The following is a 140,958-nucleotide window of genomic DNA, read 5'->3' as shown; positions in this document are numbered from 1 at the left end:
CTGTGACCCATCAACCAAAATTATCCGTGCAATAAAACTGTGACCCATCCTACATGATTTTTTGAGTTTAGCCAGTCTAGCTAACTAGCTGTAAGACCACACTAGCCTCTCTTGCATGGAATCTAGGAACTTTGAGGCACCCTACAGTCGCGTATCAATTACCCAGGGACTTGAGAAATTTAACGTTGTAACAATGCCCGAGGAAGTAGAACTATTATTAAAGGCATAAAATTGCTACCCTAAATCTACAGATTCGCAATTTCTCCTCTGAAGCTGTACGGGAAATAATGGTTTGTAGGGTTAGTTTTCATCCCTTTACAAGTTAATAAATCGACAGAGAGGTGAATGCATAAAGAATTGGCTACAAAAACCAAAGTTACATACAGTAAACCACATGGCAGCAAGTTCATTGGAATGACTACAATACTCAACTTGAAGCAATAAAAAATTTGTCAGCATTGTAATTACAAAAGCTGGAGCATCCCCAGGAAAGATCACATTCATGGCAGCGAAGGATAATATTAGAGATGATTAAATGAAATAATTCTGAAACCAACACAAGTTGTTCCGCCCATGTTGTCTAGCAATAATGCTTCTTTTGCGCCTGAAAGTTGGACTCCAAGCTGGCAATTCCTGAATGACCAATAGAACTCAAGTTTACTAGAAGAAAACACTCGTATAGAACATGAATTTGCAGATCAAGCATTAGATTCTTTCAATGCTCACCCCTCAAATGTTCATTTCATAGAATACTAAAGAGAAAAAAAGAAAGAACAGATAACGGACAGAATATATTGATATCAGAATTCCATCCGTTGCATTTTGCTACGTCAGCTTCCGGCCCCTTTCCAGGAGGATAAGGCTACTTTGATCATCAAATATACATAATACTATTTTGAACTTTCAAAAGTACTTGATTAAATACTCATTAACGTACATGATTAATTCTTTATTAAAAAACTATGAGAGAGTAAGTTGATTAGCTAAGCTGCCGGCCGTTCATGCGGAGAAATGCATCAGATAGTATATTGTTAAACCGATAATATACTATCTGATCAGTGCATTTCTCCGCTTGAACGGAAACTTAATTAGCTAATCAACTACTCTCTCATAGTTTTTTAATTCAATGGATATCTAATCCGAGCAAATGCTCCTTGTCTGCCATACAAGCACTTCAAGTTATCACTGTGCAAAAGAATGGTGGACCATGACATGAAGTCATTACTCAAATCATCTATCTCCAATTTAACTCTGATGGAGAAGTCAAATGCTGCAATATCTCATGCTTCACAAACACCATAATCAAATGGCTGTCTTGAGCGCTTGAAATTACTTGTAGCTTAATAATATTTGTTAATCAGTTTTTTCTCCTTTACTAGGTCTAATGTACTTGGTCTTATAATCATGCTTAGGGTCTTCACCTATCTATCTGTTTGATGACTACGTTCGGGGTTCTATCAGTAGTAGTTTTATTTAAATGATTGTTGGAGCTGAAAGATAAAAATATAAATATATATATATATATATAATCTCCATCCCTTTCTGTCTGGGAACCCTAAATTAATTGGTAGAGAAGTCAATGGATTTGGCATTCAAATACATATACTTGCATTATAGTACTTCCTATTGTCTTCCATTGGTTGTATTGAGGTCCATGTGATCCTGTTTATGATCCATTTTCAACTTATTTAGATTCATCTATTAACTTGATAGTAAAAAACTCATCAATTATTGAGATCTGACTTTTGGTATATACTGCTGATATGTGACCATTGTAATTAATGAGAATCATTCAAGCTTCTAGGCTCATCTCTTCCATTTTTCTTTTTTTTACACCTCTCCTCTACATGATCAATTCTAACGTGCAATATCTGCAGAACAAAGCTATTGAACGATTCCTTGCCAGCTGCTTCATCTCAGCATCAAAATTTGTTACATCTTCAGCTCATGCTGATTCTCAAAGTAATAATGTGGTAAGCTAGATAGAATCTCCTTGTTGAACCCACATCTGATGACATCTTCTCTTGTAGTTGCTTATGCTTATATATATATATATATATATACTTGTTGAACCCACATCTGATGACATCTTCTCTTGTAGTTCACCTACTCATTTCCCAACAAGATTAACATATAATAAGCTTCAAAGACCGTTCTATATATATATATGGAAAGAAAGAAAGAAAGAATATGATGATGTATCAAAAAACCCAATTAACTTGAGGGCAGGGCTTATCTTTTAGATAATTAGTTAATCTCTTGATTCTAATAATATAATATTCATTTTTCCTAGCCAAGGTGGTCAAACATGGGTGTCTCATACATGTAAAAGGTCTTTTTGGTAAATTTATGAACTCTTTAATGATTAAGTCGGTGAGAATTGTGATTTTGAACCTTTTGTTTAAAGGATTCATAGTATATTTATAGCCCACAAGTCTTTTTATAGAGAAAATAAGCTAAAATATCATATTGCCTTGATAATATTAAGTAAGATAAATATCTATAACATATGTATTAATATTGATGGGAATCTCGACATATGTATTAATGTGGATGGAAATATGATAGGCTCTTAAAGGATTTTTATACATTATCTCTTACACAATATTAATATCAATGAAAATATGACAAGTTCTTTGAAGACTTTTTATACATCTAATGAGTGTAGTAGGAGTAGGATCTCAAATATAGTTGTGCTCAAAGAGTTAGGTCCTTCCCTTAACCGAGTCTAAGGGAAGTTGGGTTTTATGGGGGGTTTTTTAGGCCTTTAAATTTGGATATATCAGTTGCTCCCAAGTCTTTGTGATATTTATACTCAAAGACTTATAAAAATACTTGGTACAACAAGTTTGTCAATTTTTTATATGAAAAACGAGGTAAAAACCCTGGTTAATATACCAAAAAGACTATGAGTAATGGTATGCCCCATGTTAGAAAAAGAATCTGTAAGTATGTAAAAGTGAACAATAAAGAAATTTATACTTAGAAAAGTTTCCAAGATGGTGAGGTGAAACCATGAGGAATCTATATTTAGAAAAGTTTTCTAATAATTGAAGAACCCGAAAGAAGATGAGCCTATATTTAGAAAATATTTTAAGAGGTTGGAAGGAACCTATGGAGCGTGGAGTCGTGTTTAGAAAATTTTCAAGTGGCTAAGGGGAACCCAAGAAAAGTGAGCCTAATTATAGAAAAAATTTTAAGAGGGTCAGGGGAACAAATCTTTATCGATGTCTATAGTTGCAAAATTCTCAAGGGATAAAATGGACAGACTCATGTTGATACTTATATTTAGAAAATTTCACAAGGGATGGAAGAGAACCCAAAAAGGGTGGTGTTATTGCACTAAAGAGACCAAGTCAATCTTTTTCTTGGAGAGTTATTGTATTTGTTTTTGAAGTTTAAGGCATGTGGTCTCCCTGATGATGACATGAGGTGTGAAAGCCTACTACTGGAAAGAGAGACCAAACCTCAAAGTGAGATATTCAAAATCATTCCTATAAATAGCATAAGATCTAAGAGCCTAAGGCGGTATATATTTGGACATAAGACTTATTTCTTTATTAAGGTTGGTCATTTCAAGCTATTATGAAGGGTAGAGATATTACACTATAAAGGAACCCTTCCAAAGAGGTTGTGCAATCACATAAAAAAGAACCCCTTCTAAGGATAGTGTGTAATTGCACTAAAAAAAAACTCATTCCAATGAGATTGTACAGTCACACTAAAGAAAATTCATTCTAAAAAGAGTATGCAATTGCATTAGGGAGAACCCTTTTTAAGAAGATTGTGCAAGAGTCTAAAAGCTGTTATTGAAGATCTATAGATAAAAAATGTATGTCAGAGAGAAAATTATTTTAATTGAAAAGTAAATTTACTTCCCAATAAGGATAATATTGGACTCTATAAAACCCTTTAATCTGATCTATCCTTTAGAGAGTGGTGTTATTTTACTTGGAAACCTCTGGTCAATCCTTTTCATGGGTAGAGATGCTGCGAGTTTCAAGATTTATTAAGGTGGTAAAATTTAATTTTACCCCTAAACAGGCAACACGGCCTGGGTGATGGGTTGTACTTGGTTGATGAGTTATTGGAAATCCAAATGGACAAAAGTGCTCGTGCTAATGGGTAGATCTATCGAGTGTTATAGCCCAAGTATGTGATGGTTGTGTGCCATAGAATGATTTGAAAATATCATTAGAAAGAAATTGATGATTTTTTGATAAGTTTTTCATAAACAATGAAAATTAATAATGTCCTAAAAAATCCAACTAGCTTGAAGACAATACTTATATTTTGGATAATTTATAATCTTTGATTCTGGCAAAGTGATCTATTCTCTCTAATCAAGCTAGCTAAAAGCAGGTGTCTAATACCTACAAAAGATCCTCTTTAATGAATTTAAAAACTCTCTAATGATTAAGTCAGTAACCTTTTAAGAGGAAATGAAATAATATTACAAAGAGATACTTTAAAAATAAATATCCAATAAGAAATGAAGATTCTTAACCCTTTTTTTTTTTAAGGATTCATGATTTATTTATAACTCATAAGCCTTTTTATAATATGGAAATGCTAAAGTGTAATATTGTCCTTGTAATATTAAAGAGAGAAAATATGTTTTAGCATATGTATTGATATGGACAGAAATATAGTGGGACTTTAAAGAACTTTTACATATTCTCTCTTACACAAATTGATATGACTGAAAATATAGCGGTTCCTTAGAAGATTTTTATATACATAATGAGTGTAAAGAGAGTAGGATATCAATGTAGTTATACCAAAAAGTTGAGTTCTTTACTTCGCTAAGCTTAAAAAAGGTTAGGTTTTATACATTGGCTTTTGGGCTCTTAAATTTAGGTTTCTCTGAATCTTTAATAAGAATATAAAATAGAGATGATGGATCTTTATAATGAATCCCTTGTATTGAATACATTGGCCCGTAAAATACACAGCTTTTTTTTAATTAAATAAACAATAAATAAATGCAATGTGAATATTTATATGTATCAATTTCTTATATCATTATCATCTGAATGAAAGATTAAAAGAAAAATTAAAAAGATATTCTCAACTGCTAAATTACAAGTTGTCAATATTTTGAAGAATCAACTAAACCATTTCTTGAAAGAAAAAATTATAAAGGTTTTCATGGACAAGTAAATTGCTTATCAACATTAAGCATGTACGTAGTAAACTTTGAAAACTAATGAGAACAAGAATGATTTGTCGATGAGATGATGATTGCAATCCTTTTTATTTATAGCAGTCTTAAGATTTCAAAAAATTAATAGAAAAAAAAGTATAAAAAACTAAAAATCCAAATCTTGCCTATCATTCCAAAACCATACACATGTACATGCTATATATGTTTGCAATGAAAGGTCCAGGTATATTAGTTCTTAGCATTTAAATCCAAACCTTATCTATTAAAAAAAAATTATTGCAATTGCCAACACTAATTTTCTTTAATTCACTACCATCTTCATTGTAGTTTGAGATCATATCTTACTTAATTAGGTTTTTTTTTGTTAATTTAATTTTTAGATTATTTAAGAATATTTAATGTCTATAAATGTACTTATAATTAGAATATAAAAAATATAGAGAAGATTTTTGTGATGTTTTCAAAAAAAAAATGAGTGGGAAAATGCAATAAAGCTTTGAAGGCTTAAAAATAGGTATAAATAAATAAAAGATATTGTAGCAATTGAACAAAGAGTTGATAAATATAAATAGAAAAACAAAGATAGATGTGTTCTAAGAGTGAAAAATTGACTAGAGAAGAGAAGAAAAGGGAAAGAAAAAGAAAAGAAAAGAGGGAAAAAGAAGATAGTTGGAGAAAATAAATTTAAATATAAAATTATGTATAAATATGTATTCTCTAAACTTTAAATTTATGTTTGATAAATGTTAAGGTCTTGAAGATAGTATTTTGGGTTTATTGATGAATTAATTTGAATGTTATGGATTGATTGTTATGAGTAATGAGTTATTTAGTTGATTTTGAGAGATTATAAATAAAGATGATGATTTTGAGTTATGAATTTGTTTGAATAGTGAATTTTTGTTAGAAATCATGAGATAAGAGGAGGTAATCCATGGAAATTTTAGGTTTGAGGTTGAAGATGATGAAATTTCGGTTTGGTCCCTTATTTTGTGAAAATTATAGTTTAGTCTCCAAACTTTAAAAATTACAGATTGGTCCCTTGAGTATATTCCAAGATTTTGGATAGAATAAAAGATGAATTGTGGGCAGAATTCTAGTATAGTTATCAATTTTTAACATTTTTAATTTGGTCCTCCTATTTGACAAAAATTATAATTTGATCCTAAATTTTTTAGAAAGGTTTCATAATGGTCACTGGAGCATAATTAGAGATTGTAAACAGAAACAATTATGAATTATGGACATAATTCCACTATATTTATGAACTTATGATATTTTTAGTTTGGTCTTTCAATTTGACAAAGTTACAATTTGACCCTTAAAAATATAATAAATTTCAGATTGATCCTTAACTGTAATATTAGCTTTTACATATTGGTTTGATAAATAATTAAGGATTATTTAGTGAATTATTATCAAGTTTTATTATTTATTTTATTATGAATTAAATTTCAGGAAAACCATTAATTTTTGAGTTTTTAAGAAAAATAACTAGTTTAGTTCAAAAACATATAGGTGTCACATTCTGAATCCTGGATCCATAACCGGCAACGCAGGAGCAATGTTGAAAGGTACCCTACCTACGCTAAGCCTCATAATGAACATATAAAAAAAAAACAAGTTATTCAAAAATACGCAGTATTCATAATTTTCAGAAATATTATATTATTCAAAATTGATGAAACCAAAGGATAGTTTCAAACTCTTTATCAATAATTAAAATAAAAATAATAATTCATAATACTCATTACATTGTCAAAATCCAAATTTAATTAAAACAAAGTAATAATAGAGCCTCTAAAACTTCGAATCAAAACTAAAAGTCTTGAAAAATAAGCAAGGCATACCAACCTAAAACTAAAAAAACAAGAACACTCAACAAAGTTCACCGGCTATTAGAAATTAAGAACTTAAAATAATATTAAAAATGAGAAATTAGTTCAACCAACTCAACGAGAGAATAACATTTAATATATATTTTAGATTTTTTAGATATTACTAGTTTGCAAATCGATTTATCTGTATATATATATACATATTAAACATATTATCATAAAGTAGTGGAATATATGTCAGAGACCAGATGACACTTAAAAGTGACTAGATAACACCCGAGGGTAACCAAATGACACTTAAAAGTGACCACATGACACTCGAAGGTGACCACTATGGGATGATCAATCACCACAGGCTGTTGCCTCTCTCACCAGCGGATATACAGAATACTATGTATATATAGGCTAACTACTCTCTGTTAGCAAGGAGTTACTGAAAAGTCCTATATCAAAGTATAATAGATATTTATAGAATCATCAAAGAAACGTATATCATATCAAATAGAATTTAGTTTGACAAATTGCGAGTGCAAATTCAAGAATAAATGAGTACTCGGAAAATAAAGCAACATATATAAGTTTTCAAGAAATTAACTAGTTGTGTTCATTTTATAATCAATATATATATTTATTTATAATATATGCATATTAAAGATTATTTCGCTCACCCGAAAAAATTATAAAACTAAAAGGAATGTCAATTAAATATTCGAAAATCCTATTAAGAATCGTTAGGAGAACCTACAACAAATATACAAAATATACTAAAAAAAATTAAAATCAAAACAAATAAAAGATTCCAATGCATAAAATAAAATCAGGTCTAGTCTCCTAGGTGTAGGTACTAAAACGATAATTATCCAAAATAAGGACCAAAATATAATTTTACCAAAACTGGACCAAATTATAAATAAATAACCACACTGAAATTTCACCCATAGAACATCCTCAATTCTGTTCAGAATGACATAGGGACCAAACTACAAAGTTTTAAAAGTCCAGGGACTAAAATGTAAATTCCTAAAATTAAAGGACCAAAATAAAATTTGTTCATCTTCAATCTCAAGACCATTCTATCCATATTTTAAAACAAGGTAAAAATAAATTTCTTAACTATAAAAATTAATTTAACAAATCAAGTCATAAATCCCTATTTTTAACAACATACTAATTAATCACCTAACATTAAACCCTTAATAATTATAAATTAATCTTAACAATATAAACTTTCAATCTTTATAAACCCTAATATCTTTTTTAATCATTTCATAAACAAAATATAATTGAAAGTAATAAAAAAAAAATCACTTACTTGTTACTTCTAATTTTTATGAACCAAAAACTTAAAATCAAAAGCCAAATCTTTGATTTGAGGATGGAAGAGTCACAATGAATACAAGAATTAGAAGAGAGGAAAGAAATTCTCTTGTAACTCTTCCTTAAATACTTACCTTAACCTAGGTTGGGTTTGGACTGACTTGGGCTTAGGTTTGAGTCTAAAGTTTGGGTCTTACAATAGGGTTATGAAATAAACCCTTAGTTAAGTATATTAAATAGGTTGTACATTCTTTTTGAGTTGTTTTTTAATATATCTCATTTTTAACTAGATAATCCTAACATTCTACTAGTAGGATATTAATAGGATTTTCTTTGTTATCTACTTTTGAGTTCTGTTTACTTTTGAATTAGGTGAGTGAATGATTTTTCATATGCATAATAAATATTATAAATATTTAATTTGTTAATATGAGTTGAATCATGCTTCTTAATAATATATATGTTGATTATTATCCTTGTTATGAAAAAATATGATCAATTATCGAATCTGAATTCTTGATATAAACCAATATATATTTTGAACTGACTTCTGAATTAATAGCTTCTCTTTTGATTGAACCTTGAGATATGAATATGTCTGTTTGATTATGATTATGAACCTATGGTATACTAGTCAGAATACCCATGTTAATATGATAGTGTTAGTCTTTTTACACATCATATATGAACCCTAGTTAGTTGGGGGAGTCACAAACTTGTGTGGACTGATCATCCCACAGTACGGAGCCTGCTTATTGCATTTTGATTTTCTGATGAGCTTTACCTTATGATATTCTTGTTATGACCTATTTTGAAACCTTTCTATAAGAACCTAAAGCCATAATTGTATAGATATTCATCATTATTATAGTATCTCGTGTGTATATATTAAACATTATCTACTCACTGAGTTATTGAACTTACCCTTTCATTATTTATCTTTTCAAGCTTATAGCTTATTAATAGGTTATTTTTGTTGAACTTTCCGAATTTGCTTTTTGGTTGTAATTTGTACCTTTCTTTTATGTTTAATTAGTGCTCCAATACTATATTTTTATATGAAGTTTTGTATTAAAACAATCAAATTATATCATGAAGTTTATTTTGTTATTAGTGTTACGTTTAATTCTAATTGAGTTATTTAATAGATAAGTTTGTATATATATTTGGATTTATATAAGTACGGAACTTTTAAGAAAAACCTTAATTTTATGCTGGTTATGAATCCAAAATTTGGGTTGTAATAAGTTTTGAGTGTATATCTTTAAAAAAAATACTCAATTTCTCTTAAATATCTTGTTCTTTAACTTTATTATTTTACTTTGCTTCCCATGAAATACCTACCACAGCTATCTTTCTTCCGACATAAACTACATGGCTTGGCAATCTTTATCGAAAGTTAATATTCTGCAAACATTATTGATTCCGTTGCCAAGTATCAATACTTCATGCTGCCATCATCCAAGTAATGTTATCACCATCTCAAACACATTACTTGCTGAACATTTTCCAGCTATGTAACACTGGTGATCTGCATAAAGTTTGAACTTATAATAGATTTAGCGAGTAAACTTATCGAACTCCTGAGATTTCATCGAGTTACTGGGAGGCAAAGATTTTTTTTTGAAAAAAAAATGCAGAAACTAAACTCATGGGAAGGAAATGTGTATGCAAAGACTGAGTCGATCTAGGACAGGAAAAGAATAAGAAAGAAAGAAAAATCTAGCAGCATGAGGCTCCCACTTATTCAATAGCAAGAGTTTCTGCAAGACAAGATGTTGATGTCGTCAGAGAAGAGAAACTACTGGCCGAAGATCAAACATGGAGGATACTAGTGGATGGGTCGGCTTCAATGGATCCATCATTACATCGTTCAATAATGGAGAATAATCTAGGTATACAAAGGAGCTTTCAGAGGGAAGCACGTAAGCAGAAGAGTAATTAATTCGATGCGAGTGTGATAATACTAATCACATTTTATTAACATTTCTTTCTGTATTTTTAATCACATTCTTGCTTTACACCGCATTAACTGACATCACCTCTCAAAAAATTGAACACATTAACAAATCTTGGGAAGCTACAGTCAGCATTTAATCACTGGCTTGCTATAGAATAACATTATATTTTATTGTCAATGACTTAGAAAAGTTACTAAAATATTACAAAAGCCGCAATTCCATAAGTCTGCTCTCATTATTTATTTATTCTTTTGCTATTCAAGATCAATAATTGAGAGACTAGGGCTCCCCATCTTGGATGGCAGATACGAAACCTCATTATCCTACGCTTATTGGGAAAAAAAATAAATCAAATATAGGTGGATGGATCACATAGTGAAGGACTAGATTTTCATTTTCCTGTTTTATTGATGGGGCCAAATTAGGTTAACGTGAGTCTTCTGCAGAAAAGGCTGTAACTATGAAGTCCCAGCTGCTGCAAGTATTTATATAGAAGGAAGATGCCATCATGATCATCCTTGCATTTGACTTGGTACCAAAATATGCCAGGGCTTAAAACTTGGCTCATAATTCAGCTGCTTATAATCAAATAGTACTTTCTGTCTCAAACTTTGATTGCTAGTGCAAGTAATTGTTAATGTCTCCTCAAAAGCAACATGTGCAGGCCTCGAGCAATGAGGGTTAAAGAGGCACCCTTCACGAAATCACCTCAGATTTTCCATTTATCTGGAATCACGACTGATGACTCGAGGATTCCACCTCTGCACCTGTAGCACAAAATAGCAATTACTTAGATTAACATAATTAATTATCTTGGATTCTACTTCATTAATGGGTAGACGCGGCGATCTGGCCCCCCGGAAACTTGAGGGGCACTTATTGACAGTGGCTAACATTAAGGTGACCCTGTCATGAATATATATATATACAAGGGCGGAGCCAGGAATTGTTGTTATCCTGGGCTATAATATAAATACATATAAATTATTTTTTAAAATAATCATTTACTCGAATATATAAATTTGTTAAGTTAACAATAAAGTTTTAATTCAAATATATAACATAAAATATATAAAAAATAAAATTTAAAGTACATAAAATTCAAAATAAAAATAAAAATAAAATAAATTATACTATCAAAGTTGCACCCTTCGATGTTTTGTAGAATATAATTCATCTATGATCGAATCTGAATCAATATCTTCAATAAATGTAAATCATCATAGAATCTGCTAAGAACTCCTCTTCTATTTTATTGCGAAGCACAGTTTTAACATGTTTCATAGTTGAAAATGCCCGCTTTGTAGTGGCAGTGGAAACAGGTAAAGTCAAAACAAGACGAATCAACCTGTCAATCAAATGATAGTGCTGCGACTAATTTGTTTCAGCCAATCCTCGACATAATTTAGAAATGGTAGACATATTCTGAAAGCTCTCATGATGAATCACATCAATCTGATAATGCTCTAGCTAAATACATCTCTTGTTCATTGAAATCTTCAGGATAAAATTTCTCAGCAAGCTTATAAATAACATCAACTTTAAATGATTTAAAGTTATCTTTAGGTTCTAAAGCAGAGCTAAGTACAAGGAGTTTCACTGTCTCATCACTAAATCTAGAATTTAATTCTTCCAACTGAAAATCTATTATTGAGTTAAATATATCATAACGATAATGCTGGTAAACTATCACTAAACCTTGTTGTTGACATGAACGACCTATAGCCTTTTTATACGAAGCATTCATATGTGGTATGTCAATCTCATATTTTGTGCAAACAAATTGCACATTTGTAAGGAGAAGATCAAATCCGGCATCTCTCAAAGTTTGAAGCAATGCTTTAGTAGTTGATACAAGATCCATTGCATTTAAGATGTCAAGAAATTTTTGTTGCAAAGCTCGACAAAGTAAATCAGTAATCCCTATTATTTTATGCATCAAATATAAGATGAATATAAATTCAAAAGATTTCATCACAATCAAACAACCATCAGCTTCTCCACGTATAGAATTAGAAGATCCTTCTTGAACCATACTTTCAAACACAGTAATAGTTGCACCATATATATCTATTAAGCTGTAAATAAAATTAAAATGAGAGCTCCAGCGAGAAGTTCCATTTTGATGTAAATTACCAATTTGATTAGCTCCTCTACCAGTCTCACGTTCTCTAGTAGCTACCATATGTGCAATTTCTATAGCCTGAGCATAATATAACTCGGTATGATGTTTGGGAGAAGCACAAATAAGGTTGATAATGGTTATTAATTTTGAAAAAAATAACCAAATAGAAATCTCATTTCGAGCTGCTGCAACTAATGTCAGTTGTAGTCGATGAGCAAAATAATGTACACAATATGCATAAGGACAATCTCTGAGAAATAGAGCTTGTAATCCATTCCATGCGCCACGCATATTGTTAGCACCATCATACCCTTGACCTCGCATATTGAAAATATGCAAGTTATATCGAGCGAGCACATCACAAATTTCTTTTTTAAGTGTTGAAGAAGTAGTATCTGAAACATGCACAATACTAAAATAACGCTCTCGTACAAAACCCTGAATGTCAACAAATCTCAAAACAATAGCCATTTGTTCTTTATTTGATGTATCTTTGGCTTCGTCAACCAAAATACAAACCTTTACATCTCTAACTTCTTCACAAATCTTTTTCCTCACTTTGTTCGTAAGAATATGTAAAATCTCTTTTTGAATAGTCGGCGAGGTATACTTTGCATTTTTCGGAGCTTTTTCTAAGACAACATCATCAATGTCAACATTCAATCTCCCCATAAGTCTTATCATCTCCAAAAAATTACCTCGATTATTAGAAGCCGAAGATTCATCATGACCTCTAAATGCACATGCTTGTAAGCTAAGCCATCGAACACTTTCAATTGTTGTCATAAGTCTCAACCGATTTTTCTGAACTTCTTCAACAGTTTATACATTCAACACTTTATCAATATGTCTACTTACTTTCATTAAATCTTCAGTAGATTTCACAGCATTATTATGTGGTGAAGTGGGACTTCCCACATGCATCAAAAGTACACATCTAACCTCATCATTAACCCTCTTCCAACTTCTAAAGCCTTCGGTGGTGAATGTGAGATGACGAGGCACTTTGTTTTCAAAGATAAAGCATGGAAAACAAAATACTGCATCTTTTGATGGAGAGTACTCTAGCCAAAGAAATTGATCAAACCAAGTGTATTGAAATCGACAATATTGTCTCCCTGATTCAGTCCTTGGATACTTTGCTAACTTAGGTTGATATGGACCCATTTTGATATAAGCTCTTCTAATTTTATCTTGTTAATTAATAGGATATCTCCATACTGGAATTCGTAACCTAGGATCTCGTTCAAGAGTATTAACATCAATTTCAACTCTTTAAGATTTGAAAGGGGATTGTCCACTATAATTTGACACATCAACATTGGAAAGAGAATATCTTTTACTGGTTGATGTTTGTTCGTTTGGTTTAAAGAATGAAAACATAGTTTTTCCTCTCTTGTTTCCTTGATTTTCCATTATAATTTATAACCTATTCAAGTAAAAAGGATTAGGGAAGTCAGGTGCAAGATGAAAAGATACTAATGCTATAATAGAATATTCATAACTTTGAAATAACCAGTAAATTATTAGTACTAGACTACTAGTGTGTTAGCATGCATTCATTTCTAAGGTACAGTCTACTATTTACTCCACTAATAATCTACTGTAATGAATGTGAAACATTGAATTCAAAATGAAAAGTTATGGCTTGTAAATTCTTACGTGATGATTTTACACTTTTATGGCTCTCTGTATAAATTTTTCTTTAAAATCCAAACTAAAATTGTATATTGTTGAGAAGAAAAATAACTAAAATTCTCAGTTATTTAGAAGACATGCGAATCAATTAATTATTTATATTTAAATAGATTTACTATAAAATATAACTAATTAATTAGTATTGGAAGAGAAATTAGGTGGCTAAAGTAAAGTGGCGGCTGATGGCTATTAATTATTTTGTATTGGAAGGAAAAGTGGGACACTAGATTTGTTGTAAAAGATGCAGAAAGTGTAACATAAATTTACTGTAACAGATAGGAAAAGTGGGACAAGATTTGCTATGTAAAAATTAAAAGGAAAATGAGTCATTAATTTTTATTTAACCTGGGCTATAGCCCTCTTTAGCCTTATAAAAGGCTCCGCCCCTGGTTGCAAGGGTATAAGGCTCACAGTCCATAACGTTAACGCTTTCAAAATGTTGTTTTTGAGTTCTAGAGCATACTCATAATGGTAAATTTAATTTTTAAAAAAGTTATGGGTTTTTTAATTTATATATATATATATATATATATGATTTCTTCTGGATTCTTGTGAAAAATCCTGTTTGGTGTAGATCTTTAGCCCCTGTGAACTTTCAGGAAATGCTGCCGTGTAACTGTTAGCTTTCATTTAACTGATCTGCTTTGTAACATCACAAATATGGGGAACTGGGATCCATATTTAATTCGGACAAAAAAAAAAAAGCAACCCTTTTCATGTTGTCATCAACTTTAAATGAACTGATAGTGCTTCAAATTATTCCTCTGGAGTCGACACCCATGTTACTTTTATGTATTAAATTAGTATGGTATGTAAGAATGCCTTCTTGAAAAGAGGAACCTTAAGTAATGGGATTAACCTAGCCAAAGTTAGGGTTAAGTTCAAAATGGCCTTGGAGTCAATAAACTAAAATAATAAAAACATAGTAGATTACGAATCCCTTTCAGAGGCTTGTACTTGATCCTGCAGAATAAGTTAAAAGTAAAAAATGGAAATGGGACTTTGCGTGATAAATTATATGCTAGAATAATGCCACACAAGGGCAGGGGAATCTTAACAAGCTAGCACGGACATGCATATATATATATATATATATAGTACACCACCAACATACCTCACTAATTATTAATTCATTCTCAAGCTTTGAGATCTTAAAGAATAAAAAATATTCGCAATCAGTTACTCAGACCTACAAAACCAGACCATGTATGCATGGCAGTGTCCTTTTAATCTTATACAAGCCTGACCTCATAGGAAGCCTGCATATGTACAGGTAACTAAAGCTTTGATATTATCCAGTGATTGGGTCTTATGTGATGAGTTTTGTTTGATGTTCATATATGAATCTTGGAATCACGATATTAAAAAAAAAAAAAAAAAACCCTTCAAGACGATTGTCATTGATTAAAAAATATTAAAAATAAATAAATTTAAATAGTATTTTGTTGTTGTCTGTGCTGTGTGGGAGGGAGGGAGAAGATTCTTCACGCGCAGTGGGCTGAGAATGAGGATAGTTGGCATAGTTTTGTGGCCTTTACAAAATAGAAATACTTGGAAAATCGGCTTCCATGAGGGAACGAACTATAGAGCTATCTGGGCCACAACTGAGGATAATTTCCTCTTTCTTCTCTCTCTGTAGTCTGTAGCTGTACTGCTGACTCAAACCACGATGCCTTTAATTCTACTTTCCTTCTTTAGCCTTCTTGTCTTGTAAGGGAAAACCAACCCAACTCATCTTTCACTGAACAGAATCTTTGTTGCTCCTTAGGTTATGTACTTGCTGCTGCTGCTGCAGCTGCAGCAACCTCTTGTTCTTCTGTCTGATTTAGATTTTTTTTTACTACACAGACACTTGTAATAAAAGTAAGTTACTTGTACTACTTCTCTTTCTCTTTCACTTTCGTTCACTACTGTTTCTTTCATGTGTTTTTCTGTCTATCTGCCTCTTTCTTCTTTTATCTGCAACTGTTTGCTTGAATTCAGTGTTTCCTGTTGGCCTAGAAGCTATACTAGAAATGGGTTCTCTCTCTCTCTCGCTTGATAACTGACTGACATCATGGCTTACGTACTGGTTGCTTCGGGGGTTTTTTTTTTGTTTTTTTCTGAAGAATTAAAGTTGTTGCTTGTAATAATATGTAGCTTAGAGCTTGATAAATAGTTGCTGTAGAGTCAACCACAAGTTGTTCTTTAAGATTGTAATCAAGGTGGTCAATTGATCATATTTTGTACTTGCTAATAGTATAATTAACTTGTTGTGTTGGTTCTGAATGATGGTGTGGTAGGTCTTTCTTCCTCTGAAATGCATATGTGAGTTGCAGCAGTTCACAAAAACAATTTTTTGTTGACAATGTTTCTGCAAGATGGGCATATTGGGTTTTCGGATACAAGCGATCGCAATCCTTCCTGGAAGTTCCTCTTTTTGTTTTTCATCTATACTGTTCTTATGTGTTTCGGATCGTGATAAAAGTTTGCAAATTCAGATTTACTAGGAGTTTTTGGATACAAATTTTCAATGCAAGTACTCGACATGGATGATGGGAATGGTGCTTTTGCTCCTGATTCTTCATTTGGGAACTTCTCGGATCCTACCATGGACTTGGATTTCGTGGATGAACTCTTGTATGATGGATGCTGTTTTGAGACTGCCGATGAGTTCGGTGTTTTGCTGGCTGGTACCTCAGCCTCTGATGATCTAAATGACCCTAAGCAATATTTTCCGCTTTTTGAGTCCAACAGCTGTAATTTGAATGTAAATCCTTGTCAAGAGAACTATCAAGTAGCAACAGAAAAGAACTGTGATGAGAACCCCCCTATAGGAAATCCCAAAATAGAGGAACTTGGTGTGATCGGATCCCAAAACCAGAACATTCACCCGCTTACCGCATCTTCAGTCCAACCTGGATGTTTTCTAGTTGAGAACAATGAATTGGGTAGAAGATTGTGGATTGCACCACCTAACAATTCGAGATCATCTACTGGGGTAAGAGAAAGATTGATGCATGCTATAGGACAGTTGAAACAATGCACCAAGGATAGGGATCTCCTTATTCAGATATGGGTGCCTATAAAGAAAGAAGGCAAGCATGTCCTCACCACTTTTGGCCAGCCATACTTGCTTGATCCTAAAAGCCAGAGTCTTGCAAGTTACAGAAATGTTTCAAAAAAATTTCAGTTCCCAGCAGAGGAGGATTCAAAAGAGTTGGTTGGTTTGCCCGGTCGAGTTTTCTTGAGGAAGTTGCCTGAGTGGACACCAGATGTTAGTTACTTCAGCTGGGTTGAGTATCCACGTAAACATCATGCGAAGCAATTCAATATAAGAGGATCCTTTGCAGTTCCTGTTTTTGAACAGGGCAGCAGAACTTGTTTGGGTGTTATTGAGGTCGTGACAACCACTCAAGACGTCAGTTATCGTCCAGAGCTAGAAAGTGTCTGCAAAGCTCTTGAGGTCTGTTTCCTTTCCTTCTTCATCTACTTGTTCTTACATGCGTCACAACTATAATTGTTGATTTTGCTCAAAGAACAATGGAAATCAACATATGGACGAATGTTATAATCTGTAATGTCTAGCCAAAGTGCCCATTTGCATTTTAAATCTGACAGCCTTTCTTCATTGCAAGTTATCCTTAGGCTATATCTACCCTTGAACATGCACTCATCTATCATACTTGATGAGTATTTGTAACTGGCTGGTAAGCTATTATACATTTGGCTTTATCCTCTGTGGTTTTACTCAAGTCTCCATTACTTTCTCGTTTGTTTTGATTGTTAGTACTCTGTTCCTTTAAAAAAAAAAAACACTTTTTCATCGACTTCTGTTTTTTTTTTTAAATTGTTATTATTATTGTATTCAGAACCTTTCAAAAGCACCAATACTCAGTGGTTTATTCATAATATAACTTATCCTTCCTTTGAACCACAACTTATCCTGCCTTGTATTTTTGTCTAATAAGTATAGTGACATGCAGGCTGTTGATCTTAGGAGTCCAAAAGACTTCCGCCCTCCAAACCCGAAGGTGAGTGGATGATATCTTACAAACACTAGAGATTCAAATGTCTAAAAATTTATGATTTACAAGTGAGACCACATGCATGCTTCTCTTTTCACAGGCTTGCAAAGAGTTTTGCCAAGCTGCAGTTCCTGAGATATCAAAGATTTTGGAGTCTGTTTGCAAGGCACATAGATTACCTTTAGCACTAACATGGGCCCCATGTTTCCGGCAAGGTAAAGGTGGATGCCGGCATTTTGATGAGAACTATTCTAATTGTATTTGTACGGTGAACTCTTCTTGCTTTGTAGCCGAGACAGACAACTTCGGGTTCTATGTGGCATGTTCTGAGCAATACCTTTCATTTGGTCAGGGGATTGTTGGGAGAGCTTTCACAACAAGAAAACAGTGTTTTTCAACTGATGTAGCAGCGTTTAGCAAGACAGATTATCCTCTCTCTCACCATGCTAAGATGTTTGAGTTGCATGCTGCTATAGCCATTCCAGTACAAAGCACCTATGCTGGATCGGTTGATTTTGTCTTGGAGTTTTTCTTTCCAAAGGATTGCTGTAACACTGAAGAACAAAAACGAATGTGGGACATATTGCCTGTCACCATAAAACAGGCTTGTTGGAGTTTGCATGTTGTCATGGACAAGGAGCTTGAGGAAACTGTCAACAAGAAAATGGTAGCTGCTTCAGATGAGAGACTTAATAAAGATGAAACTCCGAAATTTGCATCTTTGTTCAAAGAATCTTCTGAAGCAGAGTCATCCTGGATTGCCTGTGTTGCGGAGGCTCAGCAGAAAGGTAAAGGTGTCTGTGTCTCATGGGACCATCCAAAGGAGGAAAATAAAGAAGAGTACAAGGTGACATCTCATTGGGATAAGACTCAGGATGAATTGTACCACAAGCAGGCATTTCCAGAGTTTGGGAAATTTCAACAAAATTCTGTACCCAAAGGTAGTATTGAAACTACTACAGATGCTGCTTCTGCTGAACACCACTCAGTAGGCAGCAGAAAATCGGGCAACAAGAGACGAACCAAGACAGAGAAGACAATAAGCTTGCAAGTTCTTCAACAGTACTTTGCAGGAAGCCTTAAAGATGCTGCGAAGAGTATTGGGGGTACAAGAACATTTACAACAACTAGAAATTGCAAATTTTCTTCCACTTTTTTATTCAAGAAAATATTAGGCACTGGGCTAGCAAGAACATATCTAATATAGAACTTAAGAGCCTTTCTTCATTGATGCAGTCTTAGATATAATGGAGACCTTCCTATCGTAACGACCTGGAAGCTTGGCTAGACCAATGTTTGCATATAGTTCAACCATTCTGACTTTCTGAGTACTAGTATCCTGCTGTTCATATGTTGTTAAAAGTTTGACACCATTTTCTGGAATCGATTACTGCTTATTGCAAGAGCCAGCACTATTCGTTAAAAGATATTTCTTTAGCCTCTTATTTATACATTTGGTGCTTATATGTTCATAATGTTGTAACTTGAGAACACAGGATGGTGAAAATGAGTTTATGCACACATACCAGACTGATACTTGGAGAATTGCATTGCATCTATAAAGTAATCCTAGAATGAGCCTTCATAACACATATGCTATATGCTATTCTTTCTGTCTCAAATTCCTTGATCATTCTTCGTATATAACTATTGAATTTGTCACTGAACTTCACTTTGTCTGCTTTGTTCTCATATTTTCTCACAACATTATACTGAAGTTTTCCTAGCAGGGCATGCCATCCTTTGCTTCTTGATATTTGCAGCTTGTGTCAATGTATGAGATTCCACTAGCCTTGTTTCATTGTTGAGCTTGCCATGCCTTAATTTGCATGATCCGACTTTGTTTTATTTTGTAAAAATAGCATGTTGATTCTTCTTATCTATCCAAGAATAGGCTACAGCCAGCTTCATGCCTGTTACTGACCTAGTTTATTCCTAATGCAGTGTGTCCCACCACTCTGAAAAGAATATGCAGGAAGCATGGCATCACTCGTTGGCCCTCTCGAAAGATTAAGAAGGTTGGCCACTCATTGAAGAAAATTCAACTTGTGATTGACTCAGTACAAGGTGCTGAGGGTGCCATACAAAGTGGTTCCTTCTACACCACTTTCCCAGAATTGACCTCTCCAAATTTTTCTGCTAATGGTGGTTTTCCATCAAGCAAGACAAACGATGATTCCAATAAATCAAACCATCGCCCTGAGAATGGCATATTTAGTGCTGTAGCTGGTGCTTCAAAATCCCCATCCTCGTCATCTAGTCAGAGCTCTGGATCAAGTATCTGTTGTTCCACTGGAGTCAAGCAGCATACAACCACCAATAATGGCTCAGTTAGTGGGGATCCATCATTGGTAGAGGACCCGGGTGGTGTGCTTAAGAGAACACACAGTGATGCTGCATTGCATGCCTTGAATCGTGACAAATCAGAGCTTCTTATAAGATCTCAAAGCTTCAAAACATTTGGTGACCTTCCAAGTCCAGAGACTCTGCCACCCCTCCCAAAAAGTAGCAGCCAGATTATACGGGATAGTAGTGGCTTTAGAGTGAAGGCCCCTTTTGGAGCAGACAAAATCCGGTTCACCTTGCAACCAAACTGGGGTTTCTGGGACTTGCAACAAGAGATTGCAAGGCGTTTCAATATAGACGACATTTGTAGAATTGATCTCAAGTATTTGGACGATGATCAAGAGTGGGTTCTCTTGACATGTGATGCTGACCTTGAGGAGTGTAAAGATGTCTATAAATTGTCTGAGAGCCACACAATCAAAATGTCCCTTAATCAACCTTCTCAACCACATCTGGGAAGTTCGTTGGGTTCTGTAGCGCCAAATCTGGTAAGCTTATTGGGAGGTGGAGGGCCATTCTAATGCCACTGTCAATTAATTTTGCTTTGGATGGCATGCATCTAGTAGCTTATGAAATGGCTTAGGATTCTGCAAGGGATCTTTTCCAGTTTCATGTCAGCATAGCAGCCATTGAATCTTAATTTGCAGTTCAGTGGCAATTTAGAGGAAATAAATAATTGGTTCAAGCCAGCCTGTTGACTGCAAATAAATCATGTAAATTTACATCAGTAGGATTGGATTTGAAATGAACTTTTTGTCCCAAAAGTTTAAAAACTAGGCTTTGCCATTCTATCTATGCATGCCTGCTTATTGAATGCTCCGTGGAAATATGGGATTGGACTGTCAATCTTTTCATTTTTTCCTGTCAAAGCCGCTATGGCTTCATTGCCGTGCCTCTGTCAATCATGAGCCCTGGGGATACCCCATCTTGTAAACCTTCTTGGCCCCAGTCTAGTACAACGATATATCTGAAGGGGGGGTAACCTTTTTGATCCATTTCCATCATTTTCCTGCAACTTCATCAGCCTCATGCTTGCTTGCTTGCCCTTTTACCTATGCCATCAATCATAGGCATGAATAATGCAGGTTCAAACCCGAATCACAAAGCAAACCAATGAAAAGAGTGGAAGTATCAGAGTCTCCGGAGCCACCATATCTTTATACAACCAAGAAACACAATCTACACGGCACATGATTAAGGAGAACATTATGGAAGTATATCGAAGGCGGGTTTTCTGGGAATAAAAAACGCAATGATTTAAATTGCGAAATGTTCCGACTGGAAAGACCCGATTTTGCTAGAACGGTTGTGAATGTTACAAGAGAAGAATGCAAGGTTTCTTGGGGCTGTGAGGCGATGAGAAGCTAGGGTAAATCGTCGAGTTCATTAAGCATTTCGGAGCGAATGAGGAAACGGGTAGTGATGGTAATTGATCGAGGACTGGTAAGGGGAGAGGGCGCTTTAAAATGTGGCAGCTTGGGATCCTTGGTTAACAGTGAATGCTGATTCTTGGAGCACCAAATGAAAAGAAAAAATCAGACTCGATTGTGTTGGAATCGGAAATGTTCAAGTTGTGCACTGGGAATCATGTTTCTACAACGAAAATAACAAATCCTCGGACTCATCTCATTGATAAGGTGTTACACGATTTTCAAGTTTGGTTCTCAGCCAATGAGTTGTGTCTTCACCAGTTTTATTTTCCCTCTGACCACTTGCATCCATTATGCCATGGCAGCCTGTTTTTGTGCTGCTGAGAATCTAAGACATGTTAGGCCATAGCGCTCTGTCAGAGTTGCAGAAGACATCCAACGCTGAAGGTGACCAACTTATTTATAGCTATCATCAACTCATTGAGGAACCTAAAGCTATCACAAACCATAATCTACTCGGCATGCCGTTCCTTTAAAATTTGCTGAATTCATGCCCTGATACCGCATGATGATTTTGTTACGGGCATGTCTTGCCCATTCCCCCTCTGGGCAGTGGGCACTCACTACCTTTTCCTGAGTGACTAATCAATTGGGGAACAGAGGCTTTCGCTTTCCTTCAATTTCAGATCTCTTTATCATGCCCGACTAATTTATTCCTGCTTGAAGACCAGGCATCCGATCGTATAACAAGGTCCACATCCTTGCACAAGGTGATAGGTCTCAATGATCAATGCAATGCATTGGAACGAAGGGTTTGCTGTTTGGAGACGATACAATTAAACATAAAGTGATGAGCATTGTTTTTAAGAAAAGTTGAAGGATCTTGACAGGGATGAATAAATTGAACTAGCTGTACTAAGTGTCCTAGCCTTGAGCTGTTTTCCCCGGATGGTTGTTGTATTACACTCTTCCCAAATACTAGGTGTAGTGCAAACAGTTCAGTACTCTTTCCATAATTATGTATTGCAATGTTCTTAATTACAGTATGTATGTTGATCAGCCCAAGGGTGATGAAGTAGAAGCTCATCTTGTTTCCATGATGACATGTCTTGGTGGCGGACCGAACACGCTCAGCACCACCTGCAAATCATGAACATAGACCATTGTCATTATTCCACCAAGAGTAACAAATAGGTAATAGCTTTATATGATCATCATTCTTCCTTCATCATCATGCTTTCTTTTTGCGTTGGGCAGTCAGCTTCCACCACTCAACTATCACATTTACATAACGGCACAAAATAGGGCATTACCGGACAAGCATAAATATTCCCTTCACCTGGGGATTTAGAAGGGCCGGAGCACATGTCTAGAGATACAAGAGTCAGACAAAGGTTCTGGTAGTGGGATAAAATTAACTTACTGGGAGGAACACCAGTCCATGCAAGAAACCTATAATAACCAACGCCAGGTACATTTGGAAGTAATAAACCTGCATAACCCAGAAAGCTATTTTATATCCTTGGAAAGGACAAAAACTATTGAAAGCACAAAGGGAGAAAGTAGAGACCACAAAAACTTCAGATCTCGCAAAGAAAAGGACAATCACTCCAACAAGCTTTGTGAGTGTAATTCCACTGTCAAGAGTCATGCAGATAAAAGATCATTAATTACTGGCTTTTGGTTAGCATAAAGCACAATCATGGACCTCAGGAAGATAAATGGTATTAAGTGAATGCTTCATTTATATTTTTACAGTTAATACTTGGAATCCATGGTATTATGCGCTTATTGGGAGGAAATTTCAGCTGAAAATATGACCGCCTTCATTTAAAAACTGATATTTAGTACAGATATGAAGTTTAAATGAGGTACCACAAATGATACAATGACAAGGCAAAAAAAGCAGATGATAACCTGAAGACAGAAGCTCCCATTGTGCTCAGAGCCTCTTTTGCCCTCTGGCCCCTATCACCATGGCTCACCTGTCAAGAACACAAGGTTGTAGAATATTAGCAAATTAGTAAACATGCACCAATTCTGTAGGTGCAAGTATTAGACAATGGCAGTTCCAAGCGGTTCCAAAAGGTTTTGATGTCAAATACGAGGGGTAATCACTGTACTTCTCTGTCATTTTTTATATGTATAAAAAAAAATTGCAATTTTGGAAGCCCATGAGTAATGATACCCCATCCCCTTCAACGGCTACTGCCTTGTCCAAGAAAAAATCCAAAAACCAAAGAGTCGCCACAACAACTATAGATACTAACCAAGAATGCATGTGCTATATGCACACAAAACTCAACGGCAATTCCAATTGACATTATAAGGTTGACAACAGAAACTGCATTTAGTTGAATATCCAAAATTGCCATTACACCCTGCAGGATTTAAAAATCAAATAAGTGTATTTATTAGCAGACAATTGACATTAAAGGGTAAAGGTACATGAAATGACTAGTAGATAGAGATGTGTGCCATGGTAAAACTTTTATCATCAGACACAAGCGAAAGATTTTATTTGACCATTATACCATTAAATCCACAACAATCATCACCAAAACAAGTAGAATGATTGCTGAACACCAAAAACTGCATCAAAAGGCAATCAAACGGATTAAAGGTGCTAAAACAGTGTCTTCAACAGTAGACAGCTTCTATATTTAATAGCAACAGTTAAAACTAAACAAGGACCAGAGAAAGTTTTTAAACCTGGAAGTAATGACCAGACATACAATAAATATAGCACCTGCATAGTATGAAAAAAAATATTCAGATGCTTAAAAGGCTCAAATGCAGTACAAAATAAATGTAGAACAATTATCTCACCATGCTGAAAAAAGGACATGGTATAAAGGCCAAATGTCTAAACATTTTGGTGCTTCTGCAGTTTCCAAATTTTTTAACTTGAAAGAACATATAATGATTTTGCAAAGTGGTCTAGTGAGAAGGGTTACGTTGTATTTCAAAGCACTAAAAAGATTAAATTATATAGATAAAGTAAAAGTTCCATCAAAATTTATGACCAGCTTTAATGCAGTCCACACAGGCATTGTGTCATCTGTGAAACAAGTGTGCCAACAAGGACCACTTCATAAATAATGGACCACCAAGACACCAAAAAGACTTGATTATATTCATCACAACCATGTATTGTAGTACTGACCAAGTGCTATCGCAATGTTGATTAAAGCTATCCTCCAAATGTCCAGGTACTGCTCAAAGAAAATGTAGAACACAGAATATGGAAAGATTTCAATCTGCATCAAAGAAGTAAAGAGAGTAAAATATCTGAATATATATCAGAGAAATATATTGCAGCAGACAATACAAAGATTTAGTGAGATAACATGCAGGAGCTAGGAAAAAAAAACTTAAATCATGACCCATCATTGACTCTGTCCTCAGAGGGATAGGTCTCCCATCCCTCTCTCTTTGAAGTAATTGCACAAAAAGCATATATGTACCACATTTTTAGTCACAAAATTGTGTTTCCAGGCCCCTCTCCTCTTACTCATGTTGCCCATGACACAGACATGAAGCTAAAAATAGAATTAGTTAATGGGGTACGATAATTAATCTTTATAAATAGGTCTTGAATAATGTAACATGGTCAGAATACATGATTTATAAGAACTAATTGCGTAGCTACAAACATGTTTGTCTCATGTCCACGAGGCAGAGCACTATTAGTTGCTGAATATCAAAAGCTAGCCAACATATAGCAAAACATCAGGGGAGAATAAGGAACTAGAAATGAATACATTTTACTAATTGTGCTATCATGCTTCAGTGTCTTGGCGGGAAAAGAAAACAGTTTATCCAAATCTATTACTTGAAAACAAACATTCTAGAAGCACTTTACAACATCAAGAAAACTAAAGAAAAGGTAACAAACATTTTTTAATCCAAACCTTCAAGGAATCAGATATTCTTGAACTGAACTCCCTTGCAGCTCGTAGAGCATTGACATAGTCCCCCTAAGGAAATGAGAATCAGATAAATCAAAGATGGGTGCATGCATCAAAATATGAACTAAGAAAAATAATAAATTATGTTCTAAACTTCTAGTATTAATTCATTAAAGGAACTTCCATACTTGCTTGTTAACCGGCGTGTGATATGTACGGAACTCTGAAGCTCTTATAACACCATTCTCGTAACCTGATACAGTTTAAAAGCAAATGAATCAAAATGAAGCCATTCAGAAAAGGAGAAAATGCCAATCTAACTAACCATTTAGATCCACACTGCTGGTATAAGCCCCATGACCACCCTTTGCACAATCAGAAGATGGCAGAGCATCAAGAAACCATGGAAGTTTCTCTCTAAATTGCACTGTAGATGGCCGATCATTAACCAAATCTGAATGCCGAAAGCACTGGAATCAATCTAAAATGTTAGACCTTCAGAGTTTTCTTCCAGACAATAAATCAATTCTGCTTTACATATGCTGTGTGCACACAAATAATAGATGACACAAAACAATCCATTTACCATATGTCATAGGCAACTTGAATAACATGGTATCAAATGAAAGTGACAAGGGTTTTTAGAACATATTCATAAAGTGAGAAGGGTACTTAGCCCCACATAGAGAGAGAGAGAGAGAGAGAATGGACATCACCGTTGTGCAGTCTTTGCAAACTCCACCAAAGCCACAAGAAAATTCTTCAGGTGAGCAGCAAGGAGGCTGAAAAGAAAGACTTTAGCTTCAGTTTACTACTAATATGACAAAGTTCTGTAAACAATGCCTAGCAAACTCAATAACAAGCATGAATTCAGAGTTGCACCAGTTGTTATTACACTGGAGAAAATCCATCCAATTTCATGCAATATTACTACATTCACAGAATGGACTCAAAGAAAGATGAAAAAAAAATGTCCCATCCAAAGTGGATACTCTCACACCTCAAAAACTATAATAGCACAAAATCATGATAATTCAACAAGATAAATATAAGATGCTGACATCACTCTTCAGACTTGAGAATGTATATGCCTGCGTGTGCAGGCAGGTCTGTGTGTGAGAGGGAGAGAGCGAGAAGAAGAATTTTTTTAACACAAAATCACAAAAATTCAACCAGTAGCAATAAGAAGCTGGAGTAGTTCACCGCCCATGCCTGGGAGTGTTCATGAGTGTCACATGGCATGGGTATGACATAAGAGGTGAGAAAGTGAAATTTTCTAATCTATTAGACCAAATCCAAAATGTCAATACAAAGACACAGTTTATCAAACAAAAAGAGAAACAAAGGTGGCACTTCCACAAAATTGCAATGTATAATACGAGCACCAACCTGATCATCTGGTGGGCAATAAGTACCATTCATGAACTTACGACAACAACCAAAGGCCTCTGGTGATAACCAAACAAGAAAGTCATCAAGCCATGAAGCAGCAGGCTTGGCTATGTAGCTTGATTCTGGAACTAAAGATGCCCTCGATACCTTCAGCATATATAGGTGGGAAATATCTTAATACTAATACAGCCTGTATCGAGGTGAAAATCCTTTTCATACTAATATGACATGTTTATTAACGTGAAAAAAAGAAGTGATACTTTAACCCCAAATATGGAATGAAAAATAATTGATCACCCATTACCTCATTCAAAAGGGAGTTTGAATCACACTGGCTGATGGAGCATAACTGGTTTGTATGCCTTGATTCCAAGCTGAGTGAGAGAGACATTGGGCATCAAACAAACTATTAGAAGATACCTAGTGTGAATAATGTTGCTTAAAAATACAATAGGAATAGAGGGATGTTATTAATTGCCATTATTCAAGCCAAAAATGAACACACTTGTGATATATGATGTACAGTAGAACTTTGAACTTCAAAGATGATAGATTAAGGAAAACTCAGTGAGATAGCAGTAAAACTGATACCTATAGTTGTAATCTTTAACAACAAAATACAAGGGTGGTCCAATTCTCAGATATTCAGAAATATTATTGAAATAACCCTGAGACAAATACAACACTGTTTGTAAGACAGCAACACAAAACGCAAAATACTAAATGGGAGCAAATATACAAGATAAACAAATTGAGCTATGGGGACTTAAACCTGAAGGTAGGAATCACGGGGAAGAACCACTTGTTGCTCCAAACCAGACTCAATCCTAGGACATAGTGCCTAAGAGAAAGAAAAATGAAGGAATACTAGAATAATAACTTGACCTCATAGCATGAATATGGAAAGAGGAGGAACAATTTCAAGAGGAAATTAATTACGTGAAATAAAAAATACTTACCACGCTTGCCAACGCAAATGCAACAAAGATAGCAATGACTACTATTTTTACAGCCCAAAATCCAAGAATGGGTGCATGAACTTCCTAAAATATCATAATAATACAAAAGGTCATTTTAGGGATTAAGGCAAGATATTTAAACAAACACTGATGTCTGTCCACAAAACAATACTTGCATTCTCAACATTATCCAAAATGAAAATAGATAAATTTTGAATGGCAAGTACAATATCCAAAAGTTACCTTCATATATCTGGCCAAAAGTCCAGGTCTTCTTTGATTAATGCCTATATACCAACATAACACGTCAGAGCCAATATGCAAAAGACTGGAAAGATTGTAATTCTAAAAACATAGTGTATATTTCAACACTGAACTTGGCAACTACAGAACCAAACTGGAATGAACGCTCCACTTACCTTCGTTAGATCCTCCAGGTGATGAAGGAACTTTGATGCACGGGAAACAGTCAATCCTGTTATCCTCAGCTCTCCGACAGTCAAATGCAATCAGTGCAACAAAAGCTGTGACTTGAAGAAGAAAGTCCAATAGAACAGCCAAAGCTACAGATAAGCAGGCAGAAAATGTCAAAATCAGAGGGAACAAATGAAATTCCATGGTGAATCAACCACAGGTGAAAACCTTCAGACCTGCAAACATGGAGAAAACACGGCATGCTGGCATAGGAATAAAACTTCCAACAGCAAATGCCAGAATCTCAGACAAACTAGCAAGTGTAATTGATGGGCCAACTTCATGCAGTGCATTACTTATTCTCTCCTCTATAGGTAACTCAATTGATTGGCGCTTCACAGCATGCACCAATATACACATGTTATCCACTCCAACCTGACACGGATCAAAATCAGATGCAACTTCACTGGAAAAAATACAGTACATTAACATTGGCTGCTAGAATTGAACTTACCGCCAAAACCAGGAAAGGAATGACTTCCATTATTATTAATGTAGATTTGACTCCAACTGCACTGAAAAATCCAACGGATCCAAGGACAGAAAGCATAACAAGAACAACTCCTGAAAGACCAAGCAATACCTGGAACCATTTCATCAAGTAGTGAGTTTCTAGAGAAATCATAACCGCATTTCTCATACAGGGACTACTTAGCCATGCATTTAACATATAAAGCATGACAATTTAGAGCAATTGTAAAATCATACCTTGGATGAGAGAAAGAAGGTAGACAAGCGTGATGCATCCCCCAATGTCACAGAAACATAAGCAAACATTACAACATAGCTCACCTGAAAGTAAGTTGGACAAGAGGAGGGGCAAAGGGGCGTTATAAGTTTCAAACTTAAGATCAATAACAAGGGCAATGCTCAAATGACACAAATTATTTACTAGATCAGTGGCTTTTTCAAAGGAAAGCATAAATTCTCCAATGACTTACTGCTATAGTTATAATATCTGCAGTACTTTCTCTTTTCAATTCCTCCTCAATTGAGCTTTCGCTCGAGTACGAAAGTGTAAGATTACTAGACTGCACCATGGGCAGCAGCTCTTCCTGCCAATATGATTGGTTGAAGTTATAATACAGATAAATCATACAAAATGCATACTGCTACTAATGAAGGCAAAACAGAACCTCCACTAACTGCACATAAATTTCTAGGCTCTAGCCCTGCTTACCCAGTTCTCATTCTACTGCCTCAATCCAGCAGGACTACAAAATTTAGGCCAATTCTCACGTGTACATGGAATGTATATTCTTAATAACATACTATTAAATCCATGAGGAAAATTATACTTCCATGACAGCATTTGCAATGCTCCAAGATTATATGACATGGGAGTTCAATAACATGATATTGCATAGAAACTTCATAATCACAATAGAAATGAGAATAAATTTCCTGAATAACATCAATGTGAATCTCACACAGAAGGAATGCAAAATCTGTAAATGAGAAAAAAGAAAGAAAATGCAGTGCTCGAACCACCACTAACCTCCACTAACCGAATGAAAGCTTTTTCCCATGCCACAGCCTTTCCATTGCCTGCTTCGTCAATTGCATTATTAACTGGGTAGGTAACGACAAATGCAGATGCCTGAATTGAAAAATGACATCAAAGTGTTAGCATGGAGTCATATTCTTGTGCTAAGATTGAACACCTTACCTCAGAATAGTTGTTCCCAGAAAATCCTCCTAAGGCAGTGCTCGGGTCAAGAGGGGCTTTAAATGCACTCATACAAGTGTCTGCAGTAGTATAGTGCTGGAAGTGGAAAAATGCAGGCCATGAAAGTCAATATGCATCCAATGGTTAGAAAAATCACAAAATCTGCATTACAGAAAAACTAGATCCTAAACTGACCATTTCAACAAATGACCTTGCTTCTCAAAGATATGCCAACCATGAAAAAGTTTTTTGACATGAGTTTTGACTATGAAGAAGCTAAGTGGAGACACAACAGATGATGAACTGACTCTGAGATAATTACATTCAGCCAAAAATATTTCATCCAAAATGATAGTGGATTGCAACATTAGAAGTAACATCCACATCTTTTCTTTCAGCACACGTAATAACTTATTGGTTAGTTTTTATCCATGGGCATTAGGGAAAGTGCAGAATTATTCTATGCACATTTTTTTAAAATAAAAAATCGAGGATTACAATGATGATTTATTCTTTGAATTTCATTCTTCACATCTCTCTTTTGTTTTCTTAGCAACAAACTTGTCTCTTCTTCCAAAATCTCTAGGATAAGATAAGCAGATACAATTATAATTCAAAGTATTTTAGTTAAAGAAGATAAATGCACCGATCAAATAACCACAGATCACTAAAAGTTTTTCCATAAATATCTAAATTCCAAGTGCAAGGGGGTCATTGAATTACCTGAAAGCAATACTCAGCATGTTCCACTCCTCCATAGTCATCATAATTTTCAGAGTCCATTTTAAAATACTATCAAGAAAGGAAAAAAAGAAATGATGTAAATACTTGAAAAGTAAATACTACCATGCTAATTAACTTGTTTAAATCTTGAGAAGAGACAAAGCATGTATATTTCAACATCCACAATTGCACTAAAAAAAGATAGGCAATACCCTAAGCCTGACAAAGACTCCCCCACCAACCCTGGTTTGTCACTTATACAAGATGAGGACAAAATGCATATGAGTTTCACCCTTCAAGATGCAAACGATATACGGATACAGGAAAATGTAATAAAACCTGTAGCAAGCTTTGAGTGGCACAATCATCACCAAGAGGCTTCAAGCAAATGTCTGTCAGAGATACAACTGAGCCTGAATAATTTGCACGAATTCCATCAACCTGGTAAAGAGTCAAAGAAAGAGATGGTATCAAAGCTCTTATTAAGAGAGCACAAAAGGGTATACCCACCCTGATCATTTAAAAGAAAGTAAAGGAATACGTTTTTAGATTAAAAACTTTCAACTTTTCACATATTGGAAACTCAGAATACCTTCTTCTGTATTTCAAATAGTAACTGGATATTCTCATCTGTGACAATACTGTTTCTCTTGTCATTCTTCGAATCTGGCAAGGTTGCTAATATAAGCTGACACAAACAAATATAGACATGTCAAGCGTTTTATATAAAAGTACATTAGAACATCCCATCCTATAGGAGGGGGAGGAGAATAACCAGAGAAAGAGCACATCTGTACATATTAATTTCCATCAAACAAGAAGGAAGAAACAGAAAAGCTTTCAGAGTGTGAGTGGGGTTGAAAGGAAAAGAATAGACATACATTAATATCAACCTAAATCCAGTAGCTAAAGTTGTGACAGTTGTGATTCAATTATACTGAAATCTCTCTCATTGATAATCAGTCACAAGACAAAAATCCAGCCTCATTATCTTTACAGTGCAAACACAAAGAAATGGCATTCGATATTTCAATAGATTTAGCTTACTAAAAATATTTTGATCAAGATGGTTCAATTATTTTCAATCAATGCCCTTTTTCACCCTTATTTAACTTCCCAAAAATCTTTTCATCCCAATTACATTTTGATTCAACCAAATTGTAGTTGCCACTTTGTTTTCCAACAAATCAAATAAGAGGAACAAAAAATCATTGGGATATTACAGGAGCATAGACTAACCTAACAAGATATTCTCTAATAAAAAAAGCATTAAACAAATGAACACATGGAAAAAGAAATGGTGTATGTCATGTCTGACCAAAAACATATGCTTATACACAATAATTATAGTACGTCATCTGGCTTGCAATTATCATTCTGCAAGCCACATTTTAAAACTTCTGATCACATGGAAATTCCTTGACCTCTTAAATACTTTTAGGAATGTTCTTCTATTTTTGTTCCCAGATGTTGCTAAGAAACGTGGGTGAAAGGGGAAAACAACAAGCATCCTGGTTGTGATTGACTTTTTCTTTATTTTTTCCTCACATTGAAGAGAAGCATACATCATGGCAATTAAATCATGAGAAATTAAATCAAAGAGAGAAATATTAAAAGCAATAATGAAACCTGTTCAATTCTGTAGAAGGGGGCAAGGTGGCTGTCAAAAAAATGTTTCTCTTCTGCTGCCTTACTCCCAGGACCTACCCACAACTACAAAATTATATTTGTCATAATTCATTTATAAAAAGAGAGAGAAGCATGTGGCAATGCTATATCGATGAACACTACTTGATTGACTTGTGCAGAGTTAAGTGTGCACCAAAAGGAAAATTCTCTAGAAAAATAAGAACCGAATAGATTTCAGAGGGATACCTTCTCGGGCCGGGTCTCCACCTTAAAACAGATTAATCCTATACAAAGCACAAGAACAACTGCAACTGATGAACAGAGGACAAGAGTTGGATTTCTAGCAACCCATTTTCCATAATTCCTGGATGAAGCATGAGAATTTATCAGCATATTTCATGTAAGCTTATGAATTTATCAGAATATTTCATGTAAACACATGGTTCAAGCATTGTAGCATTCAACCTGTAAAAGCTTGACATATGTCCTTGAACACCATCTAGTTGGAACCTATTTATCAACCGAGGCACCTGTTATTCAGCATGTAGTCAATTAGTCCTTTAATACTAATCACATGGGGAAAAAAGGAAATAGCCAGGCATACAGCAAGGAGAAATGTAGGACAAGCACCACTGAGACTAGAAGAAACACATTTCGAAAAAACAAAGAGATGTAATCTTTAGCAACACCTAGCAAGTCTGCTTCTCAAAGCCTCAAATGACAATTTCAAGCATTCTAAAACATTTCTATCAAAACTTTTGCTGCCAGCCCACAAAAAATAGCCTTTCTACCACATCAAAACACCCCAATAACAAGCACTTCACAAATGTGTCCATGGTGATCAAACAGATGAGACATCAACACATATTCACACCCAGCACTTCAACTTGAGCCCTTGTCACTGCACCACTAAATATTCACATGATCAAAGTCTACTAAATACAGCAACTGATGAGTACATTAGCAGACCTTAAGGCACGAGAAGGAGAGCAGGGTGATAGAGAGGAATGAAGTTAAAGCTACGAAAAGGTACAATGGTTTATCATTTGATAGATGAATGACAGAGATTGGCTCCATCTAAGAAGAAATACATGATAAAATAAAGATTTTGGAATGAAGTTAAGAACATTAGTTAGTAGAAAAGAAAGGAGTTTAGAAAAGATTAAAAAAATAAAAGTTCCCCCTGTAAGTATTAAGATCCAGGACCACTAGCATTGCATGCCTAGAAAACTCAAGACATGAGTGTAGATGAATCTAAAAGCAAAAATAAAAAATCAATTGCTGAAGATCTCAGTTTCAGACAATCATAAGGAAGTAGAGTTTATACCCTACAAGGAAATGGGAGTGTAAGATTTAAAAGAAATGAAGGTGGGTCCTTGAAGTAATGGAAGTTTTGCTAGTTTTTATGCAATCAATCTAACAAGACCACTAAATAAGGCAAGAAGTGAAAGCTGACCATGCCACCACATATACCGGAAAGAGAAAACCCATCCAATGAGAAAATGTCTCACTCTAAATGAGAGATGTGCTATTTTATTAGACCAACCAATACTATAGAAAAGAAGGGAAATTGGATGAGAAGAATCAAGAAGTTTATCTACCTTTCCATCCTTTTGGATTTCAGTAGAATCAGCTTCAACCTCATCCATCGAACTCAACAATGGTTCTTTGCTGGCTGCAGCTCTTCTTTCTCTTGTCCGATTAAGAGAAGCCCATCCCAGAAATGCAAAAACCAATATGATGTACAAGATTGCTACAGAGAAATCAAGACATTTAACCTGCAAGCATAATTCGAGAAAACCAAGTAAATTATATACAACAATGCAGGTCTGTCACTTTCCATACTATTCCAAGACATCTCAGTCATTGACATGACAAAATATGGTCTAACAACTGAACAGAGAGAACAACCAAAACAAAAGAAACTAAGTCACAGCATTTCCTTACCTTGAGAGGCCCAATTCTAATCAGACAGGATTCTTTCTTGGGCGGAGAAGGTGGCTCTGAACTAGAGCACGCTGGAGCTAAAGGGCAATCACCACAAGAGCATCCCAGTGAAGTGTCTCCACATGAATAAGCAGAGACATTCATAGGGACCATTTTTGATGAATCGGGAATAGTTGACTTAAAATCAATTTCATAAGGTGAACCAGGAAACCCAGGGGGTGCCTTCTGACCAATAAATGCAAACCATTCTACAAGAACGGAAAGTAGAAAAAAATTAAAATCATATTGGATAGCAACAGAGACAGATGTTCTACATTAAAAAATGACAGAAACTAATGCAGCAAGGAGCATTTTCTTTGGCTAGGACCTTTTAATGTATCAAAGTGAACAGTCATCTAGAAGTCAAAAGCATTTAGTTGTAAACATACCAATTTTACCTGCAATGAAGCAATAGCAAAAGACTGCATTAAATGTTCAAACATCAATTCACAAGATAGCAGATCACCTTTAAAATTATTGGCACCTCCACCAACAAAATCTATTGCTCGTGTATTCATAGTCCCAAATTTTACATCCTTGCAGGAGTCATAGAGCCTTTCTCCAAAATCATCGGTCACATAATAGGCAATACCATCCACAGTGAGATTGCCATTAACCTTGAACAAAAAAACAAGAAGATGGCTATTGAAGAATGAGAAAATTGTTTAAAACAAAATTCTGAAAAAGAACAAAAAAAAAAAGGAGAGCGAGAGCGAGGGAGCATATGGTGCCTTGATGAAACGAAATATTAAATTATAACAGATCAATAGGGTCGTGCTAACCTCAGAAATAGAAGTGACATTGATGAAAAGACTTTGATTGGGTGAACAAGATAGCTCACAAAAAAGATTTAAGAAGTTCCTCAAGCAAGCTGGACAGCCTACAAGCAAAGGAATTGCCTGCAAATAGATTGCATTATGCATTCCACATCATTCCCCGAGACAAATACCATGAAGCAAACAAAAAAAAAAAGCCTGTCCAATGCTCTGAACTAAACTGGATCAGTCCTTAAAAAAGCTCTAAAACAAGAAAGAAAAACCATAAAAGAACAGCATCCTATAATGTAATAATCTTGAGAGGGGGAGGGAGGGTCTTACTTGTTGGACCTGAGCTCGCAAAGTGTCAAATTGAGTCTCGGTACAACAAACATTTCCACTAATTGCAGGACACAAGCTTTGAATCTTAGCAGAGAAATAGTCATCAGGCTGCATACATCAAACCAATAAATAATTAATCAATCAATATCCCATAATTTTATTTACTTAAATACAACTAAAAAATGCAGAAAAGGAGGATTAATAATAACAACAACAACAACAACCAACCTTGACAGAAGAGGTAGGAAAGGGGCAATTGAGAACTTTGCCATCACTGCGTGCTCCACAGATATCATACATGGCACAGTACTCTTTCTCATGCTTTGCACTGCCCAACAAATCACAACACAGCTTCTTAATCACTTGCGAATCTTGTTAATTTAGCAAATTATTAAAAAAAAAAAAAAAGATGATCAGAGAATTGAAAAGAAGAATAAGAAAGGTGAGTAGCGGGAGTAAATTACCCGTGAGTGAAACCAGAAATCAAAGAAGAAGAGAACAAGAGAAGCAGAAAGAGCATCGCCATTTCTTGCTTTGGTGATCGTTAATGATTTGAGATTAGAGGTGTTAGATGGGCAATGGATAGAGTATAAAAGTAAAAAGTAAGTAAGGTTAAGGAAGGACTTGAGAAGGTCGGTTTCTTGCTGAGGTTGCCGTCTATGAAATTGACTACCGAGACGAAAGTATTAGTGTTTTTTTTCTTTCTTGTTTTTGCCGTGAGAGCGAGGAGTTCACACTGGCTGCCTGACACGCAGCTCGGCAACCCAATCCAGCTTGGCCCAATTCCTCTCACTCACCCTGTCTTTACCGAACCCGAACCCGAACCAGAACCCACTAACTTCAAGTTGTAATAGCTGGTCTTCCTCGAATGTTATTAAACCCGACAATGGTTATGGGCTGCAGCGGTTGGATTAACGCATGTTAATGTTATTTAATTTAAAAAAAAAAAAAAGACAGACAGGTATAGAGTCCTTTTGAAAATAAAAAATTTTATTTTTTAAAAATTATTTTTAATATTAGTGTATTAAAATATTTTGAAAACATGAAAAAATATTAATTTAAAATAAAAAAATTAATTTTTTTCAAAAACATTTTTAAAATGCAAAAACAAACATAGCTTTAAGAAACCTCGATAATTTTCGTTAAGCAAAAATCTGTATAACATAGAATTGAGTTTTTCTTTTAACATAAAAAAATAGTAAAGTAATATAGTTGAAAAAATAATTAGAAAAGTAGTATATTTTAACGAATTACAGATATCATATACGACTCATCTCGAATTTTAAATATTACAGATCCATTTCTTTCTTTTTCTCTCTTTTTCTCCTCTTTTTTTCTTTCTTACTCTTACCCTTTCACCACCGACTGAATTTCTCTCTCCCTGCCACCAAAAACATTCCAAACAGCCCTAAAACACTCATATATTTTTACATCACACATTTCTCTCTCGAGCTCTACCCACGGTAACCTCTCTCTTTCTCTCTCTATCAGCGATAAGGAAGCCACATTTTGGTCGATCACCCTCACCAGCTACATTTTACTTCTAGAGGTATATTGAAGACCTCCCCTCAATTAATTTCATATAATTATGTTTAATTAGTGTTAATTTGATTTTATTAAATGTTAGGATTTTGAATTAGGAATTAGATTAATTAGATTTAATTTATGTTTAATTAGTATCAACTACATGATTTAGTTGATTAGCAAAATTATAGAGAATAAATATTAGTGTTGATTTAGGTTAATTAGATATATTATTTTTAGTTAATAGTTAGGTTATTTTGTTAAATAATCAATTATTTTTTGTTATTGTTTATTGTAAATTAACAAAATTATGTGTTTGAAATGTTAGTGTTGATTTGGATTAAATTATAGATTAGGTTAATTAGATATATCGTTAGTTGATAATTGATGCACTTTGATTCACCTCAATATATTAATAGATTATAAATGTATTTTGTTGTGTTATTTCACAGAATATCTAGTCATTTAATAATATTATGTTTTCATTATGGTATCATTATTAGTATCAAAAATAGTATCACTTATAATAGAGAAAGCCATGAATTTCTAATTGCTACATCGAACATGTCCCTTTAACGAATTATCAACAATGTTATGTTATCGACTTAGTTGGAATATATTTGAAATAGAAGTTGAAATTACTTAAAGGATGTTGCAAACCAAGGTTAGTCAAGCTCGTTATGTTAGTGTACCAATATATAGTGACAGGAGTGTGAATTCAATGTTTAGGTTTGCGAGAATCAATAAGATTAATATGTCAGGGCTCTACTTGAATAGTATACCTAGACGAGGAAACTCTTCTAGTATGAAGTTGATTTGATTTTTAAGTAACTCTCAAAAAATCATATAAGCATCAAATATAGTTGGTCTAATGCTAATGGATAAGTTTTGGTGCAGAAAATTGTTAATATAAAACCTTGGTTAGACATGACATTTGTTCCATATTGTTATGCAATGACAAACCAAGTGATGACGAAGATGAGTATCACATTGATAAAGTTGTGATTGATGAGAAAGATGGGGATGATAGGGATGTTAAGTTAGTTAAAATTGCTACTCAATATATGGCACCTCCCACTCCTGAATTTGAGGTTGTTAACGCGTATCACCAATATGGACGCAATGATTGGGCTTATAGTCATAGGCATTGAAGCTTATTAGTTAATGAGTTGGAGGTTAGGAAAACATTTAAAGACAAGTTTGAATATGTTAATATAGTAAAAAGGTGGCATATAAAAAAAATTACAGTAAAAGGTCCATCATTTAATATATTCATATATTTAGTTGCAATATATTCAAGAATCAGTTTGTAGATGGTATTTGTATGGAGGGTATCATTAAAGGTCTAATTTATAAGAAAGTTTAAAATTAAAAAAGCCACACAGATGATGAAACCCTCTTATTTTATGATGTCATCACCAGATTAACTCGGATCTAATTATTGAAATGACGTTGACAATAATGAAAAGGAAGTTAAGTACGAGTATTGTAATGATTCAGGAAACTGTGGAGAAGGATTATAGGCATGAAGTATCTTATTGGAAAACGTAGATGGCCAAACAAAAAATATTAGAAAGATTATTTGGCACATACAAAGAGTCATTTCAAAATCTATTTAAAACTCTATTAGCCATCAAAGATTCAAATCCAAGAATAATTATTATTTGGAATCATAAAATGGTAGATGGCAACAAGGCAACATTTATGAGAGAATTTTGGGTATTCAATGCTTTAATTAATGGGTTTCATTATTGATGTCATCTAATTAGTATTTATAATACTTGCCTTTATAGTAAATACAAGGCTAAGTTGTAAGTTTTTGTTGTGTATAATATGAATAATGAAGTTTATCTGTTGTTTTTTACTAATATAAAAAGAAACAAATAGTAATTGGAATTGGTTTTTGGACAAACATTATAAATAACTTCAACACAAAGTTCAAAAATGTTACCTTAAGATATATGTTGTATAGGATGTGTATAAATCCTTTTAAACATGAGCTTAACATTTTATATGAGGAGTTAGTAAAGACTAATGATACAATCAGAGTAGCTAAATATTTAACCTAAAGAAAAGTGGTATTGTCTTATGATAATAATGGTCTTTGTTATGGCAATATAACCATGAATTTGTCAAACATTTTTTATAACGTTTTAAAAATTATTTGTGGGTTGCCTGTTTATGCTATAATACAGATAATATTTTTTAAGTATAATATTATTTTGTGGAGCATAAAGATTAAGTTGAAGAATTTTTTAGTGACATGTTGTGGTCTCCAAAGGTTATAATTAGAATACTTACTAATGTAGAAACTTCTAGACTACATTTGACGTTTATATTTAATCTTAGAGGTGGGATGTTTCAATTTAAGATATTTCTAACAATTGGTGTTACAAGAGAAGTGTGAGAAACTATTAACATCAATTAATTAACTTGTACTTATGGTAAATGTTGTATCATCAACTATGTTCAAATTTAATTGCATGTTACACTTTACAAATATGGGCCATATATAATTTGTTGATGATTTTTACTCTAACTTGTTATACGAAAATACATATAGTCCTTGTTTTCAATCTTTACCTCATACATTATTGTGGCCTATATAAAACTAGTCTAGATGTATATGGATGTCCACTTAAATGAAGGATATACAAGGGTGAAGGAAATACACTCATTTACATAATGAGATGGATGCTTGAGAGGGACACTCATTGAATAGATACGGCATGTACGACTAAAAAAGTCATAACATAAAAACTTGTGAAACTAAACAACATATATTATTTTTTTTATTTGTTTTAAATCACACTTCAATTATTGTTTTTAATTTAACTATATATATGTTCAATTATATTGTAAATACTAATAATTTTTTTTATATAGAATCTCAAGATAGACATTGTTCAAATTAGAGGAGGTTTGACATTTAAATCTTTTAAATGTGTAAGCAAACATGAAGACATTGTTCAAATTAGAGGAGGTTTGACCTCTTTTAAATGTGTAAGCAAACATGGCCACCTTGTGTTTTATGCAGATCCTAATGATAGGTCAATTTTATATATGCAGAATTAGCATTGTTTAGATCATATTTGGAGCAAAGAGGTAAGATGAATATATTAATTAAAAATTTTAATGAATATATTAATTAAAAATTTTAATTATTACAATTTTAATGATATTAACTGATAATTTAACCAAGTTGTTTGGTTTTTATGGCGGTGATTCGGTCACACTTAGATAGCGTGCATTGATAAAGTTGCATGATCATGTGTGTCCATATATTATCAAGGCTGATTTTTATGCGATCAGCTAGTTGTGTCGTATATATTTTGATCATACATTAATTACAATATTGGTTGAACGATGAAAACATGAAACATACACTTTTTATCTACATGTTGGTGAGATGACACAACACTCAAAAATATGGCGATGTTGATAGATTTTTTGATTGATAGGACATTTATCACCAATCATTTCATGGTAAATCTCATTTATATCCACAAGTTTTACCATGATAAATTAGACATTCAGCTACTACATCAGGTATGTAACATAAATGTATTTGATTTTTTTTATGTATGTAACATAAATGTATTTGATTTTTTTGATTTGAACATGAATTATTTAGTTTTGATTGATTATATAAAATAAGTTATTTATATATTCTGATAGGTTATATGGATGTGTTATACGAAGGACTTGATACTTTCACTTTCACCAATATGCCATGAGGGTGACATTTGGTTAACATAGGTCTCGTTACACTGCTGTGACATTTGGTTAACATAGGTCTCGTTACTCTACTTTGACATTATTGAGATGCATTGTCCAGATCGGGTAATGCATCAATTTGGACTATCTCAGCATATTCTGGATTATATTGATACTAAAGACAAGTTATACAGTATTAGTCATTAGGAAAGGCACGAGGAGAACTAGCTAGTAATTCGTGCATCTTACATTGATCTCTGAGATGCCAAGAGATATCATGTTTTTTAAGGAGCAACATCTAATGATTGATATAGATATCTACATGTCATTACGTGTAGTTTCATTATATTAACTTGATCACGGTTCCCGAGATATCCACGAAATCTAATGCATTGTGCCCTTTAATATCTGAGACAAGATCGATTGGATTTTTAATGTATGTATATGTGTTTGTGTGTGTGTTAATTACTTGGTATGAGAAGCTCGAAAAATAGCAATGACTATTAGTGAATGTGTCAATAAGATGAGATGTATTATGTATTGTGGCCAACACTACGCTCAACGTATGTTATGGTGGATTTCATGAGGTTGGGGAGGTTGAGCATCTTGAAGCAATATTAACAGAAGATGAGATTGCTTATCGTAAGAGTATTAGGAATGTTGGCCCGTCCATTAGCGTTTTAGGTCGGTCCATAAGTGATCCATGTCCATCCATGAACTAGGATATTATTAGTATTTTGCACACTTGTATAAATATTACAGACCTGTTTTCTAACTAGATAAGTTGGGGTGATACTTCAACCCTGAATACAAGTCCATGAGTTGGGGCGACCCTTTCACAATTGAGAGATTGTTAGATATAGTTTGCATGTTATTATATAATATGCTATAAAAACTAGTTATTTGTGATGACGTGAGTTGCTATTTCTTTTAGCAAGGAGTTTATGACATAATAGCCTATATCTTAGGATACCTCTATTAACACTGACATGCGTGAAAATAGATTGTGATTCTTTCAACCATGGTAGTTCTTAATTGTTTTTATGCTGTGTTATTTTACAAAGTAGTTCTTTAAAATATGCTAACTTGCCATAAACACCCATAGAATTCGACCAGGCATTGTTCCTTCGAGACATCTCATTGAAGACTTGAGAAATGCAGAGCCAGCATCCTTACACCTCAATACAAACAAAACACCCTCAAAAACTCTGCGAATCACCAACCTCTCCTCGCAAATGTCTCTTGAACTAACACAGGCTTTAAGAACACTGACCGTAACAACTCCATCTGATTCAATCTCAGGCACCGTTACCATCTCCTTGAACATTTGCAATCCAACTTGAGGTTCCTCTCATTGCAAATAACCACCAATAATCACACTCCAAGACATCTTTCTCATGCATTGCATCAAACAGCTCTCTTGCACACTCCATTTCAGCGTCCGCATGCACGCTCAAAATTTGACTTTTGACCGTATGAAACAGTCCAAAAGCCACTCTTGAGTCTTGATTACATTACCATGTAGTGTCAACCCATCAAAAAAAAAAACTAGTCCGAAGTAAATTACATACAAAAAAAAAACAATCACAACATGTTTGCAGATAACACGCCAATCGGGATGGTCATGGCAACATATACTTAATCAACTCATGAAAGAGGAATCTTTTGGTGGGGGCTAGCAGCTGATAACAATTTCTTCAATCAGACGGTCCAAACAGCAACAATGTTCGATAGCACAGCTTGTTAGGAGAGAATTTTAAGAAAAGATCCATTTTTTATGATATATTTCATATTACCTCTTTCCTATGACCACCAAATTGATGCAGGATCTTCAATTACAGCACCCTAGTACTATGGCTTACAAGTTGTGACGGATTTGATAGGTTGGAAAAATGGAAAATAGGCGGTTGGTTGTGTTTTAGAGAAGAAACACGAAGGACGTCAAATTTAAAAATTGATAGCATGTATCAGCTCAGGTACTTCCCTATCTGGCGTAGTTTCTGAACACCACAGGTCTACCACAAAATCCTTCAATAACTTATCAATGAAATCGCCAATTGCAGCCTCAACAACTGGAGAATCAATTTTCCCTTTCCACTTTGGTGACGATGGCACAGAGGTCGCGAATCATTCATAGACAGTTGTTCCTTCTCCAAATGTGACGAATAAGACTGCCGTCGAACTGATTGACGCGCTTTCCAGCTGAAGTCCGCCTCATTAGACAAAATTCTTGATACAGGAAAAAAGAGAATAGATACGGGCAGATCCATCCACATTGATGAACTTGAGTGATCTTTCTAATCTAACACTCTACGCCCACTTCTCTAATTTTTATGTACAGTGTCATCCAAGCCAAACTTTAAAGAAGTTCATCTACCATATCAAAAGAAGGACTTCATAAGACATTTGAGCTTGTATCACATGCTTCTAACTCTAAGATATCACATACCTGTAAGTATCACCACATATCACTTTAGCCTTCCACTTTTCATTTGCATTTACCAAAGAAATAGCCTTTTCCAGAGTGCTTCGGCCACACCGAACAATACTGTCAGCAAGCTGTGTACAAGGCTTGCGACCACTAAATCCAGCAGCTGTATAGCCAGGGGTTACGTTTTCGATCAGCTTCAAAGCAAAAGAACAAAAAATTAATGTATCAAAGATCCATGTCCAAGCATAACTGAAGAAACATTTCCATGTTTATTTATTCATGCAGTAATGATAGTTTTTTTATTAACGTATAGGTAAATTTGCATACATCTCAGTTAATTTTATGAGTTCTAAAATTAATAATGATATAAGTTTTTAATGATTTTAAAATTTATAAAATTCAAACTAATAATTTTTAAATAGAATTTGATTAGATATACCTTTTAGAGTTAGTAATAATAGTTTCTTACTACTATCAGTTCTGCTTCATTATTGTCACTATCTTGACTCAAGTTTTCAAGTTCTTCTCCGCCAGCTATTGTATGGGTCGCGCCTGACAGCAGTAGGGAATTCGAAAACATAAGTAGAGAGCCTGGAAATGGCAAGTTCAAAGGTAAAAGACTGGCTCTTCCTGTCGGGAATAAGACAAGATCTTGATCTTACTACAATCTTTATGGTTTGGAGTAGAAGTAGCGGAGCAACAGGTGTTTTGACGTTTTTATGCCTCGTTTACAGCACAGTTGTTGGTGGCTTTGTCATTGCATCAATTTATATCCGCAATATTCTGCTTTCAAGTATAATAATGGAACGAGGTAGGGCAAACTGGCTTGAATGCATTGTCAGCTGTCTGGCCAGTCCTCCCATTCTTGTACATATATATCGTTGGTCGCCATTTGTGAACAGGTAGAATTCGTAATGTTGAACACTAAACATGGCACAAGAACCGAGGGTAGCTTGGAGCAATTTATTGACAGCATGAGAGGTCTTTTGCTCTACAGATGCTTCATATTTTGTAATGCTACATAAATTTCTAGATTGATTCCTATAATTTTGAAAAGTCAATACAATATACTTTCCAACGGAAGAGTGCAAAAGAATGTGAAATAAATGATTTTTGCACCGTTCATTGGATGATATCCAGGTTAGTCCGACTGTATAAAATTGACAGCCTGAGGAAGGGTTTTATGGCCACACAATAATGAATTCCCTTCCTACATAGTACAACTACATAGTTTATATGCTTCTCACCACAACCCCACATCTCTGCTAAAAATAATTACATTCTCATGGCTGATATACTCGTGCTCAGTCTCTATTGCAGTAACAAAACTCGCTATAGACTATATGAATTACATAAACCAACAAATGATAAATTGTAACGTAGACAGAACGATCGTAATTTGTAGGCCCATGTTCATTGACTGTGGTCGGATTACCTTACTTGTGGAGGGTGTTGGTAGCCTCGACTTCGATCTGGAATTGGATGAAGAGGATAGTGATATTGCAAGGGTTGCTGGCCGTTTTGGTGAGACCTAGAACGGTTAGGACGAGTTCTAGTCTGTCCTTGTCTCTCCTTGGATGCTTCAATTCGTTCTAAAGTTTCCACCACTTGTTTCATATGTGGACGGTGCTTGTGTTCAGATTCAAGACAATTTAGAGCAAGCTGAGCTATTTGCAGTGCTGCTTTGGAAGGATATCTCCCCTCTAAATGAGAATCCATAATGCTCTTCAATTTTCTTTTATCAGATAAATATGGCTTGATCCAGTCCACCAGAGTCTGTCTCCCACTTGGACGGTTTATATCAAGTGCCCGTAAGCCAGTCAGAATCTCAACCAGAACAACCCCAAAACCGTATACATCACTTTTTACATATAAATGCCCTGTTTTAGGAGAATGTTAGTGTCATGAGACGGGTATTAAAATAGCTTTCATGTGGAAATGGCTTTGAACCAGATCACTCTAGGTGCAAACATTGAGTTGGACGATAAAACAAGTGACCAGCAGAAACCAACTGAAAATCCAAGGGATTACCTGTTGCAACATATTCAGGAGCTGCATAACCATAGGTTCCCATCACCCGTGTTGTCACGTGTGATTGACTAGCCGAAGGGCCCAATTTTGCCAAGCCAAAGTCTGATAATTTTGCTGTGTAAGCCTGCCATAAAACCACAAATAAGAAAAGGTCTAAAATGCTAATGATCCTCTAGTGACATCTTCCAAATCAGAAGTTAAATTCAAAGAGAACAGCACCCCATCAAGCAGTATATTGGAGGCTTTAAAATCTCTGTAAATCACTTGCTTATCTGATGTGTGCAAGAAAGCAAGGCCTCTAGCTGCTCCTATGGCAATCTTGAGCCGTGTGTCCCATGGAAGTGGCTGAACAGCTGAACCCCCTGTATCAATTAAAGAATATATTGCATGATTAATCAAATGATCTTGTTTCATACAAAATCCTTTTGCTCCTAAGGAAGAGCTTGGGGGGGGGGCGGCTATCAGATATCTCAAAGTCAACTATTAGCTCTTACTTCCAAATAAATGGTTCTCCAAGCTTCCCTTCTGCATGAATTCATAAACAAGGAGAAGTTCCTTAACCTCCCAGCAGTATCCTATCAGCCTTACAAGGTGGGGATGGGAAAGCCTTCCTAAGAAATTTACCTCTGACTGCACCAAAAAATGACCGCATTAGAAAGTACGTAACTTTTTAGAAAAATGTACAAGCGATGAACAAAGTAAATCAGAGGAACCTCAACCACTACCCGTAAAATTAAGCTCAATGAAAGACACTATCCACTTGAAATTTGCACACCAACCTGAGGTTGGCTTCTCAAATGTGGCCACTCAATTTTCATGAACCATATGCATAAATGAGTATCCGGAGTAGGAATCATAAAAACACTTGGATCCACAGAATCATTGTTTTGATACTATACGTCAACACTAGTGCGTATGCCTAACAAACAGAGAAGACGCTCTAGAGTCTAGTCTCCTGCCTAGCCTATTCCTAGCAACTTCCAGAGAAAGATCATAAAGAACATTTGAGGCGATCCAGTTTCACTTCATATACACTTGCTGTTAAATACCATTACTAACCATCACAAGTCTCCTACTCTCTAAATGATAAGAAATCCAAACATTTCAAGGTATTAAACAATCATATTAAAATCCAATGGTGATTTCTAAAAATAGTATGCCAATGCTTAGTTCTTTCTCAAGTTGGGTTGAGTACCTGCCATTCTTCAAATCCTTGCAAGCTCTCAGAATTCAATCTTTTAACAGCAATTACAGTTCCACTTCCATTTCTCCCTGGCGCCTTCTCATCAAGCCATCCTTTGTAGACTTGACCAAAACCTCCCTCGCCAAGCAAAGTATCAGATTTAAAATTCCTGGTGGCAACCTTTAGTTCTGCAAAAGAAAATATCCGCAAGTTGGGAGTAGGCAAAATCTGCCCATTTGGAAACTCCTCATCACCACTCCCAGCCGAAAACCGGCTGCGTGCAGAGATGTTGCTGCCCCTAGACGACGTTGCATTGCTCACCCCAGAAGAAGCAGTATCGCTAGTTGTCTGAGATATGCCTGCTTTAGTTACAAAATTGAAGTGAGATGACATATTAAGTCAAAATATTGAAATTTTGGTGTTGATTATCCAAATTAATGTCAAAAATCAAGGAAAATCAATTTGACCCAAAACAACACTTGGAGTAAGAAATAACTAGATTTAGGAAAGTTAGAATGATTTTCTATGTGCAATGGAAATGAACAAATTGTGAAAACCAAAAGAAAACAGCAAGTAACTTTATGCAACGAAGGGAATTTCCACTATTTATCAGACAAAAGAGACATAAAGTCCAACCTTGCTTAGGAAAAAACAAACAAATTCCAGGAAAAAAACAAAAGGGAGCCCACGCCAAAAACTGTAGAGCAGCAGGGCCATCTCCTAGTGAAACGATTGCATATCAAACTAGCTTAAAAGCGAAAAACAGAAAGAGAAAACCAGTTGCTACGGTACTAAAAAAAATCATGATACCTCATCACATCAATTTCTATTCCTTAAAGATTAGAACAAAGACAGCAAATCCCAGACTGCAAATTGGATCAACAAGATTAAACATTTAATACGTAAAGGTAAGAGGTTTTATTTTACCTGTACTTAGATGACCGGTGGTAGAAGGTGTAGTAGGACTATGAGCAGAAGAACCCCAGCAAATCCCCATCTAAAACAACCAGTTGGATTCTACCAAGATACAAAAGATATAACCTTGCAGTAGTATCGAGCTTAATCTCAAGAATTCAAAGATAGATACAAGAAAAAAGGAAACAACTTTGAGCTTAATTATCTAGATTCTTCAAAACGGTTTTCCTTTCGTTTTCTTTTTCTTTAATAAAAAAACTCTCATTCTTCAAGAACCAAATCAATGGGAGAGTACAATCTCTTTTCTTGACTATAATTCTCTCTCTTCCCACTAACTAAAATCTGAGACTTTCTTTTCATTTGTGAATCTAGTCAGCAAATACAAAAGAAAGGGGGCTTTTCTCATTTGTTTTAGTAAACATAACTGTTTATTCAATATTGAGAGGGAGGGAGGGACAGCACAGCACAGCACAGCGAGGAGTTTCTATGGTTTTGTAAGAAGGCAAGTGGTCTCGCCGGTAATGAATGACAGAATTACGGTAGCCCGTCCAAGTCAATTGCGTGTCTAGGAAAAATCTTTTTTTTTTTTCAGTCAAAGGAGGAAATTCAAAGGAAGGACCTATTGTTATTGTTCTATCAATTAATTTTCTGTTGAGCTAAAGGACATGAATTATTTATTTGTACTTATTTTTCATTGACGAGGAGTTGTCAAAGGAAGGGGGGACTGTTTCACATTGTCCTTTTTGGATTGTGATTGAAATGTAAATTAGGAGGGGAAAGAACTATACATGTTGTCAGTGTGTGTTTACTACCGTGATAAATTTAACAATTAGAGTTAATATATCTATATATATATATATATATATATATATAAGAGCAATAAATTATAATTTTTTTTTAAAATCTAGATTTTTATCACAATTTAAAATGAAAAAAAAGGGTAAAAACCAAATAATTTCTCAAGTTACGTTGCAAGCCTAAACAGAGCCTTCCTATCGACATGCAAAACTCAGGAAAAAACAAAAACAAAGAATGGGGAGAAGAGGGCATCATGATTTTGTTGTTTTCTTGAGCAGACAGAAAATAAAGCAGGAGGAGTTATACTAAGCTGAAACTGATTGCTACCTTTTATGAAAGGGAAATAGCTCTCCACTACAGACAGTGAAAAGGGAAATTACTGGTTCGGACAGCAGCATCGATTCCCATTTTCACGCCAAAAAGGAACGCTGTCTCTTTTAGAATGTACTTCCAAAACATATATATATATATATAAATCTCATGTTTCTGTCTTAGAAGTCCTCCGATTTTAATGGATAAAAGAAAGAGGAGATAGGTATTCTGGTGGATGAAAAGGGAGAATGAATTGGACGTTAAAATAAGGTAACTGATACGAGAACTGGTTCCTTAGTTATCAAAATAGAAATAAACAGGGGTGAGAAAAAAACCAAAAAATCGATTAAATCGAGAAAACCGGAAAAAAAATAACTGAAAAAACTGACCCGAAAAAAAAAAACACAAAAAAAACAAACCCAAAAAAAAAAACCGAACCAAAAAAAAAAAATTGAAAAAAAACCCGAAACCGAACCGAAACCGGGCCAAACCGACCAGTTTCGGTTCGGTTCGGGTTTTTTTTAAAAAAAAAAACCAAAAAAAAAAACCCGGACCAACACGGAAAAAACGGAGCCAAACCGATTTGACCCGGTTTTTCCCCTAAAAAACCGAACCGAACCGGCTGGTTTTTTCAAAATTTTAATCGGTTTTTTTTTCTGTTTCGTGTTTTTCAGTTTTTTTTTTTTTTATAAAAAAAAAAAAAAACCAAACCGAACCGAAAATGATCACCCCTAGAAATAAATTGGTTTTATGCTGAATTTTATTGCACAAAAGATGCATGATTAATGACGTAGTCAAACGTTAAACCCTTTAAATCATGCCTTAATTCAAGTTTCATATGCAAACCATATTCATTAGGAACGATTTCCTGTATTAAAACAAAATTAGCACAAAAATCCAACAATTTACGCAATCTAATTTCCAGAGGACCCAGACTGCTTGTTTTGAAGCAAACCATTGTCTTCTTCATTAGCTAAGACAGCCTGTTTTCCATTTCTCTTCTCCAACAAAAGCCAGCAACCAAGCTTGACCTCGATTACAATGCGTGTGTTTTTGGAAGCGTGTTAATAATTATTTTGTAAAGTTTTCTTTTTAAAAAATATATTAAAATTATTTTTTTATTTTTTAAAAGTTATTTTTAACATAACGTATTATCAAAATATTAAAAGAAAAGTTCAACGCTTGACAATCGCTGGAGGTTAATAAGAAGGAAGTCATGTTGTTTCTCTTCCTTAAATTGTCAAAGGAAACATAATTTTTTAACCCATTAATGACGCTTTCCCTTTATAACACTAACGGGTTTTCGTAGAAATTGCATGTTGTTATGCAGAAATTGGCAACTACTTTTGGGGCTGTGGCATATGGCTGACGATAAATAATGACTAGTCACCGTGTTCCCACTTCCCGCTCGCGCAATCCCTCGCTAAGTTTTGAGAGTGACGTGCTTGGAATTCTTGACCTCAAGACCCATCGTCCATCGCAACAATTATCATGAGGATTCTTCTTGTCTCTTTTATGCTGTCTGGTGCTAGGTTAATACAAGGTTAAATGGAGACAGCGGCCCTTCAATTTATTTATCATGAGCGACTCCTGGATGATAGAAGAAATGACAATTGATAACCAAGTCCCTTTTTCACATGTCGCCAACAAAGCAGAATCACTTTGGTATGGAAAGGAAATTTGAAGCTAGACAAAGTAACGAGGTCTACACTGCATGTTGCATCCCAGAAACCGTTGAATTCCAAACGGATATTGCTTTTCAGTTGAACTTAGTTATTCTAAGATAAACATCTAACATCTTGAATCGAATTCTTGGAACATCATGGTTTATTTGGTTTCCAAGGTTACAGATGAAACCTTTTCCTCCACTTATGAATCTATGAATCAGGACACATTAATCTGTACAGAAACAACCTGCAATTTTACAACACGGTTAGGTGTGACTTCGATGAATCCTTAAAAAGAGTGAGAATCAAATCTGGTAGATGAAAAAAATTAAAAGGTAAAATAAAAAAATCTAATTTTATAATTATTTCAAATAAAATATTTAATAAAAAAATGAACTAGATACAAAGAAAAAAGTAAATTAAAAGGTTACTTTGAAAATTTAGAAAATTAACTTAATCATCTGAGAAGAAGAGGAAGAAAAAAAAGAAGAGTTAACTTAATCATCTGAGAAGAAGAGGAAAAAAAAGAAGCTCAACCACACTTAGAGCTGCAAAGCTAAATCTGGCGGTGCTGGGTCAATGCAACCAGAACCAGGAGAGCCTGGAGACTGGTATCTTACATTCAGGTCAGGCGGGACAGCATCCGATTTCTGATGTGATGATGAGCCTGAATCTGGTCTTGGATTTGGATATAACCCTTGCCAAGTTGGTTGAGCTTGGTCAACAGATCTTGAGGCCTCCACTGCCTCGTTCCCAGAATTTGGCAACGCACCACTAATTTTTATTGAACTTGAATTCTCGGGGAACTTCATTTTCTCTGAGTTTATGCTGTTTGCATTTGCTGAACGGACCAGGTTAGAATTAGTTCTAGAGACCTTGTCGGCCATCTGAGATGACTGAATGCCCAGTCCAGAAGGCCTAGCAACTCCATTTAGTTTTCCCATCTGGGCTGCAATGTTAAACCCATACGTGGCATTAAATCCAATCGTGCCAGGGTGAATGGCTGGGTTCTGATGAAGTTGAGATGGAGCCCTTTGCCTCATCACACCCGTACTACTGTTCAGTACATTAAATGCAGAATGGGAATTTAATTTTGGTACTGATTCTGCTCTTTCTGTGAAAGGTTCAGATTTATTGACAGCCGAGACGGATGTAGTCATTAAGGTGGATGGAGGAACCGAACTAAAATGTGCCTCAGAAAGGCGAGTTGAAGGCACCTGCTTCTCCGGAAAAATATCCCTCTCAGGTTTCGCTAACAATTTCCCTTGTTTCGATTTAACACCGCAAGCTGTGGCAGTAGCAGCTGAGCCTTCAAGAACAGAGATGGGCTTTTGTGGTGGCAGTGACGGTGGTGATGCCAGCTGACTTGGCATGGGTGAAGAAAATATAGCCTTCTGTGGTGGAATGTCATTTTCTCCGACCCATCCAGGACCAAACTTAACTCCAGGCGCTAAAGACTTTTCTATTCTTTTAACTGCAATCGCCCAGGAAAAAGGTCCAATGTTCGCAGCAAATCGTGCTATACTCCTTGCATAACCATGCTCTGTCAGAAGCCCCACCTAATTCATGCAAAGAAAAAAGACAAAATCAACCAACCATAACAAGGCCAGTTACGTTGCCCCAGAATTAAGCAGAACATGTTGGGGGGACTTGTGGATGCAGTACACCCTAAAGGGGAAATTCCTTTCCAAATACCTCATACAATCTAACCGCATCATTACCACCACTTCTTATCATTGTTAGGATCTTTTAAGGTTCAAATTTCCCTGACTAAAACCAAGTGACCTGCCATTCTAGTTTTTTTTTTCTTTTTACCTTTTCTTCTGATTACTCTTTGACCCATCATCTATCTGCATGGGCCCTTTACATAAATGAGGCTTCATTTTTCACTTCAAGGAATTAAATAGAAAATGGACATTGATGCGATACATACAGCCACTAGCTGCTTCCTTTCTGCATCAAAAGTGGTCAGCACAGATGGCACTCGCCCACCAGCTGAAGGATGGAATTGCTTATATGTGTTACGCCTGTTCTCATCAAGTGCCAAATGCTTCTTAATATGCTTACCTTTAAGTATCGAACCTGAAATAAAAGTGAAAATGCCTTGTCATTATGTTAAGTAAAGATTTGGAAGAGTGCAGACAAGAGAAGTAAAAAATAAATAAATAAAAAATACACTAATATTGAAGTTTCATACCTGCTGTTTCATCATTCCTCTCAAATCTGTTGTCAGTCGACAAATAAGCTTCATTGCGGGAACCATGAAATTGTCCTGACGAATCTGCAAAACCAGACTTCTCTGAAGATCTATTCTCTCCACCTGTAGCAAGAGTTCCAACTGTGGGAAACTCGGAACCAGCAAGGTCCAATGAAGGCCTGCCTGGTGATTTTTTAAAATTCTCAGAAGGTGGCCTCCCTCTTCTTACTACTTTAGGTTCTGCTTCATTATCATCACTATCTTGCCTCAAAATTTCAAAGTTCTTTTTTGCCAACTCTTGTATAGATCGTGCCTGACAGCAATAGGGGATTCAAAAACATATGCAGACAACAGAGAAATGGCAAATTCAAAGGTAAAAAGCTGGCTTTACCTGTCGAAAATATATGGTATCCGGGGCATTATACTGCATTGCATTCGTGCATATTAAGAAAACATCTTCCTGCATGACAGTAAGATGAAAATCAAATAAATTTCTTTCAAAATCCAATAAAAGCACACAGAGGATTTTAGAATATCATTAGATTGGGATGTTGTCCTAACTCAGAATCTGATTAAACCTTCTTTTTCTTTCAAAGAGGCAGCAAGGAACCCAAATTTCACATATGTCAACATGCACATGCATGGAGCAGGAATTGGAGTCCTGTGAAGCTTCGTCCAGAACAAAGAGGTTCTATCTCTTGCAAATGGATCCACAGTCAATTGGCCAAAGAAAATAAAGAATTGTGATAATTAGCAGTGTATCAACCAATAGATGATGGACATGACCACAGAACTAGTACTCTTTCAGCCTCATTAGTCTCCCAGTCATCTAGTAGGAGATGCACAAATGCAAGAATCATTCCATTCCTAGCTTACAACCATTAAAAATACACCACCTACTGGGAAAACTCTAGCATTTATCCATGTAATCAGGTCGAGCATGGAGCTATTCACATTACATCGGCATCTCTATTTTGCAAATTGAGCAATAACTCTTCCATATACATTTAACTCTAATAGTTTGACACAAGCAGGGATTACAAATTGCCCAAGGATTTCTTCTCAACTCACTTAAAGTAATCAGTTCTTTTTCATTAATGTGAAATCTAATTATAGGTAACTACTACCATGATACCCCAATGCATGAAGTGAACATGATTGATTAGCATTAAAACCCAATGTAACAGTCTTAATGAAAGGATTGAGGACTCTTAAGTATGTTAACTCTAATGAATAATCTGGAAACACAATTACTCAAGTAGTGGAATATTCCTTAAAGATCTAACTGCATACTAAAAGAACAAAAGCCATGCAACTGAAAACAAAATCTGCGCTTGTATGAATGTATTAATTTCTGGTGTCATGCCCATGTCCCCAGAGAAACCAACATGAAATCAAAGGTTGTTTATTCCTTAATCTCTTTATTCCTCGAGTGTCAATTCCATCATACAAATGCTGAGAAATCAGCAGAGACTAGTCTACATTTAATTTTATGGACTCTTCTCTTTCTGTATAGGCATGTGCCTTCCTAAATAAGAGCCATCTCTTTACACCAAACTATAACTACCTAAAAACACAAAACCTAAATAAAAGCAAAAAGGGAATGTTGGAAAGACATAATCGCAATCACATATACCAACCTCGAATAGTTCCAAACTGCCATAAGCTCCATTAGTGAGTTTCTTTCTGACGGTTCCAAAATCCATGGGATGCTCAATGACTTCAAGGTAATCTGGCAGCTGCATAACAAGTCAGGTGTCATCAACCAAAAATCAAAAAACAGAAGCACATACACAAGCCTGAAAAGCTAAATGCATCATTAAAAAAATAACCTCATCCAGGTCCACTGGCTCAGAGAAGACACCATACGTGTCCTTCCTGCAATGATAAATTAAAAACGAATTTATCTCACTCGGTTCACTAAAACCCATAAAGCAAACAAAAACGCAAGAACTTTGAAAGCTGCTAAGAAGAAGAAAACACACTTCTGAAGCCTGTCCAGGATTGACAGCAACAGCTTTTTATCAGGTAAAGGCGTTGAGGGTCCAGGATCTGCAAAACAAGTGAACACATAAATCAAACAAAAGTTCCCAAATTCAGCCCTTTTGAACAAATGGGTCTATAAAACCATTAACAAACAATCAAACCTTGGACATTGCTTGTTGGGTTCGTTCCAGTTGTAGAATTCTGATCTCCCTGAAATTAAAAATAAAAATAAATCCCAACGAGAAATTAACAGAAATAAAAAACTAAAATCAAAACTGTAATTGGTGAAAAAGTGTTGGAAAGGGACTTGAAAGTAGCCAAAAAAAGAAACAACAGTTACCACAATAAACACTTTACCCTTTTACCATTATTTATTTTTCTAAAAAGACTTCTTTTTTTTTTTGGCGTGTGGTTTATAAAGATTTATTACAAAACATTATTAGTATAATTAAAATTCAAAAATAGAATTTTTTCAGACCGAAGTCAAAATCCCAACATTACTTACACAAACCCGCCTTTCAAGGAGCTTTCCTTTCGTTAATTTTCCCACCATTTTACCAAAAAGTTTGAATTTTTTTATTTACCTTTTCAATCTCAGGTGCATTGATTTTCCTCTTCTTCTTATTCGACCCCGTATTCTTCTCTTCCTCACCGTTCGATTCCTCTCCGGTCGAGCTGAACGACGTCGAATTAGTGTCTGGTTTGGGCAATTTAAGAACCAGCTTCAGCTTCTTCTCCCGACGGCGCTTTCCATTCAATTCAGTGTTGTCCTCATCGTCAGAGGAGTCCTGGTAGGTTTCGTCGTGGGTAGGGTTGCGGCGAGTGGATCGACGGAGAGGAGTAGCAATGGTAGTGGCAGATTTGTGAATTTGAGAAGAATTAGGGGTCGTTGTTGAATTGCTTGAATTGGAAAGAGAAGGCGAAACGTTTCCAAGATGACGATGATTACGTTTCTTTTGGTGTTGCTGGTTTAGCTGTCCATTTAAGGAGCGTTTTTGGAGATCTAATAAAGAAGGTCTTCCTTTCTTCTGCTTCGTCTTCTCTACTAGCTTGCCCATTTTATTTTATTGCTATGGCCTTTGCCTTCTCTCTCTCTCTCTCTCCCCACCTTCACTGACTAACAAGCGGGGTGTTACTAATTGTTCTTATTAAATCATTATTTTTCTCTGAGGTAAACTATAATTTGGCCCTTAAACATTCATCAACATTTCATTTCTGCTCCTATATTTCAATGCTCTGAGTTGTTACCCCTATATGTCTTGAGAAGTTTTGATTTTAAGCCTCAGGTACTTAAGAACATCAAATCAGCTAGAAAGTAACAGAGTATCTGTTCTGTCCCTTCCATAGTTGTAAAATCCAACAAGGGTGGGTGGTGCGGAGGGTGAACTGAAGATAATTTTGATTTTAACATGACTACAAAGTTTTTTGAAAAACATAATTAATGGACTAAAGATTAGGTCAGATTTAATTATTAACAGTGATGAAATTAAAATTTTAAAAATCATATAACACAAAAATTTAAATTATTAAATAAAATATAATATATAATTTATCTTATTCTTTATCGCTATCGGACACACCCGCCTGACTGATCAGGTTTTGCAGCTATGGTCCCTTAACTCTTTTTTTTCTTAGTTATTTCTCCGTCATATTTTCTGTTGTCAAACACCTTAGCCGCATCAGCATATCAACAAAACCAAATCAGGAGATGCCATGCCTCCTCGAAACAGAGACTGCTTTCCTCCTCATCCTACGGTGGTTCGTGTTTACACTGTCTGTGACGAATCAAGGTCTCTTTCTGTCTTTGTTTCTTTCTTTTTTTCTTGTTTTCCTAAAGTCGAATTAACAAAAATGTGTTTTTTGAACAGATATTTGATAGTGAGGAACGTTCCTGCTTTGGGATGGGGTGATGATTTGTTCAAACTCTTTGCCTCTTATGGAGACGTTGAAGAGTAAGTTAAACCCACTTCTCGTCTTCTGTTTCATTTTTTTTTCTACTTTAATTTTCTTAATTTTCTTAAAAAACAAAAAAAACAACTGTTTGAAGGTGTAAACCAATGGATGCAGAAGATTGTGAGCAATTTACTGATGTTTACTGGATCAAATTCCGTCTGGTCAGCAATGCCAGGTGAGCTGATAATTTCATCCATCCTTTTCAACTTCTGGGCATTCATTTTTTTCTTATCCAATAATAAATCATGTGCTTAATTTCTAGGTTTGCTAAAAGGAAATTGGACGAATCCATTTTCCTAGGGAACCCCTTGCAGGTCTCCTATGCTCCTCACTTTGAGACCGTCTCTGACACAAAGGATAAGTTAGAAGGCAGAAGGAAGGAAGTTTTTGCACGTTTGAACCGTCAGTTTCTGTTTCTGTGAACAATTAGAATTTGGTTCTATGATTCTAGTTTGCCTGGATGTTAAGGATTCTGTATCTCTGTCTTTAATGGTCTCAGCTGGGAGAACCAAGGGTCCCAAAGTTCCCAACGCTGGCACTTCGAGCCAGGCTTCATTGCTTACATCACAGATTGACCACGTTTCTCAGCACCTTAACTCTAATCAATCTTGGTACGCTGTTTAAATTTTCTTTCCAGTTTCTCTCCTCTACGAAAGTGTTCATTTGTGGCAGTTTCATTTCCTATGCTCATGGCTAATCTGTCCTGTACTTATGTAGGGACTCTGGAGAATCACAAAATGTTCATCAGATAGGTGATCCTCCTATTACAAGGGTGTCCTCTGACCAGGTATGTTATTTTTTTGTTGGTGCGTTCCTGGGGCATGATTGTTTGTTATCAGCTCTGTTATTGAAATCCGAGTGGGTTTGTTGGGACAAAAACTGAGGATTGAGTAAGCTACCTGCTGTGCTGAGCTGATATAACTCAACCCTGTTTCATATTTGAGTTGATCAGTCCAAACTTGTACCTAGAGTGGTCAATTTCTTGTTTTGGAAATTGATAGTTACCATACCAAGCATCCAGTGCGCATTGACATTTTGAATTTATCTATTACAATCTTCATTCCCTGAAATTAGAAAACTAAGTTTAAGATACCAGTTGATGTAGATTGTAGACTATTTTTCAGGGGAAAATGTAGTACGTTTTCAGGTCAACACAGCTCTAAGTATGGCATTATTTATCTTTCATGATTTGTTTTGGATTATTGTTTACATGGGATAATGTATAATTCACAATTTTGTGATATTTTTCAGGATTACTTTCCATCCCAGTCAATGAATCAGACTGTTAGATTGGTCAGGGAGAAGCTCAATAAGGTGAAAAACCTTTAACTACAATATTTCTTTCTTTTCCTAAAAGAATCTTAGTGTTAAATCCTACCTGAAATTTTTTTTTCTCATTTAGATCCAATCAAGTAGTGAGCATCTTCAAGCCGGGCCTGAATCCAAGAAAGCACGAGTTGACAATAGAAGAAGAATTTGATAGAACTCTTATAAGGATCTACTTGACATGCAGGGACGATATGGAACTAGAAGCACTTGTGCATTGTCCATAAAATCTAGTGGAGAGGTTAACTTCTTTGAAAGGTATCTTGACAAGGACCAGCGGAAAGAGCAGACAGTGAGTAACCAAATCTAAAGGACGGGAGTCTGTGGGTGATTGAACCCAGCCCAGTCATCCTTTGAATGATAGTAAGGATCCTGTCCTGCAAAATCAGGTAGGTTGAGTTACAAGATTTTGAACTTAATGCCCTTTGGCAATGCATAATTGAAGTGCTTAAACATGTATAAGTAAGTAACTTATGCCTTACTTTGTCTCTGACAGTACATGATTTCATGTGTGTTCTTCAAGTTTAGCTTTGACAAAGGAAACATAAGAGCTTGCATACGTTTTTTTCTCTCATTTCCTGCTTTGATGCTTACATGCACAATGGAACAAACCAAACCACTCCTGGCTGTGCATGCAACAGTTTATGCTGGCTCTTATTGTTGTGTGATCCAATCATCTAAATACTCAAATACCAGTCGCTAAGACACAGCAGTCACTCTCACAAATATGAGTTACACCACTTTGGCTGCATTTACCGACCAACTATAGCACCAGCTATGGTCAGATTAACAGTATTGTTATATTTTCTGGTAAAGCTTCGACATTACTGGGATGGAAGATAGCTTAGTAGGTTTAGTTAGTCCTCATGACGTCAATCAGTACCATCATTTTGATGAGAATGGTCGAATGAATAAATGCTATAATTTTCTTGGAGATTAAAGATGTTACTTTCACCATTAACAATGGACATTTTAATCTTTCCTCGTGTGTAAAATATTCCATGCTGTCAGCTCAACGGATTGAATTCGTCTCTTTGATGGCCAACACCTTGAATCATATGCAGTTAGTTCTCATGGGCTTTGCCTGAAAACATTCTCAACTCTATGGTGACGGTGATGACATATATTCCACCCTGATATCTTATTCCCTCACATAAAATGTTTTCTTCTCCCAAGAGCTGCAAATCTGAAATATTTACCCTCAAAACACTAAAAGCAAACTGTAGCCACGAGATGGGCCTGATCATGCATCGAAAGAAACAGAATTGGATTTCTTTTGTTCTCGTTTCTTTTATGCTACCTTAGGCCTTTCAGTCTTTTGAAAAAAAAAAAAAAAAACAGAACAATTTAGCAAAATAAAATGAAAAGAAAAGAGATATATACTCTTCATTTTTTTTTGTATCGTTCTTTCTGTTTATCTGTACTGGATAGTTCTGCTTCTGTGTAGAATGCTTTAGCAGAGCCCTGGTTATCATGGTCTCGTTAAGCTCTTTTCGAAAGGAAAGATTTTCTATCATTCTAATCGTCCTCGAAGCTATTAAGAGGAAACGTCTCACGACCCGAATTCCGAATTTATAACTGGCAACATGAAAGTAATGCTGCAAGAACACCTTACTTTACTTATAATAAGTCTTAAAATAAATATATTAAAAAACTAAAGTATTTAAAGATATACAACATTTTATAATTTTTTTAAATATTATATTATTTAAAATTAATTAACTTAAATGATACTTCAAAACTTCTCATCAATAATTAAAATAAAAATAATAATTCGTAATACTTATTACATTATAAAAATCTAAATTTTATTAAAATAAAATAATAGTAGAATATCTAAAATATCGAATCAAAATTAATAAGAAAATCTCGTGAAATAATCAAGGTATATCAATTAAAATTGAAAAAACAAGAACACTCAATAAAATTTATCTGATGATAAAAACTAAAAAACTCAAAAATATAAAAATAAAAAATGAATTAAAAGGAGAATAATATTTAATATATTTTTTATATATTAATAATTTACAAGTTGATATATATATCATAGAATAATTTTATATATATATATATATATGAAAATAACCAAGGACCAATCACAGGTTATCTAATTAACTAGAGACGCATGCCACTCATCATCGATGAGATGGTGGGGAGCTTGCTTTTGTTCTACACGAGCTGGCTAAAGCTTCTCTTCAAGAACTGCAAGTCGCACAACCAGCAACCCACGTACAGTAGGCCTTGCCCACCCCGGTGGTCACCACGCTCCTGGGGCATGTGCATGGATTGCAGCCACCGTGCTCGCCACACGAGCATTTTTGGTGTCCAGCTCCCTCTCCCTCTCCGCCTGTGGCCTTGACTGAACTACACCTGTATTCATATCAAGCAGCAAGTTAGAAGCATGAAATGTTTAAATAACGAAAAGAATTCTTCTGAAATCTGTCCTTGAATTTTAAGAGCATTTTAATCACGGAGGAGTTTTAAAATTGAAGTACTTTCTTATACTCCTGCCTGCAGCCATTATTATGATGGTGTGTGTCCTCAGAACACAACAGTGAACAGATTCTAACAAAAGACAAGACAACCGAAAAACTAGATTTGTAGGATTTAGTAATCAAAACAATGAAAAAGGGGTAGCCAGTAGAGACCTGCAGGCCACCAGGGCATGGAACAGGGCATCCACACCCGTCATTACAACCCACAGTACCTCCCCTGGTATCTGCCATTATCCTCCTTTCTTTTGCTCTCTCTCTCAACAGGTTATGCTGCAAATTGCGTGCTCAAAGCCACGGACACACACTGTGAATATATATAGCGGTGCCGGTGGTCGAAATCTTATGGTAACAAGTGGCACAAGAAATCCTATCAGACTTGTTGTTATTTATTTTTAGGTTCTTATAAAACAAAAAAAATAAAAATACAAAAAAAAATATATTAAAAATATTCAAAAAATAATATTATCAAAAAAAATACTGGAATGCTGAAAAAATAGCCATAATTAGTTGAAAAGGTTTAAAAATACAAAAAGATGAAATTTGATAATATGTTTTTTTACTAATAAAAACCCTGCTGATAAAAAAATTCAATTTTTGAAAAAATATATTCAAAATTAGATATTTATGAACTCAATTAAATTTTATCCAAGGTTTAATTAAATTTATGAAGTATTTGATTATAAGAAAAATTGATTTGGGTTTTTATTAGAAGAAATTAAAATTCTATGGTCCAATTATAATTTTTAAGAATTGATTTAGTTAAATGATAGGTTTAATTGTATAATTTTTGAAGTTTGATTGCCAATTAAGAATTTGATTGAAATAATTTAAAATTAAGAACTAAACCGAAAAAGGTGCTAAAAGAAAGGGATTCAATTACAATTCATATGGGGGCTTAATTACAAAATTGTCAAAACAACCAGGGACCGAATCGAAAATATTCATTTGAATTGTGAAACGGCGCTGTTTCCTTAGACACTATTCATCACCATCTTCAAAGCAGCCATTTCAGCAGGCAGGAACCGTTTTCAGCAACAAATGCCACAGATTATTGGAACGTTTCACAGCAACTATTTCTCTACCGTTACCACTGCAATAATGGTCCTGAATGTTTTCATTATGAAAAATGCATGCAGTTTTGGCTATAAAAGGGGAGAACAAGAAGAAGAAGGGAAAGAGAGGAGCAGGGGCAGAAAGAAAATGAGGAAATAGAGAAGAAGACGGGAAAGATATGAAAACAGGGAGGAGCTTGTTTTAAAACAGGGGAAGGGAGAAAAAAGAACGAGACAGGAGGGGAACGACAAAGGAAAGAAAACAAAGATAGAGAGAGGGGAAAGACAGGGGAGGAGACAACGAGCAGGAGACAAACACAGGGGAGAAAATAGGATAGAACAGAGGGAGACCAAGAGGAATTAAACCGAGAGAGCAGATAAATATGAATTGAAGAAGAGAAGAACAGGGACAAAACACCAAAAAAAAAAAGAGAAACAAAGAAAAGAAAACAAAGAACAGAGGAGAAGAACTGAAACAGATGAAAGCACAGAAGAGACCAGCCAGCATGCCTTCGCCATCGCATTCGCCCCTTTCGTTTCCACTTCCAAGTATGCGTTTTTCATCTCTATGCATGTGATTTCCTTTTGCATTTTTACTGTTCAAGTGAATTATAATTCACTTGAACAGTAAGCATTCACGCATGCATCCTAAAGCCGGCGGGGTCACCAGCTTGTGCTAGTGACCGGGGTGGCTGGCTGGCCGTTACATGGGCCAGGCCCGGCCGGGCCCAAACATTTTTTTAATTTTTTTCAAAAATTATGTGATTTTTCCATAATTTTTTATTGTATTTTAATTAATATCGGTATGTATTTTTATATTATAAAGATATAAATATGATATTAAAATATCTGATTTTCGTCAAAATATTGAAAAATAATATATATATATATATATTGTTTTCATGCATACGCCCTAGTCTTTCAAAAATAAAAAAAAAATCATATTATATTTTTATATAACAAAGATTCAAAAATTTATATTAGCATACATTTTAACTTTAATAACCAGTTTATTAAAATTACGAGAACTAGCCTAATATTTAAAAATTTTCAAAAAAAAAATTATTTTTTTTCTTTTAATATATAGAGTTATGATCTTATACATGATATATATTTTGGATATTAAATTATTTTATTGATATCAGAACAGTTAGATTTTATCTGATAAAATAAGAATCTCCTTACCGAAGAAAAATTTTCTTAAATCATGGATGGACATACAACTAGAAAACATGATAAGACCTTAGATTATATTAGATAATAAAATAATATAGTTTACTTTAGGTAGGGTGTATTTGGGACATTAATATTTTCTCTCTACTCAACCAGTTCCCGTATTTAATTTCTGAAACCAATTAGAGTTTATAGTGATAAAAATACTAGGCGGGGAACTAGAAAACATGATAAGATCTTAGATTATATCAGATAATAAAATAATATAGTTTATTTTAGGTAGGGTGTATCTGAGACATTAATATTTTCTCTCTACTAACTGTATTTAATTTTTGAGATCAATTAGAGTTTATAGTGACTATTATTCTATATTTTTACTAATAAAATATAAGAATTTTTTATTTACTCATATATTTATTATATAGACACATTAGATATGATTTTGATGATGGATATTTTTGCCACGACATCATGACAAGAATAACACATGGTCGTGCATGGACAAAGTTTAACAAATATATGTCCTCAAAGGCTGGTGAATAGCACAGGTGGAATGGAGAGCTGCAGGAGACTAACACCCGGGAATGCATGTGGCTGTTGAAGCTATGATGTGGTTTGAGCAATCCATGCATCCCTTGCCACATTATGGCAACATGGAGTCTAATCCTCCAAACAGACTAGGACACATGCCATGAAATCAGAAATAAGAAGTTAATGCTTCATGTTTTTTTTTATATTGATGAATATTAAGTTAAATAAAACAACAGTTTGATTACCTAAACATTAATTTCAGAATTCATAAAAGCTCAATAGAAGTAGGAAGGGAGATGATCAGAACAACAAAACCAACTTGAACGAAACAAGGCTAAGATCAAATGAAGGCCCAGAAGAGATCAAACGTAGAGTAGCCTGACAAGTTACTGCAAAATGATCAAGACCTCGCTTGATGCATGTCTATTATCTACACAGCATATATTAGGTCATCTATAAGATCTATCTCCCTCCAATTCCTGGTCCCTTTGTAGGATACTGGCCAGGCTGTGGTCCCTTGGCATTTAGTGATTTAGTACTAGCTGGAGAGAGACCTCGTGTACAGTAGCCATGTCAAGGCCGAGACCAATTCAGATTCCTTATTCCTATAATCTTATCATTAATCAGAAGCTGCAAATATGCTCCTTAGAATAAAGAAGTTGTAGGTACAGCATATGCCATCGTCTCATGTGTTTGGGCCACATTGTGCTGTAATGCATCCCCTACAATTGTGCCCTACAGAGAAACAGGAGTGATGGAGACATGGATAGATATATACTAAACCGAGTTTCATCTTTGATGCAAAGGTCATGCTGCTGATTTTCAAGTTCTTTGAAAAAATAGCATTTGCCACCAATATTTATGTTTCTGAAGATTTTGGTTAAAAATTCTGTTTTCTGAGGGTTTTTCAAGTCCCAACCAGTTTCTTATTTTAAGCATAGAAAAGGGCATTTTCCTGCTTTGCAATTTGCAATCCAGCAAACTTGAGGGAGAACATAACCATTGAATTTTTTCATGCTGATAAACACAATCAAGTCCAATTTCCTTTTAGTGACTAGTAATTAGCCTGCTGATTGTCTCTTTCTGGATTAGCAATTTTTATTCTTTCTGAGTTCTATTTTGAGCTCGTGAGATTCTGTGCCCGATATCTCACCTGGCAGATTGTTTCTTTCTCATGCAAGGGTAACAGCTCCTCATTACACTGCATGTGGCTCTCCAACTCATTGATTGGGACAGACCTTCTTGGTGAATAAGGGGGCCTCTCTCTAGTGGGTCATGAGAAGGAATCGGCTATATGATGATGCTATCTGTTTTCTGATGTTTTCCCATTGACCTTTTTCATAATCCCACCCGCTTTTGTTTTATCTCATCCTGGAGCAGAAAATCTCACCGTCAAACAAGATTCATGGGACAATATCCATACATCAAGTATATCTGTATATTCAAAATCCCCCCTTCTCTTGAGATAATTTTTGTTATCACGAACAGGTATCAAAAATGCAGAAGACGCAGGATGAGTAATATAATTAGTACCTGCGCTTTGGAACACAAGCTGCAACCGCAGCTATACCTGCACAGCCTCAGCCTTTGTTTAGTTTGGATTTCTTTTCCAAATATCTCAAGTGGACCACCATCATTTCAAATTAAGTTAATCAACTTTCAGGAATAAAATTACTGCGCTTTCTTTAACATTCCACCGACTGTCATGGGAATTAGAGAAACTAAACAAGGAGTTGGTTTGGTTGGGGACAATTGGTTAGCAATAAAAGCATCAACAAAGAGAATATAATATCTCTTGTTTTGTTATCTTTTTGAAGCATCAAGAACACTGTTGTTCAGCACCAATATTCACAAAACAACCCCCTGATCTCAGAATTAAGTATCAGTAATCAGCATTACCATTAGGAAAATGAGGGCTTCACCGCATCAGTTTGTTTTTCATGTCTTGCTGAGTTAGACTCGAACCTTGGACACCTGCTGACATACATTTTATGTCATTATCATCTTGCAGTTGCCGTAGCCCAGCCACACGCCAACGAAAGCATCGAAACCTTTTCATTTACCCTGCCAAATGGGGCCAGGGCAGGGCTCATAAATCGTCATAATAATCGACCACAGTAATATGTACTCTTATGGGTCCCAAATATTAGCTGTGGATCACAAATGTTCCATTCAAGTGTGCTCCTGCTGTGGCCTACCAAGTCTTCCAATAGACGCGCCTAATTAAAGGACAAGAATGTGTTCGGCTTTGTTTGATCATAATTTCAATCCATGACCTCATTTTCAAAGTTTCTGAGATGAGAACAGCCGAAGGCTCCCTTTTTTTTATATATATGTTATTTTGCATTTCTAAATATTTGGATATAAGTCCCTCTAAAAACTTTTTTAATTAATGCAAAGCTATAATTTATAGGTTTTTTAAAATTATAACAGTAAAAGCTGCTTACACACAGGAAGACCCTACCAGAAAAGCAGGCAAAACAAAAGAAAAGAAAAGAAACATTATTACTTTCATGATTACCATGTGTATGGGAGGGTTTGCAATTGGAGCTAGCCCTTTTCCCCTTTTCCTTCATTTGACTTTGGATTGCATAAATTATAACCGATCTATAGCAGCAGCATCCAATATTACACTTCACATCAAGTATTTTAACTTAGAAATAACAATTAACAAATAAAGATTCAGACATCACTTTTGGCTTTATTTACAGCAGATATATTGTTTTTTTTTTATCTGCTCTTTTTTCATTTTTAGGCATTAGTTTTCAAAGAGAACATGGTGACCCCATCCTGGGTCATCCCTCTAACCTCTCCTCCAGCAACTAGTAGGTGAGTGTTTGAGAATCATGGAAAAGAAGGCATGGTAAAGCATGTACTGCGATGCATTTTCTGCAGCTTCCTACCTCTCCTCCAGCAACTAGTAGGTGAGTGCTCATGAATCAAGTTTGAAGTAATCATCCCGTCGTCAATTGATTAGCTTTCAACAACCTTCTTGCGCATTAGCTGTAAAAATGTACTAATAACCAACTACCATTGCCTGATACTGTTAGCTTTCATCATGACAGAATTATTAGTGAAATCCATTCAAAATGAACAGTAAGAATCTTAAACCGTCAGGCTCTGGAGTTTTCAAAAACAGGAGGATGAACTGGGATTGGGATTGGGATCGGGAGAGTTTTCAAAAACAGGAGGATGAACTGGGATTGGGATCGGGCAGAAAAAATATCCAAGCTATCTTTGTATATTGAAGAGGTCGACGTGGGTCATGGCAAGCAAGAACAAGAAAAGGATTCACAAAAATAACATCTAAGCATTCAAGAAAAGTATGCAGTTCGCCTTTTGCTGCTCAGGCAGAATTCATCAAATGCAAAGAAAAATCTATTGAAAAAAACATTAAAAAACAATAAAATCTAAATGTAAATTAATAAGTTTACTGTTTAAATATAGGATCAAAATCTAATATCATCTCTTTATACATCTGAACTATAATTATTTTTAACCATAAAAAGAAAAATAAAATAAAACTAAAGAGATACAAAAATGAAAAACTCCTCCCCAAACCTCCACCTTCATCACTTGTGTATACATCCAATCTCCATCACCACATTAAACCACGAACTACAAAAAAAATTGAAAGAAAAATCATGATTCAAGAGCATAGAACCAGATTTTTTTAACGATCCATAATCTATTCTTCTCTCTTTTTTCTTCTTTCCCATTTTTCAATGTACTGGAAAAGACCACCACCCTATTCAGTCCATAGCGTTAGGACCAGAACATGCCTTCAACTCAGGGCTCCAGATCCATTGCACCAAGAACTTTCTACCTCTTCTGCCATTCATATTAAAAGTCTTACCTTGCCTATCCCTCATAACCTGCCCTAGATACCCACCACCACCACCTGTCCCATACAACCCTTCACACAAGTCCCCTATCTCAGTTGGTGCTGTTGGATCCTCCCCAGCATACCAAGCATTCACTAAAGGATTTGAAGACAATTCTGCAAGCTCATGGCCTATAACACTAATCATCCCATCCACGCCCACATCCCCATTAGGTGACTTCAAGGCTCCTGGCCCCCCTCCACCCATGTAACCAGGAACTGCAAAAGGGTAAGCGCATACTTCGGGACATTGTTTGCCTGAGTTACCAACCCAAGCATAAGGCAGTGTGTAGCCAACCATTGATGGAAATGTAAAATAATGAAATCCACACACCGCCCTACAAAAGTCTTGCATAGTCACATCTTGTGATGTCAATATAAGGTAGATCCCATTCTTGTGATCTACAGGGAAAGGTGCAGACTTTACTGCTGAAGCTATCACTTGTTGGATTGTAAGTCTTGTTAAGCCAGTCCCATGTGAATAAGCACTATCGGTATATTCACCAGCTATGAGTATTGAGCGTGAGACATTAGCTCCAGTTTGATCTGTGTACAAAGACACGGTGCGCCACCACTCAGAGACGGAGGGCTTGGCGGCAACAGTGGTGGGGGAGATGGAGTTGAGGAAGTCTTTGATGAGAAGTTTTTGAGAATTAGCCCAACGGCCATACCAGATAAGGTAGATGTTTATCGGAGTTGAAGAGAGAACTGGACCCATATGGTAACGAAGATGGACTAAATCTGATGATCCCTCAAATTTTTTAGAGGAGGAGAGGGTTCTTGGCGGAAGTTTTGGGTTTATAGTGTCTGGTTTTGTGTTGAAGGTTTGAACTTGCGGAGTGGTTCTAGTAGAAGCAAGGACATGGTGAATAAATAATAATGATATGAAGGCATAAAAGAATGATAAAGAGAAATGGGATTGCTGTGACATTTTGAGTGGTGGGGGGGGAGGTGAGGAGGGATGGAGGAGGGTTAGTGGGTTTATAAAGAGGGGTGAGGTGGGGAGAAATGGAGAGTAGGAGGGAAATGGGTTGGAGACAGCTGCAACGTGTGGGCACACTTTGAGACTTGAAAGTTGAAAAGAGTGTCTCTATCTGGTGTGTGCTAATTTGCGTTTGTTGTTTGTGGAAAACTGGGAATCAACTTTAGTGAAAGTTAAAGGGGACTGTAATAAACGATGCTCTCTCTTCTCTTTTCTTGGTTTTGTTTGAATGACCGACTGGGAATCATCTTTCGGTTTTTCTTGATCAGTCCTAACCTGCTCTGCTACTACTTTGTTTGAACTTTATTATTTGAATTCGATCGAAGGAGTACTGAATTATTGCCGGTAGTAGAGTACAGGGAGTAAATTTGATGTTAAACAGGGAGTATTTATGGCTATTGAGCAGGCCAGAGACATTACCGAATTATTGGTTCAGAAAAACAAATGCTCCTTCTATGGTCAAATTGCTGCTGCAATCTCAATCTGCCTGCCAACATGAACTGTATGTAGCTCACTGTTGCTTTCAAGAAAAATCTTCAATTTCTAGACATCGTTGCTTTGGAAAAACAAATTAAAGTTGCTGAGGTCTGTCGCTTCTTTGAAGTTCACCGTCAATACACTCTTCAATGCTGGGGATAAACTTAGTTACCACCTGTCAGGACAGAAACGTGTCTGGTTTGAGAGGCACTGTCTTTTAAAGTGAATTTCTGTTTCAATCGCCCTTGTTTTGAACTATTTCTTTTCTGCTGGCAACTACCGGTGTCTTTGCACCATTCTTCTTCTAGCCTTCGGTGTCTTATTTTTCAGCATTCAGTGTCTGGACTGAGTTTATTATTATTCAGCTATAATAGATACTCGATATTCCATTTCTCCTAGTGGTTACATACGGTCTCACAAACATGTATAAAAACACTCACGAGGGTTAAGGTGGGGAATTGACTGTTAAGCTTGCAAGATGCCAACCAAGCGTATGCTGTGGTACTGGTGGCAGGCATCTTCTTAAGATATTTTTCTCGGAGCAGGAGTGAGCTGGTAGTGCTGTTCTCTCACATCATAGGCAATCACTCCTTGAATTCGAGGATAAATGTTTTGCGCCAACGAATATGGAGTTATTGACTTTGGAGTGCTAATTGAGCAGCTGCAGCAGCCGCCAAAGAGACTACAGTGTGCATTGGCTCAGCCTCTGCCACCCAACAAGTCAAATAACAGCAGAGAAATGGTTGCCTTTCTTTTATACGATCACATCAAACAAGTAAAAGCTCAGCCGACGACACTGATGTAGTTGATTGATAACTTTTCTCTGGGACGATAACACCATGTATTTCGGTGAAATCGATCCAATCATGCAAGGGTTTAGACTTGGGCAGGCCTACACCCGAAAGGTGGGACCAGGGCATTTTTCTCCCCGGTTGACCACGGCACAGTTTTGTAACGTGTAGGCTGAAATTGTTTTTGTTTGGATGGGAGAGTGTTAATTTGTTTTTGAATGAAGAAATAACGAAAAGGAGTCTTGGTTGCAGAGATATCGTCTCACAGAAAGCTTCCGATCATCTCTCCAGAGCCTTGCAGGTAATGCTCTATAAACAGTGTGTGGCATTCTGATTGCATACATTATTGAAGGAGAAGAAGATGACTGGTGTGAGTTGTCTTTGTTTTGTCCACTTGTGATCCTATCACGCCAAAATTAGTGTCCTTTTTTTCTTTTTCTCTTTTCTTTGCCAGGATCTTTAAGTGTATTATTATTGCAATCAACAGAGTTCGCTCGGTGTTCCGTATGATTTGATAGTTTTTTTTCTTTTTAATATATCAAGTTTATGTAAACACCATCATTTCTCAGTCCGAAAGGTGGGACCAGGGCATTTTTCTCCCCGGTTGACCACGGCACAGTTTTGTAACGTGTAGGCTGAAATTGTTTTTTTAATTAACATGGGTCTCCGGTCACTTTGTGCACGTCACGATTAATCCCACGTGTCCTGAAATTAACGACCATATAAGTCTCTAATGATTATTTATCCATAAAAATATAATTTGATTAAAAAAAATATAATTTGATTAAAAAATTATAATGATATCTTCTTTAATATTAAAACAACAATATATTTAATTAATTTGAATCAATTCGGTCTAACATATTAAATATATGATCCGAGTTATAAAACAATGATAACTCTTGAAAAGCAATCAAAACAAATTATGAAACATAATCTTCAATTAATAAAACATTGAATTATAAAAATAAAAATAAAAATTAATTAAAAAAAAATAGGAAAGCGACAATGATTAACCTCTCATACTCGTGGTTTAAATCACAAAACTAAAATAATCTTACAAAAAATAATTTAAAATAAATTATAAAATTCAATTCTCAACTAGCCTTTTAAAGGATAATATTAAAAAAAGTTAATTAAAAAAACTTAAAATAACTCAAGTCAATCCGTCAAACCTATAAACCTAGTCATGAAATTGGAATCCTCGTATAAAAAAAAACATGATTTAATCTAGGTTAACCTTTTGAATCTACGACTTTGATCGTGAGATTATGATACGCTTGTATAGAAAAAAATTAAAATAAATTATGAAATTTAATTTTCAATCAATCTTATTAGCCTATAATTTTCAATCAATTTGTTCAACTTTAATTTCAACCACAGTTTTAACCAAACATATATTTTTCCATACTAACCTTAACTAAAAATACCTTTTATAAGATAATTTCTTTCAAACTACAACCACAAAAACTATCATAATACCAAACACGTTGGAGTTGATTTGATATGACTTGGATAACTTTGGGTATTCATAAACAATTTAGATTATCTATAAAAATATAATTTAACTAAAAAAATTCAAATGACGTCCTTTTTTAATGTTAAGACAATACTATATTAAATTAAATTGAATCGACCCGGATTAACATGTCAAATCAATGACCCAAGTTATGAGACAATAATAACCCCTTAGAAAGTAAATCAAAATAAGTTATGAAGCATAATTCTCAATCAATAAAATATTAAATGATAAAATTAAAAATTAAAATCAATTAAAAAAACAAAAAAAAAACGACTCTAATTAACCTATCATACTTGTGATCTAGATCATAAAACTAAAATAATCTCATAGAAAATAAATTAAAATAAATTATAAAATTCAATTTTCAACCAGTCCGATGTTGAGGGATAATATTTTAAAAAATTAATTAAAAAAAAAACTTAAAATGACCCGAGTCAATCCATCAAACTTATGACCCTAGTCATAAGATTGGAATCCTCATATAAAAAATATAAAAAAAGACATGATTTAACTTAGATTAACCTTCTGAATTTATGACTCTGATAACGAGATTTATGATAAACTTATATGAAAAAAATTAAAAAAAAAATATGAAATTTAATTTCCAATCAATCTTGTTAGATCCAGAGTTGAACTATAAAATTTATAAAAAAATTAATTTAAAAATGACATAAAAATAAGTCAAATCAATCTGGATTAGCTCATTAAGCATTATTCTCAAGTTATAAAGTTAGGATATCCTTATAAAAAAGTAAATCAAAATAAATTATAAAATCTAATACCAAATGAAACACAATATTAAATGATAAAATTAAAAAAAAAACAAAAAAAATATGTCGGTTGGGTTAACTCATTAAACCAGCAACCCAAGTCATGAGACAAGGACAATCCAACAAAAATAAAATCCAATGTTGAATGTCTCATGGTCCAAATTATGACACCAATATTATCCCTTAAAAAGAAAACAGAAAAAAAATATGATTTAATCGAAGTCAAGACGACAAAACTCATGAATCTAATTATAAGACTAAATATCCCCATAAAAAAATAATAAATAGATTATAAAGCTTAATTCTCAACCAACTTAATATTAAATAATAAAATTATATATATAATAAAAAATTACTCTGATCAACTCAGGTTAGCCTGTTTAGCACTATTATTGAATCACGAGAATTAAATAATCTAATAAAAAGCAGGTAGAACATAACATGAAATCTAATTTAAAATTAATTTAATATGAAATAATAAAATACCATGTTGAAGAAAAGTATTAGAAGAAAAAAAAAATTTATCGATAGAAAATCAAATGAAAAAAGTATTATTTGCTTTTGATAATAGGTACATTTTTTAGTTTTTTTTTTTTTGTTAATATTATCGGTAAGGTTTTATTTTAAGAAATCATTATGCTGACCAATTAAAAATAGGTTTTATGAAAAAAGTATACAGTAATGGCTAAGTAATGAAGTTTCAGTAAGTGGGATCCCTTGGATGGCAATGGCAAAGAACACGAGAGCGGGGATGGGAATTTAATCCGAAGTTAATAAGTGATGATCTGAACCGACTCGATTAGATAATTTTCTTTATGAAACAATTATTCTATTCGACAAGTAAATAGATATTATTAAAAGAAGAAGAAGAAGTGTATAGTTATGGCTTACACCTATATTCATATCTGATCCTATCACCTGGATTGAATCTAGCAATTTGAAGAAGAGAAAAACAAAGGACGAGAGAGATTTCCTTGGAATCCTGTTTGCTATGTACTCTCTGGTTACACCAGAAAAATGACAGCCATATAATCCATGTTGGAACCTCATCCTACAAACATCCTATCTAACAATCAGACACAATTTCCAGATCGACACAAGGTAGTTTCACAGTGAAGCGATAATAGTAACGCAACGTGTCTACAAAAAAGAATGGGGATAGGAACACGCTTACTGCTATAATTCACACCAGCCATATTCTAAGAAGAACACGCCCTATACCTTGACAGCAAAGATCTCCATGAGGGCGTACCATGTCCCAGAAACAGCAAGAACAAGGCCTAAGGCCACAATCCCTACATCAATACTCCACCCTTTCCAACTCATCTCCTCCCTGAACACGAGCAAGTGAAACAAAGCTGGCAAAACAAATCCCAGCCCGCAGCACACACTACTCCCCACCAAGGACATGAAGTCGGCAAAATTCGGCGCCATTAGAGCCACCAAAGTAACCAACAAAACGGATACCCATCTAAGCCACAAACAATACCTTCCACCCCAAAACCTTCTCTCCAGTATCTCATAAACAGGGTTCATCATCAAAGGAAATGTAAAGAACAGGTTAATACAAAGACCCAATTGAACCAAGAGGCTAATGAGTCCAGGGCCTAAATTAGCAGTGATAACATCCTGAGTATCATTTCCAAAAGCAAAGTAACCCAGCACGCCAAAAGCTCCATATATCACTGAAATAAGCCCCATGCTCAGCCCTAGGATTCTCCCAAACTTTTCCCTCTCTCTCATTTCAGATTCTATTGGCAAAACCATGCCAATCCCTTCAAACGCATAAACAGCCACACCCATCCCATAGAAAAACACAGACAAACCTCCAAATGCTCTAACTTCAGGCCTATTTTCCATCATTATAAAAACATCCTTGACAATCACCACTCCCATGGCAGCAAGATCAACAACATCAGCAAAAATACTCAGAGGAGCCAGATGGGTCAACGTTGCAATAGAATTCAACCCCAACTGAAAAGGAAAACAACCCCACATATACCAACTCTTAGCTGACATTGAAAGGGCCAGAATTTGAGAAGCCAGGCTATTAGGTGATGGCGAATTGAATAGATGAGCCAAAGTATTAGCAATGAATATCAAATAACCAATACAAAATCCCGCTTGTGACAAGACAATCATACCATCAACAACAAACCTCCCAATAGAACCACAAACAGTGAAACCCACATCACCAAAAGAGTTAATCTTTGAGAATCCACCAGAAAAAGACTGAAGCTTTCCACGGGTATTGACTAACAACATCATACAATAATGAGTTAAGCAAGCAACAGAGAAAAGCATAATAAGACTCATTAGCCAACCTGTGCGTTTGAAAGCATAAGGGAGACCAAGAACACCAGCACCGACAATAGCAATGAAGACATTTGCAAAAGTCTTCCATTGAGATGATAAGGGCGTGGACTTGGCTATGAGAGGTGTGTCTTCTCTTGGTGGAATAGTTTTTGCTGATGAGGATGCCTTTTTCCTCCCAGATCCCATGTTTGATTGGTTGATTGTTCGTTTGTTTTGAGGTTTAGTTTGAAGAAGAGCAATAATTAGAAGAGAGATCGGTCGTCGATGATGTTTTTAACAGAATTGGTATTGGCTGGTAATAAAAATAGGGAATTGCTGTTGGAAGCCTAGTTATCACGCCGATCCTTAATCCGACGTTCTATCTATATCAGTCCTGTTACCCAACAGAGTTGAAAAGTCTATCAGCAAAATACTGTGACAAAAAGATTTATGTTTTTGGATTTTAAAAATATTTTAATTTTTTATTTACTTTAAATTAATATATTTTTTTATTTTAAAAATATTTTAATACATTAGTATTGAAAATAATTTTTTAAAAAATAAAAATATTATTTTAATACATTTCTAAATAAAAATACTTTAAAAACAACCACAACTACATTTTAAAATAAATTTTTAATAATTGTAAGAGAATATGAATGCATTTGTAAGAATAAAAAGAAATCTTAACATTTTTTTTAATATAATGCATTTGTAAGAATAAAAAGAAATCTTTTTTTAATACGTAGTCATTAACTTTTTAAATTGATAATTGAGTTATGCAATATTACATTTAGTTATTATTCTAAGTTTTCATTTAATTATTATTCTAATTTGAAAACTTGACTTGAAATTGATGATTATGTTTTGATCATGATCATGAGTTAAGAATATCAATTTAAGTTATTTTAAATCAATTTAAAAAAAAAATGATCAAAATAAAGTTTTTCTAATTATTTTTACTAAAATAATAATTATTTTTTTACTTAGATTTTATTCTGGTTGATCAAATTATGGGTTAACTTAAACTTTGGCTGGGCTAAAAAAAATCAATCTTGCATTTATTTTCTTTTTAAATTTGGACCATCAAGAGTGTAAATGTCTAGTCTCAAAGCAATTTGTCAAGCTGATTTATGTTGTATATTTAGAGTTATTATATTATTATTAATTTAATAGTTAATGCAAATTAAAATAAAAAATAATATTTAATTTTTTTTTTAAAAAATATAAAATTAACAATAATATATATTGATGATATAATAGATTTTTTTCACATTTTATTATTTCTCGTAGACAATCAACTAAATACAATATAAAGATACCGGTTAATATTATACACCACTATAAATTACAATTATATATATTTTTATTTTATTTTATCTTTATTTTTATTACTTCAAAATATTAACCAAATGACAAAAAAAAAACCCCTCTTTAATGACAGAAGAACATGAAGGTATTTATTATAATAAAAATGAGATTTAATTAAATCTCTTTATAATAACTGCTGTTGATATTTTTTTTTCAAATTAATTAATTGAGCTATGTAATTTAAGTTAGCAAGCCAAAATAGGGTAGAAATTAGAATCTTGTCCCGAAGAAGGACCAGGGGGAAGCAGGACGTTAAAACTTCACGTGGAACCAAGCTTTGAACCCAGCCCATTCAACCGAGTCCAAGAAGCCATGCCCTAGTGGCTTTGTGTCAATTCCAAGGTCATTATAGAAACGAACATCAATCTACCCCATTAGCTTGACTTCTCAAGTTATTGCCTTTTCAATGTCAGCTAAGAGGTGGTGCTTATGGGGATGTTACTTGTTTTCCTTTTCAAGAGGGGTTAAATTCCATCGCAACACCGACTCGTTTGGCTTCTTTGAGTATTTTAGCTGGTGTCGTCGGTGTTGCTGCCATGGGAGTGTTGATCCTTGAGAATTTACCAGAGAAAGAAAGATGGAAGCTTTCAATGAGTGTGAACTAACAACAACATGCTATAATTAGTTAAACCAGTAACAGCCGATAAGCCATCCAATGCGTTTAAAAGAATAAGGTAGACCAAGAACACCCCTGCACCGATAATAGCAATGACGGCATTTGCAGAAGGGTTGGATTGAGAGGATAAAGGCCTGGACTTGGCAATGATAATGCCATCTCGAAATCCCTATTTTTTTTTTAAAAAAAAGGAAGCTCAGGTTAGTCTTCGTGATTGACTTATATTTGTTCGCAAGTCGAAACAGACGCTGGCGTTTTAATCAACGTTGGAAAACGTGGCAATGACTTATTGGGTGGTTGATTTGGGTCCACTGGAATATTCGAAAATGGAAATTGCTAGGAGACTATTGCGAGTTAAAAGAAAATCAAACCCTCTTCTTGAGCAACAGAGAGCAGAGAGAATGGTGAAGAATTAATTAATAAAAAAAGAAGAAGAAAAGGGTTGAAATGAGGAGAGTGGGATGCGATTATCGATGCCTTCTGATACCAGCCGCACTCGCATTCTTCTATATCCAGGTAGGCCACTCACCGGCAGTCTTCTTTTCCTCTCTCGCAGATCCAATGAAAACAACTGGAACTTTTGTGTAATTTTCAGATGCGGTTATTTGTTACGCAATCAGAGTACGAGGATCGGCTTGCTGCTGCCGTTGAATCAGAGAATCATTGTACAAGTCAATCACGTTTGCTTATTGATAAGATTAGTATCCAGCAAGGCACTATCGTTTCTCTTCAAGGTGCTGCTGCTCATCTCTCTCTCTCTCTCTCTCGACAATTATTGAATTGAATTGGAGCTATTTATTATTTATGGATTTTATGGAAATAATTTCAGAACAAAATAAACGACAAAGCGAAGAGTGTAGGCAGCTCAAGGCGCTTCTTGAAGATCTTGAAAGTATGTTTTTTATTTCTTACTGAAACTTCTACGCAAGCTCTCTTCATTCACTCTTTCGGTTTCGCTCTTCAGTTTGCTACTAATGGTGCCTGCCAACTTTTATTTTATTTTAGTACATAGAAATTTGGTCTTAGGTTGCAAAATGAGAACCCAGAACACCTTAAGAATATTGTTCCTGTGGAAAAGGGGAAGCGAGAAATTTGAAATATGTGCAAGTTCTTTGTTGTGTGTGGGTATTAAAGAACCAAATTGTTTTGCCGAGTTGAAGGTTAATTTTGATGATGTTTTACCTTCTGTTCTCCTTTCCTTGATATTAGCATTGATTTCTGTCAGTTACTGTCTATCTAGGTTTTCTTTCGGCCAGTTTGCATTTGCTGTTAACGGTTAATTTTTTTCAGTATTAACGGAAACATTATCAGAAACTTAGAATGTTCTTTATGCTAATGTTGCAGGAAAAGGCCTTAAAAAACTGGTTGATAAGGTACAGTTCCTGAACCGTGGATAATTTCTGAGTTTTCCTCTTTTCTTTGTTTTTGTTTTTTCTTCTTACACATGTTTTTTTGCCAGCCTCTTTGTTTTTGCATTTCAAAAACGTTTTTGAAATTTTTTTTTTTTCTTTGTTTCAGATCAATTTTTTTTATGTTTTTATATCATTTTAATGTGTTGATGTAAAAAATAATTTTTTAAAAATAAAATAAAAATAATTTTTATACATTTTTGTGCAAAAAAAAACATTTTAAAAAACAATTATCACCACACTCCCAAACACCCCTGTAGTCATTGCTTCAAATTATAGAAGCTATTTCCACCTCTTCTTGCAGGTACCAGTGGCAGCAGTTGTGATCATGGCATGCAATCGTGCTGATTATCTAGAACGTACAATTGAGTCCGTTTTGAAGTATGTTTTATGTTCATGTAGTTTGTTTTCCACTGCATTGAACTCAATCCTACACACTAGCTGACTGGTTTTCTAAGTTTACAGGTATCAAAGGTCCGTTGCTTCAAAGTATCCGCTTTTTGTATCTCAGGTACTGGTATTAGTTTTTTCCCCCCTCCTTTGTTGAAATGCAAATTAGGTTTGGTTGTGAGCATGGCTTGCGCACCTATTGTCCAATAGATATGTTGCATAAGAAACCATATAGCTATTCCGGTTTTCTTTTAGTAATAATTTTTTTCTCTCCAAATTTTCAGGATGGAACAGACCCAAATGTTAGACGCAAGGCTATGAGTTATGATCAGCTAATGTACATTCAGGTAAACTGTAATCTATGTATTTTTGTGTATGCATGTAAGGTTATCATCTGCTATGATAACCTTGGTGCATGTATAATGTTTTGTAAATTTGTGGTATGTCAAGCCATGCTTTGAGGACTTTTCACATTCCACTTGCAATGCTTGATTTCACTGGCTTCTTTTTTGTTCATTTGTAATGCTTGATTTCATTGGCTTCTTTTTTGTTCATTTGCAGCACTTGGATTCCGAACCAGTACACACAGAAAGGCCTGGGGAATTGATTGCATATTACAAGATTGCAAGTAATGATTGCTTGTGTAATAGCTTTCTTCTGAAAGATACTAACTTATAGATATCTCTTCCATAGGGCATTACAAATGGGCAATGGATCAATTATTTTACAAGCATAATTTCAGCCGAGTAATTATACTTGAAGGTGGACTTCTTTTCTCCCCTCCATATTCACTTGGGTGTGTGTGAGAAATAAAATGCTAAAGTTTTGCTTCTCAAACAGATGATATGGAAATCGCTCCTGATTTTTTTGATTACTTTGAGGCTGCAGCAGCTCTTCTTGACAAGGATAAGTATGCTTTTTTTTTTCCTTTCTAGTTCCTGCACATTAAATTTTAATATAAAAAAGCAGGGGATCTTAGGCTTTTGGCAAGCTAGTTTCATTCTCATTTGGTTTCCAACATTGTAGGTCCATTATGGCCGTTTCCTCATGGAATGACAATGGACAAAAGCAGTTTGTGCATGATCCTTGTAAGTTCATTTCTTATTTACTTCTCGTATACTACCACCTCTCACTCTAAAATGTATCCATGTGATGACCAATTTAACTTTCAGTGAGCTAAAGTAAGAACCTTGCGAACCACCTAGTTTTTTCTGATCTGCTATTTAATGTATTCTGCAGACGAACTTTATCGGTCAGATTTCTTTCCTGGACTTGGGTGGATGCTGACTAAATCAATTTGGGACGAACTATCCCCTAAATGGCCAAAAGCATATCCTTTTTTTTATATTGTATTGAAGTCAGGCTTTTATAGTGTAAGCCGAGGCATTTTACTAACATTTCCTTGACAAAAACCCACTTACTGGGATGATTGGTTGCGATTGAAGGAGAATCATAAAGGTCGACAGTTCATTCGTCCAGAAGTGTGCAGAACATATAACTTTGGCGAGCATGTACGTATGACTATCTATATGCTACTGCACTTGTTAGTTTCTTTTTAGTTGTTTGGATGCATCTCCGCGTCAAGCATACATATTAAGCAAGTGTTGATTAATATAAATGCATCAAGGACTGTTTAGGCAGAAGCTTACAAATCAGTTAATCATTCACTGGAAAACATGGAGGGGATTAAAGTTTATTTACGATGTAAAGGTATTATGTATTCCACATCTTTCCCCTAGTTGAAGTTTCTGCATGTATAATGCATATCGTTAAATTATAATAATGAATTTCACTTTTGCCTCTTCTTCGAAAGGTTGATTGGAAGTCGAGGGATTTAAGCTACCTGATGAAGGTAATGGACTCTTTTAATTCATGTAAAGTGAAGGAGACCTAAAACCTAATTCCAGTCAATAAATTATGTAATGCTGCTGTTCTCAGGACAAGTATACAAAGCATTTTGCCGACGTTGTGAGAAAAGCTAAACCTATCCAAGGAACTGATGCTGTTCTTAAGGTCTCAAATATAGAGGGTGATGTACGTATCCAGTACAAGGACCAACCAGACTTTGAAAGGATTGCACGCCAGCTTGGTATTTTCCAAGAGTGGAAGGTATCTCTGCTCTAACTTGGATAAAGTTGTGCAATATGGAATGAAATGAGAGAATTATTGACTTCATCATATGCTCTTGGGTTATATAATTTGGATTGAGTAGTTCCTGTCATGTCACTTCAGATTTCGGGCACGCCAGCTTGGTATTTTCCAAGAGTGGAAGGTATCTCTGCTCTAACTTGGATAAAGTTGTGCAATATGGAATGAGATGAGAGAATTATTGACTTTATCATATGCTCTTGGGTATATAATTTGGATTGAGTAGTTGCTGTCATGTCACTTCAGATTTCGGGGGACATTTCACTATCCAAATGTTCAATGTTACAGTTAAAAATCCCTTCTCTGAGGGGCACTGTGTCATGGTTATGCATGTCCGCTGTTATTCGATCTAATTTTCTTTATTCATAAGCTGAATTTTTTTCATCATTTTGAAAACAATTGTGTCTCCACTTGATTTTTTCCCTTTTCATTTCTAGGATGGAATACCAAGGACATCATTTAAAGGAGTAGTTGTTTTCAGATACCAAACAACAAGACGTGTATTCCTTGTCGGCCCAGATTCTCTTTGGCAACTTGGGATCAAGGATGCTCGAAACATATGAAATGAGAGATCATGCGCTGTTAGTTCCATAGAGTTTGGTTTTTATCTTGTAGCATCGCTGACGAGGATGAGGAAGGAAGACACCATCAGATACCGAAGTAGAGTAAGTTCTTGTCTATATTTAAATTAACAGAACTCAAAGAAGGAAATGCGTGCATATTTGAGTCGTTAGAGAGGCAGTCAGGCGGAGAGATATGGCTACACAAAGCCAGACACAAGCATAGTTGATCCTGAACGACAGTGGAATCAGCTTCTATTTCAGATAGGGCTTTTCTTGATCCTTTTTGGGGTCATATATACATCTGATCATTATGTGAGATGCCTGATCCTTATGCTCCTCGAGTGGAGTTAGCATGCGTGTCTTGTTATTGGATATAGTTCGGAAGTTCCCATGAATTTTGTAGTATTCATCGACGACGTTGTTCTTACTAATGTTTTTTCTTAACCATTACATGCCAAGTGATCATCGACTTGTGACTGTTTCTTGATGCATGGTAGTATATTTTTTTTTATATATAAAAAAACCCGAGCTTCAGATACAACATGCATTATAGAGTTGGAAATGTAAAGCAACGTATTTTTTGGGGATAAAAGAGAATAAAAACGTGTTTTTGTTGTAGAAAATAAAATGAAGACATAAATTAAATCTTTTTAGAGTATTTTTAATCTGATTTTTTTTTTGTTTTTAAATCATAAATAATAAGAAGATATGCCATATCCTTTTCAAAATAAACATATATATTATGTTATGTTACCAGCATATCCGTCCACACTTTGTAGTGGATTAATAACATTTTTTATTTTAAATGTAAAAAGAAAATTGGAGGGTGATTTTAAAGACCTTGCATCCATACTTTGTAGTGGATTAATAATATTTTTTATTTTAAATGTTAAAAAAAAGGTGATTTTAAATACCTTGAATCTAACTATAGAGTGGATTAATAACATTTTTTATTTTAAATGTTAAAAAAAGGTGATTTTAAACACCTTGAATCTAACTATAGAACTAGATCTGATAATATTTTTATCTAACAATATTTTTTTATTAATAAACAGAAAAGATAACACTTTATAGTGTTGTAATCTTATCTATAGTGTAAATATTTTATGTTTATGGTGTAGATAATAGTATAATAAATCTATGTTGATAATACCTTCACAATATTTTTTTCATATTTTTTAAAATATAATATAATGTGCTTGTGGATAAGATAATTTACTTAATGATGCATGAAATAAAAAAAATGAGATAAACATTTATTAAGGACATGTCATACATTTGTTACTGTGTTCGTAGAAAAAACAATTATAGAAATCTTTAAGAGTTGTATTAAAAATTAAGGCCTTTTAAAACTAATAATAATTTATTTTGCGTTCCAATTATCACATTATAAGATAATTATCACTTAATGTAGCTATTTTTCTTTTGTTTTTTCCCCTAAAAAATTAGAATTAATTGAAAAAAAGAAATTCAATTTTTGGATGGATCCATGGGCCTGTCTTCCGGGCCAAGGAATGCCGGCATTTTACATATTGACATCTCTAAACGACTCTCCACCCGCCCAACCCAACCCAACCCCTAAAAAACCTAAAAACCGCTTCTTGTTTCCTTCCCCTCTCTCTCTGCTTTCCCTCCAAGAGCGAAGCAAAGCAAAGAAGTAACCATGGCCGCTCCTCCTCCAAATCCAATCAACAAGCCAAGAAACCCTAAAAAACACAGTCTAAAAGACCTCAAAACCCTAGGTCACCAACTTCTCTCTTCAAGAACACACATAAACAACCTCCCTCTCCTTCTCACTTACATATCCCCTAACTTTCCTCCTCAACATGTCCTCGAATCTCTCCTCTCTCTCCACTCCTTCTTCTCTCCTATCCTCCCCGACCTCCCTTCCTCCTCCCGAAGCCCCACCCACAACAAAGACAACGACGAGCCGGAAGCTGACGTTATCTATAAAACCTGGCTTCGCTCTAAGTTCGATGAGTTTGTTAAATCTCTCGTTGATGTTGCTGTATCGACGAAAGCTGAAGATGCTTTAAAGGTCAGTACTTTCAATTATTTATTTTAACTTCTGTAAAATCCTTGTTTGTTTTTAATGATTTCTGCGTGTATGATTTTTGTAGGAAGTTGTGTTGGATACACTAATGGAATTCGTCAAGACTGGAAATGGAGGGAGGTTCAATTCGGCTATTTATCACAGATTTCTTGTTAATATTGTAAGTTTTGTTCTGTTAATTTTGTGAGATTAGCTCAGCTATGCTGTTTATTACTTCTATTTCATCTAATTATGGTGAAGACTATTTGCTTTCGGATTTTATAGTGCAGATTGGCTGTTAATATTTTTGTTCATATAATTATGTGAAATTTGTGTAATTATTCTGTTACTGCTTATCATGATAAATTAGTGTAAATATACTGTTAAATATATGTGTTAATTACTTATATTTCATCTATGCATGTTGACAAAATAGTGTTAATTGTAATGTTGAACAGCTGCCTGTATTCATTTTTACTTGCAGGTGCAATCTACAGAATCTTTGGATTTTGTGTTAGAGTTGCTGGGATCAAAGTATTTCAAGTACATTGATATCCGGTAAGTCTTTCTTTGGCTTTATCTTTTTAGAATGTGGAAGTGCTGATTATTAGTTTTATGATTTTGCTGGTTTATGAATAATAGTTTGATTTTTGGTTTTTTTTTTTTTTTGTGGGGGGGGTGTGTTTGCGGTACAGTTATTTTACTTACATCAACATTGAAAAATTCGCTAAGAATTTGGAGGTGAAAGATATTTCTGGTAAGGGTATAGATTAGTCATTCTTGTCATTTTGAAAATTTGTGTTTTTTCTGCCAGATGTTTGTTTATTTGATTTGTTTCTTTCTACTAGATGGAAAAACTGAGAGTGGTGACAAAGTTGGTGAGAGTGATTCAAGGTAATTGTTTGCTGGTACAAATATCAGTGTATGATTGTCACATCTGGTAATTTGGTTTTTGAAAGAAAATGTTCTGTTCTGATGGTGTTATAGAGATGTGAAAATTTATTTACTCCTCTATTATTTCAGCCTGGAGCTTTCTATTTACAAGATTCATTATTTAATATCAAATATCCCTCCTCTAGAAGACCCAAAACAGAATTCTGATTATGAGCTGTGGGGTGGATCAGGTAATTGTTTGCTGGTACAAATATCAGTATATGATCACTTGAGAGCTGCTTTATGCATGTATACAGCTCCTTCCTAACAAACACACATGGGCACACACTATCTCAGACAATTCAATGCAAGGCATCAAAAGTGGCAGATAATTTTAAAATTTTAGTTACTTTTCTGCCTTTAGTATTTTTATTTTACAAGCTTGCTACTTTGGTGGGTTGCTGAATTCTGAGTTTAATCATTCTATACAAACCAGGATTCTCTGTTAAAAAAGGTGAACTGAAAGGGCCTTCTCAACACCTGAAAACAGAAGACAAAGACCTTAAATCTGAGAAGCATGATAATGACGTGAGTCATCAATGATACGTTGTTGCTGAGTTTTTCATGCAATTTTTTTTTCATATCTTATCCTAGGTAGTCTCTGATCTTGTATAATACTCCATTATACTCTGTATAGAGCTTTATGTTTTGTGGTCCATTCAGGTTTTATCTGCTGGTAATTATGCCAAAAAGATGAAATTAAAGTTTACCAAGGCTTGGATTTCATTTCTTAGGCTACCACTTCCAATTGATGTGTACAAGGAGGTACGGCTCTTGGACCCACACTTGCATTGGTGCACTTATGTTTAGTTTTAAGGCTGATATCGAGTTTGGATTTCCTTTTTTTGATGTGTCAGTGGTTTATCTGACCCCCCCTCTCCCCCCTCATGACCATCTGTTATTGTAGTGCATTATTCTGTTCTGATATGCTTGTCTTTGATGCACAGGTTCTCTCCAATCTCCATCAAGCAGTCATCCCTCACCTGTCTAATCCAATAATGTTATGGTATAGCATTACAGTGGATATTTTTACCTCATGGATATGAATAGTTCGTCCTACTTTTAACTGAATTGCTGATTTGCACTTAATTGCGCAGTGACTTTTTGACAAGATCATATGATATTGGAGGTGTTGTCAGTGTCATGGCCCTTAGCAGTCTCTTCATCCTCATGACTAAGCATGGTTTAGAATATCCCAACTTCTACGAAAAACTGTATGTGCTCCTCTTACCTTCCATCTTTATGGCGAAACACAGGGCAAAATTCTTTCAGGTAATGTCCATACGAACATAAATCAATGTGATCTGTGGAATTATTTCAAGTGACAGCATATTAAGTGAAATCAAAACTAGCTGTTAAGATAGTTGCATGTGATACCTACATGCTATGGATTGATGACAGCTTGTATTCATCTTTACGTATGCTGATCGGTAATATCATGCTTTATGTTTGGGTTTATTTAAGGTGATTTGATGATCGTATAATTTTTGAAAGTTCAAATGAAAACATTAAGTATATGTCATGCGCAATGGCCCTGAATTTGATAAACACCCCGCCCCCTATAAACAATATTTATGAAATCAGCCCAAGATGTCACAAAATAATACTGGAATATGCTGATAAATTTCAATCTTTTTTAATTCAATCTGATGATGTGCATTTATCTTGCTGTAGCTTCTTGATTCTTGTCTAAAGTCACCACTTCTCCCAGCATATCTGGCTGCTGCTTTTGCTAAGAAATTGAGTAGACTGGCACTTGTAGTCCCTCCTTCTGGAGCATTGGTTATTATAGCATTGATTCACAACCTCCTCAGGAGACATCCTTCAATCAACTGTTTGGTGCACCAGGTACCCATACATTCTAATATTTTCATGAAGACTGTTTTTGCTGATTTATCAGTTATTTGTTTGAGCGGGATGGCATGTCTTCTGCATTCGATTAACAGTTGCATGCACCTCATAATTTTTTTATTATAAATTTTCTGGAATCTACCTTCATTATCACTTTATCAGGGTGATTGTCTGGAGAGCATAGAAAGATGTCTTTACCTTTTATTCATTTACTGTAAGAGATGATGTCTCTGTATGGTTTTATTGGAGAAGAATTGTCAAGCATGTCATGTGTATTTATGGTTTTTTTTTTTTTTTTTTTTTTTTTTTTTTTTTTTTTTTTTTTTTTTTTTTTTTTTTTTTTTTTTTTTTTTTTTTTTTTTTTTTTTTTTTTTTTTTTTTTTTTTTTTTTTTTTTTTTTTTTTTTTTTTTTTTTTTTTTTTTCAGGAAGACAGTAATGATACTACAGACAACAATTCCGAAGAAGAAGGGGGAGATAATGAAAATGAATTTGGAGCTAGCACAAATATTGCAGGCAGAAAAGCTGGCATCGATCATTTTGATAATGAGGAAAGCAACCCCTTAAAGTCCCATGCCTTGGGTAAGTGTTGCACATGTATGTTTTTGAAGGTGGGCATAACTTTGTCCTTGTATTGACAATAATAATTTTCAAACAGGAAGCTCCCTTTGGGAAATTGATAGCCTTCGTCACCACTACTGCCCTCCTGTTTCAAGGTGTGCATACATCTTGGATGCTTGTTCATAAAGTGTGCTGTACTTTTATGCCACCTGATGTCTGATTTGTTGCATGATTAGGTTTGTCCAGTCACTTGAGAATGACTTGACAGTCAGAGCCAAAACCACTGAAGTTAATGTTGAGGATTTTAGTTCTGGCTCATATGCGACCATATTTGGAGAGGAGGTAATGTTTTGAGTTATCCTCTAATTAGCATAAATTTATTACGATTGATGTATGATTTGACTGCAAATGAAATAACCAGTGTTGTGTCATTCTAGTTCCAAACAAATAATGGGATCAATTTTGACTCATTTGGCTCAGTTTATCATTAGAAATATGTTGTGGTGAATGTTGTTAACATCCAAGTATTTTAGATTAGGTATCTTTATGTTATGGAGGAAGAGTGACCATCTTAACCTCGCTTCGTTGCATCTCTATGGGACAGTAACAACAATAACATGAATTTTTCTCATGTTGGGGAGGGGGTAGTGGATCATGTGTTTACACAGCTATTTGATCCCTGAATGCAAATTCTGATTGCTGTCAAATTTGTTCAGTGGTTTCTTCTTGTTCTGTAACTTGGGACAGTGTTTGCTGATTTGTTGACTCCATTCGGTCATCGGGAATCTGGGATGGGCTTTTTAGCTGTTGTTCCTTGTAATAGGTTGATTGATCTCCATGCATGTCACTTGATGTATAGGAAGGACTCTTTCTTTTGTTCCTTTGTATTTGATAATTGATGCTCATGTTCGTGTCTCGCCTGGCGAGCCTGCATTGCAGATTAGACGAAGGGTGAAACAGGTCCCAGTGGCGTTCTACAAAGCAATTCCAACCTCGTTGTTTTCGGAGTCTGATTTTAGTGGATGGAGCTTTAAAGAGGAGGAAAGCAAGGGAAAGAAACCTGAAAACGTTATCTTAAACTCATCGGGAGACAAGGACGGATGTTGCACAAAACGACAACGGGTAGGTGAGGAGCTTTTACGAGGGAAAGAACCACAAGAATGGTGTTGACTCTTGAAGCGGTGGTGCTGGTTTCTTGAAGATGTCTCAAGTGAAGCAGAGGTAGGGACTCCAGTGGCGGGTGGGGGGGGGGGGGGGGGTGGGAAACCAAGTGCGGTGGATCTGTGAAGATATTAAAATGAGGTGATTGATTGATTGATGTTTACTGGGAAGAGTTTATTTTAGTGGTACGAGCTATAATTGTACCGAGGCTGTAGCCATTAGCCATACATTGCGCAATGACAAGGAGAAGAATGGCTGGCATCCTTGGAGGGTCAATGTATTTTTCTCACGATGTGCTTTTGCGAATTTCTTCCTTTTTTAAAATTAAAAAAAAATTGGAAAAAGATGCGTATCTGGCTTTGTTGAAGGAAGAAGAAAGATAGTCCCTTTGTTTATGATGATAGAATGTACTTGTTGACTAACAATGTGTTTTTTTTTTTGAACTATATGCCAAAGATACCCTCACGATCATTTCTGAGAGCTAGCCTCTATTTATATAATAAAAAGAAAAAAAAAAAGTAGTGTAATTGTAGAAATATTTGAAAGGGTGGTAAGGAATAAAGATAAACGACAGTAGTCGTGGTGTGTAAGCTGGTTTGAACACTTCACGTGAATTAAAAAAAAAATAGACGGCAGGCAAGGCTAGAGTCTAGACAAGCTCGTATAATCAAAACCGTTGATGCTATGTGGACTTGGTACCACTAATTCCAAGCAATCTAGTCAGGTTTTGGACAGGGGGTGTGGAACCGGTGCTGGATCAGGGGAAAAGTCAACTAATAGAGAGAGAGAGAGAGAGAGTCCGTGTAGTTGGTGGGAGGAGTTAAAAAACAAAAAAAATGGGGGAAGCAACAGAGTCAGACTGTCAAACTGTGTGTTTGTTTCATGATCAATCTCAAGGGAAAGGAAAGACGCAGGGCAGGGCTGGGCTGGCCAGGTTGTATTCAGGGTTTAGGGAAAAGATCAATCACATATAAATAAAATTTGGGTGCGGGTGCTTCTTCTACGTACATTTCCATCTCCCCCTTCTCTAACCAACTGCCATTATTGGTTGGCTTTTGCTGCACATCACCCACCCGTCATTTGATGTTTTTGGCTCCAGTCGTGTCATACCATTCAACCCCCCCCTCGCTTACTGCCAATCCTACTCTCAAGGTAAGAAATCTAAATCCCCTTTCCTTTTAGGGTTCTTGACCATGATTTTAACCCATCCATCTCCTTCTTTGAGAGATCCGTCTCTCTTTCATTCCCTCCCCCTTTGGATTCCCAATCTCAACTACTTCGCCATTGAATTTCTTAGATGTGAATGACGATTATTTTACCTTTCCTTTTCTTTTGCAATTGCTTTATTGCTCTCTGGATATGAATCGGGCTTTCATTGGATTTGTATTTTTGGGTGTTTGAATCATAGTGGACCCCCACCCCAGTGCTCTCTTCCCATCTGCTTCATTTCTTCTTACTATGAATAATGCTCCCCTCTCTTTATATTATTTCCCATTATTCTTATTACAAATCACTTTCCTCTTGACATTAACAATCTCTTCTGCGAGTTGATCTAGACTTCTTCTTCTTCTTCTTTATTGCGTTTCTTTTCCTGACATTTTCCAATGGTTTTGCTCCAGGTTTGTGAGACTTGTGCAACTGGGGCCAATCTTTGTCCATGTTTCTTGCCGCCAGGATTCTTAAATAGCGTTCTGCTGGGTAGAGAGTGAAGGTGAAGTATGAGGGGGTGGAACATCCCTAGACGTTATTGGATTGTCATCTTGACTTTCGCTTGCACTTGTGTTTGTTATATAGAACGAGTGGGTTTCTCCATTGCGTATACCATTGCAGCGGATGCAGCTGGAGTGAACCAATCCAGTAAAGGCACTATACTTTCTACTTTCTATTATGGTTATGCTTGTTCTCAGGTCCCTGGAGGCTGGGCTGCTCAGAAATTTGGGGGAAGGAAGGTTCTCCTTCTCTCTTTTCTTTTGTGGTCATCCACTTGTTTTTTGATACCGCTCGATCCTAATCGAGTTGTCCTCTTGGTGGTGGCCCGCTTGCTTGTTGGTGTTGCACAAGGGTTCATCTTTCCCTCCATCCACACTGTCCTGGCACAATGGGTTCCTCCCCATGAAAGGTCTAGATCCGTGTCGCTTACAACTTCTGGAATGTACCTAGGTGCAGCTATGGGGATGCTCGTGCTTCCGAGTCTGGTGAAATTCAAGGGCCCTCAATCTGTTTTTCTCGCTGAAGCAATATTAGGCCTTTCATGGTCTGTGCTATGGCTTCGATTTGCAAGCGACCCTCCTCGTTCTGAGCATCCAAAGGCCACTGCTGCTGGTTTTGGGGAATCTTTACTGCCGCTCAAAGCTAGTCAAAAGGCAAAAATGGAGAACGGAGGAACTGCTGTTAGAACAGCCAGAATTCCATGGAAGAGAATTTTTGTCAGCTTACCAATTTGGGCAATTGTGGTGAATAATTTTACGTTCCATTATGCTTTGTATGTGCTGATGAACTGGCTGCCAACATACTTTGAGAAGGGCCTCCAGCTGAGTCTTCAGGAAATGGGTTCTTCAAAGATGATGCCTTACTTCAACATGTTCATATTCTCAAACATAGGCGGAGTGGTTGCTGACCACTTGATCACAAAGAGAATTTTGTCTGTGACGAGAACCCGGAAGTTCTTGAACACTGTAGGATTTTTAGTCGCTTCTCTTGCTTTGATAGCACTTCCTATCTTTAGAACTTCCAGTGGGGCTGTCTTCTGCTCTTCTGTGGCGCTTGGCTTTTTGGCACTGGGAAGAGCTGGGTTTGCAGTGAATCATATGGATATTGCTCCAAGATATGCAGGGATAGTAATGGGGGTTTCTAACACAGCTGGCACTCTAGCTGGAATTATTGGGGTTGATTTAACTGGCAAAATTCTCGAAGCTGCTACCACCACGTACTCAGATCTTTCTAGTCCAGAAAGCTGGAGATCTGTATTTGTCATACCTGGTTTGCTCTGCATTTTTAGTACTTTCGTGTTTTTGTTGTTTTCAACTGGAGAGAGGATTTTTGACTGAGGTATGCCGCGCATTGCTTGGAATATGGTCATCTAATAGAGAACTGAACATATAAATGTCTTCTTGAGGCCCTCTGCCTCCTGTTCCAACATACCACCTCTCTGGAAGGGTGTGTATTAGTGAACATCTAGAGTTGTCGATATAGAGTGGACAGCTTTAAGCAATCCATTTTTTTGATTAGTCAGAGTGAATTTCTAGAGGCTCATATGCCCATTTTTCTAAAACACCATGCTAGAGCAGTATTAATTTTTTTTTTTTTTTGGAAAATCTTGTCACTTCCTTTGAGAGGCGGTACATAATTTGCTCTTCGCAAGTCAACATTGGTAATGTACTGTTGCGAAGCTGTGTAATTTAATGAAGAGACATGTTTACCTTGCTAGGCATGAATGAACGTTGTATCCTAGATGCTATAAAAAGATCTTTTGTTCCCCTTGAAGAATGAGAGATTCCCTTGATTTTTATAGAATGTCTGCTTGAAATATCAATGAATGAACAATTCGTGAATCATTTGGTTCTTCGAAGTAACGTGATCAACAACTGTAAATGTGGTTTTGACTTGTTTGTTTGAAAGAGATGGCGTGATGCATTTTAATTCATGCTGCTTCTAATACCTTTCCAGTTCTAAGATTTTGCCTCTGGTGTTTCCTCATTGGGTGTCGGGCGCTATCTAAGTTTTTTTTTCTAGTCTTAAGAAGGAAAGAAAAAAAAACGAAACTGCTGACATGGGTCAATAATCCCGTGTAATTTTGATAATATAAATAAATAATGTCAAAGAAAAGGGTTAAAAAGCTGTCTTGAATATACCCAGGGTTGTAGACAAAATTTGTGATCCGGTCATGACAACAGTGTGATAGAAAGTGAATTAAAAATTTAATTTTTAAATAATTTAATGTTAAAGTATAAATTAAAAAAAATGAAGATTAATTTTTAATAAATTAAATTTTAAATGATAAAATTGGAAAAAAAATCAATAAAAAACCTATAATTTTTTTTTTTGTTAATTCGTGCTAATATTTGAAACTCGTGACCCTAGTAATGAGTTTAAGACTAATCCTATTATAGATAAAAAAAAATAAATTAAAATCTTAATCACAAAATAGTTGAGAGATTAATTTTTTTAAAAAAAAGACAATAAAAAAATCAAAATAATAAAATAATAAAAAATAGATAAAATTTCACAAAAAAATAAATCAAAATCAAGTGTTGAGTATTAATGGCAATGAGTGCATGCATGTTGGATTTTTTGATATCCATACCCTGCTCATCACATACTGGGTAAAAAATTAAGATCTTTATATACTATCAATCAGATTTTGGGTATCCATATAACAATCAATCATCTGATTATTATATATATTTATATATATTGCATTAAAAAATTGAAAATTTTTAGTAAATATATTTCTATATTGTGTCAAGTTCGGGTGGGTTTTGGGTCGGTTTTGATTATGTCCATACACTATCCATTACTTATTAGGTAAGACAACCATAAAATAAAGATTGACATATTTGGGTCAGTATCCATCGAGTTCTAATAAATTTTCATACCTAATAGTAAGGGATTGAGGGATGAAATTATATATCTATTACCTAACAACTACTTATTATTAAATAAAAAAATAATTAATATATAAAATTGAAGTGTATGTATCAAATTATTAAACCATAAAATAATAAATATTATACATATACATGTGTTTTATGTCAATATTAAGATATGTATATATCATATTTAGTTAACAAAATCTAAATGTTTTACAAATATATTTGTATAATATAAATATACATTTTATGTTAGGTTTAGGCGAGTTTTAAATATATTTTGATAATATCTACATCCTATTCACTACTTATTGTGAAAGTTATCCATCCAAAAAACACTAACTCATTAAGAATGGGTCGGGTCTGGTTAAGACAACATGATACGATACATATAAGGTCAAATTTAAATTTTGATGTGAAATCTCTTATTGTCTAGTTTTACATTATCAATTATAATTTTCAATTCAACTATTAAATCGGGTTGGAAGTTTTATAGGAGCTTCTAGATATGTTATATATTTGACTAAAGTTTCAAGTAAATCGGAGTTTGGTAAGGGATTATTTAAAAGGTTTGAAGTTATTTGATGAATTGTGTCAAATCTATATGTTTGGATTTTCATCTACTATTTGGAATATATTTGGATCCATAAAAGGAAGTTTGATAAGATTCTAATTAGGTTGGAAAGTAAATATTTATATCTTTTCAGCTATATATGATAGACCTATTAATTCATCTGAACAAGAAAGAATAACATGTTTGAAGTTAGAATTGAAATATGCCAGGAATGTACAAAAAATTAAAAAAAACATTGATTCCTTGTGTATCGTGGATTCCAATCAGCACAAAGGTTTCTTAATGCTCTTAGAAGCATGCATGTCAGCTATTGGCTTACTTATTTTACAAGGACTCTATGTCAAACAAGAAGACATTTATATAAGCAACTATTATCCATAATTTGTAAAAATTCCACACACACACATATTATGGAATATATGTGATGGCAAGAAGGCTTTGAGATTCTTTTGTTGTTATTTTTTTACATGGTTTTTTAATCCAAAAAAGAGATTATATTGGGCTATTTAAAAGAGATATTCTAACCATTTTTCTACCTATTTTTTAAGGTATACTTTCAACTGAAAAAGGGAAGGAACTTCAACGTTTAAGACAATATCTTTCAAGCAAGAAGAAATGATTAATTGATGACTAAAAGAGATACACTTTCATTTATAAGTTTTAGATTCAGGTATTAGGGATCCAATGCAAAGAGATATGATTTTGAAACTATTTTGATAACTTGTATTAATCTAAATATTTCTTAAGTTTATTTATTATTTTAGTTAATATTTGAGATAATTACATTTCAATTTTTGAGCTTTTATTTTTGTTGGGTTTGTTTTGACACAAAATCCATACTTAGGCTTGTTTTAGGCATTAGAAGGCACAAAATCCATGTTTTAAGCATTAGACTTGTACTTGGTTGAGTTTTAGTTAAGGCTTATTAGTTTGCAACCTAATATAGGACCATTAGAGTTATTATTTTAGAACTATATTGTGTTTTGTTTTGCTGCAACTTTGGGGAGTCTTTAGACATTAAAGAAATTCAGTTTTGCTTGAGCAAACTTATTGTTCTTTGTTGGAACAAAGAGTAAATTTGACTTATCAAGGTATAACTGATCTTATGACGTCATTAACAATCATCCAATATCTTTGGTTTTTACTTGCACGTTAACTATGAGTCATCGTTCAACCAAACATGATTATTCAACTTACTTGGGGAATTGATCATCTTTGTTGTGGGTTGCGTGACCACATGATCATGAGGTTCACATCACGATATCCATCGGGTTTAGATTCAATTGCAATTTCTAATGTTGAGGGATGAAACTGAAAACAAAATTGAATTAAAAAAATGATAAAAATAAAATAAATAGCAATAACAAAATAAAGACTAAATAAAATACATATAATAAAATGATAAAGGATGAAATTGAAAAAAAAACATACTAAAGATAAAAATTAAAAGAATGATGACCAAATCTGGAATAATGAAATACTTGGATCACTTTGGTAAGACTAAAGTCCGCATAATAGGTTGTCCTTATTTTGGGCACCCGAACCCGTTAGCATCTTGTTATTGTCCACTAAAGCAGGTTTGGGGTAGTCTTAATACGCTAATTGGATGACTTAGAGCTGTTTATGAAAAAAATAGTGGACTGCTAGAATCAAACCCTTTTGGGGCTAGAGTTCTTTGGATTTATTTGAGGGAAGTTCAAGAAAGTCAAGTTAAAGCTAGAGGGATTCCTTATGAGAAGAAGAAGCGAAAAAGGCCTAATATTGGTGTTGCCATAGCGAGTGTGTTGGTGGAGGCAGCTGCTGGTGGCTCTAATAATGGCGGTGGAGAAGGAAGTGGTGGTGGTGGTGATAATACTGCGGCCGCTGCTACAACTACCATATAGTGTAATTTTTCTCTCTTCTAATTTCAATATCCTATCTTAATAGTGATTAAGAATTGGACAAGATGAATGGAAATGGTACTTTGTATAGCGACAGATACTTTGTATAGCGACAGTTAGAGTGCAATCTTCCTTGCCAAGAATTCAGCATTTCACTCCAGGACTAAGCATATTCAGATCAAATATCACTTCATCCGATAATTACTAGACAATTAGCAACTAATGCTATAAAAGGTCCGTGGAAGTAAAAATCCAGCTGACATATTAATCAAAGGAGTAACACTTGATAAACTGAAGTTGTATAAAACTTCAGTTGGTTTTCAAAGATAAATAATAATTTCATTGTTTGTCTCCAAGTGAGAGATTGTTAGAAAATGGAGACAAACATTGTCCTACCTTCATTATATACAAATGGATATACCTAATTTCTTACTTAGCATATAATGGAGGCTTAATTGGTGGCATAAATCATACCATAATTTATGCTCTATGCCCCCCAATTTTGTTTATAATTAGACACATTGAAGAGCTGAGACTTATAGAGAAACGAGAGAGAGTAGAAGAGAGCTAGAGTGAGTAGAGTTGAGTTGAGTTAAGAGTTTTTCCTCCTCCTGCTTTGTTTGTATTGTTTTTTGAGTGATTAATATAAACCAATAACTTCGTAGAGTAGGCAAGTTATTGAACCACGTATATTTGAAACCAGTAGCTTCGTAGAGTAGACAAGTTATTGAACCACGTATATTTATGTGTGTTTGATTACTTGAATAACCCAACAACATGCCCACAAGAAGCCCTCATTCATAGTAGAAAAGATTGTCTACCCATACTTCTGTGCCTAACCATGCTTCTAAGAAAAAATGCAACGAAAAACTTAGAGAGTACCTGTCCAACAACACCAAGCCATTGAACTCATCAAAGACAAATTCAATAATACATTGCCACACTCCAAAGTTAAAATGTCTCTACATCTATATTTGACAACATAGTAAAAGAGCAATGCCTTTTATTATATGGTATAGCTTTCTCAGCCAATCATCTATTAAAGCAATTTATAACCGATAAGATCAACAAACACAAACCCCAGCCCAGCAAAAACAAAGCCATTCCTAGCCGAGGAGATGAAGAGGCTCGAAGAGGTGCGAATACCAACCTTGCATTCCCATATAAAGCCATTCACAGTCGAGGAGATGAAGAGACTCGAATACCTACCTTACATGCCCATAGAAAGCCCTGATTCATAGCAGAAAAGATTGTTTGCCCAGGCTTCCTTGTCTAACCATGCTTTCAAGAAAGAAAGCAATGAAAAACCTAGACAAACCCTACCTAAAAACATCAAGCTATTGAATTTATCAAGGGCAAAACTAGCAGCACACTGCCATAATTTACATTTAAAATATCTTTACATCCATAGATGACGTAATAGTAAAGGATCAATTCGTTTTAGCATAATATTAATTAATGCACCACCACTGAAATAATGTAATGTGGTCCTCGTGAAAAATATGGCATGTAAGTTTTGAGCACAAAAATAGCCCAGCTAGAAATTTGCAAGCATGAAAGGACAAGAAGGGCTATCCAAACTGCCACCGCACAGGTAGAGGTAGAGGTAGAGGTAAAGCCAATCAGAATTGTGGAAGAATATTCGACTTCAATGGTTTAAAAACACCATCATTGCTTCCCCCATTGAGTACCACAATGTCTTCTTCTTCTTCTTCTTCTTCTTGGATTCGGTGATGATAGTCTCCTCCGTTGTCTCCATACGGGTTGTCACTTGTCACCAAGAAAAAGGCTAAGTAATTCATGTCAAAACTATAAAAAAAAAATTATTTTAATTATAAAAAAAACAATTCAGGAAAAAATATTCTCAACTTGCACTCCCACACCTTGCAGTGCTATCCCCACGTACCACGTTGTTCCCTTTCTCCATAATCAAGTATTCCCCTGTTTTAAATAGCTTTATTTTAAAGGTCAGTCCCGGTACCCACCAATGTCAGCAAGTGGCTCCTTTTTCTCGACGGACCCACGTTGCTTTTCACTTATGAGGCCCCTTCTACCCTACTGTAGTGCCTTTTAATTTTACTTTTTTCCTTCCAGTTTTTGTTCATGTTTAGTTCTTTGATGTATTAACGAGACTTTCTTCTTTGCCAAATTGGGGTTTTTTTTCCCCCCGAAAATTTATTCTTCATCTTTAGCTACTGATGATGTTTTGTGAAAAGTGGTTTTGGTTTGAGCTAGAGGTGTGATATGTTCATGGTGATCTGTAGGGGCTGAAATCATAAGAGATATTTTCTTTGCTTTATGCCGGCTCTCTCTTGGTAAGCAAGGACGGAGGCCAGTTGAAGGCTAGGGTGGGCTGTAGTAAGTATCTGTTTGTTGTTTCAGCACCGGGACACATTTTGTTTTCTTATAGGGGGAAAAGGACTACATGCTTTTATAAGTTGTTTAACTGCTCTTTGATTCCTCTTCCTTAAATCTCAAATGGGTTGCTGCTGTTCTTGTGCTTTTGGATACATGATTCGAACTTAGCAACACCATGAAAGTGTTTTTATTAATGCTTATGGGTCCCTTTGCTTTTGAGAAAATACTTTCTTTTTGTTTTTTTTGTCAGGGTAAAACCACTTGTCTTGGACAAGGACCTTATTCCTCTTCATCTTATTCCCTGTTGTTGATAAAATAGAATTTTGGTTGGCTATGCTCAATCTTGGTTCCCTATGTCTTCCCACTGAAGATACTACAATTGCAGATTCAAGTTTATTGCAATTCTAATTACTGATAAATTTGATTTGGTGTGTACAGTTCCTAATGTTACGTTTTGGAAGCTAGGTGGTTCGATTCATCTTTTAGCATCACCATGAGTCTGGCCTGGCTTTTGTCCTTCTGGATTCTCTGTACCAGTTCTTTTTCACAAGGGGCTTTAAGCCCTGGTGGTACTGTGAATGTTGGAGCTATTTTTACATTTAGCTCCATCAATGGAAGAGTCGCAAAGATTGCCATGGAGGCAGCTGAGGATGATATCAATTCTGATCCAAGCCTTCTTGGAGGAAGGAAGTTGTCTATAAATATGCATGATTCCAACTTCAGTGGATTTCTGGGAATCATTGGAGGTATTCTTCATTTCCGTGTTCTTAATTTTGTTTTTCTTTAGTTCGTGCTGAGTGTGTCACTTTAATTCTCTCTTAATTCTAGCAAGTTTAGTTTTCTTTGTGAAATACGAGTACTTAGAAATTGTTTTTCTTCATCCATCGCAGCTTTGCAATTCCTGGAGACTGATACTGTAGCTGTTATTGGTCCACAAACTGCTGTGATGGCTCATGTACTCTCACATCTTGCTAATGAGCTCCATGTTCCTTTCTTGTCTTTCACTGCTCTAGACCCCACTCTTTCACCTCTCCAATTCCCATACTTTATTCAAACAGCTCCCAACGATTTGTTTCAAATGACTGCCATTGCAGACATGGTTAGTTATTATGGTTGGTCTGAGGTTACTGCAATTTTCAGTGATGATGATCAGAACCGAAATGGTATAACTGTACTAGGTGATAAACTTGCGGAAAGGCGTTGCAAAATTTCCTATAAAGCAGCACTTCCTCCAGAACCAAAAGCCACCCGAAGCGATGTTCAAGATGAGTTAGCTAAGATTCTGCGGATGGAATCTCGAGTAATTGTGTTGAATACCTTCAGCAAAACAGGTCTCTTAGTTTTTGATGTTGCAAAGGCCCTTGGGATGATGGAGAATGGGTTTGTTTGGATAGTTACCAGTTGGCTGTCTACTGTTATAGATTCAGATTCACCTCTTCTTACCACTGCCAACTCAATCCAGGGAGTTTTAGCACTCCGTCCACATACACCAGATTCAAAAAGAAAAAAGGATTTCATGTCACGGTGGAACCAGCTGAGTAATGGCTCTATTGGGCTAAATCCTTATGGTCTCTATGCATATGATACTGTTTGGTTACTTGCACGTGCATTGAAATTGTTTTTTGATCAGGGAAACACCATTTCTTTTACCAATGATTCGAGATTAGGTGGAATAGGAGGGGGATATTTGAACCTTGGTGCATTGAGCATATTTGATGGAGGAAGCCAATTGCTTAAAAATATATTGCAAACAACTATGACAGGTCTGACAGGACCTTTTCGATTTAATCCAGACAGGTCCATTTTACATCCCTCTTATGATATCATTAATGTATTAGAAACTGGGTATCAGCAGGTTGGATACTGGTCAAACTATTCTGGGCTATCTGTTGTGCCCCCAGAGACACTTTATGGAAAGGCAGCTAACCGTTCTAGTTCAAGCCAACATTTACTGAGTGTGGTATGGCCTGGGGGGACAACAGCTAGGCCAAGGGGCTGGGTGTTTCCAAACAATGGAAAGGAATTACAAATTGGAATCCCAGACCGAGTTAGTTATCGGGATTTTATCTCAAAAGTGAATGGCACCGACGTGGTCCAAGGATATTGCATAGATGTATTTCTTGCTGCCATTAAATTGCTTCCATATGCTGTTCCATACAAGTTCATTCCATTTGGAGATGGTCGTAAGAATCCGACATACTACAATCTTGTTTACAAGATCACAACCAGGGTGAGTAAATGTACAGCCCCTCAGAAAAAAAATCAGATGATGTAGCTTATACTGATCCTATGAAAATGTTTGTCACAGGTCTTCGATGCTGTTGTCGGTGATATTGCTATTGTCACCAACCGGACAAAGATTGTTGATTTCACTCAGCCATACATAGAGTCAGGGCTAGTTGTGGTGGCTCCGGTCAAGAAGCGAAATTCAAATGCTTGGGCATTCTTGCGGCCTTTTAGTCCATTGATGTGGGCTGTCACGGCAATGTTTTTCCTTATTGTGGGAGCTGTTGTATGGATCCTTGAGCATAGAATTAATGATGAATTCAGAGGGCCACCTAGGAAACAGCTTGTCACAATTCTCTGGTGAGTAGATGCCATGTTAGACATGGATTAATTCCTTTTTTGACTGCTTTAAGGACTGCCAGAAGTCTTTTAACTTTCACCAGATGTTACTGATCCCTTGCCCCCTTCAACTCCCATTTCCTTTTGCAAACACACCATACAGTTTCACACTTATATACTGTCTCTATTGACAAGTAGGGAAGTTCGGTTTTTATTTGAAAATAGTCTAAATCAGATGGCCGACAGGCCAAGTAATATATTTCGTCAGATTGTAGAGGTTAGAGATCCTAGGTTCAATTCTAAGGGTTGCAGAACATGTTACAGAGGCTATGGAGGATTAAGGTCTTTTTTCTCTTTGATGTTTGATTAATTTGAGAACTGAAAGTAGATGAACTCCACAGGTTACAATGAACTTATCTGAACAGGGAACATGCAGGACATCTTTTGAAGATTTTTGTTCATGGCCCACAGGCCACGTACTAAATGATGGATACTTAATTGCTGTGCACTTATAGTTCACATCATATTTCGATTAATGTGGAGAATATTTTGCACTTTGTTCTTCCGAACTTGTACATTCTGCCCCTTTTGTAATTCCGTGTCCTTTTTTTAACTTGCAGGTTTAGCTTCTCCACTTTGTTTTTCTCCCACAGTAAGTTCATTTTCTATTTCCCTACTTGTCATCAATTAACTTCTCTCTTCATGTCAAGAATTTTGGGGAATGGCTCGATCTGTTTGTATTTATACGAGTTTTTAATATCTTCTTATACCCACCTTATCCAAATATATATATAACAATTATGAGTTTTTATGTTGATTTTTCTTGTCTAAATTAACTGAATCAATTATGTATATGGCTTAATATTATACTGAAAAATGTTCATGAATCCATTGGACATGGTTAGTGATGTCTAAAGCACATGACAAAGATAACTTTTTGCAAAAAAAAATAAAACTCACATGGGAACGGACCAATCTCTTTGAAACCTCTTTGTCCTCCCTATTCTTCTTATTTTTATATATCATCAAATGCTTGTTTAGTATTGAGATGTTATTAATTATGTTAATTTTAATAGAAAAGGTTAATAAAATGATAAATTAGAAAGGATAAAATTAGCTCGTTTAAATATGGATTGGAAACCTACCCTTTATACAAGGATTATTTGCACTGAATATTTTATTTCTAGCTTAGCCAATAATTCTACTCCAAATTTTCTTGAATTTTCAGGAGAAAATACTGTGAGCACACTTGGTCGCCTTGTGCTGATAATCTGGCTTTTTGTAGTTTTGATAATCAACTCAAGCTATACTGCCAGTCTGACATCAATTCTCACAGTGCAACAGTTATCCTCCACCATTAAAGGAATTGATTCCTTGATAACTAGCAATGTTCAAATTGGATTCCAAGTAGGATCCTTCGCTGAAAATTATCTAAATGAAGAACTCAGCATTGCTAAAACTAGACTTGTTGCTCTTGGTTCACCAGAAGAATATGCGGATGCCCTTAAAAATGGTACTGTTGCAGCCGTGGTTGATGAGCGACCTTATGTAGACCTCTTCCTCTCAGAGCACTGTGAGTTCTCAATAATAGGTCAAGAGTTCACCAGAAGTGGTTGGGGATTTGTGAGTATCTGAACTTGGAGATACTTAATCCAACTCCTTTTTTCTGCTTTATTTACTAAATGAAGTTGATTTGCACCCAAGTTATTCTTATCTAAACTAATAGCTCGAAAGTTGTTAGAATTAAGTAGCTTGAGAAGAGCACAAGGGGAAAAAACCAGAGGCCTGAATGAGTAGAATTTCGTAGGCATACCCCTCTCCTCCACCCCCCAGAGGCAACAAATGTTTGATTGGATAACGATCATGGCGTGTCAGGTGTTACATAAATTTGTACAGAAAAGAAAAACACAAGTCAGGGAACTTCAGATGGTGTCAGCCCAGGCCTGTAGAAAAGAAATGATTGTATAAAATCCTCTTAAGAAATTGTTTGGTCTGGTCATTTCTTTCTTAATGTTTTTTGTGTTTCTTTTAGGCATTTCCAAGAGATTCACCCTTGGCCATTGATATGTCTAATGCCATTCTCCAACTATCTGAGAACGGCGAACTTCAGAAGATCCATAACAAGTGGTTGCAAAGAAAGCTCTGCAGTTCCCAGGACATTGGGTCGAGTGCAGATCAGCTACAGTTACAAAGCTTCTGGGGGCTTTTCCTTATTTGCGGGATTGCATGTATACTTGCTCTCTTGATCTACTTTTGCACCACATTTCGCCAATTCAGCCGGCACTTCCCTGAAGAATCCGATTCTTCTGTCCGAAGCTGCTCTCGCTCCAAACGTCTTCAAACATTCTTATCATTTGCTGATGACAAGGTGGAACAATGGAAGAAGAGCAAGTCCAAGAGAAAAAGAGAAGATGAATTATCAAATCGGAGTGGGGAGGGAAGCATGTCAGTTACTAGATCTGAAAGAATCCGAAGGGACATTTCTCAGGAAAGAGAAAATGGTGATACTTGGCTGCATTAATTGGTCATATGATAATTTATTTACATGACTTTCTATATCTAGGTAGCCACTTAATCCTCCATAGTTTTGTCAAGGAGCTACTTGTTACTACATACTCTCTCACATGAGATAGATTATAGCTTGCAGTTATTTCAACTTGCTAATCAATCGTCTGTATATGTAATCAATACAAGAGCAGGCAGCTTGTGTTATATGAATGAATGGAAATACTCTTATGATGATGCTAATGATACATGCATGGAAAATGCTGAAACCAGCAGCATTCTTCTCCTCTGTATTCCTCGTGATTGGTATGCTTGAAGGTTGAGGAACTAATATGTACAGCCTTAAAAACATGGACTTCATGAATAATTCACCCCTCTCCCTTTAAAAACGACTGGAATCTAAAACCCTTGCGTTTTCTACTCACTAAAAAGTGAAAAAAGCCTTCCTTTATCAACCGAAAAAATGGCTCTATGTTGTTTTCCATCTACTTTGAAACCTATAACCCCAGCAACTCCATTAACAAATCTTAAACCCAAAAGACCAGACATCCTTCGCTGTAACTTCTCTCTGCCCACCATCACAACCACCGAACCCGAGCCCGTTTTCACGTCCGTCAGATCCTTCGCGCCTGCTACTGTCGCCAACCTTGGCCCTGGCTATGATTTCCTTGGATGCGCCGTCGATGGCCTCGGCGACTTCGTCTCTCTTCGTGTCGACCCCTCTGTCCACCCCGGCGAGCTCTCCATCTCCGATATTTCAGGCCCCAAAAAGCTCTCCAAAAACCCACTCTATAACTGTGCTGGCATCGCTGCTATCGCCACCATGAAAATGCTCAACATTCGCTCTGTGGGTCTCTCTCTTTCCCTCGAAAAGGGCCTTCCTTTAGGATCCGGACTCGGGTCCAGCGCTGCCAGTGCTGCGGCGGCGGCTGTGGCTGTGAATGAGCTGTTTGGAAGAAAATTGGAGGTGAAAGATTTAGTCTTGGCTGGATTGGAATCAGAAGCTAAAGTTTCAGGTTACCATGCTGATAATATAGCACCAGCAATAATGGGTGGTTTTGTTTTGATTAGAAGTTATGATCCATTAGAGTTAATGAGTTTACAATTCCCCGTTGAAAAGGACTTGATCTTTGTGCTTGTTAGTCCTGATTTTGAAGCCCCAACTAAGAAAATGAGGGCTGCATTGCCTGCTGAAGTAGGGATGTCACACCACGTGTGGAATTGTAGTCAAGCTGGGGCTTTTGTGGCTTCAGTGTTGCAAGGGGATTTGGTGGGACTGGGAAAGGCATTGTCAAGTGATAAAATTGTGGAGCCTAAAAGGGCTCCTTTGATTCCTGGGATGGAAGGGGTTAAGAAGGCGGCTCTAGAGGCAGGAGCTTTTGGATGTACAATTAGTGGGGCGGGGCCAACAGCGGTGGCAGTGGTGGACAGTGAGGAGAGAGGAGTGGAGATTGGGGGGAGAATGGTGGAGACTTTTTGGAAAGAAGGCAATCTGAACGCTGTTGCTTCGGTTAAGAGGTTGGATAGAGTTGGTGCTAGACTTGTTGGTAGTGTTCCTAGATGATGATGATTGATGATGTAGTAATGTTGGTTTTGATTTGATATGGTGTGAAATAACAAGTCTGAATAGCAGCAAATATCAAATCACCAAGCAAGCAAGTAGGGGAAAGGGCTTTTGTTTTAGTCCTGTGTTAATGCAAGTGAACTTGGAATGTTTTTGGTTTATTTTGGGTCTCATGTAACTTTGGGTTCTTGTCTGTCATTTACTCCCAGTATGATTCCTTCGAGCCTGCATTTCAAGTGTTTTGGTAATGCATTTGGAAGTACGAGCTCTCCTATATATGGCCTGAATATTGGGGGTTATTTCAAAGCTCTCTCTCTCTGGAACACTGAATTTCAGTCAGTCTGGTACAAATGCAGTTGCTGTGTTTATTTATGCTCCAAGCATAAGAAGACCTTGCTTAACTCTTCCAAATCCAAAATTATTCCTTGTATTTTCTCATACATCATTGATCATCCCCACTCTTAGCTAACATGACATGAGGCGTATTCAAACATTTCAGCATGGAGTAGAAAAAAGAACTCTTACAGTAATGTAAAATAAAATCACAAAAGGAAGGGGCAAATGGATGGTGTGCTTTTTCTACAAAAATAACAGAACAAATACAGCAACTGTCAAAACTTTTTCTATCCATAGGTGCTTGGATTCAGTTTTCCTTAGCAGCTGCAGCCTGCTTTGCTCCAACGGCAAAGAACTCGGAAATCACTTCCAGAGGCATGCCCTTGGTCTCTGGAACTTTCAAGTAGACAAACACAAATGATATGATGCACACGATTGCATATAAGCCAAAAACACCAGCAAGGCCGATAGATTTAAGCATAACTGGGAGTGTATATGTCACAATGATGTCGCAAATCCAGAAAGTAAGGGCGCATATGGCTATGCAAAGGCCACGAACACGAGTAGGGAAGATCTCTGCACATAATATGTTGGGAATTGGCCCAAAACCCATGACGAAAAAACAGAAGTAGAGCACAACGCTAACAGTTGAGATTGATGCATTAACAACACTGCCCATATCCACCAAGCTTCCAAGGACTAACAAAATGAGGGATATGATCAACACGGGTATGGTGGTGAGCAGCAAAGTCCTGCAAAACACAACAGCGCTAAGGATAGTGGGCAAAAACAAGGGACAACACGGGGAAAATGCACATGAATCATTGCTTCTTTTTTTAATTCCATTAGTATGTTACAGTTTTATTCATTTAAAAGGCATGAAATTGAATTCGAACAATGATTAGACCTTGTATTTTCCCCCATTTCCTGAGCCCCTAAATATTATACGATCAAAACATGTTAGATCAAGAAAAGATTACTTTATGGGCCTAGCCATGCACACATCATTGTACATCAGTGATCCTCACTGCAACAAACATTTTGGGGATTTTAAAAGAATATAGAGACGATTGGGGAGAAAACAGTCAGGGAGGAAATGAAGAAATGGAATTACCTTCTCCCAGAGATATCCATGAGCCTCATGGCAACAGCTATACAAAGGATCAGCAACAATGTTGTAAGGGCGCTGATAAGCAGAGATGTAGAAGCTGAACTGAGGCCCAAGTTTGAAAGAAGAACTCCAACTCCTGCCTGCTCAAGAATTTGAGGAGTATAGTAGAGAACCCCATTTATGCCTGCGAACTGCATATGCACACATTCAGGAGCAACTTACACAAAAGTGAAACAAAACTTCAAAGCAGTATAATGTCTCCATTAACAAATCCACTATGCTTCAAACTTTAAGGCGTAGTTGTCAAAAGGGAAAGAAGAAAATGATGGAAAGCGTGTGTATCCATCTGTTTAAAGCAATTTCTACTATTGAAGTTTAGAAAGTGTCCCTCTTGAAGAAAATAGAACACGAGCCAAGATCAATGTGCTACCTAATGAAGGCCACTAAATAAACTTCATCACAAAAAAACCAAGTAGCTCAGTAGACTCCATTTCTTACCTGCTGAAGTATTTGAATTCCCACACCAACAGCCAAGGCATGCTTGACTCCTGGTTCAAAAAGATCTCTCCAGCTTGGTCCTTTAGCTACAGTTTCAGATGGGTGGACCATAGCTGGTCCAACTGGATTCTCATTCACAAGCTCCTTGGGATAAAGAGCTGATTGACTCACCAGAGCAGCAGCCTGGATGTATTCACTGTCTGCATGGGCATCAGCACCAGTCAGAGAAACCAGAGATCCACGCCGTGAACCAGGGGCTCCCTCTTGATGCAAATAAATTCTCTTAAAGCCCCCTTCCTTCTTTCCATCTTGACCTTCTCTCTCGGACCATTTCCATGCCAGCTGCCAACCACCACCAATCCCTGTGTTACCAACTGGATCTCCAGCATTTCCTGTAATTAGACTCCCGTGTCTCATGCTTGACATGCTTCCATGGGCAGGTGGGACCATGTCCTTGTCCATGCTTGTCGCCTGACGTGAGATCAACGGACTCTGCAAATTGTCATCAGAATCACCAGCAGCACCATCAGATGCATAATCCTCACCATCTCTGGCTTGGCTCTCCTCATCCCAATCTTCATTTCTAGGATGATTCCCTCCTACACTGAACATGCTTCCAAAGTGAGGGAAAAGCATGCTTCTCATGCTTCCTTGTTCAGGGAGCTTCTCATGGACACTACCAAAAAGGGTGACAAGAGGATCCATGAGAGCTAGACTCTGGTTTGCCATGCTTCCATGCCTAGATGCAAAACCAATAGCACTCCGCCCACTGACAGGTCTGGCAACCCAGGAGTGACCTTGTTCAGGCCCATATAACTTGATATGATCTTTGTCGGCAGCTATATCATGGTCATCTGTGAAATCGTTGGCAGGGCCAATTATGTACTCTTCTATTGATATGTCAGTCCCAACTCCAAGTCCCTCAACCAGTAAAGCCAGCTCACCTGTTCATCCAAACAAGATTAGTCAACAACATGATAATTCATTACTTCCAAATTGTGAAAATAAACATCCTAAAGTCATGTAGTGAGTGATTTTACACCATTTCCACCAAACATGACAGAATACTCAAACTTCTATGCAGGAACAGTAGAGAAGTAAGAGGAAACACTGCAATATTATCACTGCATAAGAAACAAAGAGAAAACAATTACTAAGAACTAAATTGACTACAGTCACCAAACCATCTACTTAAGTAGCTGTAAATTCAAACACTCCTTTAGAAATGCTAAAGGAAATAGAAACATAATGCTTTTACTTCAATTCTGATAGAAGGAAATGCATGACTGGCCAGGGTCGCTTGGTATGGTTTTGGAAGGCGGGCAAGTGAAAGGGAGAGGAAGACCCAACAAAGAGATAGGAAGAGCATCCCCCCACCACAAGTGGTGAGACAGAGTAGAGTTTACACCATTCAGCATTTTGCAAGGCGCAGAACATAAGAGTATGCATGGTGCGTTCATGTACCCTAAGAGCTATAACTAACACATGATTAGTTATGAAAGAATATGGAGCTAGAGAATTCTATATAAACAGCTACAATATGGCAAGGTACAGATATGTGATCCATGAAATCGAATGCCGCTCACTCGATACTGAATACTTTATACTTGAAGAAACTGATATTTTGTAAAATAAACATGGTAGAGAGAATAGAACAGATCACGGCCAAGCAGTTTTGTACAACCTTCCTGAAAATGATTATCAAGGTTTCTATATGATATGTTGAATCAGCACACCCTTGAATTATGGTCAATAGAATACCAAAAGCATAAAAGTTTCCCTCTGGAGGTAACAAATGTAATTCTCAGCTGAAATCTCACTGCCATTTGCCAAATTGTTGTACAATTAGTGAAATCAAACGAAAGCCTCTGAAAGCTTACTTAATCATGACCCCTCTTTCAATTTATGATATGGCCTGTATTTCAGAAATATCATTAATCGAGGACAAGAATAAGCAAGTTTCATTATATTGCAAGGTAGTGGTGAAGAGATAAGACGTGAGATGAAGCAAAATCAAATTGAATAAATTAACACGTATATACATTGTGGTTGGTAGTAGTCTAACAACTTAGCATTAGTGAGAGCAAAACATATGAAGCCCAAACTGCCAAAGAGAGTGATGATTCAAATACAGAATGGTTGCCTCAACATGAAGCATAAGTACATGACAGAAGGGAAATTCATAAATTTCAGAACTAAAATCACCCCACATCAAACAGCAAACTTTCATATTAAAAATTCTATGCATGCACCTTTTCATACACAAAATGTGTTTTAATCTTTTTTATTTTGCTGGTAGAATTTCTGCATGAACTAAACTTCCAAAACTATACTATTGTCTTCCCGAAAGCTTTTACCTTGTGCATCATATCACCCATCACTAGGCATATCAAAACAATAGTGCTATTAAAATAAAATAAAAGGTATTATACTAAACTCAAAATTCACGCACATCACATTTTGAATCACCAGAAAAAAAGGAACAGATAGCTTTCAAAGAGGCAAAGCAGAAGGGCTAACCAGAAACATCTTCTCTGCCACGGAGCCTCTGCAGAACCTTCTTGGCCTCAAGCATCCGTCCTTTACTTACAAGCCACCTTGGAGACTCAGGCAAGAAAAATACAGTCAATAGAAAATAGATGATTGAGGGAATAAAAAGAACTCCAAGCATCACTCTCCAACTTGGAGCCTCCATCAAGGACATTCCGAACACCATGCAATATGACAGAAACATTCCACCAGATCCAGTGAACTGGGGAAGGGTATTCAACAACCCCCTTATTTCAGGTGGTGCCGTCTCAGATATATAAACTGGAACAAGAGTTACTGCCAAACCAATGCCAAATCCGTCCAAAAGCCTTGCCAAAAGCAGAACGTAAACATTGGGAGACCATAACATTACAAGACCACTAACAAAATAAAGTATTGATGAGATTATCAACAAAGGACGGCGGCCTAGCCAATCAGATATGGGTCCAGAACACGTAGTAATTAATGTGGCTCCAACAAGTGATGTAGCCACGATTAATCCTTCAATAGTAGGTTCACTTTCCAAATGAAATTCCCTTTTTATGTATAAAACAGCCCCTACATCGGCAAACAAAAAAAAAAATCGCTTAGAATCGATAGCCCAAAAAAACATGGTTCTAATACAGAAAGCACTGTGTGTGAGTCAATTCAAGCAACGTACAATTATCAACTATTGAATGAGGCAAATCTCAGTTACTATAAGTCGATCACAAAAACAACTTAATGCATGAAAGTGATCGTTTATTGTGCAAAGAATCACCTTCAAAAGGTGAAGAAACCTTGAAGTATTTCAGGCCTTGACTAGGAAATAAATTATCAAAAGGGAAAACTACCTGCGATGGTTGCATTATCCCATCCTTGCAATAAGTTGCCAATAGCAGCAGCAACAGCTACAAGCACAGCTCCATTCATCTTTCCTGAAGCCAAGGTTTCTTCTAAACTCTAACCACAAACCGTACACTCTGATAGAGAAGATCCCAAAAATCACAGATCAAATGGTGGAAAACTTTATCGCTCTCCCAATTCGAAAAGAAAAAAAATGTTATTACAAGAGTTCGATTCTCTTATGAGGTACGCAGATCTATATTGGGTAGAGAAACAGCCCAATGGATCAACACTGTCAAACTAACCAACCAACAATATGGAACAAAACAAAAGATTGTAGATATAAAAAAAGAAAAACAGAAAACAATGCAAACGCAGATGTCCAAATCTAACACGAAAACAAAACAAGTGATTTTTTTTAAAATTACCTAGGTGACGAAGCAAAAGAAGCAGAACCGTTAGATGGGTCCTTTCAGGTATCGCCGGATGCAGAAAAGGCCATCATAATCTCTGCAAATTGCAATGTCTTGGCGTCAAGAGGGTTGTCCTTGGTGATGAGGGTTTTTTATTTTTATTTTTATTTTTATTATTATAATAATTCAGGACAATGAGGTGCGAATAGAGAAAAAGGAAATATCTTTCTTTAGGTGGGCAGATGAGGAAGTAAAAAAGGAGAAGAATTCCGGCAAAAGAGAAGCAAAGGAAAGGTCTTTTGAGCCAGGACACCTGCCCCTTATGCGCCTCGATTTGCCCCGCACGTCACCACCTTCCTCGGATTGCTGTTGGACCCTTATTTGCGTCACCTCAGCAAAAGAAGGGTACCTATTTTTATATTTTACAAAGAATCAAGAAAAAATAAAGCTCGAGACTTTATGAAGGGAAATCACCAATTGAGAAGATTCTCCTGAAAGATAACTGTAAAGAGAGAGAGAGAGAGAGTAGAGTAGAGGGGGCTAAAAAGGATCAGTCCAAGATCCAATATGCAAGTCTGCACTGTGGAGATTGGAATCTTGTGGTGTGTCCTGACAAACAACTTGGTGTCTAACCAGTAATTTAAGCAAGCAAAGACACGGATTGTGTCAAATTTCCTTTCCTTGGTTAACCATGTGACATTGGCAATTAAGGGTTGCAGCACCCTCTGTCTTCCCAAAGAGACAAGAGCTATTGAAATTTGAGTCAGAGCTGGAGCTGTCAATTTCTTTAAGAAATATTCTTAAGGAAAGTTTACAATGACATAATATAATACCTGGACAGGTGGAAAATCGAAATGGTGGCCTGCTCTGATCTGGCCTGGCCTTGCAAGGCTGTGAAAAATACCTCAGCATGCCCTACTCCCACAAGCAATTCTCTCTGTCAAATTTCATCCTTTTTTTATCCAGTAACCTTAACAAAAACATCCAGCTGGGAAACCCCGATTATTTAAAGATATAAGAGATCGTTTCGAGTGCCCTTTTGCCCTATCTTGCTCGTCTCTGGTTGTGATTGTAATAACTAAGAACGAGAGGGAAGGATGAATGATTGTAATAATGCCCCGGTCACGGTCACGGTCACGGTCACGGTCCGCCACGGCCCGTAAAAGATAGGGAAAGTAGGAAGGAAAAGCACAAGACGCGGACTGTACAACTCGTAGCTATCAGTTCTCGCTCCTCGGTGCACCGTGGCAATCTCGTGAGAGGGAATAAGAGGATGTTCATCTTTTAGGTAATTTTTATGGGGTTACGAAAAATATGGTTTGGAATGAATAATTGAATTTAGATATGTATTTAGTAAAAATTATTGTTAATGCTTGTATATAATAAAAAAATATAGAAAATATTTGATTAATTATTTATAAAAGTGTAGTTGAGGTTATTTTTAAAAGTATTTTTTTACTTTATAAATGTATTAAATAATATTTGATTAATTATTTATAAAAGTGTAGTTGAGGTTATTTTTAAAAGTATTTTTTTACTTGTAAATATATTAAAATATTTTTTTAATTTTTTTTAATATCAGCGTTTGAAAATATTATAAAAATTTTTTAAAAAATATTTTTTATATCAACGTCTGAAAATGTTTTAAAAATATAAAAAAATTAAAATTAAACAATTAAAAATTTTTTGAAAAAAAAAAGAAGAAACACAAGTAACCGCTGCGATGAGCCAACAATTTTTGTGCCACGTGTCATCAATTATTTGAGCATGGGACCCGCTACCTTTACATGCACGATTAAAGTGGAGCTGGGTATGATTTATTAGCTTCTGACGTGCAATCAAATCGAACCATTTGCTGAATGTTCATGTTTGCCACGCCAGTTGTACTGCCTTTTTTTTTTATTGTTTTTTTTTTATCATTTTAATATTAAAAATAATTTTTAAAAAATATATAAATATTATTTTAAATAAAAAATACTTTAAAAAATATTTTTTAATCATTTTCCCAGTCATCAAAATATTTTAAAAAATATTTTTTTTTTATCATTGTCCCGGTCATTCTCTTGTTTAATCCATGTTTATATTCTGTAATTTAATGGATAGTTAGTTTAGATATATTAACATTAAATTTACATAATTCAAGAGATAGGTGGAATGATTGAAGAACCTGGTTTTTTCTTTTTATTTATCAAGTCAGATTTATGATTTATTTTTCTTAATATAGTAGGGTTATTTTGAGAATTTATTTTTAAGATTGCTTGAAAGAGTAAATTTAATCTCGATTTATATATAAGTTGATTTATAAGTTTATTTATGATGCAACCAATAGTTGTTCGCTGGTCAGTCTCCGTGGCTAATTGATAGCTACCGCTCCTCAACAAGAGTTCGGGAATACGACATCGTTGTTCTATGTCCCCTTTTCGGATGAGGAATGGTCAATTGATGTTCAATATCCCTTTTTCAGAGGGAAAAAAATGTGAGAGATTGTTGGCAAATTATTTTTTATTTGAAAATGTACTGGAATAGTATTTTTTATTTTTTTAAATTTATTTTTAATATTAATATATCTAAATAATTTAAAAATATAAAAAATCCATTATAAACTAAAAAAATAAACTTTCTTGAAAACACGGTGAAAAGATCATGAAGCCCAGCAGGAAACAAGGGTAGAGCCATTAGATGACGTGGACCTTGCGTGGCCATGATGAGGTACATCATCAACCGCGTCCATTATCCTCCTGTTGCTGTCAAAGATTCCGTATGTTTTTGAATTCTAGGATTTTTCTTGAATTACAGTTTAATTTCTATAAATTGTATATTTAAAATCATAAAAAAGTATTATTTAATCAACATATTATTAAAACTTTAAGAATCAAGATTATTAACTTATTGAGTGTTGAGTGTAGATAATAAATTATTCATGTAATCGAGTAGAATCGCTAGTTTAAAGTAGCGGTACATCTCACAACACGCACTTGAAATAATAATAAAAATATTTTATACAGGGTATATATACATATAGAAGCAAGCACAGACTAAATAAAAGAGAGAGTTGAAAAGAATGGGCATAAGGGGGGAATAGGATGCTCGAGGCAGGTGGGCCATAGAGCGTCTACGGGATGATTACAAGCATCGAAGAAAGAAAAGAACAAATGGTGTCCCAGAGCCCAGGAGGAAAAGAGGAAAGCATGGAATCGTGCGGCGCAAATAAAATTGATAATACATACATTAATCATTTTAATATAAGATTTCTCAACTCATTATACTAATTAATTAGTATGATAATTATCAATGAGACCGATTAGTGTAGTGTATTGAAGTATCAACAAGAGGAGATAGAAGGTGTACGAACTACTCTCTCAAAATAAAAAATCGAATCTTGAGAAGGCGCTGCAAGGAAATGGAAGGAGGGGGCGGCAAGAGGGGAGAATAATGAGGAGCCGCGCGTAGCATATGACGGCCAGTGGGGTGGCGGGGGGAGTCAGTGGTTTCTTCCACTCATTAGTAGATCTTGAATAGAGGCCAATATCCAGTATATATGATCATTAGATCTTGAATATATATCACAGTGGTCTACAAGTTAACAGCACAACATAGCTGGTCATATGCGTTGTTTTTTATAATCTCATCTCCCTATAATCATAGCTATCTATCTAAAATAGACCAATCAACAGCAGGGTTTCACTGTATATATACAGAGACGAAAGCATCGTTCATGTCGCCATAACGGTCATTACCAAAAGTTCACTGTGGTCCTTAAGGTTCTTGTTTTGCTACGGATTGGTCCATGCGATTTTAGAGTATTATGCTTTGAGCCTTGAACTTCATTTATGTTACTTTTCATCCCCTCATGAGAACCAGGAGGCAAAACCATAAACAAAAAGATAGCAAGGAGAGATAAAGAATATGGTTGATTACATTCTAATCATAAAAAAAAACCCTAATCTTGACATCAATTGGTTCATTTTTTAGATAAGAATTTTAGGGGTGTTTAAAATAACCTATTAATTGAGAAAATATAAGAATTTTAGGGGTGTTTAAAATAACCGATTAATTGAGAAAATCGATATAAACCAAGAAAAATTAACCGAAAAACAAAACTGAAATGAAACATTAATTGTTAAACTATAAATTTTAACAGGTCCGATTTGGTTTCGATTTTAAATAAAAAATCGGCACAAATCAAACTGGACCATTAAAAGCCAAAAATAACACAAATTTTTTAGGTATAAATAATTAAACTGTAATCTAACCCTAATAGTTAACACAAAAAAATTCTCAATCCTACTCTCAATTAATTTTCAATTTTTCTTTCCATGTTTCCCAATTTTTCTTTCTAATGGGTTGTTGAATGAGCTTTCAATGCAAAGATCATATTTTTTAACATTACATACACATCTAAAGAAAATTGATGTATGGTGATCTTCAATTAAAAAAAATAGGAGTTAACAATTGTTTCTCTTCCTTGCTCCTGTATATTTATAAACCTCTGTAACTTGAAAATTTATAATAGCTTGTATTTACTATGTATATTTCATAGGAGAAGAACAAAGCTCCTACAAAGACAATATCTTTATGCATCTTTGTCACTTGTATCTTTTCTTTGTTTTTATCTTTCCTCTCTTTTTATTCTTAGCTGTTTTTTTTTATGATAAGTATTCATGGTAATGGATGAGATTGATGGGACTAATAGCAATGGAAACCATGGAGAAGTTGTTTTGGATATTAAAGATAATTATCCTTTATCTAGCTCCATCAAAGAAGTTTTTATCTTGAACTTCTCTGTGCCTCTCATGAAAAAAATGCTATAAAATCTATTTTCTTTTTATACTTGTGTTTTCTCCTTACTATATGAAAAATCTAGATGACGGGATTAAGTTTTCTAGTTTTTTTCTAAAAAAACCGGGTTTAACCAAATCGGTTTTGAGTCCAGTTTGGTTAATATTTCATAAAATTAATGTAATTCGGTTCAGTTGATTTTTTAAGTCTAAACTGAACCGAACTGAATTGTGAACATTCCTAAAGAATTCAATGATGGTGGCTTTTCTATCAATTATGCCAAAAAAAAAATAGATCAAGATTTAACTGAATTGTGAACATTCCTAAAGAATTCAATGATGGTGGCTTTGATGGTGGCTTTTCTATCAATTATGTCAAAAAAAAATAGATCAAGATTTGCAAAGATGTTTTGGATTTATTTTGATTTTTAGTTAAATTGAGTAATTTTGATTTTTAGAATATCTTAGAGTTGTTTTCCAATCAACATACTCATTTTTTATGCCCATACTTACAATCATTTTTTCACAATTTTATATGAGCCTAGTGTATAATAAATTATATATAAAGAACTACACATGAATATTAAATGGAAATTAAATAGTCTTTGTAGTTTTTAATTATTTCATATAGCCACATGAAAATCATAATCTTTCTTGTCTGAAATTTGCTTTTTACATCATGATGAGTTTTTCTTAAAAAAACATGCTATTATTAAATAAAAAATATATATTTTCATCCCAAAACTAAATTAACAAGAAAATGGGAGTTTTGTCTCCAAAATTAAGTTTTTTCACCCATTGATTTAAATTACTGAAATTTCTGAAAATATTTATTTTAATTATCTTGAATTTTTATTAAAAAACAAAGTTGTTAATATATAAAAGAAGATATTTTTCTCATAAAAAACTAACATAAATAAGGAATGAGAGTTTCAACTTAAAAAATACACTTTCTTTTATAGAATTTAAATCTCCTAAACCCTCATCAATATTTATTATAATAATCATGTAATTAAATAAAAACTAGTTTTGGAAATAGTTATATGACATCGTACGAGGCGTAAAATCTCCTAAACTCTCGTAAAGAAGTCTCGTTTATGCTTTTCTACAGTTCACGGGACATTTGGTTCCAATCCAAGAAACCTATAAAAAGGGTCTTTGCCTTTTGTTTTAAGGTTTCGAATTTGAAGAGAAATGTGGCTTCTCTTCTCTTCTCTTCTCTTCCCCTCTCTTCTTTTTCAATAAATAAGTAAAGAGAACCAAAGAATAATCTGATCAATGAGAGGAATGAAGGAAATGAAAGGGCGGCGTAGTCTCGTGGAGGAGTTCTCACCGGCCTTTTGTGGACTCTGCACTGTTGGAGGAATCCTCAGTGCTGGTACTGCTCACCTTGCTATCACTCCTCTTGATGTCTTGAAAGTCAATATGAAGGTAATTAGTTGTGTATTTTTCCTTTTCTTTCTACCGAAATGTCTCCTTTCTTTTCTTTGTAACTTGTCTTGATCATCAACGCTTTGCTAGCCTTTTTTTTTTTTTACCCCTCTTGTATTTTAGTGATTGTACAGCATGATGGGGGCATTGAAGGTTCGACCATCACAGGGTTTTGGTGGGGTTTAGTTCATTCGTTTAACTGAAATCGATTAGGCTTTTCATTCTGAAAAAGGGGGAGTATAGAGCTTGTATTGCTAGCTATTATTAGGATTTTCCATTTAGCGCATACCGGCATAGAGGAACTCTTCCTGATCATGTTCTCGAGGATTTTATGGTGGCCTAACGGGTATGCTACCTCTTCATGCTTAATCACTTTTGTTTCCATTTCTTAATCATTCATTATTTAATTCCTATATTTCGTCCCTTGTTTGCCTGCCGATTATGTGTTGTTATTTTGCCCATGTTTCATTTAGGATTCTGATTCTGAAACCTTATTCACTCCTGGTCATAGAACTCTATTCAATTCTGCAACTTTTGCTTATTTATTTGTACTTCTCGAAGAACATAACCTTGAATGGCCTTTTCAAAAGTAGCTGACATAATAGAGCATTTTGCATTCTGCAACATATCCTGTTACAATATGCAATAGCTCATGCTCTAAACAGTTAAGTGTTTTGGGATACGGGCTGCTTGTTGATTCGTAATCTTGAATGATTCCCGCACTTGTCACCCGTACATTTTTCCTATTGTTCATTCTAGCTGACATATCCTTGAAAAATACTTCAGGCCTACCTGTGGAGGGCTTGCCAGACATCAGGAAGACACCGCCCTGTTATCTTGAAGTCAGGAGAGTCTGAAACTGAAGTCCCATTGAATCATTTTTCCCAGATGTGAAAGATAAATCATCCCGACTTGTGGTATTTGATGGTTTAGGTACTTAAATTGTCAACATTTGCCGATGGAGATGCACACAGATGATGTCTCCTTTTCTTAATCCCAGCATAAAAGTTGAAAGGCCAATTTGGTTTCCAAAGAACATATTGACTGGTTTTGTCTTGGATGATCCCAGCGCGCAATAGAGTAGGCACCGTTTGGTTTCGCTCGGCTTCTGTTAAAAACATTAAAATGATGATCTTCACTATAAAACAAAACCTCGTTTCCAAACAGATACAAGCTAGTATGTCACTAGGTTCGCTGCTTTGCGCTCTGCAGTGGGCTGGGTTTGTTGTATCTATGATGAATCCTAGTTTATCAAATTGAAAATAATTTAAAATTCATGGCGAAAGATCACAAAGAGCTAAATGTTGTGCACAAACATTAGCGGCGGAGGAATTCGTCCATTTCTATGGAACGGCAGTTTTACATACTATGGATAGGCAAGTGCAAGCATAAAAAGTCGTAACAAACCAAAACCAAGAATTGATGCTAGACAGACTTAATAAAGCTTGGTTTCTAACGAAAAAAAAAACAAAGCAAAAAAAATCTATACAGTTTACAGTCTAAGAAGCAACAAAATTCCTTAGCAACCACTGGCAGCCGTCATGAAGATTAATTCATCCTGCAATGCACAGAGACCACTAGTTCTGATGACCAAGAACAGCGTAAACAAGTGTAAGTTTAGCTATCAAAAAAATCATAAAAGTCGAGATTAAAGAAGTGTATATCAACTGGATGGAAAAAATAATGTCCATTTCTATTAAGGGAGCTGTTGATCGGAATACAAAAGATTGAAGGCGAAATGGATGTGGAAGTTTAGCTATCAAAACCAAGGCGAAGCAGCACGTCATCTAGGCATAGCAGGCACTGATAGGCAATCAAGGCATGCCTTTCTTGTTCCTATCTTAAAGTTGAAGCAACTTCTTTAGTTGTATTTAACTTTGTAAATATAAATATACAAAACTAAAAATCCAATAATTTCCTTTTGTTTTGGTATTATGCATGAGTCAACAATAGAAACTACATACCAGAAAAGCCAATGAAAGCTAATATTGAAAGGCAATCACAGAGCGCATATAAAAGCGTAGGAGCAATTCTTAATCCAATCTCAAAAGGTTGGAGGTAGATTGAGAATGACACCGTAAAGAAAATCATAAGACGGAAACAACCATTCAAATCAAAGCCAGGAAACTGAGCTGCACAAATGGCTGATCGCAAGGGTCAAAGCCTGTCCAACATAGCCCATCAAAGAACTGTGCACTGTAAGTTTTGTGAACTGTAAAACATGGGTTAAAGACAGCTCAGAGGCTAATTTTTCTTGTCCAAACCGGAAGCCCGTTAATGAGGCTTACTTACTAAAAAAATTAAAACTCAACAAATGATGCAAATCGCTTAGAGATCACCAAGTACCTTTTTTTAATATATTTTTAGAAAAAAATGTTTAAAATCGATAGGCTGCAACCATTTCCTTGTTCTTAACCTTCTGAGACAGTTTCAAGACATGACATTGCAACAAAAAAAAAAAAAAAAATCATTACCCATAGGTAGACAACAACATCAGACTCAAGGCAATATTATCAACACAAAAGCAGCAGCCAGGTCACTTACAATCAACTCTCGGGTTCTCGGCAATTTTAAATGCAGTTACCGCTGCTGGGGAATATGATGAAATTCTCTTTCTCTTGGCTACTGGAAATTCGCATCCTCCAATCCCAACGTATCTTGTTTATGAGTGAGATTGGTTTCAGCACCAAACATGCTCGGATCAGCCGCAACAGGTGTAAAAGAATGTGTTTTCATGAACTCTGTCACAGCGAAGTGCATCATATATACCAAAAAAGGCAAGACATTAAGTAATCCCATATAAATCCAAAGAACAAAGGTCTGGTTTGTATAGAGTAGCTAAACAATGCATCGCAGAACATCGTAGTTAACCGGAAATCGAAAGGCGCATGAGGAAAATAATGAAAAAAATATGTTTTTCCTTTTTTTTGCACTTGTTTATAACTCTCAATCCTGATATTCTAATTTTTTCTGGTTTGCAAGATGGCAAGAAAATAAAAGTAAAAATTGCGAGGTCCGCACCTATGAATTCTTGGAAATAACCAGAACCCGCTACAGCTACAGATGTCCTAGAAAGCAAGAGTAACATTAGAAGGAAAGCCTTGACAATAAATGCAAAGTAACCTGCAAATATTTTTTGATTTCCAAGTGTTCTTAGTGGATAAAGCACGCGAGGGTTAAACGTGCATTTCTAAACTAAAAACTTCGTCTCCTTTTTTGGTCGATTATCAAACAGATTTTTCTTAACGATTCAAAAAGACCTGTTTGATCCCAAAAAACCAAGAGAAGATAACGATTTGTTAACAAAAGAAAACATCCAAATAGAAAAACAAAGGCATGCGATAACTGGAATCTGGGGGGGGGGGGTCAAAAGCAAAAACATCATAAGCCCTCTGTTTACGCAATGCTTGAATTAAGAAATAAAAATAAAAATCGAAGGTTCTTTGAAGCCTTTTTTATGAGAAAACTATAGAATCTACGGTGAAGTGTTTTCCATTACTCCGCGGCTTGGTCGAACCAAGCCTCCGCCAATAAGTTCTAAGAAAATAAATCCAAAGATGCACAACAAAAGCCCCCATCCAAACTTCTCATCCTATTAGTAAAATGCTTTCAGACACAAAGTTTCAAATGTGCATTTTTTTCAACTTTGAGACAACGACAATTGCAATTGACTTTTCTTTTCATAGTTTTTCCCAAGACAACTCTTTAAGGATATTTAGAATCGTACCATGCAATCCTCATAGTCATCTTAATCCAGGGGCAGGAAAAAAACAAAAAACAAAAAAATGAGAGAGCTAACCAAACTAACTCTTTATGTAATGGAAGATAGCATTGACAAATTTATGCTAAAGAAATAAGGAAGCTAACCATGCAATCCTCCTTGACATCATCTCTGTGGAGAAATCTCTAAGTATTTGATCAAGTGAGTCTCAATTGGGATACTATCCACTTGATTATTGATAGCCTCGTCTAACCTTGATATATTTTTCTTCTTTATCTTACCTCATACACTACAATAATAATGAAAAACATGATACATCTTAGAATAAATTCATCAAGCTATAATTAAAAAGCAGCAACAAACAAGAGCAGCCAAGAGAACTCACATCACTAGCCGAATGAAGGGAAAAAAAAACTCTGATACAGATAACAAAATCCTTAAAATTAAAATAAAAGAAAGTTTGTTTTCTTATATGCTCTCAACAGCTTGTACGTCCTCCCTTTTCATTGTTCTCGAATCTGCAACCCTCTTCACCCTCGTCTCAGAAGCAACTCTTTCTTTTTCATCGACTCCCCTACACCCTCTTAACTCCCCCATCAAAAACCAGTCCCTACCTTCCTGTTTCCACGTACTTGGATCTAGCCACTCTATCCACCCCCTCTCAAAAACAGACTTCTTCATCTTCGTTGCCCCCTTTGCTTTTGATTTTTGTCCTGCTTCTTTGTGCACAGAAAGAGGAAGTTCAGGGAATACTAGAGAGGTAAGAGAGTGTTGGTGTTTTTTTAAAGAAAAAACATGGTACCAAACATGTCATGTCATTTGGTTTTAGTGTTTGTTAAAGCAAAGCAAATTTGTTACAAGACAGTGAATGAAGAAGGAAAACAAATCTCTCTGATTGATTGAACGAGATTATAGAATATAAACATAATCAGCTTTTATTATATGATCTACTTTCCTTGAATAGTAGATCTGTAGTAGCACATACTCTTGTATATATTATTGCTTCATGTCTCCAGAATATATAATACAAATATATAATTCTCAAACTTTTTATGGTATCAGAGCAACGCTTTTGGTAACCTATCACGCTTTTGCCACCATAACAGACACAGCCTCAAATACACAACCCCCTTGCATTAATCACAAATCTCTTACAAGCACCATGACAGAAGCAAGTATGAAGATAAACAAGCATTCCATGGAGTTATTAGACCCGTTTGCGATACATCATACAGACCATACTGGAATTATTCTTGCTTCTAAGCCACTTGATGGAAACAATTATGGGCAATGGAGTCATGCCCTGTGATGGGTCTCAGTGAAAAGAACAAAACGGTGTTCATTAATGGAACCATTACAGCTCCATCACCCTTGAATGAAAACTATGCATCTTGGAAAAGATGTAATGATATGGTAACACTGTGGATCATGAATTCTATCCATCCAGACATTTCCAACAGTATTATACACATAAAATCTGCTATTGCAATTTGGAATGATCTCAAAGAAAGCTTTTCATAGAATAGTGACTCAAGAATTTATCAGATTCGACAATAAATTATTGAAAATCATCAAGGGAAACTCTTGATTTCCTCTCATTATACCAAGATGAAAGCTTTATGGGATGAGTTAGCATCCTTCCATGATCCATTTGTCTGCACTTGTGCAGGTTTAAAGGGACTCACTGAACGGGAAGAGAAAGAAAGAGTTATGCAATTCTTAATGGGATTGAATGAATCTTACTCCACAATACGAGGGTCAATCCTAATGATGAATCCATTCCCTAACATACGATGAATTCATGGTCTTGTTCTCCAACATGAACGGCAGATAGATGCAACAACTCATCGAGATATAGGGATGAATTCTCATGCAATGTAGGTAAGGCAAAACCTAACGTTCCAGTCATTTAATAAACAAAACACAAACATATCTTCACGTAAACCACTCAAATGCAACTACTACGATAGAGATGGACACTTGGTAGACCATTGCTATTATATTATTGGGTTTCCAGAATGACACAGATGGCATGGCAAGAATATGAAGCCGAGAAATAAGAGATCAATGGCTAATAATACTGAGGTTGTTCACTCTGCTACAAGGGCTGTTCACACTACTACAAATTCCAAGCACAACACTTTAGTTCCAGATAGTCCTACATTCACTATCGAGGAGTATAATCAAATTATAGCCATGCTCTATAGTGGTAATATATAGCCATCTATAAATGCAATAGGTGTCTCGCCAAAATACAAAATAGCACAAGCAGGTTCACAATCAACTCTTTATTGGATTATTGACAATGAAGCAACTGATCATATATCACATTCATTATTAACGCACAATATTATTAATGCTCAACATGCATCTGTTGGTTTACCAAATGGGGGACAGATGAAAATAAGAAACATTGGTTCTATCAAATTATCACATTAGCTATCTTTTGATAAAGTTCTTTATGTACTAACATTTCATGTTAATTTATTGTATGTCAGTAAATTAACAAGAGCTTCACATTGTATGATAATATTTTATCCGAATTTTTGTATTGTGTAGGACATGGACACGAAGAGGATGATTGGCTTGGGCAAGCATTGTGATGGCCTCTACTACCTTACACCAGGACAAAACCCTTATCTTGCCAACCACATTCACCATACCAATAACTTATGGTATCGACGTTTAAGGCACTCGTCATCTGCACCTTTACTTTTATTAGCAAAAAACTAATGTTGAAATCATATTTGATTCCACACATATTTGTGATATTTGTCCTTTAGCAAAGTACACTAGTTTACCTTCTAATCGTAGTGAAATAAAAATATCTGCACCTTTTGATTTAATTCATTGTAATAATTAGGGACCTCACAGACATCCAACACATTTTGAGGCACAATATTTTCTTACTATTGTAGATGATTATACTCATTTTATTTGGATGCATTTTATGAAATTCAAATCTGGCACACAATCAATTTTGAAATCCCTTTTCTCTTGGGTTAAAACACAATTTCAAAAAGACATTAAGATTCTTCGTGTAGATAATAGTAGTGAATTTCTTTTTATACATTCTTATTTAGATTCGTGTGAGACTTCTTTTCAATATTCTTGTCCTTACACATCACAACAAAAGGAGGTTGTGGAATGTAAATATAGGCATCTTTTAAATAATGGTCTTGCTCTTCAATTTCAGGCCAATTTACCTTTTAAATTTTAGGGGGAAGTGTCCAAACTACCTGTTACTTCATAAATCGCCTTCCCACTCCAATGCTCTCTCATAAATCACCATACAAGTTTTTGCACAACACCACCAATCTATACACACTTACATGTTTTTGGATGTCTTAGTTATGTTACCAACCTCACACTTGTCAATAAGTTTGATATACATAGACGTCGTTGTGTTTTTCTTGGTTATTTATTGGCCAAAAGGGTTATAAGTTGTATAATCTCATCACATAAATTTTTCACCTCCTAAGATGTCATTTTCTATGAGCATATTTTTTCTTATACCTCCCTCACACATGCTACACAACATGTCCTGCCACTTGTTTATCCATCTTCCACTCCCACTCTGGATCCTTTTCTCACAGACTTTCCCTCTCCACACAATATTGATCCCTCTGATCCTATTTTCCTTCTAGTCATCTGGATCCTTTTCTCACAGACTTTCCCTCCCCACACAATATTGATCCCTCTGATCCCATTTTCCTTCTAGTCATAACAAGCACCTCAGACACAACCATAACTAACAATACACTTGAAATTACCTTACCTTTTACCATCACTACACCCTCACTAGAACCTACACTTAATGACAACTCCCCTTACCAAGCTACACTATGCTAATCCACCCGTTCTTTTAAACCACCAACTCATTTCAATGATTACGTGGCCTATCACTCAACTTTGCTCTTGTCCAAGGCAACATCCTCGCAGTCCATGTTTAGCACACGACATCCACTCCATCAGTATGTTTTCTATTCATGCTTGTCCCCTCAATATCAATGTTTTCTTGCTCATATCTCCCACTTGGTAGAACTTGCTATTTAAGAACAAGCCTGTCAAAATCCCCACTGGGTCGCTACCATGCAAGCTGAACTCTAAGCTTTCTCAAACAACAATACCTAGAGTTTTGTTCCTCTCCTATATGAATAATGACTTATCGGCTGCAAATAGGTGTTCAAGCTTAAGTATTGCTTTGATGGGACTCTTGAACGTTAGAAAACTTGTTTTGTTGCAACTGGTTTCACCCAACGCAAAGACATTGATTACAAAGAGACCTTCGCCCTAGTAGCCAAACTCCTTACTATTTGTTACCTCTTAGTTGTGGCTGCTGTTTGCAACTAGTCTTTATACCAAATGGATATTTAAATGCTTTTCTCTATGGCAAACTCCAAAAGGAAGTTTACATGTTGCCTCCTCCAGGTTGTCATCGATAGGGGGAGAACATTGTTTCTCGACTTCACAAATCTTTATATGGGTTTAAATAGGCACCAAAAGTTGGTTTAGAGAATTTTCTTCAACAATACAAACCATCGATTTCTGTCAATCCCAAGGCAGACTACTATTTATTCATTCAAGTTAAAGGGACTTCACTTACTATTGTGTTGTTATATATTGATGACATGGTGATCACAAGTAATAACAAAGAAAAAATTAAAAACTTAAAAGGTTTTCTTAGTAGCAGATTTTGAATTAAAGATCTCTGACCCCTGAAATGCTCTCTTGGAGTTAAGGTTCCATGGTCATAAGCTAGAATCACCATTTGCCAACAAAAATATACACTGGACATATTGGAGGAGGCTGGATTACTTGATGCTAAACTTACAAAGATATCAATAGAGGCAGATTTTGGTATTAACACCTGCAAGTAGCAACCCATTACATGAGCCAGCAAGATATAGATGCCTAGTTGGAAAATTAATTTACTTGACCATCACAATACCAAAAATTGCATACATTGTCAACACATTAAGCCATTTCATGCAAGATCCACAATGACACCATCTTGATATGACATATCAACTTCTTTAATATCTCAAAGGGGCTCCTGGACAAGGTTTGATGTTTCTTTCCCACAATGAGCTCCATTTGATTAGTTACTGTAATACAGATTAAGCGCGATGCCCCACAACACGTTGCTCAGTAACTAGATATTGTATCTTTCTTGGAAAATCATTGGTGTCATAGAAAAGCAAGAAGCAGATTACAGTTGCCCGGTTATTCGCAGAGGCAGAATATCGATCTATAGCTATTGCTGCTTGTGAGTTGAGCTGGCTATGATTTTTATTAAGGGATTTATGTGTTGAACATCCTTAAACGACATGATTATTCTGTGATAATCAAGTCACTCTGCACATAGCCATAAATCTCATGTATCATGAACGTACAAAACATATTGAAATTGATTGTCACATTATCCGTGAAAGAATTCAAAGGGAAGAGATCAAAACCTCATATGTCAAAACAAGAGAGCAAGCAACAGACTTATTTAATAAGCCACTACGTGCACCTATTTTCCATACACATCTAAGCAAGTTGGGCACTATTGATATACATGCTCTATCTTGAGGAAGAGTGTTAAAGGAAAGCAAATCTGTTAAAAGACAATGAATAAAGAAGGAAAACAAATCTCTCTAATTGATTGAATGAGATTATAGGATATAAATGTAATTAGTTTTTATAGTATGATTTACTTTCCTTGAATAATAGATATATAGTAGCACATACTTTTGTATATATTACTGCTTCACGTCTCCAAAATATATAATACAAATATATAATTATTAAACTTTTTAAGAAAGTTATGTTGTTTTTTCGACATGATTTAGTTTTTTGTTTTTTTTTTTATTTTGGTTTTTATAGCAATGTGAGTAAATACTTGATTGTGAACTACATATTTTTCCATGCAATGTTTACTCAGCTAGTACTTGTAGCTTTGAATTGTTTTCTTTGAAAATTAAATCCCTCATCCTTTTCTTTTTTTTTTAAATTATGACTTTCAATGAACAAAGTAATGGTCTTAATCAAGGGTTTGGGAAAATTGTTTTACCTTTTTAAAAAAAAATATTTATTTTTTCAGTTTTAAATTAATTACCTTTTTTGTATTTTTATTTCTTAATATTAAAAAAATTATTATTTTAATATATTTTTAAATAAAGATATATTTTAAAAAAGTAATTTCTACAGTATTCTCAAACAAAGCTCATTCATTTATGCGGTTTAACAAGATATGTATTCAAGGAGGGAGGTGTGGATCTTATTCGAATGAGTTGTGCCCTCAAGGAAAAAAAATCCAAACTAACCTCACCTCCCTACAATTCACACAAATCTAATTCGTTTAAATGAGGTAATGTTTTTTTTTTCAAAATTATTTTTTTAAAAAATTAAATTTATTTTATTTTTTATAATATTTTTTGAATTATTTTAATATACTAATATTAATAAAAAATATTTTTTAAAAAATATAAAATATTTTTGAATACATTTCCAAATAGAACAGTCTTCTCCTCTAAAAAAATCCAAATTCAGCTCATGTGCAAAGTCCTATTGAGCAGGTGGTTGATGGATGATGATGTCAGAAGAATCATGATCGTGAATGCCTCTAGCTTTGGGGTTTAGGGCTGTTTCCTTGCTGGCACCAGATGTGCCCTACCCAGACAGAATCAGACAATCAAGATTGTTTGATTGACGTAGTCAGTTCAGCCACCTCTGATGCAATGTGCCATTCACCATCGCCTCCTCCTTGGATGACCATCTTCTAATCTACAGCATTACTTTTCTGCTTAATGGACCTTTTGATGGCTATTGGTTGGTGGTCAATCAGCCATGCATGCTGTCCATACCCGCCCCAGGGAAGAACAGATGACAGATCTTGGGTTAACAATCCCTTTTAATTTGACAGATCAATGATGGTGCTTTCGAGTGATCATGGATGCCAGTTAGGGAGGCCAATTCTAATTCCACATGCTCCTCTCTGATCCATCCTAAGTACTGGCACTGACAACTCGTAGATACCTTCAATACATTAATAGCTCTGCGTGGATAATTCCAAGCAGATCATTACTTAGTTCCAAGTTCTCACCATTGCATGCCCCCCCAGAATCCAACGATGAAAGGTGTACCAAAAAAAACAGAAATGATGTACAATTAGATGGTCATATCTTTTGTGGATAATGGGGAGGCAAATTAATAAAGAATAAAGATGTTACAGTCAATATATTCTTTTTTCAAGATTTCCAGAAATGGTAGCGTGAAAGTTTTAACAGAAAAAATTGGGAGGAAACACGAGGAGGGCGTCTCAAATTAGATCTTACAAAGCCAAACTTATCCTCCTCAAACTAATAGTTGCTGCGATATTTTGCCATAGAAACAAGAAAAATCCATGTTGTCATAGAGACCGACTATCTCTAACAGCGCGTGTGATGACGAACCAATCAAGTTTATTCAGGGAGCCAGCGAAATTTACTCTTCAAACACAACCCATCTTGGAATTGTCATGTCTGAGGTCAAAGATGGAACCCTCTTTTGCTTGGTTAGCATTTCTTGGAATAAAAACGTGTAATAATAGGAAGGGAGGGGGAGAGAGAGACAGAGAGGTAGCAATAACTATTACTCTTATAAAAAAGAAAAAAAACAAAAACAAAAATGGAGGAAATTAAAGAAAACTGTTGTTTCGTAGAAGTGATTGACGGAAAGGTTAAAAAGAAGGAAAACAAGGGCAAAGGCAACATGTAAAGCCCCGTACCCTGTCTTCCACAAAAACAAATAAATAAATAAGAGGGGAAAAAAAATGTTAGCTGGTCAGCACTCTCCAATCCGATGTTTCTCAGCAACAACAGCAGACCCCATTTAATATTCACAACATCATATTAATAAACAAACAACTTCACAGGCGTGTGATGTTTTATAACTTGGTTTCTCCTCATTTCTTCCATTTTTCCTTCTCCTACTTACACTTCAGATCCATCCTTTCTTTCCCTTGTATAATTCAAGACATTATATAGGTAATTACTTAAGTTATCGTGTCTTTCCTTGTGCTTGAATCCTGTCACTTTCTTTAAATGGCTTCTTTTCCTTGTTGGGTTTTTCTACTTTTGTAATTTGTGATGGTATTCTGTTGTAAAGACTTGTTCTTGTTGGGTTTTGACCGGTAAGTTATCATCCTTTTTTTTATGTATTTTGATGCAAAAGCTTTCGTTTTGTTGGGTTTTTTTCGCTCCCTTCATCGGAAAATGAAGAGGGTATTCATTTTCGGACGAAACAAACTGAACAGTAGGCTTGATCTGATGTTAAATGCTTTCTAATCTTGGATTAGATTTGTCTGCTTGTTTATGCACATAAAAACGCATGTATAGATTATATGCACAAGTTTCCAAATTTGGATTTTTGTTTTTAATTATGATGTAAAATTCGTTCTTGCAGTGTAATTGATGAGACTTCATTAGATGAGGACAAGGTGGTGAAGTGATTAAAGGGAATTGTGGTTGTTCCATGGGCAATACATGCCGTGGATCTTTCAAGGGAATACTTCATCAGGGCTACGATCAGCCCGACGAGCAATCGACCGCCACTGCCTCCAATTCCAAGCGCCACGCCTCCTCTGATCACTCCAATTCTGAGCATTCCTGTTCAAGTCTAACCTCCCAAGAACTCACCCCCCAAAAGGACAGCAATTTACCTCTCATTAGCCCTACCAAGAAAGATACAATAATGAGGCGCAGTGTTGATAACCAGGCTTATTATGTTTTAGGCCATAAAACTCCAAACATTCGTGATCTTTACACTTTAGGTCGTAAATTAGGACAAGGACAATTTGGCACTACTTATTTATGCACTGAGATTCTTACGGAGATTGAGTATGCTTGCAAGTCTATATGCAAAAGAAAGTTAATTTCCAAGGAGGACGTTGAGGACGTTAGGAGAGAGATTCAGATAATGCACCACTTGGCAGGTCACAAGAATATTGTGACCATTAAGGGTGCCTACGAGGATCCATTGTATGTTCATATTGTAATGGAGCTTTGCTCAGGAGGAGAGTTGTTTGATAGGATCATCCAAAGGGGGCATTACAGCGAGAGGAAGGCAGCCGAGTTGACTAAGATTATTGTGGGGGTTGTGGAGGCGTGTCACTCGCTAGGGGTTATGCATAGAGATTTAAAGCCAGAGAACTTCTTGTTGGTGAATAAGGATGATGATTTCTCGCTTAAAGCTATTGATTTTGGACTCTCTGTGTTCTTCAAACCAGGTACACAACACATCGTTTGCATTTTGTTGAATTATCAGCATATCTAGATACTAAAGATGTTTGTAAAAAAAAAAAAAAATCAAGATATTAAAATATGAATGTTACTTCATCCATCTATTTTTTTATGAAATGTTTTTACCAATTAGATTACATGTTTTACTGATTAATAACTTTACACATCTTAAATTCTGTACCTTCTCTTATGCTTGATGGTATTCATTTTGTTAGAATGAATTTAAATAATTAAAGCTTTTTCTATGCATACCTATAATTGCTTGACAAGTGTAGCAAACTTATGAAACACTTTTCTTCTCTAAAGACCTCAAAGCAAACTCTGGAGATATAGTAACGTGTAGCATTCACGAAACCTTTCAATACATGGTATAACAATGTAATCTTGAGTATTGATGCTTATATATGGTTGGCTATTACAGGTCAAATTTTCACTGATGTGGTTGGAAGCCCATATTATGTTGCTCCAGAGGTGCTCCTCAAGCACTACGGGCCAGAAGCAGATGTGTGGACAGCTGGGGTCATATTGTATATATTGCTAAGTGGAGTGCCACCATTTTGGGCAGGTTGGTGTTCTTTGGAATACTGCTATAAAAGCTTAAGCTTTTTTATTCTTTGTGCAATTTACTGAAAAGTTCTGTTTGGATTTCAGAAACACAACAAGGAATATTTGATGCTGTGTTGAAGGGTTATATCGACTTTGACTCCGACCCGTGGCCCCTAATATCAGACAGTGCCAAAGATCTCATCCGGAAGATGCTTTGCTCTTCACCTTCAGAGCGTTTGACAGCTCATGAAGTGCTGTGTATGTCTGACCTTTCAATAGTTTCTTGAGTTATATGAATGATAATTGGGTGGGCTGCTATATCAATTTGGATTTTGTTTTCTGTGTTTTTTGGTAAAGCAACCCAAATACCAGATAGCAGGATTTGTAGTCTACATAGCCATCACTGTGTTTACAGTGCTAAAAAAACTTATGACTTTCCTTTTGGGTTCCCCTTGGGTCAATCAATTTAGGTTGCACGATGCCTGAATGTAAAACATCATGTTGTCCTTGAATTCCCACATTAGTTTGTGCATTGCTGATCTTCAATTCACTGTTGCTTTGGAACTCACTGCCCTGAAGTAGGCTTGCTAGTAAACTTAATTATCTAGAGTCTGCAATTTTTGGATTTGGATCCAAAATCAATATGCGATTGTGCAATTTCCTAATATGCATAGCTTGCTGTAGTCGTACATTATTTGATTTTCAGCTGACCTCTAGGTCAAACTGACATATGTTTGCTTTACCAGGTCATCCTTGGATATGTGAAAATGGAGTTGCTCCTGATAGAGCGCTGGATCCCGCTGTACTTTCTCGTCTCAAGCAGTTCTCTGCAATGAATAAATTAAAGAAGATGGCTTTACGGGTAAGGGCATGTGCATGTTCATATGCGACATATTTTTTAGCATTCTAGATAATAGTGGGCACACTTCATGGAGAATACTTAATCACTTGGAAAATACAGATGAAGGCACTGGTTACACACCCGTATCTCTAGTCCTCGTATAGTTTTTGCTTGTTTCCCAGTTACTCTCTTGCACCTGTGGGCAGTCTATCATTTTAACTGGAAAGCATACTCACTTGACGTTGCTTACTTTGCTACTTCTGAAGCTAGAGGATTGATTGACAGTTTGTCATGTCTTAGATTCAACTCTTTATACCATATACATTCTGATGACTTGTACTTGTTTCACATTATCAGGTAATAGCTGAGAGCCTTTCTGAAGAGGAAATTGCTGGTTTGAAAGAAATGTTCATGGCTATGGACACTGATAACAGTGGTGCAATCACATTTGATGAACTTAAAGCTGGTTTGCGAAGATATGGCTCTACCTTGAAGGATACAGAGATACGTGACCTTATGGATGCGGTAAGATGTTTATGTCAAAGCAGATATCCAGATATCTGGTTGTTTCTGTACATTTTTGTACTTCTCTATTCCATTGTTTTTCCCAGTCACATCTCCTTTTCTCCATTTACATACTCTTATTTTTTCCTCATTTTTTGCATATGTTTTTCTTATTTATTATGTTATCTTCTAATCAGCTGATTAGTTATTTTTGTCAATTTCAGGCTGATGTGGACAACAGTGGAACAATCGACTATGGAGAATTTGTAGCTGCTACAGTTCATCTTAACAAATTAGAGCGTGAGGAACATCTTGTTGCAGCATTCCAATATTTTGACAAGGATGGAAGCGGTTATATTACAGTCGATGAGCTTCAACAAGCTTGTGCTGAGCATAACATGACTGATGTTTTACTTGAAGACATAATCAAAGAAGTTGATCAAGATAATGTAAGTCATCTACATTTATATACAGTGGGGGTTGGCAAACAGATTCAGTTATTTGAATTCCCTCACCTGTTTGCTTGCTACCAAACTTTATTGATTTGGTGTTACGTGTTGTTTCAGGATGGAAGAATTGACTATGGTGAATTTGTTGCCATGATGCAAAAAGGCAATGCAGGAATTGGTAGACGAACTATGCGAAACAGTCTGAATATGAGCATGAGAGATGCACCAGGTGCCCTATATCTTGGGAATATGTGATGTACAGGTACCTTATAGCCTTTTGTTTTCAGATGACTCCCATTTCCCACTTCTTACATTTTACTTATTGCTGGAACTGTCACTTTGCTGGGACTTTCTAATGCACATTTCATAATTGGTGACGGTAGATGTTTGAAAGAAAGAAGCCTTGAATCAGCAATTATCAAATCATTGTTTCTGGTACTAATGTTTTAAGACTTACCAATCATAATATTCTCATGATAACCTGGGAAGATTTAAAAGATGATTCCAAAGCGAAAATCTAATGATTGTAAAGTTGTTTCTGATTTTCATAATGCTTTTATACCTTGCGATTAAGCATTAAAAAACAGTAACTAACTAGTATTAATTATTGTGCACAATTAGTACAGTCTTGAAGGATATAGAACTAAAACTAAAGTACTATCGAGATATTTTTGGATAGCGATTTGAGATACAATTGCGAAGTAATTTATGATTACCAATCGTAGTCCTGTATTTTGAACTAGACCCACATTGGCAGGTTGCAGAGCAAAGCTGGAAGATGAGGATGATTGGTAACAGTAGTTTGAGAAATGATTACAATTCCTTCCGAGTAACAGAGGATTTAGATTTTTGGAAGTTTCTGTGCTTGAACATTTGTCCACTTGCATTTATATTGCTGTGTGACTGGGGAAAATGATCGTAAGCTTTGTAAACTTTAGTGTGAAGTGTTATTATAGCTGTTCATGTTGATAAGTTAATTTGTTGTGCTTTTATTTAAGCACTCTGTTTGTTGATCTTTGAAGAACGAGGATCTTAAGTTTCATTTTCATACTCCAGGCATTGCTGAACCCCAGGTTGAAAAACATCACAGCATGCTAATGACTTGGGGTTAACCTCATCTGTGCCAATTGTAGAGTCTTGCATGATGAATTGAAAAGCAGAAATTGGTCCTTGTACTTGAAAGTAATTGTCAAAATTGATCAACAACGAAAATCTTCCAATGCTACATGTTCCTTTTAATCTGTATTTGTGCTATAAGGAATTTGGAGAGACTGAGCACAGCATATACTGTCTCGTGCTATCCTCCATCTTCTATTTAGCCAAAACCAATAGAATATATCTACATTACAAGACGCCATCTTTGTTATTAATTTGTCTTGAAAACAGTGTACATACTATATAGCAGCATACTTTTCTGTGCATAGCAAATAATTTGAGCTGGTATGAATGGTCATCTCATGCTAAACACCCTCTGACATTGCAGATTCATGTGCTATCAAGATGTCCTGCAAAAGAAACGAAGGCTGATGTCATGATAGCACAAACCTCGATGTAGTATGTCCATGTCAACAAACGGTCATAAAACCCATCAGCCCCAGTTTCAGATTTGTTTATTCGACATAAAAATAAGAAGATAATGATGAATGCGCACAAACGACATAAAAATAAGAAGATAATGATGAATACGCACAAACATAATTCCAAAAAAAAAAAAAAAAAACAGAATACTGGTTGAATAGATTTCCCAGTTTGACGTAAATAGATGTGATCATGCAAGAGTTCTTTTGACCTCAAATAGGTCGATGAGATTTTTTCATGAACCTACAGGTTAGCCTCTTTGTTAAAAGAAAGAAAGTTCCATCATCAATGGATGCACTTACCATCTAACTCAAGTAATTTCAAACAAATGATTTCTAGATGTAAAACTGAAAAACATGTGAAAGCTTGACTATAGTGGAATCAAATAATAGTAACGATCAGTTTGTAGCCTTGGATATGGAGTAACACTCTTAGTGGAATCAAATAATAGTAACGATCAGTCTGTAGCCTTCGATATTGAGTAACCTCTTCTATAGGATCACGATCAAATTTAGATAAATTCTGTTTAACAGCATTAAGAGTTTTTGTTGGTTTGGTATCAAACATGACAGTTCTATGTAACATATCATAAACATATTTCTTAAATTCATAGAATTTTTTTAAAAAATTTATAGAATATTCATGATAAGAAACCTTTATACCTAGAAAGTAGAATAGCTGCCCCAAATCTCTTAAGGTAAAACCATAATCAATCTTAGCAATGAGTGAAGAAATCTGTGGTAATGAACTACCAATGATGATTACATCATCAACATAGATAAGAACTATCAGTCTTAGAATTGCTAAAACCCCATTGTAGAAGAGCAGAACTAAGTCGTTGTAACCAAGTTCGTGGTGTTTGTTTCAGGTCATATAAAGTCTTTTTCAGTCTACACACTTTGGTGGGGAATGTAGTGTCCACATATCCAGTAGGTTAAGTTATGTATACTTGCTCTTTTAGTTCACCATTTAGAAACACATTATGAACATCAAATTGGTGCAGTTCCCACTTAAAACTGAGAGCAATAGTTAATATGATTTTAATAGTTGTAGCTTTAACAACTGGACTAAAAGTCTCAAAATAATCAAGACCGTAAGTTTGATTATATCCTTTAGCCACATGCCTGACTTTATATCTTTTTATGCTTCCATCTAGCTTGTGTTTTAGCTTTTACACCCACTTACAACCTATTATATTGATAGTTGAAGGATGGTCAATAAGATCCTAAGTATGATTTTGATAAAGCATTGTAATCTCTAGATCCATAGCTTGAGTGCAATTTGGATATTTAAGAGCTTGTTTGAGAATGTAAGGTTCTAAGACCTTATAGCAAAGAGATCAAAAATGGTTTTTTTTTTTTTTTGTGATACCACATATCATTCGTGTTGTCATGCTTGGAGCTGGAGGATAAAAGGAAGGTGGAGCCTTGTGAAACAACTTAGGTAGGTACTGGAGGCAGAAGTAGTCCCAGAACTACTCACAGAATGTGAACTGTCACTCGTGAAAGGTAAAAAGGATGGTGGTGATTCATGGTTTCCAGTAGAACAGGAAGGTGAAGAAGTAGAGGAAGTTATAATTGTTGGAGTGAAAGTTGTTGTTGAGGCATCAATGTTTGGAATAGAAGGTTTAGTAAAGAGAAATTGTATTTCATGAAAATTAACATGAAGAGTAATATAAAACTTTCCAATTAGAGAATCAAGACACAAATATCCTTTTGTAATTGAAACTATAACCAAGAAAAATACATTGAACATATCGATACTACAATTTATAGTTGTTGTAAGGATAAATGAATGGGTAACACAAGCAACCAAACACTCTAAGAGACCTGTAATCGGGAATTTTATTAAAAAGGATGAAATAAGGTAAGTCATGATTAAATACCTGGCTTGGCATTCTGTTTATGAGAAAAGTTGTTGTCTGAAAGGCATATTGCTAGAATTTTATTGGTAAGGAAGCATAAGCCAATAAGGCCAACCCAGTTTTAACAACGTGCATGTGCTTCCTCTCAACTCTCTGATTCCGAGCTGAGTTGTAAGGGTAAGAAAAGTGATAAAGAATGCTAGATTGTTGAAGAAAAGACATAAAGAACCTGAAATCACCACCATTATCAAACTGCATACATTTAATTCTAGTATCCAATTGATTTTTAACTTGAAGTTTGAACTGCTTAATGATAGAAAGGGCTTGATTCCTTTGTTTATAGAGGATAAAACCATGTGTACTAAGAGTAGTCATCTAGAAATAAGATGAAGTATTTAGCACCAGATGTAGCTTTGCTAAAAACAGGTCCCAGATGTCAGTGCGAACAAGTTCCTAAGGTTTAGATGCACAGGAAATTGAAAGATAAGAAGGTAACCTATGACTTTTAACAAGTTGACAAGAAGAGCAAAAAGTGTAGCAAACAATAGCTTTATTATTTCCAGAAGAAACATTACAACTTTGCATTACTCGGATTACAATATCAATAGCAGCATGACCTAGTTTGTGAAGTTATAATTCTACTTGAAAAGTATGAGAATGAAAAATAAAAGACTTATGAACACCAACGTAAGCCAATTTCTTATTGTTCAATACTGGAAACCTGTAAAGACTATTCTCAAGTCTGCCTCAAGTAAGCACCTTCTTTATATATAGATCCTTCACAAAAAAATTATTAGATCAAAACTCAATTAAGGCATCATTGTCTGAGCATAATTTAGCAACACTGATTAAATTTGCTGAGATAAATGGAACATGAAACACCTTTTTGAGTTGGAAGATATGTGAATTAGAGACTAAACATTGAGAACCAATATTGGGAATGGATAAGTGCTTACCATTCCCAATTATGACCTCATATGTCCCCATGTAGGGTGTACAACCGATTAGATTTTCCATATTCTGAGTCAGATGATGACTTCCGCCAGAATCAAGATACTAATTGTCATTTGCAAGACTATTAGAGGAGGCAACCATAGTGGGAATAGAGTTTTGATTATAAGCATTCGAAGAACAAGTACCACTATTCTGAGACCTTTGATAAGAGATATCAAACATATGGTAACAAACCTGAACTATATGACCAAATTTGTCACATAACTAACACTGTGGCTTTTTAAAGTTGGTTGAATTATTCCTTCTGTTATTTCTATATCTACCTCCTCGACCATGACCTCTGTAGGTGTAGTTACTGATATTAAGAGTATAGTTTTATCCTCGACTACCATTATATGTTCTTCCACCACCTCTGTCATTAAAGAAAGAGATATAATTGGCAGATATAATAGAGATATGTTCAATCGAGCTTTGTTGCTCAAGACGATGCTTAAAAGCTAAGAGCATACTGTGAACATTTTCAATAAATATCTTGTCATCTCTTATGTTAATAGTTGTAACAACTGCATTGTAGTCTGATCCAAGGCCTCCAAGGAGATTTATAACTTGGTCTTGTTCTGAGACATGTTATCCAATAGCTGCTAGATTATCTGCAACTCATTTGACCTTCATGATGTAGTCTATCATAGCTAAATATCCTTTCTTCGTGGACTGTAGCTTGAGCCTTAGTTATATTATTCTGGCTCTTGAGGACACAAGAAGGTTTTCTCCAATGCATTCCAAGCAGAGTGAGAAGAATTGTGGCCTATGATATGTGTCATGATTGCTGGAGTGAGAGATGAGTAAATCCAGCTGAGGATTGTGTGATCTTGTCTTCTCCAAGCAACAAGCGCTAGATTGAGCACTCTTGGACTTAGCTCTTTATCTGGACAAATAGAGGTTTCATCTATGAAATCCTAAAAAACAATAGCAAAAACCACATTTGAGATCTCCACAAGATGTAATTAGTTTGATTAAGTTTCACAGGTAGTATGTGGTTACGCATGCATTTGATAGGAAAAAATGGATGTTATTGTTGTGCTTTGTCCAGATCCAATTGAGCCAAAGGTTGAAGAAGATTAAGTAAAAGCAGAAATAATGATTGAATCTTTAATCGAAAGCTCTGGTACTAGACAAGTTTTAAGAGAATAAATTTTTTATTTTATTCTCTTGTAATCTTCAACCAAAGGAGTAAACTATATATATAACCAGTTTGGTGTAACTGTAATATAATTATAACTATCCAGCTCTAACTGTTTTACAGTTATAAGAATATAATAGAATCTTAACAATGTCAAGTTGGATAATTTCAGGCTTGGCTTATCAATCATGATGGCATGGCATGGCATGGCATCTCATGCATGGATATATATATCATTAAGAGGTCGACTTCCTTTCTCGCACTTCTTAGTCTGTATTCGCCGCACGACACTTCCCACCTTCTACCTTTGCGTTTATTACATATATATATAGCCATATAGATGCATGCACTCCAGTCTTTCTTAATTTCTCTTATGATTCAATTAAAGAATCAACTCATTAATTAATTAAACCTTCAAGTATACATGAAAATACGTACACATAATTAATTGATACATCAACGTCACCCAACAATTCTTATGTGGACTGGAATCATTTTGTGATGGGTTTTGGGCCCCAAAGTGTCCGGTGAGAAGGGAAATTAATCTTGCTGGCTTCCATGTGCAGAAAGAATTATAAATAAATAGGGTAATATAATATTGCTTGAACAAGAAATCCATTGAACAACAATAACACATCTATACTTCCTTACAATAGAAGCTTCAAGAGTATAAATAAATAAATAAATAAAAATACTCATATACAACAGTAGAGTGCGACATGGCTTCACAAAGTAAGTAGCAAGAACAATCTTTGGCTGGCAATGAGCAATCGGAACTGGTGGCTCCTTAATCTTGAAAGATACGTCGACTCATTCCTCTTCCTAGCTTGCCAATGAATTTGATTATGCATGAATCGATCGATCTCTCTAAAGCAACATCACTTGTATCAATACCGGCCAGAAATATTATACTCTTCCAGGTATGTAATTACTTACAGCCACCAGTAACTCTCATGGACAAGCATTGACAAGAAAAAATAAGAGAAAAGAAAAACATACAAAAAAGAATCCTATTTCTTGATCTGAATCTTGAATTCTTGATTTCTGATCTTATTGAAGAAATTATCCAAGGCTTGATCAGCTTCCTTCGAACACCTCCAAATGTTGAATATCGCGAGATTGCTGCTCTCTCAGTGGCCAGCATCAAAATTCTTGGAGTAACTGAAGGTATGATCAGACCTGCAAGTTTGGGGAAGGACAGCTTTATCTCCAGACCTCGCAAGCTTTATTACCTCGGACCTGAACTTATAGAACACATGTCTCCAGCTCCCCTTGCTGTGACAACCGAGAACCCTGGTCTCTTCTTCATTCATTTCAAGATCTTGAGCAAAAACGGGCTTTCTTGAAAGGATCCAAGACCAGCCCCAGTCCCACCATTTCTTAACGGAGCTGCCAGCGTATTCCCCCATGGCCGACACAGATTTGGATCTTTGAAGTGCCCATTGAGTAGCAGGGGAAGAGATGGGCTGGATCTTGAGGGAAAGAGAGGAGAGCCTTCTACGTAGACCGGCCACAGCGTGGTCTTCAGAGAAGTGAGTTTGTGAGACAGGGAGAGCGGCAGGATTGTTTCTCTTTTGAAAGCTCTGGACAATGGAGCTCATTGTTATTAATATTACAGGAAGAAGAGGGGGAGGATTAAAGGGTTGGGATAGCAGGAGAGGTAGCCAGTGGTGATGGAAGGGACGAGGGGGATTAGGTAGAGAGAGTAGGGAGCAGAGGAGAAGGAAGATGGGGAGAGGGATGTGAAAGATTACAAGTGTTAACAGCTAGAGCACAGGCTGGTTTATTCGTTGTCGTGGGAAGGATGGGTGGATGCTGATTGGGCGCATGGTGGGGTCCATTTAATGAATGGTTCTTACATGTGTAGTTTTCGTTTTCAAATCCTCTGCCTGCCTGGCTCCTGGGGGGTACCACCTTCCTTGAGTGATTCTTAAACTAAACTAAACTAAAAGGATAATTAATTGAGATGACACCTGCTATTAAGAAAATAAATAAAAAAAAGAATTCAAATAATAAAACATAAGATAATAGATATAAAAATAAGAAAATGATTGATGAAACACCATTTATATAATGCCATGTCACTTAATATGGAATTCTTCAAATATCTTTCAGTGTCCAGTTATAAAAATAAAAAATAAACGAGGATAATTACTCTTCCATCCACCTCTTCTTCTCAGCTCTAACCTCCCATTTTATTTGTTGGAAAATACGATAGTACAGAAACTTTCAATGAATAACCTCTTTGTAAGACAAAAATAAAATACAGGGATCAAGGTGAATTCTTCTTCAAGAATCAGAATAATATATATATATATATATATATTATCAACAATAATTTTATGGTGAAAAAATATGACATGGCACAATCTCTTTTAATTTTATTGATAACACCAATTGATGAAAGGATGTGATGACGTATTCCATTTTGAAATTAATTATAACTTAGTCCTTGAATTTCTTACTAATTTTTGTTCGAATGGACTTAAAGAATCATGGTTTCCGCATAGTAGAGGAGGATAGCTGTATTCTGGTTTGTTTTTCTTTTTTATTATTAAAAAAAATATGATTATAATATATTAAAAAAAACTTTTAAAATTACTTTTATTACTCTGTTACATAAATATATTTTCTTTTTTAAAAACAATACCATTACATCATGGTCTTATATATATTACAATCCTTGATTCAAAAATTCTATCATTAAGAATGTAATGAATGATAAGATATACACTTAATTCCTAGAATATTTATTGTAAATATGATCATAATTATAATAGCCTGACCTAACTTGCTATATATTGTTCTATTTTAGCCTTTCACCCTCATGGTTTTGTTCCTGATGACGCAAGCTCATCATCAGGTCTGACGCTCCAAAACACGTATAACAAGTTAGCGACCAGCACTACTAATAAGGCCAGCAACAAACTCTTTACCCGTTGATGTGGGATCTTACAATTATTATCTTCAATATTAGTAATCTCTTGTATAGATATTATTAGAGATCACGATTATCTTCAGTAACAGTGATCCCTGATCATGATCTCTTTAATATTAGAGATCCCTGATTATGTTTATCTTCAGTAGATTTGATAATATCTTCAACACACCCCTGTAATTTGAATAGGAGGTTACGAACGTTGAGATTTGGAGCACAGAAGATTGAACCGGGTAGCAAAAAGTGGTTCTATAAAGAGATCGACTAGCTGATCACGACTAGATAAAAAATTGACAGTCAATTTTTTTTTTAGAAACAAGATCTTTGATGAAGTGAAAATCAATCTTGATATGTTTTGTACGTGCATGAAACATTAGATTGGAGGATAGATACATGGCACTAAAATTATCACACCAAAAAGTGGGACTTTGAGATAAGTGTAAACCAAGTTCTGTAGCTAAAAATTGTAATCATTGGAGTTTAGCTGTAGTGTTTGCGAGAACCTTGTATTCAGCCTCGATACTGATACGAGCAACTATAACCTATTGTTTACTATGCTATGAAATTAAATTTAAGCCAATAAACACACAGTAGGCACTAACAGATCGACAATCATCTGTGTCCCCTGCCCAATTTGCATAAGAAAACGCTTGAAATATGAAGGAGCTGCTACAAGTCAATAGTAAATAGTAGGAGATGGAGTGTTTGAGATAACGCAGGATTCTCTTTACATATATCCAGTGGGACTATTTCAGTTGATGCATGAATTTGCTAACATAATGAATGGCGAAAACAATACTGAGTGAATAAGAGATAATGAAAGCCACCAATAATGCTTCCGTACAGGGTAGGATCATCAAAATTATGCAGTATAAGTTATTGTCAATGCCACACTGATGGACATTGGAGTGGAATACAGCTTGGCACCATCCATTTTGGATTTTGTAAGAAGATCAGCAATGTATCTGCGTTGAGTGAGATAGAGTCATATAGCATCACGTATAGCTTTAATGCATAAGAAAAAACTGAAAGGGCCAAGATCAGTGATAGCATAGCAAATTCCTTATACAGTCGCTGAATGATATCTGTTATCACGGCAGCATTAGAACAAGTAATGATAATGTCATCAACATAAATGAGGATGTATGTGATGCTAGAGGTGTTAGTGTGCACAAAGAGTGATAAGTCTGTCTTGCTGCTAACAAAGTTAAATTGTATGAACACAATAGCAAAGCGGGAAAACTACTGGTGAGGCGTCTGTTTAAGGCCATATAAGGAGCGTTTGAGCTTATAGAGATGATAAGGAAACTGGGGATGTTTGAAGCCAGAAGGTTGATCCATGTAAACCACTTTTTTCAAATTGCCATAAAGAAATGCATTGTAAACATCCAGGTGACGAACTATCCAATTGTTGCAGACTGCAATGGATAAAACAAGCTAGATAGTTGCGAGTTTTACAACTGGATTATAAGTTTCATGAAAGCCCACCCCTAGTTGCTGGTGGTAACCTTTAGTAACTAGCTAGGCCTTATATCTTCCAATGGAGCTATCAGCTTTCCTTTTAATCTTGAAAATACAGTGACAACCACTAACAATAAGATGGCATGATGGAGGGACCAGTTTCCAAGTTTGATTATGGAGCAAAGGATCAAATTTAAAATTCATTGCAGATCACTAGTGACAAGATTTTGAGGCTTTAGTAAATGAGGTAAGTTCTTTGCAAGAGGGAGCAGTAGAAACATGTAGTGCTTGCGGCAGTGGATATAAGGTGTGTCCATCAGGGGTTCTTTTTGGTTTGGAAATGTGATTTTTAGATCTTATAACCATCGGGTAAGTATTTAAAATAGTGTGTGTCCATCAGGGGTTCTTTTTGGTTTGAAAATGTGATTTTTAGATCTTATAACCATTGGGTAAGTATTTAAAATCGCTGAGATTGTAGCTATAGGATTTGAAACTGGTATGAAAGAGGAAGCAGGGGTAGTATTTGCTGATGATTGAGGTGCTGACTCTAGAGTTGAAAAAGATACTGGCAAATAGGAGTCAATTTGTAGTAATGGTGAAGTTGCACATGTACCTGCAGGTGTTAGTGACAAGGAAGAAATAGTATTTGAAAATGAAACTATTATGAAGGTTGTTTCTGGACAGATAGAAGGCTGGTGATCAGGATTTTTATATGGAAAATGGTTTTCATCAAAAATGACATGACGGGATTTATGAACTTTATATGTTGCAAGATCAAGACATTTATATTCATGATGGTCCAAGCTATAACCAATAAAAACACATTTTTTTGCTTTAAAATCGATTTTGTGTTTGTTATATAGTCGAAGATAAGGCCAGTATACACAACCAAAATTTTTAAAGAAATGATAATTAGGAGTATGACGATAAACAATTACATACGGAGATTTTTTATTGAGAATAGAAGTAGGGAGACGATTGATAATA

General features: G+C 35.4%; 15 protein-coding genes and 2 long non-coding RNA genes across 28 annotated transcripts; 9 read left to right on the top strand and 8 right to left on the bottom strand.

The window, feature by feature from the left end:
• Nucleotides 1-15,602: 15,602 nt before the first annotated feature.
• LOC105108320 (protein NLP2-like) lies at nt 15,603-21,273 on the top strand. 3 transcript variants are annotated; one of them, XM_011002587.1, is made up of 5 exons: nt 15,603-15,969; nt 16,587-17,551; nt 18,072-18,119; nt 18,214-19,219; nt 20,058-21,273. In XM_011002587.1, the coding sequence occupies exons 2-5, from the start codon at nt 16,619-16,621 to the stop codon at nt 20,978-20,980; spliced, it is 2,910 nt and encodes a 969-aa protein (XP_011000889.1). In that variant the 5' UTR covers nt 15,603-15,969; nt 16,587-16,618; the 3' UTR covers nt 20,981-21,273. The 3 variants fall into 3 exon arrangements, with proteins under 3 accessions (XP_011000889.1, XP_011000887.1, XP_011000886.1); XM_011002585.1 differs by having other exon boundaries at nt 16,389-17,551; XM_011002584.1 differs by having other exon boundaries at nt 15,603-17,551.
• A 1,332-nt stretch (nt 21,274-22,605) lies between these two features.
• On the bottom strand, nt 22,606-36,454 carry LOC105108319 (Patched family protein). Its single transcript, XM_011002583.1, has 38 exons — nt 36,134-36,454; nt 35,898-35,997; nt 35,670-35,777; nt 35,355-35,471; nt 35,039-35,189; nt 34,534-34,781; nt 34,188-34,364; nt 33,052-33,116; nt 32,833-32,950; nt 32,587-32,670; nt 31,550-31,645; nt 31,297-31,398; nt 30,958-31,026; nt 30,235-30,330; nt 30,064-30,165; nt 29,507-29,620; nt 29,274-29,357; nt 29,020-29,148; nt 28,742-28,940; nt 28,511-28,654; nt 28,335-28,378; nt 28,092-28,175; nt 27,905-27,973; nt 27,724-27,800; nt 27,437-27,506; nt 27,130-27,279; nt 26,457-26,522; nt 26,066-26,210; nt 25,929-25,993; nt 25,744-25,809; nt 24,996-25,089; nt 24,542-24,578; nt 24,364-24,421; nt 24,100-24,210; nt 23,747-23,814; nt 23,400-23,466; nt 23,253-23,321; nt 22,606-22,969 (listed from the first exon to the last, which is right to left on the bottom strand). The coding sequence occupies exons 1-38, from the start codon at nt 36,193-36,195 to the stop codon at nt 22,913-22,915; spliced, it is 3,762 nt and encodes a 1,253-aa protein (XP_011000885.1). The 5' UTR covers nt 36,196-36,454; the 3' UTR covers nt 22,606-22,912.
• Nucleotides 36,455-44,437: 7,983 nt separating this feature from the next.
• On the bottom strand, nt 44,438-47,990 carry LOC105108316 (probable serine/threonine-protein kinase Cx32, chloroplastic). Of its 2 annotated transcripts, none has more exons than XM_011002580.1 (6): nt 47,483-47,990; nt 46,568-46,917; nt 45,867-46,002; nt 45,592-45,734; nt 45,373-45,496; nt 44,438-45,221 (listed from the first exon to the last, which is right to left on the bottom strand). In XM_011002580.1, exons 1-6 carry the CDS (start codon nt 47,550-47,552, stop codon nt 44,773-44,775), a joined length of 1,272 nt encoding a protein of 423 aa, XP_011000882.1. In that variant the 5' UTR covers nt 47,553-47,990; the 3' UTR covers nt 44,438-44,772. The 2 variants fall into 2 exon arrangements, with proteins under 2 accessions (XP_011000882.1, XP_011000883.1); XM_011002581.1 differs by having other exon boundaries at nt 46,568-46,914.
• Nucleotides 47,991-50,769: 2,779 nt separating this feature from the next.
• LOC105108318 (uncharacterized) lies at nt 50,770-55,828 on the bottom strand. The gene is made up of 9 exons (XM_011002582.1): nt 55,015-55,828; nt 54,592-54,640; nt 54,430-54,496; nt 54,277-54,322; nt 54,085-54,183; nt 52,836-52,904; nt 52,445-52,757; nt 52,181-52,329; nt 50,770-51,806 (listed from the first exon to the last, which is right to left on the bottom strand). The coding sequence occupies exons 1-9, from the start codon at nt 55,486-55,488 to the stop codon at nt 50,790-50,792; spliced, it is 2,283 nt and encodes a 760-aa protein (XP_011000884.1). The 5' UTR covers nt 55,489-55,828; the 3' UTR covers nt 50,770-50,789.
• A 191-nt stretch (nt 55,829-56,019) lies between these two features.
• LOC105108315 (uncharacterized) lies at nt 56,020-58,694 on the top strand. Of its 3 annotated transcripts, none has more exons than XR_839028.1 (9): nt 56,020-56,220; nt 56,299-56,382; nt 56,478-56,558; nt 56,646-56,785; nt 56,883-56,994; nt 57,101-57,170; nt 57,635-57,697; nt 57,786-58,098; nt 58,238-58,694. XR_839028.1 is itself a non-coding variant. In XM_011002579.1 (8 exons), the coding sequence occupies exons 1-8, from the start codon at nt 56,144-56,146 to the stop codon at nt 57,861-57,863; spliced, it is 705 nt and encodes a 234-aa protein (XP_011000881.1). In that variant the 5' UTR covers nt 56,020-56,143; the 3' UTR covers nt 57,864-58,643. The 3 variants fall into 3 exon arrangements, 1 of the variants encoding a protein (XP_011000881.1); XR_839027.1 differs by having other exon boundaries at nt 58,206-58,694; XM_011002579.1 differs by having other exon boundaries at nt 57,786-58,643.
• A 7,661-nt stretch (nt 58,695-66,355) lies between these two features.
• On the bottom strand, nt 66,356-67,827 carry LOC105108314 (protein EXORDIUM-like 5). Its single transcript, XM_011002578.1, has one exon. The coding sequence runs from the start codon at nt 67,772-67,774 to the stop codon at nt 66,713-66,715; it is 1,062 nt and encodes a 353-aa protein (XP_011000880.1). The 5' UTR covers nt 67,775-67,827; the 3' UTR covers nt 66,356-66,712.
• A 4,501-nt stretch (nt 67,828-72,328) lies between these two features.
• LOC105108313 (proton-coupled amino acid transporter 3-like) lies at nt 72,329-74,097 on the bottom strand. The gene has a single exon (XM_011002577.1). The coding sequence runs from the start codon at nt 73,885-73,887 to the stop codon at nt 72,601-72,603; it is 1,287 nt and encodes a 428-aa protein (XP_011000879.1). The 5' UTR covers nt 73,888-74,097; the 3' UTR covers nt 72,329-72,600.
• Nucleotides 74,098-75,271: 1,174 nt separating this feature from the next.
• LOC105108312 (alpha-1,3-mannosyl-glycoprotein 2-beta-N-acetylglucosaminyltransferase-like) lies at nt 75,272-80,715 on the top strand. Its single transcript, XM_011002576.1, has 17 exons — nt 75,272-76,183; nt 76,263-76,401; nt 76,497-76,559; nt 77,012-77,040; nt 77,381-77,457; nt 77,542-77,587; nt 77,751-77,813; nt 78,028-78,094; nt 78,160-78,228; nt 78,307-78,376; nt 78,493-78,554; nt 78,706-78,815; nt 78,912-79,013; nt 79,159-79,176; nt 79,280-79,318; nt 79,405-79,575; nt 80,052-80,715. Exons 1-17 carry the CDS (start codon nt 76,115-76,117, stop codon nt 80,175-80,177), a joined length of 1,320 nt encoding a protein of 439 aa, XP_011000878.1. The 5' UTR covers nt 75,272-76,114; the 3' UTR covers nt 80,178-80,715.
• Nucleotides 80,716-81,739: 1,024 nt separating this feature from the next.
• EMB2762 (CCAAT-binding factor) lies at nt 81,740-102,624 on the top strand. The gene is made up of 18 exons (XM_011002570.1): nt 81,740-82,215; nt 82,298-82,390; nt 82,694-82,767; nt 82,905-82,966; nt 83,058-83,103; nt 83,233-83,333; nt 83,579-83,670; nt 83,806-83,907; nt 84,090-84,148; nt 84,240-84,414; nt 84,817-84,990; nt 85,420-85,573; nt 85,650-85,707; nt 85,789-85,894; nt 86,492-86,678; nt 86,762-86,780; nt 102,206-102,209; nt 102,614-102,624. The coding sequence occupies exons 1-16, from the start codon at nt 81,841-81,843 to the stop codon at nt 86,764-86,766; spliced, it is 1,863 nt and encodes a 620-aa protein (XP_011000872.1). The 5' UTR covers nt 81,740-81,840; the 3' UTR covers nt 86,767-86,780; nt 102,206-102,209; nt 102,614-102,624.
• On the top strand, nt 86,797-90,281 carry PHT4;6 (phosphate transporter 4;6). The gene is made up of 2 exons (XM_011002571.1): nt 86,797-87,865; nt 88,333-90,281. Exon 2 carries the CDS (start codon nt 88,432-88,434, stop codon nt 89,758-89,760), a length of 1,329 nt encoding a protein of 442 aa, XP_011000873.1. The 5' UTR covers nt 86,797-87,865; nt 88,333-88,431; the 3' UTR covers nt 89,761-90,281.
• Nucleotides 95,866-101,397, top strand: LOC105108310 (glutamate receptor 3.2). Of its 2 annotated transcripts, XM_011002573.1 has the most exons (7): nt 95,866-96,116; nt 96,583-96,860; nt 97,005-98,344; nt 98,423-98,700; nt 99,300-99,331; nt 99,908-100,302; nt 100,712-101,397. In XM_011002573.1, the coding sequence occupies exons 2-7, from the start codon at nt 96,608-96,610 to the stop codon at nt 101,198-101,200; spliced, it is 2,787 nt and encodes a 928-aa protein (XP_011000875.1). In that variant the 5' UTR covers nt 95,866-96,116; nt 96,583-96,607; the 3' UTR covers nt 101,201-101,397. The 2 variants fall into 2 exon arrangements, with proteins under 2 accessions (XP_011000875.1, XP_011000874.1); XM_011002572.1 differs by lacking the exon at nt 95,866-96,116 and having other exon boundaries at nt 96,411-96,860.
• Nucleotides 101,533-102,978, top strand: HSK (homoserine kinase). Its single transcript, XM_011002574.1, has one exon. It carries the CDS (start codon nt 101,648-101,650, stop codon nt 102,746-102,748), a length of 1,101 nt encoding a protein of 366 aa, XP_011000876.1. The 5' UTR covers nt 101,533-101,647; the 3' UTR covers nt 102,749-102,978.
• A 170-nt stretch (nt 102,979-103,148) lies between these two features.
• Nucleotides 103,149-109,514, bottom strand: LOC105108306 (monosaccharide-sensing protein 2-like). 3 transcript variants are annotated; one of them, XM_011002567.1, is made up of 7 exons: nt 109,294-109,514; nt 108,476-108,869; nt 108,056-108,184; nt 107,214-107,780; nt 104,694-105,637; nt 104,199-104,386; nt 103,149-103,836 (listed from the first exon to the last, which is right to left on the bottom strand). In XM_011002567.1, exons 3-7 carry the CDS (start codon nt 108,132-108,134, stop codon nt 103,392-103,394), a joined length of 2,223 nt encoding a protein of 740 aa, XP_011000869.1. In that variant the 5' UTR covers nt 108,135-108,184; nt 108,476-108,869; nt 109,294-109,514; the 3' UTR covers nt 103,149-103,391. The 3 variants fall into 3 exon arrangements, with proteins under 3 accessions (XP_011000869.1, XP_011000871.1, XP_011000870.1); XM_011002569.1 differs by having other exon boundaries at nt 108,056-108,164; XM_011002568.1 differs by having other exon boundaries at nt 108,476-108,557.
• A 4,910-nt stretch (nt 109,515-114,424) lies between these two features.
• On the top strand, nt 114,425-115,746 carry LOC105108304 (uncharacterized). Its single transcript, XR_839025.1, has 3 exons — nt 114,425-114,669; nt 114,793-115,015; nt 115,456-115,746. It is a non-coding gene; the product is annotated as an uncharacterized LOC105108304 (long non-coding RNA).
• Nucleotides 115,747-116,009: 263 nt separating this feature from the next.
• On the bottom strand, nt 116,010-118,758 carry LOC105108305 (uncharacterized). Its single transcript, XR_839026.1, has 3 exons — nt 118,537-118,758; nt 117,691-117,737; nt 116,010-116,252 (listed from the first exon to the last, which is right to left on the bottom strand). It is a non-coding gene; the product is annotated as an uncharacterized LOC105108305 (long non-coding RNA).
• A 7,331-nt stretch (nt 118,759-126,089) lies between these two features.
• On the top strand, nt 126,090-131,155 carry LOC105108303 (calcium-dependent protein kinase 26). Of its 4 annotated transcripts, XM_011002564.1 has the most exons (10): nt 126,116-126,402; nt 126,524-126,548; nt 126,821-127,643; nt 128,078-128,221; nt 128,308-128,460; nt 128,949-129,064; nt 129,401-129,568; nt 129,772-129,996; nt 130,114-130,258; nt 130,754-131,044. In XM_011002564.1, the coding sequence occupies exons 3-9, from the start codon at nt 126,890-126,892 to the stop codon at nt 130,249-130,251; spliced, it is 1,698 nt and encodes a 565-aa protein (XP_011000866.1). In that variant the 5' UTR covers nt 126,116-126,402; nt 126,524-126,548; nt 126,821-126,889; the 3' UTR covers nt 130,252-130,258; nt 130,754-131,044. The 4 variants fall into 4 exon arrangements, with proteins under 4 accessions (XP_011000867.1, XP_011000864.1, XP_011000868.1 ...); XM_011002565.1 differs by lacking the exons at nt 126,524-126,548; nt 130,754-131,044 and adding an exon at nt 131,053-131,155 and having other exon boundaries at nt 126,090-126,402; XM_011002562.1 differs by lacking the exon at nt 126,524-126,548 and having other exon boundaries at nt 126,090-126,402.
• A 4,991-nt stretch (nt 131,156-136,146) lies between these two features.
• Nucleotides 136,147-137,346, bottom strand: LOC105108302 (uncharacterized). Its single transcript, XM_011002561.1, has one exon. It carries the CDS (start codon nt 137,171-137,173, stop codon nt 136,703-136,705), a length of 471 nt encoding a protein of 156 aa, XP_011000863.1. The 5' UTR covers nt 137,174-137,346; the 3' UTR covers nt 136,147-136,702.
• Between the last annotated feature and the right edge of the window lie 3,612 nt (nt 137,347-140,958).

This window comes from Populus euphratica, unplaced genomic scaffold (assembly GCF_000495115.2).
Source record: "Populus euphratica unplaced genomic scaffold, PopEup_1.0 scaffold190.1, whole genome shotgun sequence".
Taxonomy (NCBI): Eukaryota; Viridiplantae; Streptophyta; class Magnoliopsida; order Malpighiales; family Salicaceae; genus Populus; species Populus euphratica.
Note: the sequence above shows the minus strand (reverse complement) of the source record. Positions and strands in the feature narration are given on the sequence as shown.

Bases quoted from the DNA above. Each gene is read 5' to 3' on its own strand.
- LOC105108320 (XM_011002587.1), top strand. From the start codon at position 16,619: ATGCAAGTACTCGACATGGATGATGGGAATGGTGCTTTTGCTCCTGAT. The intron at 17,552-18,071 runs GTCTGTTTCCTT...AGTGACATGCAG, and splicing joins GTGTCTGCAAAGCTCTTGAG to GCTGTTGATCTTAGGAGTCC. The intron at 19,220-20,057 runs GTACAAGAACAT...TTCCTAATGCAG, and splicing joins TGCTGCGAAGAGTATTGGGG to TGTGTCCCACCACTCTGAAA.
- LOC105108319 (XM_011002583.1), bottom strand. From the start codon at position 36,195: ATGGCGATGCTCTTTCTGCTTCTCTTGTTCTCTTCTTCTTTGATTTCT. The intron at 35,778-35,897 runs GTTGGTTGTTGT...TGATGTATGCAG, and splicing joins TTCCTACCTCTTCTGTCAAG to CCTGATGACTATTTCTCTGC. The intron at 35,190-35,354 runs GTTAGCACGACC...TTTTTGTTCAAG, and splicing joins ATGTCACTTCTATTTCTGAG to GTTAATGGCAATCTCACTGT.
- LOC105108316 (XM_011002580.1), bottom strand. From the start codon at position 47,552: ATGGGGATTTGCTGGGGTTCTTCTGCTCATAGTCCTACTACACCTTCT. The intron at 46,003-46,567 runs GTACTCAACCCA...TTTTTGGTGCAG, and splicing joins AAGGATTTGAAGAATGGCAG to TCAGAGGTAAATTTCTTAGG. The intron at 45,222-45,372 runs GTAATCCCTTGG...CTCCTAAAACAG, and splicing joins TCCTGAATATGTTGCAACAG to GGCATTTATATGTAAAAAGT.
- LOC105108318 (XM_011002582.1), bottom strand. From the start codon at position 55,488: ATGGGCAAGCTAGTAGAGAAGACGAAGCAGAAGAAAGGAAGACCTTCT. The intron at 54,641-55,014 runs GTAAATAAAAAA...TTTTAATTTCAG, and splicing joins ATGCACCTGAGATTGAAAAG to GGAGATCAGAATTCTACAAC. The intron at 51,807-52,180 runs GTATGTATCGCA...TGCATGAATTAG, and splicing joins AAAGGAAGCAGCTAGTGGCT to GTGGGGCTTCTGACAGAGCA.
- LOC105108315 (XM_011002579.1), top strand. From the start codon at position 56,144: ATGCCTCCTCGAAACAGAGACTGCTTTCCTCCTCATCCTACGGTGGTT. The intron at 56,383-56,477 runs GTAAGTTAAACC...AACTGTTTGAAG, and splicing joins TCTTATGGAGACGTTGAAGA to GTGTAAACCAATGGATGCAG. The intron at 57,698-57,785 runs GTGAAAAACCTT...TTTCTCATTTAG, and splicing joins TCAGGGAGAAGCTCAATAAG to ATCCAATCAAGTAGTGAGCA.
- LOC105108314 (XM_011002578.1), bottom strand. From the start codon at position 67,774: ATGTCACAGCAATCCCATTTCTCTTTATCATTCTTTTATGCCTTCATA.
- LOC105108313 (XM_011002577.1), bottom strand. From the start codon at position 73,887: ATGGGATCTGGGAGGAAAAAGGCATCCTCATCAGCAAAAACTATTCCA.
- LOC105108312 (XM_011002576.1), top strand. From the start codon at position 76,115: ATGAGGAGAGTGGGATGCGATTATCGATGCCTTCTGATACCAGCCGCA. The intron at 76,402-76,496 runs GTGCTGCTGCTC...AAATAATTTCAG, and splicing joins CACTATCGTTTCTCTTCAAG to AACAAAATAAACGACAAAGC. The intron at 77,458-77,541 runs GTATGTTTTATG...CTAAGTTTACAG, and splicing joins ACAATTGAGTCCGTTTTGAA to GTATCAAAGGTCCGTTGCTT.
- EMB2762 (XM_011002570.1), top strand. From the start codon at position 81,841: ATGGCCGCTCCTCCTCCAAATCCAATCAACAAGCCAAGAAACCCTAAA. The intron at 82,216-82,297 runs GTCAGTACTTTC...TGATTTTTGTAG, and splicing joins AAGCTGAAGATGCTTTAAAG to GAAGTTGTGTTGGATACACT. The intron at 82,967-83,057 runs GTAAGGGTATAG...TCTTTCTACTAG, and splicing joins GGAGGTGAAAGATATTTCTG to ATGGAAAAACTGAGAGTGGT.
- LOC105108310 (XM_011002573.1), top strand. From the start codon at position 96,608: ATGAGTCTGGCCTGGCTTTTGTCCTTCTGGATTCTCTGTACCAGTTCT. The intron at 98,701-99,299 runs GTGAGTAGATGC...TTTAACTTGCAG, and splicing joins CAGCTTGTCACAATTCTCTG to GTTTAGCTTCTCCACTTTGT. The intron at 100,303-100,711 runs GTGAGTATCTGA...TGTTTCTTTTAG, and splicing joins CCAGAAGTGGTTGGGGATTT to GCATTTCCAAGAGATTCACC.
- HSK (XM_011002574.1), top strand. From the start codon at position 101,648: ATGGCTCTATGTTGTTTTCCATCTACTTTGAAACCTATAACCCCAGCA.
- LOC105108306 (XM_011002567.1), bottom strand. From the start codon at position 108,134: ATGAATGGAGCTGTGCTTGTAGCTGTTGCTGCTGCTATTGGCAACTTA. The intron at 105,638-107,213 runs GTTAGCCCTTCT...TTGGATGAACAG, and splicing joins TGGCAGAGAAGATGTTTCTG to GTGAGCTGGCTTTACTGGTT. The intron at 104,387-104,693 runs GTAAGAAATGGA...GTGCATATGCAG, and splicing joins GAATTCAAATACTTCAGCAG to TTCGCAGGCATAAATGGGGT.
- LOC105108303 (XM_011002565.1), top strand. From the start codon at position 126,890: ATGGGCAATACATGCCGTGGATCTTTCAAGGGAATACTTCATCAGGGC. The intron at 128,461-128,948 runs GTATGTCTGACC...TTGCTTTACCAG, and splicing joins GACAGCTCATGAAGTGCTGT to GTCATCCTTGGATATGTGAA. The intron at 129,569-129,771 runs GTAAGATGTTTA...TGTCAATTTCAG, and splicing joins TACGTGACCTTATGGATGCG to GCTGATGTGGACAACAGTGG.
- LOC105108302 (XM_011002561.1), bottom strand. From the start codon at position 137,173: ATGAGCTCCATTGTCCAGAGCTTTCAAAAGAGAAACAATCCTGCCGCT.